Source organism: Oncorhynchus keta, chromosome 25, assembly GCF_023373465.1.
Source record: "Oncorhynchus keta strain PuntledgeMale-10-30-2019 chromosome 25, Oket_V2, whole genome shotgun sequence".
Taxonomy (NCBI): domain Eukaryota; kingdom Metazoa; phylum Chordata; class Actinopteri; order Salmoniformes; family Salmonidae; genus Oncorhynchus; species Oncorhynchus keta.
Window position 1 is genome coordinate 27,518,766 of NC_068445.1, and position 144,179 is coordinate 27,662,944.

Below are 144,179 nucleotides of genomic sequence, written 5' to 3' on the forward strand. Positions count from 1 at the left end.
TGTAGGGATACAGATGCAGGCCCGTCTTCCAGTAAAATACCATATTACCGTCGACTCATCTTATTACTGCACAGGTTCGTGTGCATGCAGGTAACCTACCCGTAGCACGGCCGCCCACTGCGGAACCTGATAGCAGGACCGAATATTTAATGAAATCGTGTCACCCAACATGAAACATTGTCAATGCTCATATATGTATGTCTATATTTATTGAAGGTACCACAAGCGCGGCGTAACTCAGACTTTATTCCAACTGCATGGGATGGTATAGCTAAAACCGTTTTAGAGTCGCTAAATTCTTATTTTCCTATCTCAGCTTCCAGCCAAAATGATCCACAGCCTGTTCCTCGTGAATTCCTCCGGGGACATTTTCCTGGAGAAACACTGGAAGAGCGTTGTGAGCCGCTCCGTGTGCGACTACTTCTTCGAGGCGCAAGAGCGCGCCAGTGAGCCGGAGAATGTGCCCCCCGTCATCCCGACCCCCCACCACTACCTCATCAGCGTCCTCAGGCACCGCATCTACTTTGTGGCGGTCATCCAGAGCGAGGTGCCGCCGCTCTTTGTCATCGAGTTCCTACACAGGGTAGTTGATACATTCCAGGTTTGTACTTGGTATACTAACTTTTCATCCTTTCACTTGTACTTGTTCAGGCTCTTCATCACCACCACCTAGGTCTACTTTGCAATGTAATCTGTCCAGCAGGCTAGAGTCTTAGAACTGGTCACTCTCTCTGAGTTACTGATTGTCTTATTGTTAAGTTACAAGTGTTTTTACTTTTTTAAAGGAAGTCGTAAGTCATTGATCAGAATATACTCATCCCTCCCTGTTATTAGGACTATTTTGGGGTGTGCACAGAGGCAGCGATCAAGGACAATGTGGTGGTAGTATATGAGCTGCTAGAAGAGATGCTGGACAATGGCTTCCCCCTGGCCACAGAGTCCAACATCCTCAAAGAGCTCATCAAGCCACCCACCATCCTGCGCACAGTGGTTAACACCATCACAGGTGGCTGAAGATTACCATGTCTGCCTCTACACAGTCACTATGTCACCACTTTTTCCTGACCATAACAACCTCAACCTCATAGTATTATACCACATAACCTGACCATGAAAAACCTCAACCTCATAGTATTATACCACATAACCTGACCATGAAAAACCTCAACCTCATAGTATTATACCACATAACCTGACCATGAAAAACCTCAACCTCATAGTATTATACCACATAACCTGACCATAACAACCTCAACCTCATAGTATTATACCACATAACCTGACCATGAAAAACCTCAACCTCATAGTATTATACCACATAACCTGACCATGAAAAACCTCAACCTCATAGTATTATACCACATAACCTGACCATGAAAAACCTCAACCTCATAGTATTATACCACATAACCTGACCATGAAAAACCTCAACCTCATAGTATTATACCACATAACCTGACCATGAAAAACCTCAACCTCATAGTATTATACCACATAACCTGACCATAACAACCTCAACCTCATAGTATTATACCACATAACCTGACCATGAAAAACCTCAACCTCATAGTATTATACCACATAACCTGACCATGAAAAACCTCAACCTCATAGTATTATACCACATAACCTGACCATGAAAAACCTCAACCTCATAGTATTATACCACATAACCTGACCATGAAAAACCTCAACCTCATAGTATTATACCACATAACCTGACCATGAAAAACCTCAACCTCATAGTATTATACCACATAACCTGACCATGAAAAACCTCAACCTCATAGTATTATACCACATAACCTGACCATGAAAAACCTCAACCTCATAGTATTATACCACATAACCTGACCATGAAAAACCTCAACCTCATAGTATTATACCACATAACCTGACCATGAAAAACCTCAACCTCATAGTATTATACCACATAACCTGACCATGAAAAACCTCAACCTCATAGTATTATACCACATAACCTGACCATGAAAAACCTCAACCTCATAGTATTATACCACATAACCTGACCATGAAAAACAGGCCCTTAGTCATGACATGTGTTCATCATTATTTACATTATTTCTTAATTATTTACATATTATTGGCAGCATTGGAAATAATACTGTATGTTTTTAAACTTTCCATTTAGACCCATGTCACTGTACACAACTATCTGAATGTGTACATCATGTTTGTGTCATTTGACTGTTCTGTTGTCTGTAGGCAGCACCAATGTAGGGGAGCAGCTCCCTACTGGACAGTTGTCTGTAGTGCCATGGCGACGCACTGGAGTCAAGTATACCAACAACGAGGCCTATTTTGATGTAGTGGAGGAGGTTGATGCCATCATTGATAAATCAGGTATAGTTGGCCCACTGCCCCATCATACTGTCAGCTAAACCTGACCTGACCCATTAAAAACAACAGAAACACAGATCTTGACATTCTGATTGACTCTTTCTCCATCTCTCTCACACACTGTTAGGCTCCACTATCACAGCAGAGATCCAGGGGGTGATTGATGCCTGTGTGAAACTAACAGGCATGCCTGACCTCACTCTCTCGTTCATGGTGGGTCCTCTCTCTCTCTAGCCCAGGGGTAGGCAATAATATTGGCTCGAGGGCCACATTAGGGTTTCAAAATTCAGCGGATGGCTGCACAGATTTTTTCCCCCCAAACCTGTTTGTTTTGTCAAAAGCAATTTAAGGTCAAGAAAAAGGGCAGTTATTTGAAAATATATGTCCATTATAATTTCTACATACTTTCTATCTCCTTTTAGATGTTCAAGAGTAGCCTGGCGTGTTTGTTTTTTAACCCATTGAATGGTCTTGCGGGCCAGATCCGTAGTTTGCCCACTCGTGCTCTAGCCAGTAGTTTATATCCACTCTTGTCCTTAGCAAATAACCTTTCCCTCTCTTACTCTCCTTATGAAATAATTCATGTTTGTAATGTTTTTGACCTGTGTTGTGTAACTGTAGACTTCCTGTCTGTTTCCCCCCCAACCACCTCTCCTTATCTCTATCTTGATATACCTGTCTGATCCTGTTTCAGAACCCTCGTCTGCTAGATGATGTGAGCTTCCACCCGTGTGTGAGGTTCAAGCGCTGGGAAGCTGAGAGGATCCTCTCCTTTATCCCCCCAGACGGAAACTTCCGGCTGCTCTCCTATCACGTCAGCTGCCAGAAGTCAGTACTGCGCTCTTTTTTTACCTCTGCAAAGCCAGACTAAACATCATGTTATGTGCTCAAGGCATAACTCTCACACACACACACACACACACACACACACACACACACACACACACACACACACACACACACACACACACACACACACACACACCGTATCTGAATGTTTGCTTTTTCTTTTCATTGTCTTAATTCAGTCTCCACCCATTAAGGTCAACAAGGTATTTCAAAATTGACATTGTAGTTGGGGCTCAAACTAAAACTTGAGTTGTTGTAAAATGTTAGCTAGATGACGTCCTGTGTTTGGTTTAACGTTACATGAATTATTAAATGGATGTTTTTGGCAAAGCATTAGATATAAGTACAATAGTATAGTGTTGCGGACATCTATTGGTATAGATTGGATCATTATTCACTTGTGGTTTGGCTTGGGAAAACCCAGAAACAATATTTTACAGCAATGCCAGTATGGTAATGCTCTTAATGTTTACATTATATATCCACATTTTTTGTTTGAAGTTTCATGTTTAAAAGTTGTAACAACAATGTAACAAACTGCCATCTGTGCAGAAAATAATTTGCTTGTTCTTTCAGCATTATTCACTTACTTGCACACTTTGTGTTCAGTGTGCTTTGTGCTGTTTCTGTCTCTGTGCCTGTCCTAACTGTGTTATTCTGACACTCTGTGTCTGCCCCTCAGTCTGGTGGCCATCCCAGTGTACGTCAAGCACAACATCACGTTTAGGGAGGGTAGTTCTCAGGGCCGCTTTGAGCTGACCCTGGGCCCCAAGCAGACCATGGGGAAGGGGTTAGAGGCTGTTCTAATCAGCAGCCAGCTACCCAGAGGAGTCCTCAACACCAACCTCAACCCCTCCCAGGGGACATACAACTTCGACCCTGTCACTAAGGTAAGGTGGTGGGAAAAGGAGTGTGTGTGAGAGAAAGGGAGTGACAGTCTGTGTGTGTATGCAGACATGGATTTACCTGACAGGTTTAGTGTCTGCTGTAAACATACAAAAGGGTATACAGTGCATTCGGAAAGTATTTATGACCCCTTGATTTTTCCCCCCCCCCACGTTTTGTTACGTTACAGCCTTATTCTGAAATGGATTAACTAAAAATTGTCATCAATCTACACACAATACCCCATAACGACAAGCGAAAATGGGTTTTTCTAAATTTTTGCAAATATATACAAACAGAAATACCTTATTTACATAAGTATTCAGACCCTTTGCTATGAGACTCGAAATTGAGCTTAGGTGCATCCTGTTTCCATTAATCATCCTTGAGATGTTTCTAAATCTTGGAGTCAACCTGTGGTAAATTCAATTGATTGGATATGATTTGGAAAGGCACACACCTGTCTATATAAGGTCCCACAGTTGACAGTGCATGTCAGAGCAAAAACCAAGGAAGGTGACCAAGATCCTGATGGTCACTCTGACAGAGCTCCAGAGTTCCTCTGTGGAGATGGTTGTCCTTCTGGAAGGTTCTCCCATCTCTGCAGCACTCCACCAATCAAATCAAATTTGATTTGTCACATACACATGGTTAGCAAATGTTAATGCGAGTGTAGCGAAATGCTTGTGCTTCTAGTTCCGACAATGCAGTGATAACCAACGAGTAACCTAACAATTCCACAACTACTACCTTATACACACAGGTGTAAAGGGATAAAGAATATGTACATAAAGATATATGAATGAGTGATGGTACAGAACGGCATAGGCAAGATGCAGTAGCTGGTATAAATTACAGTATATACATATACATATGAGATGAGTCATGTAGGGTATGTAAACATTAAGTGGCATTGTTTAAAGTGGCGAGTGATACATTTTTTTTACATCAATTCCCATTATTAAAGTGGCTGGAGTTGAGTCAATATGTTGGCAGCAGCCACTCAATGTTAGTGGTGGCTGTTTTAACAGTCTGATGGCCTTGAGACTGTTAAACAGGCCTTTATGGTAGATAGGCCAGACAGGCGTCACTCCTCAGTAAAAGGCACATGACAGCCTGCTTGGAGTTTGCCAAAAGGCACCTAAATGACTCACAGACCATGAGAAACAAGATTCTCTGTTCTGATGAAACCAAGATTTAACTCCTTGGCCTGAATGCCAAGTGTCATGTTTGGAGGAAACCTGGCACCATCCCTATGGTGAAGCATGGTGGTGGCAGCATCATGCTGTGTGGATGTTTTTCGGCTGCAGGGACTGGGAGATTAGTCAAGATTGAGAGAAAGATAAACAGAGCAAAGCACAGAGAGATCCTTGATGAAAACCTGTTCCAGAGCACACAGGACCTCAGACTCGCACAGGCCCTCAGACTCGGGTGAAGGTTCACTTTCCAACAGGACAATGACCCAAAGCACAAAGCCAAGACAACGCCAGGAGTGGCTTCGGGACAAGTCTCTGAATGTCCTTGAGTGGCCCAGCCAGAGCCCGGACGTGAACCTGATCAACACAGACCTGAAAGTAGCTGTGCAGCGACGTTCCCCATCCAACCTGACAGGGTTTGAGAGGATCTGCAGAGAAGAATGGGATAAACTCCCCTCTGAATACGTATGTAAATGTGATATTTTTAATGAATTAGCAAACATTTCTAAACCTGTTTATGCCTTGTCATTATGGAGTATTGTGTATAAATGATGAGGGATATTTCTTTTTTGAATAAGGCTATAACGTAACAAAATGTGAAAACAGTCAAGGGGCCTGAATACTTTCCGAATGACTGTATAATCTTACATTTGGTTAATTCCTCCTCGCACCCACCTGTTTGCGTTCAAAACAATACCCTTCTCCCTGTGTGGGAATAACAGTGGAAGGTTGCTGTGTTGTCCCTTTGCAGCTCTTGTCATGGGACGTGGGTAAAATCAACCCTCAGAAGCTGCCTAGTCTAAAGGGCTCTATGAGCCTGCAGGCAGGGGCCTCCAAGCCAGACGAGAACCCCACCATCAACATCCAGTTCAAGATCCAACAGTCGGCCCTTTCAGGTTAAACGCACCTTATCAGAATTGGTTATTACACTCTAGAGTAGCAGTTGCTCCTTAGCCGCTGAACTAGTATTAGTTAACTTTACCCATATTCTTAACCGTAATAATTTTGTGATGAAAGAAATATCTAACCCTAGATAATATATTAATATTGTATCTACTAACTCCATATTAGTCAGCCACATGACATCCACACAGTTTATTCACAGTAACACCTTCTACCACTAGATGGAGACAAGATACTCTATTTGTATTTGCTCTATCGGATACCCACAGAGGTTTGCATCTGTTTCCAAAAGGGATGTGTGCTACTTCTCTTGCAATGGCCAAATCAATGATTTATATGACTTTCTGCAGAATACATATTAAATAGACATGTGACACCTTCTCTCCTTTTAATTGACTTGTTCTTCTCCAGGACTGAAGGTGAATCGGTTGGATATGTACGGGGAGAAATACAAACCATTCAAAGGCATCAAGTACATGACCAAGGCCGGCAAATTCCAGGTGCGGACATAGAGGCTCGGCTCTCCGCTCTCTGGCCTCTGCACCAATACTACTACTGTAAAAGAGAGAGGGAGGTTTCCGATGGTGGGGAATAAATAAAGAAAATATAGGGAAGGGAGTGGCTATGGTACATTCCCTGTGTAAATGCATTTCAGGATTTATCCACACAAACTGTGGGCTCTGCTATCTAACTGAACTAGCTACCACAGAATGTGTGACACGACACACAAAAGCATATTTAATGGAGTTGTTTGCACAGTCAAATAGGTGGCGATAAGAGACTATCCATCTTAATGTGTCTACAGCATTTTTAGTAAGCTAAAGCCTGGAATTGGTCTCTCTGTTGTGTCATTTCTGGTTCCTTTTTCCAATCTCTTTGCTACCCTTTGCGTTCCTTTTGTGAGTGAGAATAGCAGGCAAAATGGTTTTGTGTGCTTCTGCTACTACTTTTCTTCTCATGCTCCCATCCATTCCTTATAACCAACGGCCCAGAGTTTGGATCAATTCGAGTCAACACAGCCACACTGTCATAATTATTTATTGAGTTTATTAAAAAATTTGAACCTTTATTTAACTTGGCAAGTCAGTTAAGAACAAATTCTTATTTACAATGACGGCCTACCAAAAGACAAAAGGCCTCCTGCGGGGACAGGGGCCTGGGATTAAAAAAATAAATACAATATAAATATAGGACAAAACACACATCACTACAAGAGGGACTCAACACTACATAAAAAGAGACCTAAAACAACAACATAACAACAAACCATGACAGCAACACAACAATGGTAGCAGTACAAACGTTGGGCAAAGTCAACAGCACAAAGGTCAAGAAGGAAGAGACAATACATCATGCAAAGCAGCCACAACTGTCAGTAAGAGTGTCCATGATTGAGTCTTTGAATGAAGAGATTGAGATAAACTGTCCAGTTTGAGTGTTGCAGCTTGTTCCAGTCGCTAGCTGCAGCGAAGTGAAAAGAGGAGCGACCCAGGAAAGTGTGTGCTTTGGGGACCTTTAACAGAATGTGACTGGCAGAATGGGTGTTGTATGTGGAGGATGAGGGCTGCAGTAGACATCTGAGATAGGGGGGAGAGATGCCTAAGCGAGTTATATAAATAAGCATCAACCAGTGGGTCTTGCGACGGGTATACAGAGATTACCAGTTTACTGAAGAGTATAGAGTGCAGTGATGTGTCCTATAAGGAGCATTGGTGGCAAATCTGATGGCCGAATGGTAAAGAACATCTAGCCGCTTGAGAGCACCCTCGCCTGCTGATCTATAAATAATGTTTCCGTAATCTAGCATGGGTAGGATGGTCATCTGAATCAGGGTTAGTTTGGCAGCTGGAGTGAAAGAGGAGCGATTACGATAGAGGAAACCAAGTCTAGATTTAACTTGAGCCTGCAGCTTTGATATGTGCTGAGTTAAGCACTGCACTGTCGAGCCATACTCCCAAGTACTTGTATGAGGTGACTACCTCAAGCTCTAAACCCTCAGGTAGTAATAACACCTTTGGGAAGATGGGCATTCGTCTTACCAAACCACATGACCTTTGTTTTGGAGGTGTTCAGAACAAGGTTAAGGGTAGCGAAAGCTTGTTGGACACTAAGAAAGCTTTGAGGTTGCAGTGACACATCCATAATCTGCGCGGAAACCAGATTGCATACCAGAGAGAATACTATAGACATCAAGAAAGCCAGTCAGTTGATTATTGACAAGTTTTATTCCGACACTTGATAAACAGGGCAACATAGAAATGATGCCTAAGCTCGGCCCATTTCTACAATTAATCTTCTTAAAATCTGATTTTACCCTAACCTTAAAGTAAGAGCAAATATATATATATGTTTCCATTAATTTTGACTTTGAGGCTGTAGAATCTGACTTTGTGGTTGTGTTATCTAGTGGGATCCCAGAGTTTCTTCTGGCCAGGACTGGATAAGTTCCTGGCTCTACCTGTATTACATGTCATTCTAAATTCTGTTTTCCCTTGCTACTTTCTCCCTTTACTTATTCCAATGCTCCCTGTTTTCTGAACTTCTCTCTTCGGTCCTCCAAACCAAATGCACTTCTGTGTCTCTCTGTTATCAACTCTGGAGTCACACGCTGGAGTTTGAGAATGCAACATGAAATTCCTCCGCCTGACTCATTCACTACCATGCCTATTGTTCTGTCAACAGTTAATACTGTAGGCATAACCATGTCATTCTCAAATCCAATCTAGTGGTTTGTAGGATGAGGTTGACACACACAGTATGTTACTGTTTTTCGCTCTTTTTCTATATCATGTAAGGCGTCAGGTCGAGCACCTTGCTGTGGCCTACCTGATGTTTTATCCACCTTAATCCATCCTGATGGCCTTTTAAAAAGTATTATTTATTCAACAGTAATATAATCCTGATACGAGCACCAAATCGCATGCTGAATAACCCAGCTCATATCATGCAGCTCAAATGTATCTTTATTACTCTATAGTGAATTCTACAGAGGTTTGAGCATCATGAAGACAGACCAATAACATGAAACATGCTGCCCCCCTATGATGTTATTGAAGCTGTTACTCACAGTGGCCTGCCTGGCTTTCCTCTGTGTAGGTATGTTTTCTATAAGTTCTCCATACTGCAGTTTGATGACACGGTTGGTTGGGTTTCCCTATCAAGAATGTTCAAGGTTCGGGTTTACAGCTTTTGTTTTGTTTGTGTGTTTGTCAAATGAATTCAAATGTAGTTTTACAATGCTATGACATTAAAGAATTAAGAAGTGATATGACATACGTTGAATTATCCAGTCCATTGTGTTCCCCTCTGATAGATACCAGGACATCACAAATCAATGTAGTGGTTGTACCAACTAAAATAACCCAATTTGTCTACATGTTTGTAACAACAAACACATTTCTGTCTAAAAATCATTGAGTATTATAAGAGCCCATTTATGATGATGTATGTGAGGTTTGATTAAAGGTTCATGCCATCCTTTTTAGTTTCACTTAATTTTAATACAATGATCTTGAAATAAAGTATCATCAAAAATGGGAAACGAATGTTTTTGGGTCTGTTTCTTTTCTACCCCATGTCATAGGCTCAGGGGTAAAGTAACGTGGTATGGCCAGGTACTGCATCCAGGTTAAATAAATAGTGGGGGTATGCCGTACCGGTAAAACGCGAGCCTATCACGATTAATACAACATGCCCAAACAAATGTAGGCTTATTTAACATAGCAGCATGACAAATTAGTGAATTGACTGGAAGTCGAGTGGTATACGCTCCAAATTGCGTTGTGGTTTTATAGCACTTACATTTTGTCAAGGCAGGGAGGAGTGGCTGACACGGAGGTGCTCGTGAACAACAGTGGATGCATCAATTCAGGCTACAAGTGTAGACCTAATGACAATCTCAGAATTTCATTACACTACACGTAGGTGTTTTGGAACTGATGTCTCTTTCCATTCATCGAATTGTGGGTGAACAGTGCACTGTTGGGGTCTGAATGCGTTGTGAGTGAACGAATGCGCGCAGGTAGCCTACAGGGGCGACTCTGCTTGTTTGACAATCAGGTGAAAACATCACCTGTGTTTATTGCACATTAAAAGCAATAGGCAGCGTGTCTATAAGGCTTTCCCTAAAGTCAATTGCCAAAATGATATAGCCTAATTAGCTTAGTCCTGTCTATATAGAAATATATATAAATCATTCGAAATAGGCTACTACCCCATACAGCATGATTTGGCCTCAAAGGATAATTTAAAAAAATCTGTGGATTGTTTTATATTGGATAGCCTACAGTCGGAAGGGCCCGCAATTTAGACAACGCGTGCTGCAATTACCAAATAGATTATTGTTAAATTGCGACTGTCGGTGAAAAGCAGAGACCCAGCCAGGCATATCACAATATTTAAAAATACAATCGCGGAAAAACTGTTTTGAAAGCAAATAAAGAGATGACAATGAAAACACTCCAATCTGTCTTTGAGTTATCAAAATTCTTAATTTCATTGAGCGAACAGTAGCATATTGGCACCAGCTGAGACATCCGCCATATCCGGGTGAGTGCATATTGACCCTCTTTATAATTGGGCCAGTGCCACTTTTGTTTGTTTTTGGACAATAATTTCCCCCTCCAGGTTAAATGGTTGTCATATTGTATTTGTGTCTCCCCTTTTTGTAAGCCGATTAGATGGATCACACATCTTTTTTATTGCTATGTTTGTCAGTGTCAGTGTAACAGTACTCTTCTGGCGTTGTGTACATCAGTCATCGACACGGAACTCCAATATGTAGCACCAATCATGTAGCTTTATTCTGATAAGAACGACACAAAATTGCACGTCATGCAATGCCCGTCTCACCATCCAACTCTGCACTCACGCACGCTGGTTTGGTGTTTGTTCACTGGGACGATTCTAACTGGAACATCCCCCCTCGTAAGCAAGCTACGCAAACCAGCCAATAAGATGCCATGTTGAGTAGGTGAAGGCAAGACAAACTCAAACCAAAAACCCATTGGCTTAACAATAAAGTGGCAAGGGGAATCACCAATATAACCCTGTTACACTCCCCCCTACTGAATTCCACTTGCCAAGAAAAATAACAAAATACAAAACGGCACTGTGCAAACATACCAGATACAGAGACACTCAACATATGTACAGAATAATCCAGAGAAAAAAAAATGTACTACCTAATAGAGAAAACTAAAAGGTAACGCTGTGTATATCAAGGATGCAGACCGTGCTTTAAATCAGTCACTAAATATTCCAGTCATTAGACTATTCTCCTTGAGAATTAGAGTGAAAAGCGGTTGATCAAACCCCTTAGCCCTCATAGGTAAACATGCCCTGTCACATGTTAAGTACACTCGGTGACTTTAAAACATCCAAGTAATAAAATAAACCACCATAAGAGACTTTATCATATGTCACATTACCATCCTGCAACCTCTAATTATGGTCACAATGATGTAAAAGCAACACAAATAAAAGATGTCAATACCATTGACCCTCTATTCACATATTTTACCTTCAAGAGCTAACTTTCTGCTGATTCATAATCTCAATCAGTCTTGACACTGGTTTAAATAGCCTTCCTGCCCTTGACCTAATATGACCCCGACTACCTTCAACTGCATAAGGGGTAACAGTGTTGTGCACTGTTGCAATAGTGTGTCCGTCAACACAGTCAGTACGTAACTGATCAGGTAAGGAATGGTCCGCGTTTGGTAGGTCAGTACGGATATCGTAAGCAGACTGGTCAATTAGCTCACTCACTACACTGTTACAGTCTTGGTCAGATTCTTGAAGACTCTCTGATCGAGGCAGACCTTCCAGCTGCAGTATATCATCCACGGAAACCAAAGGTGGAATATCCTGAGCATCCAAGGATCGCACATCACCCTCCAGGCTTGTGTCACCTGTTCCTTCAGAAGACAACTCTGACACCCACACTCTGGTTCTGTACTCAGCACCATCATCCACTGCAGTGTCCATGGCAGCTGAGACCACTAGGCTGTCATTCATGTCCTCAGACTCTGTTAATCCAGACATGTCTGTTCCCTCCTCAACAGCAGCATGGGGAAGAGGAAGAAAGTTGACTGGCATTATCAGGTTGCGATGTACCGTCTTCTCCCGTCCAGTGGAGCTGTTCTGAATCTTAAAAGTGTGACTGTCAGCATTCAATCCAGTGACAAGGTAGACAGTATCCTCCCAACGGTCAGCGAGCTTCCGCTTTCCCCGCTCCCCCTTGTTAGCCAGCAATACTCGATCCCCAATCTCCACTGGTGCTCCTCTGACTCTTCTGTCATAAAGGTCAGCATGCCTCTTCAACTGCTTCGCTGCAGATGCCTGTGCTGCATTCATGGCTTCTTTCAGATCTCTCCTCAAAGACTGAACAAACTGGTCATAGTCGACAACTTCTGGGTTCTCTATGACCGAGCCAACAGGCAGTCTTGGCGTCCTCCCAAACATTAGCAGGAAAGGGGCGAAGCCTGTGGTCTCGTGGATTGTACAATTGTATGCAAACGTAAGGGACTTCAGCGCCTGAGGCCATCTGTGCTTTGCTCTCGTTGGCAGGGCCCGGATCATGTTTCCCAAAGTCCTATTCATCCTTTCGCAGGACCCGTTCCCCATCGGATGGTACGGAGTGGTGTGAAACTTCTGAACGCCTGCAACACTCAACAGTTCGGCTATTAAAGCACTCTCAAAGTTGGCTCCCTGGTCTGAGTGTATACGGCGAGGCATCCCGTAGACACAGAAATAGTTGTTCCACAACTGATGAGCTACTGACTTAGCAGACTGGTTCGGACACAAGAAGGCATGAGCTAATTTGGTAAAGTGGTCAGTAACAACGAGCACATCCAAGGATTTGTTTGAAGAATCTTCTGCAGACCAGAAGTCTATGCACACTAGTTCAAGAGGCTCAGTTGTTATTATGCTCTCAAGAGGAGCTCTTGCTTCCGGATCAGGAGTCTTGCTCACCACGCATCTCCTGCAGCACTTCACATAGGCTTTTACCTCCCTCTCCAGGCCATGCCAGAAGAACCTCTGTCTTGTCAGGTAGACTGTTCTCTGTTGGCCCTGGTGGCCAGCTTCATCATGGACACCCTTCAACACCATTGCTTTCATGGAGGCTGGAACCACATACAGATACATTTTCCTCTTTGTAACCACATTCTTCGAAACACGATACAGTACACCCATCTTCATGGTCAACTTGTCCCAACTTCTGAGAAGACCCAAAACCTCAACACTCTCATGGGCACGCTCTCTCCGGGATGGTCTTCTCCCCCTCTCAACAAAGAAGATGACTTTGCTGATCACATTGTCATCACGCTGCTTACTCATCAGTAGGTCGTGTGGCAGAACATCGACATCGGTCTGCTCTGATGGCATAACAGCCTGTGGGAGCTGTGGCAACAGCAGTGCATGTGAGCCCACTTCACCCACCCAGCACCTATGTGAATGAAGAACAGCTGCAACTTCATGTCTTGATAAAGCACCAGATGGGGGGTCAACAGTAGCCTGACAGCTAATGACCACTTCGTTGGAGTCGGAGGCTTTGTCAAAGGGGTGGCTGGACCAGCAAAACACATCTTGCACTCTGTCTGTGCGCACAGCGTCGGCTTCAGCTAGTAAGGTCTCGTACGGGACCCTTGTCAGGCGATGGAGTGCACTGGGTCGTACGAAGGGCTCTCTGCTCAAAGCATCTGCAACCACATTCATTTTTCCAGGGATGTATTTAATGTCAAACTCGTACGGTGCCAGCTTGGCGACCCATCTCTGTTCACAAGCATCAAGCTTTGCTTTGGTCAGAATATATGTCAAGGGATTATTATCCGTCCATACCGTGAACTTCTGTCCCCGTAGCCAGTGGTGGAACTTGTCACAGATAGCCCATTTCATGGCAAAGAACTCGAGCCTGTGTGCAGGATACCTTGACTGTGCATAACTGAGGGACTTGCTCGCAAAGGCTATAGGTCTCGCTGTAGCTCCCGGTTCCTGCACCTGAGATAGCACAGCACCTAAGCCATTGCTGGATGCATCCACTGAGAGTAGAAAGGGTTTTTCGAAGTTGGGGTGGGCCAACAAAACCTGGTCCAGCAAGGCTTGCTTTAGCTGGAATAAGGCCTGTCTGCATTCTGTTGTCCAGTCGGCAGCCGTCAACTTCCTGACAGGTGAGCTTCGCTTCTTTTTCCAGTGTGGAGCCTTGTGTCCAGTAGTCAATCCAAAGAGATGCTTTGCAATGGTCGCGCAACCTTCAATGAATTGTTGATAATACACCACCATCCCAAGGAATGACCTCAATTTCTTCTGAGATGGAATGGCAGTGCCATCTTTCATCAGATCAGCTTCTGTTACTCCTGTAATGTCCCTCACCTTCTCAGGGTCTGTAGCTACACCATCCACACTAATGATATGCCCCAGAAACTTCACAGACCTCTGCAGAAAGTTACACTTTTTTGGCGCCAACTTCAGGTTGTGAGCCTTGAGACGCTCAAAAACCATTTCCAGGCGCTGTATAGCCAGATCTTCAGTGGGCGCAAAGACCAAGACATCGTCAAGGTAACACAGCAGGGTAAGAAAGTTCTGATCCCCAAAGATGTTTAGCATCATCCTCATAAAGGTTGCCGGACTATTACATAACCCCTGTGGCATTCGATTGTATTCGTACAATCCAAATGGGGACGTAAAAGCTGTGAATCTCCGGTCATCCTCATGCACTTCCACATTATAGTAGCCAGAGGTAAGGTCCATTGTCGAGAAAAAGGCATTTCCACCTAACGCAGCCAGCGCGTCAGCCTGGTGAGGGAGTGGGTGGGCGTCTTTGATGGTGCGAGCATTGAGCAAACGAAAATCAGTACAGAGTCTCAGGTCTCCAGACTTCTTCCATAAAAGGACAAGGGGAGAGGCGAACTCACTACTAGACTTCCTTATGATATCACGTTCTTCCATCTCATTCAATGCTTGTTTGAGCTTCTCATAATTATTTGGTGAAAGGCGTCGGTAGGGCATCCGAAAGGGTTTCTCATCACTCAGTTGAATGCGGTGAAGACATCCGGAAGCTTTTCCACAATCCAACTTGTGCCTGGAAAAAATAGACTGGTACTCAGCTATGAGCTGGATGAGTTTTTCTTACCAGCAGGAGACGCTTGACAGGAGGAGACATCAATATCAGTCAAACCTAAGTCACGTAAGACCTCAGGATCACTTGAACTGTCAGGTCCGTCAGTGTCGTGAAGTTGGCTGGAACCGTCAGTCAGTGTCAAGTCATCTTGGCAGTCAGTGAGTATATCAGCCGTTCTCTGCACTTGCTGCTGTAAGGCTGCTGATGAACCATCATTCACACCCGAACAGTCAAAGTCCTCTAGAGCCATGCAAGGAAAGACATCGGCTAGAGTGGCGTTTCGTCTCAATGTCACTGTCTTCTGAGAAGGGTTTATCACTCTAACAGGGAGCCACCCATCCCCCCGCAATAGAGCTACTGTCCTCCCTACTAGTATTGACCTTGGTGTTGACCTTGAACTGCTGGGCTCAATGACAACAGCACTGCCAGCTGATAGATTCTGAGTGTTTCGTAGTCTGCCCCAGACTAAGTGCTCCTGCATAGGCTCTAGAGTCACAGCCCCTTTTAGTCTCACAGTTCCAACTTTGTCAGGTACTTCACTGTCTCTCCATCTCTCCACATTAGCCATCATCTCGATTAGCTTGCTCTCCTCACCCCCGTCACACACAGGAGTGTAAACCCTCTTCCAGAGACCTCCATCCGTCTTCAGGTGGTGAATCAAGTGCTTTAGGAGATTGCTGCCCAAGATGAGGTCATCACTCTGGCCTTCAACCACCAGTGTAGGCACAGCAACTCTACATCCGTACACCTCCATCTCCAGCTCACATACTCCCAAAGGCCTCGTCTTCAACCCACCACAACCAACCAAGACTACCTCTGTAGGACTCAATGATGGACTTTTCAACACTCCTGCATGCAACAGTTCAGGTAAGACCCTAGAGCTCAAAGTGCAAGCCATGGACCCACTGTCAAGCATAGCTCTCACTTCCACTTCTCCTCCTATTAACACATTGGCATAGAATAAATCATCATACGGGGAAAGTCTCTGTGTGTTCTGCATTATGATACTCTTCTCAGTCTCCATTTCGTCACAAACACTTTTATATACAGACTCCAAATCAACAGCTCTCACTGATGGGGACTCTACAAAAGGCCCAACACTCTCCCCTTCTACATGCAGGCCTACTAGTTTTCCGGAAGCTGAGCAGTGATTACTGTAGGGACTCCACTAGCTGTGCTCAGAGCTGCGGCCTTGGGGCACTGAGAGCGTGCGTGGCCAGCTACATGACAAAGAAAGCAGAGGTGATTGGTCCTGCAGTGAAAGTAAGTATCATGTCCAGCATCCCCACACACGTTACATGGCCCATTAGACTTCACTTTGCTTCTATTCCCTTTTTGGAACTTATGGTCAGACTGTTGTGGCCTCTGCTCCAGCACACGCTCCAGCATGGCAAGGATACGTTCCATGGGCTCAGCTGAGCCTTGAATAGTCTGGGCTGGGTAAGGCAACGTATTGGGTACTTCCATGTGGGACCTCACAGCAGGCATGGTGATCGGCATGACAGCACCAACTTCCTGCTTCATTGTTGCGATGGCTGGGGTCACCTTAGATAAGTGAGAGTACCTCCGCTCCCTCCTGTATTCATCCAGCCTCTCATGAACGTCTGCAGCGGTCCATTGCTGTAATGGCTTGCACTTAAAGATAAGGGACAGTTCAGCGTTAGGGCAATGTCTGATGAACATGACTGTGAGCTCACGAGATGGGTCTTCAACACTTTTTTTTTTTTGTCTCTTTAGACAATCTTCTGCAACCTTCATAGCCCTGTTCAGTCTGAGCCAATATTCAAATGGTTGTTCATCAGTCAGAGGTAATGTGGCATAAAAGTCAGCAAGGGGCATGCTTGAAAAAACAGTGTCACTAAAATGTTGTTTCAGTATGTCAAAGATGGGACTCGGGCCTTTAGATAAATCAATGGAGGGATTGCTGCGTATGCCAACTTTAACAACATCGCGGGCCCTTCCCATAAGCCTGCCCATAACCTCAACTGCTTGGTCCATCACAGACACGCCCCTCTTACGCATGTAAACCATTACCATATCCTCCCACTCATGCACTGTGCACTTTTCAGAGCCATCCCCCCAAAAATACAGCGGTTCCCTGATATCAGACTTCAATACCAGGTTCAGGCCTGACACATCCATACCCCTCGAGCTGCATACACTCCCCATAACATTGTCCCCAACATGTCCAACAATTGCCTTTGACTCCAAACAGGAGGCAATGTTCTCCCCAATGGAATGACCAATCTGCTTTACTATGTCTGCTATGAAATCCATGGAGACCTCCCCACTCCCTGTATTTGGCAAAACTCTTTCATACACATCCTTGGGCGTGTCCATGGATAAACTATCATCAAAACCCTCCAGTTTGGGCATAGGTGTAGAAGTAACCGGAATTTTGGCTGAACCCCTACCCACAGATGGTGACAGATTAAATGACAGGAAACCCCTACCTCTCCCAACACCTTCCATTTTAACAATGGGAAATCAACACCCTAATGAAAATGTAAACAGCAAAACATATATATATATATATATATATATATATATATCACCTAAATCTCACCTATATCTAGTACACTGGTAAAACTCACCCTACTTATATCAGATATACATCAGAATTGCAAATAAACAAGTAACACAAAAGTTATCCTTTGTCTGTGAAGAGCCTCAGCCAGAGAAATCATCAATTGCAATAATAAAACGTTCTAGTGGCGCCATCTTGTGGCAAAATGCGACATCGCCAAACTGCACCAGCAACGTCTTATCTGATTCTTCAACAGCAACCACGGCGAAGTTCTGGGATGGAAATCCAGCGAAGGATGATCCGATCCAGAAGAACGGTCATGGCACCACTGTAACAGTACTCTTCTGGCGTTGTGTACATCAGTCATCGACACGGAACTCCAATATGTAGCACCAATCATGTAGCTTTATTCTGATAAGAACGACACAAAATTGCACGTCATGCAATGCCCGTCTCACCATCCAACTCTGCACTCACGCACGCTGGTTTGGTGCTTGTTCACTGGGAAGATTCTAACTGGAACATCCCCCCTCGTAAGCAAGCTACGCAAACCAGCCAATAAGATGCCATGTTGAGTAGGTGAAGGCAAGACATACTCAAACCAAAAACCCATTGGCTTAACAATAAAGTGGCAAGGGGAATCACCAATATAACCCTGTTACATCAGCAGAGTAGGCTAGCCTGTCATTTTTGTAGTTTAAAAAAAATGCGTGCGCACACTTGGGTGTCCTATACCAGTAAGAAATAAATTAAATCGACTTTAATCCTGCATAGGCTTTAATGAACATTGCTCTCAAATTCTTCTGTCTTAACATTAAGACATGGCTAACGCCAATTACTAATACTAGGCGTTCTATGGATAATGCCATCATGGCATTATAACATTTTCATAAAATTGATCAGGAGGACATAGCTCATCTGATATGTGATAACTTAGCTTCTGAAAACTAATGCCATAATTTATAACTGATGCCATTGCATGTTTGAATTCAATTGAAGGTTTGTGTAAAACGCAAAAAAATGTGTCCTGTTTGAGATGAGAATGACGTTGTCCCAGGGGGCGAAGAGTTAACTCTGTTGTTCCACTGCATTTATCGAATTCCATTCCGTAATTTGCTGATCACTTTAACATCAACACAACGTTTTCTTCTCTTCCACCTCCTCTTCGTCTTTTAACTCTAACCAGACCTCAGACTTTCGACGACTCATACGCGAATAAGTGTTTAAATAAATGTAAGACAATCGCGATTTTTTTTCTTCATCTGCTCACTTATTGGGTTATTGTTTGTTTCTATTCTGGGAGTTGAGTTGCTGTTTAAGTTACTTTAATTTTTAATAACTTTTCACATTATTATAATTAATATAATTCACCTGCAATATTAGTATGTCGACTTTGAAGAGGGAGTTTTTTGCTGTTTTTTTCCCCTCACTTAAAAAAAAACGTTGTCTTAGGTGAAAAGTCGAACCATTTAAAGAACCACCCTCAAACGTGGTATGTATCCTATTAACTACATTTCTCTATTTACTTTACTTTCTACGACCATCGGCCTCTCTAACAGCCTAAGAGCTTGTTGTCAAAAGAAATCTAAACGTGTAGGCTATTTGCCCAGTGAAAGTAAGTAGTTTCTCACCAGTAAAGCAATTAGTCAAATACACATTGGGGCCACTGATAAACTCCATTATTAGTTGTGACTTCAAACATGCCCTAACAGATTTATAACGTGTTCGATCTGACAGATAATAGGGTTTATGTAAATGTGATGATCCCATCTAATTGTCTATTGTTGTATCTGATGTTTTTCTCACTTTTATCCTTTAATCAGTGTTCTTGTCCATTTTGCTTCCTGGGGTGATGTTTTGAAAGTCTAGGGGGGGCTTCCTTATTTAATGTTTTCAGCCTCCACCCCTTTTACCTGACACTTCTGTAAACTATATAAAAATGGTTTTATACTTAAGTAATAACCGGACTGTAACAGTCTTGTGCAGCGGTGGCTTTGCGGCCAGTTAAAAGACCGGTTATAAATTGCTGAATAAAGCCACGTGCTTATTTGGGAAGGGTGGCGGAGCGTGTTACTTTTTGGAAACATTCGGTTGCATCTGACTGATTCTGCCCAAGACTACGAAGAAAGTAAGTAGCAAAAATAACGAAATTAAAAACAATGTTTGGGATGATTGACAATATTGCAATAGTAAAAGTAAGAAATTAAATGTTTGGTTCTCCAGGGCGATTTGCACACAACTGATGCTTTTTTTGGCTTCGTAAAACGTAAAAGTATTTTCATTCGAATTTCAGACACGTTGACAGTTTTCAGTATATTAATGAGCCTAATACTAACTAAGCTATATCAATCGTTCGAGCTCATTCAATTAGAAAGTCTCATTATACATATTTCGGTGTGTCTTTTTATATGCACAGCAGCATGCTACCGCAGTGATTCAACATGAGCGTAATGTTACTGCCACGGAGAAACAAGTTACCTACAGCGGGTTTATCGACACAGTTAAAACAACATTGCAGTTTATTGACGGCTGACTTGAGTCTGACTGCGAAACAAAGAGCACCGTCGCGGGTTCAACGAGACCCCCTTTCTCATTCATAGAGAGAGGACAAACAAAGCCTCCTCATGGGAGGACTAGCCATTATAGAACTCAGCATATTCCCATGTCGACCCATGAGCATGACATCTTTCTGGCATCCCCAGCCATTTCATATTACAGGTCTAGACTACTAATAACTGTCATTAGGTGAGATTCACGTCTTTCCCAGTAAAGCAGTTATTGATTAAGGTTTGTTGGGGGAAATGACAGGTGAGTTTGTTTTGTTATTATGGCGTGTCATATTTTCCCAAAGTTTATAGGCCTAAATGGAACAGCAGCGGGAAGTAGGTGTGCTGCAGCACCCGCTGGTAAATTGAAATAATTTTGGCAAAATTAGGCTATACATTTTTCCCCCGCCAAAAATGATATTACTCCTGTCTGAACAGACATAAATACAATCATTCAAAATACTACACCAGAGAGCATAATTTAGCTGCAGAAGATCAATAGCTATAAAAAAAAATTGCAGAGCTGTGGATAAAGTTATCACAAGCAGTTCTTGGGAAGACCACAATTTGGGCAGCATGCATGCCAAATACCTTTTCCACATTTAGTTTTGTTACAGCCTTACAGCCTTATTCTAAAATGGATCAAATAATTCCCCCCCTCATAAATCTGCACAAAATACCCCATAATGACAAAGGGAAAACAGGTTTAGACATTCTTGAAAATGTATTAAAAAAACAAACAAAACAGAAATACCTTATTTACATAGGTATTCTGACACTGCTATGAGACTCGAAATTGAGCTCCACCACGTTTGAGGTAAGACGCTGATGCAGACAACGTCGAAGTAACAACAGTTTATTATTCCAACAGGGGCAGGCAAAAGACGGGTCAAGGGCAGGCAGGGGTCAGTAATCCAGGTAGGTGGGGCAAAGACACAGGACGGCAGGCAGGGTCTGGGTAGGCAGGGGTCAGTAATCCAGGTAGGTGGGGCAAAGACACAGGACGGCAGGCAGGGTAAGTGTAGGCAGGGGTCAGTAATCCAGGTAGGTGGGGCAAAGACACAGGACGGCAGGCAGGCTCAGGGTAGGCAGGGGTCAGTAATCCAGGTAGGTGGGGCAAAGACACAGGACGGCAGGCAGGGTCTGGGTAGGTAGGGGTCAGTAATCCAGGTAGGTGTGGCAAAGACACAGGACGGCAGGCAGGGTCTGGGTAGGCAGGGGTCAGTAATCCAGGTAGATGGGGCAAAGACACAGGACGGCAGGCAGGGTCTGGTTAGGCAGAGGTCAGTAATCAAGATAGGTGGGGCAAAGGTAGGCAGGGTCAGGGCAGGTAGAACATGTCAATACGGGGAAAACTAGAAAACAGGAACAATCGAGAGACCGGAACAGAGGCGAAAAGGCTGGTAGGCTTGACGAAACAAAACAAACTGGTAACAGACAAATAGATAACCCAGGTATATATACACAGGATTAGGGGGAAGATGGGTGACACCTATAGGGGGGTGGAGACAATCACAAAGACGGGTGAAACAAATCAGGGTGTGACAAGCTCATGTGCATCCCGTTTCTATTGATCATCATTGAGATGTTTCTACAACTTGATTGGAGTGCAACTGTGGTAAATTCAATTGATTTGACATGATTTGGAAAGGCACACACCTGTCTATATAAGTTCCCACAGTTAACAATGCATGTCAGAGCAAAAACCAAGCCATGAGGTCGAATGAATTGTCCGTAGAGCTCCGAGACAGGATTGTGTGAGGCATAGAGCTAGGGAAGGGTACCACATTTTTTTTGAAGCATTGAGGTCACCAAGAACATTCATCATTCCTGAAATAAGTTTGGAACCACCAAGCTGGCCACTCGGCCAAACTGAGCAATCAGGGGAGAAGGGCCTTGGTCAGGGAGGTGACCAAGAACCAGATGGTCACTCTGATAGAGCTCCAGAGTTCCTCTGTGGAGATAAGAGAACATTCCAGAAGGGCAGCGATTACTGCAGCACTCCACCAACCAGGCCTTTATGGTAGATAGGCCAGAGGGAAGCCACTCTTCAGTAAAAGGCACATGACAGCCCTTTTGGAGCTTGCCAAAAGACACCCAAATAACTCTCACACCATGAGAAACAAGATTCTCTGGTCTGATGAAACTAAGATTGAACTCTTTGGCTTGAATGCCAAGTGTCACCTTTGGAGGAAACCTGGCACCATCCCTATGGTGAAGCATGGTGGTGGCAGCATCATGCTGTGGGGATGTTTTTCAGCAGCAGGGACTGGGAGACTAGTCAGGATCAATGGAAAGATGAACAGAGCGAAGTACAGAGAGATCCTTGATGAAAACCTGCTCAGGACCTCAGACTGGGGCAAAAGTTCACTTTCCAACAGGACAATGACCCTAAGCACACAGCAAAGACAATGCAGGCGTGGCTTTGAAACAAGTCTCTGAATGTCCTTGAGTGGCCCACCCAGAACACTATCTAACATCTCTGGAGAGACCTGAAAAAAGCTGTGCAGTGATGCTCCCCATCCAACCTGACAGAGCTTGAGAAGAATGGGGAAAAACTCCCCAAATACAGGTGTGCCAAGCTTGTAGTGTCATACCCAAGAAGACGCCAGGCTGTAATCGCTGCCAAAGGTGCTTCAACAAAGTACAGATGACCACAGGGGTGCGTGCTTAGTCCCCTCCTGTACTCCACTCCCGTTCACCCACGGCTGCCTGGTCGCACACGACTCCAACACGATCATTAAGTTTGCAGACTACATGACTGTGTAAGGCCTGATCACTGATGACGATGAGACCGCCTATAAGGAGGAGGTCCCCATTCGGAGCTGTAGTGGAGCATGTGGAGAGCTTCAAGTTCCATGGTGTCCACACCACTAAGGATCTATCATGGTCCACACACCAACACAGTCGTGAATAGGGAACCACGTCTCTTCCCCCACAGGACGTTCAAATGGTTTGGCATGAGCACTCAGATCCTCAGAAAATTATACAGCTGCACCATTTGAGAGCATCATGAATGGCTGTATCGCCGCTTGGTATAGCAACTGCTTGGCATCCAACAACAAGGTACTATAGAGGGTACTGCGTACGGTCCAGTACTTCACTGGGGCCGAGCACCCTGCCATCCAGGACCTCTATACCAGGCAGTGTCAGAGGAAGACCCTAGACCCTAGACTCCAGCCACCCAAGTCACAGACTGTTCTCTCTGCTACCACACAGGAAGTGGTAGCGATGAACCAAGTCTGGATCCAACAGGACCCTGAACAGCTTCTATCCCCCAAGCCATAAGACCACTAAATATACTGTTGAAGTCGGAAGTTTACATACACTTAGGTTGGAGTCATTAAAACTAGTTTTTCAACCACGCCAAAACTACAGTTTGTTAACAAGAAATTTGTGGAAAGTCGGTTAGTTAACCAAATAGCTACCCGGATTATCTGCATGGACCCTTTTTGCATTAACTTATTTTGGGAGTCATCACATAAACTGCTGCTATTGTTTATTATCTATGACTTTATTCCTAGTTATATTTACATATATACCTCAATTACCTCGTACCACTGCCCATCAACTTAGTACTGGTACCCCGAGTATATAGCCAAGTTAGCGTTACTCATTGTGTATTTATTATTAGTTTTATTATTACGTGTTTTACTTTGAGAAACAGACACCTCACAAGTCCTCAACTGGCAGCTTCATTAAATAGTACCCGCAAAACGCCAGGCTCAACATCAACAGTGAAGAAGCGACTCCGGTATGCTGGCCTGTTGTACAAGATCTTCAGTTTCTTGGCAATTTCTCACATGGAATAGCCATAATTTTTCAGAGCAAGAATAGACTGATGTGTTTCAGAAGAAAGTTCTTTGTTTCTGGCCAGTTTGACCCTGTAATCGAACTCACAAATACTGATGCTCCAGATACTCAACTCGTCTAAAGAAGGCCAGTTTTATTGCTTCTTTAATCAGGACAACAGTTTTCAGCTGTGCTAACATAATTGCAAAAATTGCAAAAGGGGTTTTCTAATGATCAATTAGCCTTTTAAAATGATAAACTTGGATTAGCTAACACAACATGCCATTGGAACACAGGAGGTTGCTGATAATGAGCCTCTGTACGCCTGGGTAGATATTCCATAAATCAGCTGTTTCCAGCTACAATGGTCATTTACCACATTAGCAATGTCGACGCTGTATTTCTCATCAAGTTGATGTTAATTTAATGTACATTTTATTTTGCTTTTCTTTCAAAAACAAGGACATTTCTAAGTTACCCCAAACTTTTGAACGGTCGTGTAGTTCAGCGGTATAATAGGCTAATAGCTACACCACACCGAACCATCACAAAAGTTTCTAAATTGTGTTATAATATAATATCAAAACTAAAACAAGCCGTTGTTTATAGGGAAACTACAAGCAGGATATTATATCACTGCAAACACAACATTACAGTTGGAACTTTATTTTGCAAAGAAAATGGCTCATCAGAATTAAACAAAACACTTGTGAACTGGTTTAAACCTTCACAAAAGTTAGAATACAGCAATTACCTAGAAAAGCTAGTGCCTACCGTACCCAACAAATGACAGGGATAGGCTAATAAAAGGCCTATCTTAAACTAAATATGTATCTCCCAATTGAAAAGACATATCGAACTCAATTTAGCCAATGAAAATGCCTCAACAGAATGAAAACTAAACATGTTTTGCATATTTAATGAACTGGTTTAGATTAATTAATAGGCCTACAATAATAACAATGATATACAATAATAAGGATTATGATTATAATAATGATGATAAATACGAGAAGAAAAAAGCGTTTTTTAAATAGCATCTTACCTGATTAGTGAGTTGCACAGTAGCATGCATTTGGCCATTTGTATGATATAAACAAATATTCTGTAGAAATGCATTTAAAAAAGTTAAATGTTTTTTCCAGACCATGCAACAACAAACAATCCATTGTATGGAAATCTCCAAAATGATTCTGCTCAACTGTATGCCATCAGCAAATGCGATTATAGATGAATTATTTTTTTCCTCTTCCCCCCCAGCACCCCCGACTCAAAACATCTTCCCACAGCTATGAACAGACACATTTAAATTGTTCATTGTAAGTAGGCCTAACTGTTATTTTCCATCTTTCTTTCCCAAGCTGTCTATTCCCACTTTCAGAAAGCACCCAGGTAGGCTACTGCTGGACAGGTGAGACCAGACCATGGCTCCTCTGACACCTCCTCCCCTGTTGTGGTTATGGCTGACCCCTGTCCATCCCGCTGGGTAGCTGGGAAAGATGCTCTATCATTAATGACCTATCTCATCCAGCAGCCCAACCAGGAGACTGACAGGACAGGATGGACTAACATACTCTTTAGCCCTTCTCAGCTCTTACAACAACTACCTCCCCAACTCCAGACCATTACACTACACTACTCTGTTACTGTGCTGTTCTGTTTGTATTCCTCACATTGCCACCAGGACAGTGCAGCTAGGCTTTAGGCTGGACTGTCTGTCAGCATGCACAGGGCCAAGGGAGGGCCTGGCCCCCCACGCTTCCAGGACATCTATGAATTCTCCCTGGATGGTGACGAGACCACAACCCAGATCTTTCTGCAAAGCCCGGGGAAAGCCATGGAGGGCCCGGGAATGCCCCTGTCCCCTCACTACAAGTACATCCAGACTGAGCACCAGCAGGGGGGTCTCTTCTCCCTCGGGCCCCCTACCCATGGAGAGGCCCTCGCGGCCCCCCAGGGAAAGAAGAGGAGGCGGTGCGGCGTGTGTGGCCCCTGTATGCAGAAGGAGAACTGTGGCACCTGCAGCAACTGTATGAACCGTAAAATTGGGAAGCAGATCTGTAAGCTGCGTAAATGTGACCAGCTGAAGATGAAGGGACAGAAGGACTGGGAGGTGAGTGGAAATGACTGACCAGACTTATAACTAACACACATTTTCATGATATATTCCCAGTGGCTATTTCTCCTAGGTCAGTGTGAGACTGTTTGGAGCTGGTTGAGGGAAATTGAAGTTGTAAATCTTTACTAGAAAATGTCTCTACTATATAGGGCCCTAAAATGTAAATGTCATGATCCATATCAATTTAACAGTTTAAACATTTAAGGGTTTTATAGGTTGAGTTTTGTATACAGATAATGGCCATATGTGGACGTACCACAGCAGAGGAGGATGGTATTTGTGTTCCATAACTGATTAATCACATTCATTTAAAACGGCTAACTTTACTTTTTGAGTTTGTCAAAGACAGATTTTCAAGTGCATGTAGCTGGCTGTCTTAGGTTTTCATCAGACCACCTAAGTCATAACAAACTGATGTTAAAGTCCCTGTCTGGATCCACCCTGGACATTATTTAGTTGTCAGCTCTGGACAGGCATCACCCAAAGGCCCGGCTATGGGAATACCCCACCCAAATGACACACACCTCATCTTACCTATCCATAAACTCGCCTATGTTTTCCTAGGAACAGCTTACCATTGTTAGTCTCTACCAGTCTGTTTAGCTATTATTCCACTCCTTGCCACTCCTGTCATGCTAAACATCTTTGGCATATGACACAGAGTACAAGGAGTGGAATGTTAGCTCAACAGACTGGTACCCAGGCTATACCATTGTCATTGTTTAGTACAAAACAATGGGGGAGGTAGGACCCTTGTTGATATGCTCCAAATAGCATGTTTGAATGGACAACTTAGACAAAATTAAAGCTAAGTTGTTGAGTAACTAGTGGACCTGTCCTTGTCCCAGTCAGACGTTGTAAACCAGTCATAATTCCTCAGCAGATTTCCAGCCTGTTCGACCAGCGGGTTGTCATTAAAGGTCAGGGAAACAGATGAGATGTCCACTGAAGGGTATGTGTGCCTGTGGCAATGTGCGTGTGTAGATATAAACTAGATTTACATGTATTGCAGAAGATTTTGACTTCCAGAAAGCTTAATACATTACATTTTGGTTTGGCCAAGTACTGAGGTTTTGTGCCAATGTAAGCAACCACCCCAACGTTCTCCATTAGCTCTGTTTGTGGAATAATGAAGATGAGGGTTGTGTTTGGTTCCTCCTTCCATTCAACAAACGGCAGCAGTGTAGAATTCCTTCTAGCTCCCTCTGCGTTTTCTCCCCTGACTCCTGAAGCCCCGCACTGGCACTCGGGGTGGGGGTCAACCTTAGGGCCAGGGCCACTCCGAGTGAGGGTCGACCTTAGGGCCAGTGCCACTCAGAGTGAGGGTTGACCTTAGGGCCAGTGCCACTCAGAGTGAGGGTTGACCTTAGGGCCAGTGCCACTCAGAGTGAGGGTTGACCTTAGGGCCAGGGCCACTCAGAGTGAGGGTCGACCTTAGGGCCAGGGCCACTCAGAGTGAGGGTTGACCTTAGGGCCAGTGCCACTCAGAGTGAGGGTTGACCTTAGGGCCAGTGCCACTCAGAGTGAGGGTTGACCTTAGGGCCAGTGCCACTCAGAGTGAGGGTTGACCTTAGGGCCAGTGCCACTCAGAGTGAGGGTTGACCTTAGGGCCAGGGAGGGAGGAGGAGGGAGGCTGTGGGGGTTGACCTTAGGACCAGGGCCCCGGAGGGAAGAGGGGAGGGGTGAGTACACAGGATGGGGATGGGGCTAAGAGGCAGGAAGAATGTAAATAAATAGTCAGCAGCGAGGAGGAAGGGCTCAGGAAAAACTGAACTGGCTAGGCAAGGCCACAGGAAAGAGGCTGCTGCTCATCTACTCTTTCCTCCCTTCTTCCCTTTCTGTGTGGGTTTAAGAAAGGGGAGGGGGGGCTGTACACAGAGACATGGACAACATTTTGGACATGGTAGCCTATAGCCTTGGGGACAGAGGATAAGATCTGATCAGGGGGGAAGGGGTTCAGTCATTCACAGGAAATATTGGCTTACCTCCTGGACTGCCCTCCCCTGCACTGTCACTCTGTCCCCTTTGTTTTCACACGGTCACTTTCCCCGTCTGATTGGTTACCGAGACCTCAAATGTGGTCATATTTAAGATGAGGGTCATGGAGAGGAGTTGTAACTTGTAACCCAGACATTTCAGTAGTCCTGCTTTAGTGGGAATGACTTCAATTCATGGATTTATCCTAATTTATCATCCTACATTCACTTACAGCACTTGTCAAAGTCATTCCAGGGAGGGCCGAGTGTCTGCAGGTTTTTGCTCCACCCTTGTACTTCATTGATGAATTAAACGTCACAAATTGTTAAGGAACTCCCCTCACCTGGTTGTCTAGGTTTTAAATGAAAGGAAAAACCAAAAACCTGCAGACACATGGCCCTCCGTGGAATGAGTTTGACACCCCTGACTTATAGTAACTGTATATTCAGGGACCAACATTGTAGAAACACCCAGCTATATCTAACATATCTGTCTCAGAGAGGAATACAGAAGCAGCCCAGCTAGTGTTTATGGACTGGAAAGATGATCCTATGCCACAGATTTTCACTCAGTGCCATTGTTGTTAGAAGTAGAATGTTTATGGCCACCATAGATTAGACCAGTGACCTCGTAGGAGAACTCTACCTCTGTTTAACCTGGAGTAGGCCTAGCTAGGGTCTGATCCAGACTAGTGTCTGCCCTAAATAATTTTTATTAACCATTAATACTGATCTGTCTGTTTCTGTATCTGTCTTTTTAGCTGCATAGATCTAGTTATAAGTTAGACCAACAACTTAACAGTGTTGGAACATGTAACTGCCAAAATAAAGGAAACGCCAACATAAAGTGTCTCAATAGGGTGTTTGTCCACCACAAGCCACCAAAACAGCTTCAATGCATCTTGGCATAGATTCTACAAGTGTCTGAAACTCTATTGGATGAATGTGATACCATTATTCTACAATAAATGTTTTTGTTTTTTTTGGTGGTGGAAGACTCTGTCTCAGGCACCGCTCCAGAATCTCCCATAAGTGTTCAATTGGGTTGAGATCTGGAGACTGACACACACACACACACACACACACACACACACACACACACACACACACACACACACACACACACACACACACACTTTAAACCCCCTATGGTCCTTTGAGACTCCTTTTTCAAAGTCACTGACATCTCTTCTAGCCATGGTAGACTAAATTTTGGGCAATTGGGCATTTTTATACAAATTCAGGAGTATTTCCTTTATTTTGGTAGTTACCTGTATATTGATGGTGATTTTCTCATAGAAACAAACCATTGCACCCTGGTAACAGTGTGATTAGAGATATCAGAGTTATAGGTGATGTGTGACTAATAATGTCTATCTGAACCTGAAAATTCCCTCCCCCGTGTGTGTGCGGTGGGTGTTTGTATGGGCCATGCTATAACGCGGACTGTATTTACAGTGTAAGATTGTAATGGCCAGCCATGAGTAGGTTGGACAGAGAGAAGAGGCTGTAGCTGTGCTCTTTAGGTGAACTGTATTGAGCACAGAGGTTGAACAGCTCCCCCCCATCCCCCTCACCTCTGTCTTCTCTGAGTCCCCATCGCCTTGGCAACCACATCCCATCATCTCATTTGAGATCTGTGGTTGCCATGGAGCCATGAGGAAGCCTTGGCAGAGAGCTCTGTAAATATTGTACATATTTTTGTTAGTTAAGTGTTTTTTTTTGTTGCATTTAAAATAAAAATTGTGGGGGGTGAAAACCTGTTGAAGGTTGAGCTAAAATATCTAGTTGCAGGACTGACGATGGGATGTCTGTTTGCTTGGCTAGCTAGCTGACCAATCTAATTTGAATGATGCATCAACGCCTGATCAACACAGCAGTGGCTTTTTATTCCACCTGCCCCTGTTTCTGGAAGGATGTGGACTGTATGAGGGGATGACAGAGGCTCGCCTCGTAGGACACTTACTGATTACTGCCGAGGTGTGGTGGTCTCAGGCACTTATAGCTGCCAAAGCATCACAAGTGCGTGCTACACTTTCGGTAGTGGATGTTCCAGCCTTCCTACAGAGGAGAAGTACTAGCTGTGAACTTCAGAGACAGAGGTGTCTGATGAAAAGCTCCGGGCCTGCCTGTCTGATGTTTCTCCCTCCCTGGCTAGACCATCGTCGACACCTCCACTCACGCTACTCCTGTACTGAACTGCATCATGGTCTGGCTGTGGAAGACCTTCTCCCATAAACTACTAGCTCCCTGAATTATTTTAATATTTTTAAAGTGACTTTGAGATTCTGTATGAAAAGAGCAATATAAAATACATCTATTATTATTTATCTCCATCCATCATTGTACTCTCCAGATGAGAGCTGGCCACACATCATGGTGTTTACACCCTTATTGCCTTAGCCTCAGGAGACCAGGCATATAATTTGGAAGGATGTCCACGCAAGACTACTTCAGCCTATATACAGTTGAAGCCGGATGTTTACATACACCTTAGCCAAAAACATTTTAAACTCAGTTTTTCACAATTTCTGACATTTAATCCTCGTAAAAAAATATTCTATAGGATTCTATATGTTCTATAGGATTGAGGTCAGGGCTTTGTGATGGCAACTCCAATACCTTTGTTGTCCTTAAGCCATTTTGCCACAACTTTGGAAGTATGCTTGGGGTCATTGTCCATTAGGAAGACCCATTTGCGGCCAAGCTTTAACTTCCTGACCGATGTCTTGAGATGTTGCTTCAATATATTCACATCATTTTCCTCCCTCATGAAGCCATCTATTTTGAGAAGTGCACCAGTCCCTCCTGCAGCACAGCACCCCCAAAACATGATGCTGCCACCACCGTGCTTCACAGTTGGGATGGTGTTCTTTGGCTTGCAAGCCTCCCCCTTTTTCCTCCAAACATGACAATGGTCATTATGGCCAAACAGTTCTATTTTTGTTTTATCAGACCAGAGGACATTTCTCCAAAAAGTAAGATCTTTGTCTCCATTTGCAGTTACAAACCTTAGTCTGGCTTTTTTTATGGTGGTTTTGGAGCAGTGGCTTCTTCCTTGCTGAGCGGCCTTTCAGGTTATGTCGATATAGGACTCGTTTTACTGTGGATATAGATACTTTTGTAACTGTTTCCTCCAGAATCGTCACAAGTTAATTTGCTGTTGTTCTGGGATTGATTTGTACTTTGTACCAAAGTACGTTCATCTCCAGGAGACAGAACGCATCTCCTTCCTGAGCGGTATGACGGCTGCGTGGTCCCATGGTGTTTATGAGAGGACAGGCTGGATGGAGTCAGACCTAAATAGTGTTGTAATTACAGCCGGCCCACCACCCCACCCCACCCCCCACCCTCCTTTTGAATTGTAGATCTTTACAACTCATCATTAAAGTGGTTGCAATGAGTCTCCCTCCCCCTGATTCTGTTCCTCAGTCTAGAGGGGTGTGGGAGTGGAGGTGGGTTGTCACAGGAATACCTAGGATAGGGTAAGTAAGGGTAAGTAATCCTTCTCACCCCCCCCCCCTTCTCCCCCCCCAACAAGATTTAGATGCAAGTGGCTGTTCCACTGGTTGTCATAAGGTGTATGCACCAATTTGTAAGTCGCTCTGGATAAGAGCGTCTGCTAAATGACTTAAATGTAATGTAAATGTCTGGGTGAGTGAGGAGAGTCCTGGGGGGTTGGTAACCTGTTTACACCAGACTGAACACCACTCATTCTTGTTTAATTTGTTCAGTCTGGTATAAGCAGGGTTGATAGGGAGGATGGTGAGGCCTGTGTTACCAGGCACTGTCATTTGTGTGAGTGGGGGTGGGGGTGAGGGAGACTGACTGACAGGGTACGTGGGAATACGCTGAGATTTAGTTATGGGGGGGGCTTGTTTTTATATCAGGATTACAGTAATGTCATTGAGCAGATGGGATTTTACGTGTGTGTGTGTAAAGACATGGTGAGGGCCGTCTGGGGTTGCCGGGTATAGTGTGACCAGGTCAGTCAGTACTGAGTATGGAGATGGGTTGGAGATATACGGTACATTACGTGAGACTGAGTAGTCCACAAACTTCTGCGTTAGTCGCATGTCTAATAGACCTTATTACAGATATATTTTTAACACTCGATTAATGTAAGCACTGCAGAGCAAGAGCATGCTCTCCCGCGTGCCACAGACACACAAGAAAGGCATGGCACGCCGTCAGATGCATGATGATGTTGATCGGTCACCACCGATAACACAGCCACGCTGCGCATCTGCTCCCGCTGTCCCCCACACACACAGTCTGTCACCACCCATAACACAGCCACGCTGCGCATCTGCTCCCGCTGTCCCCCACACACACAGTCTGTCACCACCCATAACACAGCCACGCTGCGCATCTGCTCCCGCTGTCCCCCGAACACAGTCTGTCACCACCCATAACACAGCCACGCTGCGCATCTGCTCCCGCTGTCCCCCACACACAGTCTGTCACCACCCATAACACAGCCACGCTGCGCATCTGCTCCCGCTGTCCCCCACACACACAGTCTGTCACCACCCATAACACAGCCACGCTGCGCATCTGCTCCCGCTGTCCCCCGAACACAGTCTGTCACCACCCATAACACAGCCACGCTGCGCATCTGCTCCCGCTGTCCCCCACACACACAGTCTGTCACCACCCATAACACAGCCACGCTGCGCATCTGCTCCCGCTGTCCCCCACACACACAGTCTGTCACCACCCATAACACAGCCACACTGCGCATCTGCTCCCGCTGTCCCCCGAACACAGTCTGTCACCACCCATAACACAGCCACGCTGCGCATCTGCTCCCGCTGTCCCCCACACACAGTCTGTCACCACCCATAACACAGCCACGCTGCGCATCTGCTCCCGCTGTCCCCCACACACACAGTCTGTCACCACCCATAACACAGCCACGCTGCGCATCTGCTCCCGCTGTCCCCCACACACAGTCTGTCACCACCCATAACACAGCCACGCTGCGCATCTGCTCCCGCTGTCCCCCACACACAGTCTGTCACCACCCATAACACAGCCACGCTGCGCATCTGCTCCCGCTGTCCCCCACACACACACAGTCTGTCACCACCCATAACACAGCCACGCTGCGCATCTGCTCCCGCTGTCCCCCACACACAGTCTGTCACCACCCATAACACAGCCACGCTGCGCATCTGCTCCCGCTGTCCCCCGAACACAGTCTGTCACCACCCATAACACAGCCACGCTGAGCATCTGCTCCCGCTGTCCCCCACACAGTCTGTCACCACCCATAACACAGCCACGCTGCGCATCTGCTCCCGCTGTCCCCCACACACAGTCTGTCACCACCCATAACACAGCCACGCTGCGCATCTGCTCCCGCTGTCCCCCCACACACAGTCTGTCACCACCCATAACACAGCCACGCTGCGCATCTGCTCCCGCTGTCCCCCACACACAGTCTGTCACCACCCATAACACAGCCACGCTGCGCATCTGCTCCCGCTGTCCCCCACACACAGTCTGTCACCACCCATAACACAGCCACGCTGCGCATCTGCTCCCGCTGTCCCCCGAACACAGTCTGTCACCACCCATAACACAGCCACGCTGCGCATCTGCTCCCGCTGTCCCCCGAACACAGTCTGTCACCACCCATAACACAGCCACGCTGCGCATCTGCTCCCGCTGTCCCCCGAACACAGTCTGTCACCACCCATAACACAGCCACGCTGCGCATCTGCTCCCGCTGTCCCCCACACACACAGTCTGTCACCACCCATAACACAGCCACGCTGCGCATCTGCTCCCGCTGTCCCCCACACACAGTCTGTCACCACCCATAACACAGCCACGCTGCGCATCTGCTCCCGCTGTCCCCCACACACAGTCTGTCACCACCCATAACACAGCCACGCTGCGCATCTGCTCCCGCTGTCCCCCGAACACAGTCTGTCACCACCCATAACACAGCCACGCTGCGCATCTGCTCCCGCTGTCCCCCGAACACAGTCTGTCACCACCCATAACACAGCCACGCTGCGCATCTGCTCCCGCTGTCCCCCACACACAGTCTGTCACCACCCATAACACAGCCACGCTGCGCATCTGCTCCCGCTGTCCCCCACACACAGTCTGTCACCACCCATAACACAGCCACGCTGCGCATCTGTCCCGCTGTCCCCCACACACAGTCTGTCACCACCCATAACACAGCCACGCTGCGCATCTGCTCCCGCTGTCCCCCACACACACAGTCTGTCACCACCCATAACACAGCCACGCTGCGCATCTGCTCCCGCTGTCCCCCCCGAACACAGTCTGTCACCACCCATAACACAGCCACGCTGCGCATCTGCTCCCGCTGTCCCCCACACACACAGTCTGTCACCACCCATAACACAGCCACGCTGCGCATCTGCTCCCGCTGTCCCCCACACACAGTCTGTCACCACCCATAACACAGCCACGCTGCGCATCTGCTCCCGCTGTCCCCCACACACACAGTCTGTCACCACCCATAACACAGCCACGCTGCGCATCTGCTCCCGCTGTCCCCCACACACAGTCTGTCACCACCCATAACACAGCCACGCTGCGCATCTGCTCCCGCTGTCCCCCGAACACAGTCTGTCACCACCCATAACACAGCCACGCTGCGCATCTGCTCCCGCTGTCCCCCACACACAGTCTGTCACCACCCATAACACAGCCACGCTGCGCATCTGCTCCCGCTGTCCCCCACACACACAGTCTGTCACCACCCATAACACAGCCACGCTGCGCATCTGCTCCCGCTGTCCCCCACACACACAGTCTGTCACCACCCATAACACAGCCACGCTGCGCATCTGCTCCCGCTGTCCCCCACACACAGTCTGTCACCACCCATAACACAGCCACGCTGCGCATCTGCTCCCGCTGTCCCCCACACACACAGTCTGTCACCACCCATAACACAGCCACGCTGCGCATCTGCTCCCGCTGTCCCCCGAACACAGTCTGTCACCACCCATAACACAGCCACGCTGCGCATCTGCTCCCGCTGTCCCCCACACACACAGTCTGTCACCACCCATAACACAGCCACGCTGCGCATCTGCTCCCGCTGTCCCCCCACACACAGTCTGTCACCACCCATAACACAGCCACGCTGCGCATCTGCTCCCGCTGCCCCCCACACACACAGTCTGTCACCACCCATAACACAGCCACGCTGCGCAGTCTGTCACCAGTCTGTCACCACCCATAACACAGCCACGCTGCGCATCTGCTCCCGCTGTCCCCCACACACAGTCTGTCACCACCCATAACACAGCCACGCTGCGCATCTGCTCCCGCTGTCCCCCACACACAGTCTGTCACCACACATAACACAGCCACGCTGCGCATCTGCTCCCGCTGTCCCCCACACAGTCTGTCACCACCCATAACACAGCCACGCTGCGCATCTGCTCCCGCTGTCCCCCACACACACAGTCTGTCACCACCCATAACACAGCCACGCTGCGCATCTGCTCCCGCTGTCCCCCCGAAGACAGTCTGTCACCACCCATAACACAGCCACGCTGCGCATCTGCTCCCGCTGTCCCCCACACACAGTCTTTCACCACCCATAACACAGCCACGCTGCGCATCTGCTCCCGCTGTCCCCCACACACAGTCTGTCACCAGCCATAACACAGCCACGCTGTCACCACACAGTCTGTCATAACACAGCCACGCTGCGCATCTGCTCCCGCTGTCCCCCACACACAGTCTGTCACCACCCATAACACAGCCACGCTGTGCATCTGCTCCCGCTGTCCCCCACACACAGTCTGTCACCACCCATAACACAGCCACGCTGCGCATCTGCTCCCGCTGTCCCCCACACACACAGTCTGTCACCACCCATAACACAGCCACGCTGCGCATCTGCTCCCGCTGTCCCCCACACACAGTCTGTCACCACCCATAACACAGCCACGCTGCGCATCTGCTCCCGCTGTCCCCCACACACAGTCTGTCACCACCCATAACACAGCCACGCTGTGCATCTGCTCCCGCTGTCCCCCACACACACAGCCTGTCACATGGGGATGACGCTGGAGAAACGAAGCAGGTACGGGGAGTCAAACATTGAATAAGGAACGGACATGGAACCAGACGGGAACAGCGTCAGCACAAGGGTAACAAAGACAAAAACAATCAATACAGCAGTGGGGAACAGAGCAGGGGACTGACAAGTATAGGGGAGGAAATGATGAATGAGTCCAGGTGAGTCTAATATCGCTGATGTGTGTGACAAGGGTAGGCAGGTGTGCGTAATAGATGGCAGGAGTGCGTGATGCAGGGCAGCTTGGCGCTTGAGGGCGCCAGGGGGGGCGGGAGCAGACGTTACACACTCACTCACACTCACAGACTCTCTCTCACACACACACACTCTCACACACGCGTCAGCGGGCGTCTCCAGTGAGTGACGTCAGAGCAGGGGATTTCACACACCAGCCATATAAGAGGCTGTGGCTCAGAAAGACATTACAAACGCTGTGTTACTCACTGACTGCTTTACTACCACTCCAGTCCCGCTCTTTCTCTCTCTCTTTCTCTCTCTCTTTCTCTCTCATTCTCTCTGTCCGTCCTCAACATGAACTCGTTCACTCCGTTAGGGTAAAAGTCTATCTTTTTCTGTCATTTTTCTCTATGCCATTTTTCCCCCCCGTTTTCTACTCTCTCTTTCATCATTCTGTTTTGGTGATTTGTGCTTTTTCAACAAAGAATTGTCACTTGTAAAAAAAACAAAATGTTGCCACTATCCAGCAACACTATATCCAGGTAAGCCCATATACAGTATATCTATTGCCTGGCACTCTGATTGGGAAGTATAAGAAACTGGCAAAACCCTAGACACAACTCTGCTCATGCCAATAGTTCACTGGCATTCACAGATCCATTACTAGTGTCAGTAAAAACTAAACAGAGAGCATATGAACCTTTTACCTGGGTCTGAAACGGTACTAGCAGGACGTCTCTCTCTCCCTTTAAATTGACATAAGCAAAACACTTCCCCCCCAGACCTCCTAGATATGATCGGTGTATTAGTCTCGCAGGGTCAGGTTCCTAAAAGAGAAAAACTCCTCTGCAGAATGAAGGGGGAGCAGTTTTATTGTATAACCTTGGGGGTTATTTTGCCAGAATGATACAAAATAGGCAATGTGTTTTGTTTAATTTCATCTTTTGTCAATGACTAGTGTTTGCTACATTACACTGTCCATGTATGTGGATGTTGAGTCGGCATGTTTAAATGTCTGTGGTGCTGTGTACGTGTCTGTTCCCCGCTACACAGGGAGCGTGTGTGGGTGTGCATGCGCACTCTGCACTGTGCAGTCCAGTCCAGTTATTGCAGGCAGCCCTGACACAGATGGTCCTCAGTGATACCACATACCAGAGTCATTGTTTAGGAAAGCGGAGCTCCAGGAGATAATTGACAGCCATAGAGTGGTCCCATCCCCCAGTCCTCTCTCTCTCTCTCTCGCTCTAGCTCACTCTCCCTTCTCTCTCTCTCTCTCTCTCTTTCACCCTAGCAGCAGAGCTCAGGATTGCTGCTGATTGGTTGCATGACTCTCTTTGTGTGCTATGTGTAGCGTGACGTCTCGCCGTGTGTGTTTTCATGCGAGTGTATGGTTGAAGGGGTAGGGGGGAGTTTTCACAACACGAATGCAGTTAGCTTTACTCGCTGGAAAGACAGAGAGGGAGGAGGGGGGTTAAAAGATTAAAGAGGGAGTGGGAGGAGGTAGTGTGTAGTGCAGCAGTGAAAGCGATCAGAGGCTGGCTTAAAAAAAAAACTCTCCCGTGTGTGTGTGTGTGTGTGTGTGTGTGTGCGCGGTAGACCTATTGGTGTAGAGGAACAAGCGAGAGAGAGAGAGAGGGAGGGACAGAGAGAATGTGTGTTTGTACTTGGGCTGAAGTAAAACAGGATTTAAAACACAAGATGGCTTCCTGAATGGATTGGAGCAAAGACGAGAGATAGAGTGATAGTAGGGGTTAGACGAGAGGAAACTGGAGTCTTCTGATGGGGATACGGCCAGCCGACGGAGAGAGAGAGAAGCACACCAAGACAGATTGGCTCACTGGGTAAATATTAATTACCAGGCAGAATGCCGGCCCTGGAGGGGGGTATATTTGAGATAGAGTAGAGGGGGGCGGAGAGACCAGGAGGGTTAGCTGGAGACAAAACACTGCCGGCACTCTAAACAGCTAGATGGGGGTAGGGTTAGGGGGACAAATGTAAACTGCTGCTATTGTTTCATTACTTACATGATTACTATTGTTACTGTAAATGTAACAACCCCATTGCAGTGTCTGAACGTTGCTTTTATTCTCTTATTGACAGTAATCTATACATGAATATAAACTGTATATGAATTATGAAGATGTAATAATGCATGACCATTTACCTGAAATATTAAGTTGATATGAGGTCATGGTGATATTTAAAGGCAAATACAGTAGCTACAATCGTGAAAAGAGGCTATCCTCTTTCATGATGCATTACATAATTGTATCATTAAAACAGAATCCTTGCTCTCTCACTCTCTTGCTCATAGCAGTGGGGAAGCACCAGCTTGGCATTTGAAGACAAATGGAAGTGATATGTGTTAGGGTTGTTTTCTGTCAGGGGGGGAGAATATGAGAAGTGGATTATATAGGTAAAGATGAATGAATATAAATATTGTTTAGGCAGTCATGTGTGGAGTGACACCTCTTTAAAAAGGCTCATCGTATTATTCTATTGATTGTTGTTCCCCTCCCTCCCTCCTCTCTCTTCTACCTGTTTTGAATGGCTGGAAAGGTGGAACATTTTGAGGACAACAGTAAAGCCTGGTTTGTAAAGGCCAATCTGGGGACAGAGGTAAGAGAGACTCGACCTGGGGCAGATAGACAGAGCTGGTGGGTGTAATATCTGGTCTATTTCTTTGTTATTAGTGTGATTGGAGAGCCTCAGTCCTTGTGTCCCTGCTGGTCTCTCATCTGTCTGTGATGTCCCTTGTCTGTTGTGTTGTGTTGTTGGTTTAAAATAAAGAAGCGTGTGTGTGTGTGTGTGTGTGTGTGTGTGTGTGTGTGAAAGCACATGTTCATGTTTATGCATCATATTAGTGAGCTTCACACTTGCCCCTGATCTACAAACAGACATACTGTAAATAGACAGTCACTGTCGTGCCCATGGCATCTGTCTGTTGGCGCTCACGCCGGTGACCATGTTTATGTTCAGAGTTGTCTGAGCTCTGTGTCATAGAGGAGAGGTGTTTAAAGTCAGGTGTGTAAACCAACACATACTGTAGTGCAGTGTGTAGTTAGTTCTCTTCCCCCTCTAGCTCGCTGCATGGCTGCTAGTTCAGCGCTCAGGCTTTCTGGCGGCTGCGTCGTGAACTAGGTTGTTGTGATTAAGTGGCTGGCGGCAAGGCTGGGTCGGATTTTAAAGCGTCCCGGGCTGGGTGGCGATTGGCGTTAGAGTCAGGCATGTGCTGAGAAAGGCGGCCAGCGAGAGAAGGAGGAGGAGGAAAGGAGGAGGAACCGTACACTCAGGCTCAGGAGACAGAGGGCAGGCCCTCCTCTCAAGAGTTCTGAAGTCAGCTGAGCTAAAAGTTAGTGGGTCACACAGACACACATGCGCATGTATGTGTGTGTGTGGTAACCTGTAGCACGTGGCCTCTAAGAGCTGGCGGGCTGTTGTTCCCTGGTCTACCAAGTCGTGGCACGCTTGTGTGTTTATTTACGGAGTGAATCTGCTACGGTTTCAGACAGAAGATTCTGTCCGTGCTGTTGCTGAACTGTCTGTTTATAGCAGGAGACTGGCAAAGCTGATCAATGTCCAATATTCTGACACGGGTCTGTTTTTGGAGCATTCTGTCATTGTTAGACTGGTTGTCAATGTTGAGTTTTGACATGTGTACCTCTGTATACTCTGTATAGTCACTTTATTTTGGGCAGAATTGAGTTGTAGGCTTTTCTTGTTGAACTGACTGTTTTCACAGTTTGTTAGACATGTTCAGACAGTCAGATAAATGGTTGTCATGTTAGTTTTGACCTCAGTGAACTTCCGCAGGTTTGCTGATAGGCTACATTCTTATCAGCTAAGGCTCTTGGCCACCATCTGTTGTCATGATTAAAGAGAGAGTTCACCCAAATTACAAAATGAACAATTGGTTTCCTTACCCTGTAAGCAGTCTATGTACAAGGTATGACAGCAATCTATGCTTGGGTTTAGTTTATTTGTCTGTGTCTGGCAGTGTTTCCAAATGCTAACATTTTAGCATTTGTGACACAATTCCCATTCAAGTCATGGGGCCGTTATTAGCATTGTTCGCATGTTCAAATCATCTACACGTGACTTTGGTGAGCTTCGCAATCAATTTTTGGATGATTTGGACATGATGCGCGAAAAATGCTAATATCGGTCCCATGACTTGAATGGGTTTTTGCCACAAATGCTAAAACGTCATTCTGGAAAATAGTCAAGGCCGGCTCACCCCATCCATACAAACATCCCCCCCGTTGAAGAATCACTTCAGCATACTCTATAAAAATCTAGTTTTCACTCTTTAATTCTACATTGTATATACATACGATATACAAATAAATATACACATTCAATGTATACATTTTCAGTTCTAGAAGGGTTATACTGGGCTTTGTAGTAGGGTTCTAACACTTTGTAGTAGCTTTTCAGGAAATGCTAGAGCAATGTTAGTTACCACAGACTGCGCTGGTGTGATTTCTCTTCTCTTCAAATCAAGTGTTTCCTTTTCATTCATCAAATGTGCAGCTGCACCATGCGCAAATACACGTAGACTGTAAACCGGAAAGGTGGATGGAACAAAGACACTGAGTCATTGTGTTTCTGACTACAGATGGAAAGTACAGTGCTAGCAGGTTTGGTTTAACCAGGGTGTGTTCCAAATGGCACCCTATGGGCCATGGTCAAAAGTAGTGCACTATAAATGGAATATGGTGCCATGTTGCGGAATCCCCTCCCTTGATTTAGAAAGGGTTAGCCGTGACCTTGTTTCTGTGGCAACAGTGAGTGGCAGATGACATCATGGCATGACCTCCCTCTAGGATGGTCATGTGTTGAGATGGGTTGCGTGTGTGTGTGGGAGCGATGTGTATGTAGTATTTACAGGAAGTGTGTGGTGTTTCAGGATAGCTATTCCATTCAGCTTGTTGGCAATAGGCCATGGATTGAGAAGGTGGAGTTTTGAAAAGACTGCCCACATGTAGAGAACAAATGTCAGAGCTTTCAATGAAGAATCACAATGCACCTGTGTTCTGTAGAAAACAGCTCACAAGTTCTTAGGAACGTATCTGTAGAACACAAAGAACAATTATTCCTTTTGGTTGTATTTCCATTGTTTATGTCAGATATTCTTTAATTATCAATAAAACCTGTTTAATACCACTTGAAATCAAGTGTCTGTCACCCCATAATACTCCTCAACCAAGATGTGCATGAAACATATTGAGCCTCAGTGGGAACCTAAATGACATTTGGATTCATGTTCTGTATTCACCAACTCATTGTCCTCCCCTGATGCAGTCTACAGGGACCATTCAAATGTCAAGAAGGGGTTGAGTATCATCAGCATCCCTGTTGCATGTTTCTGCTCTAATGAACACTCTATAATGGACTCTCCTGCAAGTGGTGTCTCTTCCCCCTCATCGAACCCGTCTGTGGGGCTGACTGAGGACCCATGGCTTGGCCTAAGTGGTGTCTCTTCCCCCTCATCGAACCCGTCTGTGGGGCTGACTGAGGACCCATGGCTTGGCCTAAGTGGTGTCTCTTCCCCCTCATCGGACCCGTCTGTGGGGCTGACTGAGGACCCATGGCTTGGCCTAAGTGGTGTCTCTTCCCCCTCATCGGACCCGTCTGTGGGGCTGACTGAGGACCCATGGCTTGGCCTAAGTGGTGTCTCTTCCCCCTCATCGGACCTGTCTGTGAGGCTGACTGAGGACCCATGGCTTGGCCTAAGTGGTGTCTCTTCCCCCTCATCGGACCCGTCTGTGGGGCTGACTGAGGACCCATGGCTTGGCCTAAGTGGTGTCTCTTCCCCCTCATCGGACCCGTCTGTGGGGCTGACTGAGGACCCATGGCTTGGCCTAAGTGTCGTCTCTTCCCCCTCATCGATCCCGTCTGTGGGGCTGACTGAGGACCCATGGCTTGGCCTAAGTGGTGTCTCTTCCCCCTCATCGATCCCGTCTGTGGGGCTGACTGAGGACCCATGGCTTGGCCTAAGTGTCGTCTCTTCCCCCTCATCGATCCCGTCTGTGGGGCTGACTGAGGACCCATGGCTTGGCCTAAGTGGTGTCTCTTCCCCCTCATTGAACCCGTCTGTGGGGCTGACTGAGGACCCATGGCTTGGCCTAAGTTTACGGTGCCCTGTATATGGTGTAGCATGGTTGTAGTGTTGTGGCTCTCGCCCGTGCCGGCTGGCGTCTGGTTTCTCCTGGAGTACAGAATGGCTGAAGCAGTTAACGAAAAATGAATGGGGGAGGAGGAAGAGGCTGTAGTGGCATGTGTTTAACTCGCACCCCTCTGCTGGCTACTCTCCCTCTCAGACTGGGAACTGTTTGTGTACAGTACTGTCATGAATCCTGCCAAACCATGATTACACATGTCACAATTTAGAACGTATCCCTGTAGCTTTGTTTTGAGTTTTCATGATATTTGAGGCATGTCAGGTGTGTTGCTTGGGGTCGTGTCTGGTGTGTTGCTTGGAATCATGTCTGGTGTGTTGCTTGGGGACATGTCTGGTGTGTTGCTTGGAGTCATGTCTGGTGTGTTGCTTGGAGTCATGTCTGGTGTGTTGCTTGGAGTCATGTCTGGTGAGTTGCTTGGATTCATGTCTGGTGAGTTGCTTGGAGTCATGTCTGGTGTGTTGCTTGGTGACATGTCTGGTGTGTTGCTTGGTGTCATGTCTGGTGTGTTGCTTGGTGTCATGTCTGGTGTGTTGCTTGGTGACATGTCTGGTGTGTTGCTTGGAGTCATGTCTGGTGTGTTGCTTGGAGTCATGTCTGGTGTGTTGCTTGGTGACATGTCTGGTGTGTTGCTTGGTGTCATGTCTGGTGTGTTGCTTGGTGACATGTCTGGTGTGTTGCTTGGTGTCATGTCTGGTGTGTTGCTTGGTGTCATGTCTGGTGTGTTGCTTGGAGTCATGTCTGGTGTGTTGCTTGGTGTCATGTCTGGTGAGTTGCTTGGAGTCATGTCTGGTGTGTTGCTTGGTGACATGTCTGGTGTGTTGCTTGGTGTCATGTCTGGTGTGTTGCTTGGTGTCATGTCTGGTGTGTTGCTTGGTGACATGTCTGGTGTGTTGCTTGGTGACATGTCTGGTGTGTTGCTTGGAGTCATGTCTGGTGTGTTGCTTGGTGACATGTCTGGTGTGTTGCTTGGAGTCATGTCTGGTGTGTTGCTTGGAGTCATGTCTGGTGTGTTGCTTGGAGTCATGTCTGGTGTGTTGCTTGGAGTCATGTCTGGTGTGTTGCTTGGTGTCATGTCTGGTGTGTTGCTTGGAGTCATGTCTGGTGTGTTGCTTGGAGTCATGTCTGGTGTGTTGCTTGGAGTCATGTCTGGTGAGTTGCTTGGAGTCATGTCTGGTGAGTTGCTTGGAGTCATGTCTGGTGTGTTGCTTGGTGTCATGTCTGGTGAGTTGCTTGGTGTCATGTCTGGTGAGTTGCTTGGTGACATGTCTGGTGTGTTGCTTGGTGACATGTCTGGTGTGTTGCTTGGTGACATGTCTGGTGTGTTCCTTGGTGACATGTCTGGTGTGTTGCTTGGTGACATGTCTGGTCTGTTGCTTGGTGACATGTCTGGTGTGTTGCTGACATGTCTGTGACATGTCTGGTGTGTTGCTTGGTGTCATGTCTGGTGTGTTGCTTGGAGTCATGTCTGGTGTGTTGCTTGGTCATGTCTGGTGTGTTGCTTGGTGACATGTCTGGTGTGTTGCTTGGAGTCATGTCTGGTGTGTTGCTTGGAGTCATGTCTGGTGTGTTGCTTGGTGTCATGTCTGGTGTGTTGCTTGGAGTCATGTCTGGTGTGTTGCTTGGTGACATGTCTGGTGTGTTGCTTGGTGTCATGTCTGGTGTGTTGCTTGGTGTCATGTCTGGTGTGTTGCTTGGAGTCATGTCTGGTGTGTTGCTTGGAGTCATGTCTGGTGTGTTGCTTGGTGTCATGTCTGGTGAGTTGCTTGGAGTCATGTCTGGTGTGTTGCTTGGAGACATGTCTGGTGTGTTGCTTGGAGTCATGTCTGGTGTGTTGCTTGGGGTCATGTCTGGTGTGTTGCTTGGAGTCATGTCTGGTGTGTTGCTTGGAGTCATGTCTGGTGTGTTGCTTGGAGTCATGTCTGGTGAGTTGCTTGGAGTCATGTCTGGTGAGTTGCTTGGAGTCATGTCTGGTGAGTTGCTTGGAGTCATGTCTGGTGTGTTGCTTGGAGTCATGTCTGGTGAGTTGCTTGGTGACATGTCTGGTGTGTTGCTTGGTGACATGTCTGGTGTGTTGCTTGGAGTCATGTCTGGTGTGTTGCTTGGTGTCATGTCTGGTGAGTTGCTTGGTGTCATGTCTGGTGTGTTGCTTGGTGACATGTCTGGTGTGTTGCTTGGTGTCATGTCTGGTGTGTTGCTTGGTGTCATGTCTGGTGTGTTGCTTGGAGTCATGTCTGGTGTGTTGCTTGGTGTCATGTCTGGTGAGTTGCTTGGTGTCATGTCTGGTGTGTTGCTTGGAGACATGTCTGGTGTGTTGCTTGGAGTCATGTCTGGTGTGTTGCTTGGGGACATGTCTGGTGTGTTGCTTGGAGTCATGTCTGGTGTGTTGCTTGGAGTCATGTCTGGTGTGTTGCTTGGAGTCATGTCTGGTGAGTTGCTTGGAGTCATGTCTGGTGAGTTGCTTGGAGTCATGTCTGGTGAGTTGCTTGGAGTCATGTCTGGTGTGTTGCTTGGTGTCATGTCTGGTGAGTTGCTTGGTGACATGTCTGGTGTGTTGCTTGGTGACATGTCTGGTGTGTTGCTTGGTGACATGTCTGGTGTGTTGCTTGGTGACATGTCTGGTGTGTTGCTTGGAGTCATGTCTGGTGTGTTGCTTGGAGTCATGTCTGGTGTGTTGCTTGGTGACATGTCTGGTGTGTTGCTTGGTGACATGTCTGGTGTGTTGCTTGGTGACATGTCTGGTGTGTTGCTTGGTGACATGTCTGGTGTGTTGCTTGGTGTCATGTCTGGTGTGTTGCTTGGTGACATGTCTGGTGTGTTGCTTGGTGACATGTCTGGTGTGTTGCTTGGTGACATGTCTGGTGTGTTGCTTGGTGACATGTCTGGTGTGTTGCTTGGTGACATGTCTGGTGTGTTGCTTGGAGTCATGTCTGGTGTGTTGCTTGGAGTCATGTCTGGTGTGTTGCTTGGTGACATGTCTGGTGTGTTGCTTGGAGTCATGTCTGGTGTGTTGCTTGGGGACATGTCTGGTGTGTTGCTTGGAGTCATGTCTGGTGTGTTGCTTGGAGTCATGTCTGGTGTGTTGCTTGGAGTCATGTCTGGTGTGTTGCTTGGAGTCATGTCTGGTGAGTTGCTTGGAGTCATGTCTGGTGAGTTGCTTGGAGTCATGTCTGGTGTGTTGCTTGGAGTCATGTCTGGTGAGTTGCTTGGAGTCATGTCTGGTGTGTTGCTTGGTGACATGTCTGGTGTGTTGCTTGGTGACATGTCTGGTGTGTTGCTTGGTGACATGTCTGGTGTGTTGCTTGGTGACATGTCTGGTGTGTTGCTTGGTGACATGTCTGGTGTGTTGCTTGGTGACATGTCTGGTGTGTTGCTTGGTGACATGTCTGGTGTGTTGCTTGGTGACATGTCTGGTGTGTTGCTTGGAGTCATGTCTGGTGTGTTGCTTGGAGTCATGTCTGGTGTGTTGCTTGGAGTCATGTCTGGTGTGTTGCTTGGTGTCATGTCTGGTGTGTTGCTTGGTGTCATGTCTGGTGTGTTGCTTGGTGTCATGTCTGGTGTGTTGCTTGGTGTCATGTCTGGTGAGTTGCTTGGAGTCATGTCTGGTGTGTTGCTTGGTGACATGTCTGGTGTGTTGCTTGGTGTCATGTCTGGTGTGTTGCTTGGTGACATGTCTGGTGTGTTGCTTGGTGACATGTCTGGTGTGTTGCTTGGTGTCATGTCTGGTGTGTTGCTTGGTGTCATGTCTGGTGTGTTGCTTGGAGTCATGTCTGGTGTGTTGCTTGGTGACATGTCTGGTGTGTTGCTTGGTGTCATGTCTGGTGTGTTGCTTGGTGACATGTCTGGTGTGTTGCTTGGTGTCATGTCTGGTGTGTTGCTTGGTGTCATGTCTGGTGTGTTGCTTGGAGTCATGTCTGGTGTGTTGCTTGGAGTCATGTCTGGTGTGTTGCTTGGTGTCATGTCTGGTGTGTTGCTTGGTGTCATGTCTGGTGTGTTGCTTGGTGACATGTCTGGTGTGTTGCTTGGTGACATGTCTGGTGTGTTGCTTGGTGACATGTCTGGTGTGTTGCTTGGAGTCATGTCTGGTGTGTTGCTTGGTGACATGTCTGGTGTGTTGCTTGGTGACATGTCTGGTGTGTTGCTTGGTGACATGTCTGGTGTGTTGCTTGGTGTCATGTCTGGTGTGTTGCTTGGAGTCATGTCTGGTGTGTTGCTTGGAGTCATGTCTGGTGTGTTGCTTGGAGTCATGTCTGGTGTGTTGCTTGGAGTCATGTCTGGTGTGTTGCTTGGTGACATGTCTGGTGTGTTGCTTGGTGTCATGTCTGGTGTGTTGCTTGGTGACATGTCTGGTGTGTTGCTTGGAGTCATGTCTGGTGTGTTGCTTGGTGTCATGTCTGGTGAGTTGCTTGGAGTCATGTCTGGTGTGTTGCTTGGTGACATGTCTGGTGTGTTGCTTGGTGTCATGTCTGGTGTGTTGCTTGGAGTCATGTCTGGTGTGTTGCTTGGAGTCATGTCTGGTGTGTTGCTTGGTGTCATGTCTGGTGTGTTGCTTGGTGTCATGTCTGGTGTGTTGCTTGGAGACATGTCTGGTGTGTTGCTTGGAGTCATGTCTGGTGTGTTGCTTGGGGACATGTCTGGTGTGTTGCTTGGGGTCATGTCTGGTGTGTTGCTTGGAGTCATGTCTGGTGTGTTGCTTGGAGTCATGTCTGGTGAGTTGCTTGGAGTCATGTCTGGTGAGTTGCTTGGAGTCATGTCTGGTGAGTTGCTTGGAGTCATGTCTGGTGTGTTGCTTGGTGTCATGTCTGGTGAGTTGCTTGGTGACATGTCTGGTGTGTTGCTTGGTGACATGTCTGGTGTGTTGCTTGGTGACATGTCTGGTGTGTTGCTTGGTGACATGTCTGGTGTGTTGCTTGGAGTCATGTCTGGTGTGTTGCTTGGAGTCATGTCTGGTGTGTTGCTTGGTGACATGTCTGGTGAGTTGCTTGGAGTGACATGTCTGGTGAGTTGCTTGGAGTCATGTCTGGTGTGTTGCTTGGTGTCATGTCTGGTGTGTTGCTTGGAGTCATGTCTGGTGTGTTGCTTGGAGTCATGTCTGGTGTGTTGCTTGGAGTCATGTCTGGTGTGTTGCTTGGAGTCATGTCTGGTGTGTTGCTTGGAGTCATGTCTGGTGTGTTGCTTGGTGACATGTCTGGTGTGTTGCTTGGTGACATGTCTGGTGTGTTGCTTGGTGACATGTCTGGTGTGTTGCTTGGTGTCATGTCTGGTGTGTTGCTTGGTGTCATGTCTGGTGTGTTGCTTGGTGACATGTCTGGTGTGTTGCTTGGTGACATGTCTGGTGTGTTGCTTGGTGACATGTCTGGTGTGTTGCTTGGAGTCATGTCTGGTGTGTTGCTTGGTGACATGTCTGGTGTGTTGCTTGGTGACATGTCTGGTGTGTTGCTTGGTGACATGTCTGGTGTGTTGCTTGGTGACATGTCTGGTGTGTTGCTTGGTGACATGTCTGGTGTGTTGCTTGGTGACATGTCTGGTGTGTTGCTTGGAGTCATGTCTGGTGTGTTGCTTGGTGACATGTCTGGTGTGTTGCTTGGTGACATGTCTGGTGTGTTGCTTGGTGACATGTCTGGTGTGTTGCTTGGAGACATGTCTGGTGTGTTGCTTGGTGACATGTCTGGTGTGTTGCTTGGAGTCATGTCTGGTGTGTTGCTTGGTGTCATGTCTGGTGAGTTGCTTGGTGACATGTCTGGTGTGTTGCTTGGTGACATGTCTGGTGTGTTGCTTGGTGACATGTCTGGTGTGTTGCTTGGTGACATGTCTGGTGTGTTGCTTGGTGTCATGTCTGGTGTGTTGCTTGGTGACATGTCTGGTGTGTTGCTTGGTGTCATGTCTGGTGAGTTGCTTGGAGTCATGTCTGGTGTGTTGCTTGGAGACATGTCTGGTGTGTTGCTTGGTGACATGTCTGGTGTGTTGCTTGGGGACATGTCTGGTGTGTTGCTTGGTGACATGTCTGGTGTGTTGCTTGGTGTCATGTCTGGTGTGTTGCTTGGTGTCATGTCTGGTGAGTTGCTTGGAGTCATGTCTGGTGAGTTGCTTGGAGTCATGTCTGGTGAGTTGCTTGGAGTCATGTCTGGTGTGTTGCTTGGTGTCATGTCTGGTGAGTTGCTTGGTGACATGTCTGGTGTGTTGCTTGGTGACATGTCTGGTGTGTTGCTTGGTGACATGTCTGGTGTGTTGCTTGGTGACATGTCTGGTGTGTTGCTTGGAGTCATGTCTGGTGTGTTGCTTGGTGACATGTCTGGTGTGTTGCTTGGTGTGATGTCTGGAAACTATTTAAACACATGGATACAATCTGCTAGGCTACACGCTTGGTATATAGACGATACAATATGGCTTGAAAACTTTAGATATTTTACAACAGACGTCATGGTTATTGGATATGTATAGTATGTAGTGGTTGATGTAAAGCATGACAGAGCACAGGGATTGATGGTGTGTTCTCTGCAGTGCTACAGGCAAGGCGAGCGTTGGCCCTTTAAAACGGGCTATGCCTGACTTGAACATATGGGGAGCTAATCTTAGCCTGACTCCTGGGAGAGACAAGGCTGGCAAAATGCCACTGTGCAGGGGAAGGTTCTCTCTATTCTTTCACTTTAACTCCCTCTATATATTTATATTTATCTCATCTCTCTCTCTCTCTCTCCCACTCCTCTCTCGCTCTAGCTCACTCTCCCTTCTCTCTCTCTCTCTCTCTCTCTCTCTAGCTCTCTCCCACTCCTCTCTCGCTCTAGCTCACTCTCCCTTCTCTCTCTCTCTCTCTCTCTCTCTCTCTCTAGGTCTCTCCCACTCCTCTCTCGCTCTAGCTCACTCTCCCTTCTCTCTCTCTCTCTCTCTCTAGCTCACTCTCCCTTCTCTCTCTCTCTAGCTCTCTCCCACTCCTCTCTCGCTCTAGCTCACTCTCCCTTCTCTCTCTCTCTCTCTCTCTCCCACTCCTCTCTCGCTCTAGCTCACTCTCCCTTCTCTCTCTCTCGCTCCCTCCCACTCCTCTCTCGCTCTAGCTCACTCTCCCTTCTCTCTCTCTCTCTAGCTCTCTCCCACTCCTCTCTCGCTCTAGCTCACTCTCCCTTCTCTCTCTCTCTCTCTAGCTCACTCTCCCTTCTCTCTCTCTAGCTCTCTCCCACTCCTCACTCGCTCTAGCTCACTCTCGCTTCTCTCTCGCTCTAGCTCACTCTCCCTTCTCTCTCCCACTCCTCTCTCGCTCTAGCTCACTTTCCCTTCTCTCTCTCTCTCGCTCTAGCTCTCTCCCACTCCTCTCTCGCTCTAGCTCTCTCCCCTTCTCTCTCTCTCTAGCTCACTCTCCCTTCTCTCTCTCTCTAGCTCACTCTCCCTTCTCTCTCTCTCTAGCTCACTCTCCCTTCTCTCTCTCTCTAGCTCACTCTCCCTTCTCTCTCTCTCTAGCTCACTCTCCCTTCTCTCTCCCACTCCTCTCTTGCTCTAGCTCACTCTCCCTTCTCTCTCTCTCTAGCTCTCTCCCACTCCCACTCCTCTCTCGCTCTAGCTCACTCTCCCTTCTCTTTCTCTCTCTAGCTCTCTCCCACTCCCACTCCCACTCCTCTCTCGCTCTAGCTCACTCTCCCTTCTCTCTTTCTCTCTAGCTCTCTCCCACTCCTCTCTCGCTCTAGCTCACTCTCCCTTCTCTTTCTCTTGAGCTCACTCTCCCTTCTCTCTCTAGCTCTCTCCCACTCCTCTCTCGCTCTAGCTCACTCTCCCTTCTCTCTCTCTCTCTCTAGCTCACTCTCCCTTCTCTCTCTCTCTCTCTAGCTCTAGCTCTCTCCCACTCCTCTCTCGCTCTAGCTCACTCTCCCTTCTCTCTCTCTCTAGCTCACTCTCCCTTCTCTCTCTCTCTCTCCCTTCTCTCTCCCACTCCTCTCTCGCTCAGCTCTCCCTTCTCTCTCTCTCTAGCTCACTCTCCTTCTCTCTCTTCTCTCTCTCTCTAGCTCTCTCCCTCTCCCACTCTCTCTCCCTTCTCTCTCTCTCTTCTCTTGCTCTCTCCCACTCCTCTCTCTAGCTCTCCCTTCTGCTCTAGCTCACTCTCCCTTCTCTCTCTCTCTAGCTCTCTCCCCACTCCCTCTCCTCTCTCGCTCTAGCTCACTCTCCCTTCTCTTTCTCTCTCTAGCTCTCTCCCACTCCCACTCCCACTCCTCTCTCGCTCTAGCTCACTCTCCCTTCTCTCTTTCTCTCTAGCTCTCTCCCACTCCTCTCTCGCTCTAGCTCACTCTCCCTTCTCTCTCTCTTGAGCTCACTCTCCCTTCTCTCTCTAGCTCTCTCCCACTCCTCTCTCGCTCTAGCTCACTCTCCCTTCTCTCTCACTCTAGCTCACTCTCCCTTCTCTCTCTCTCTCTCTAGCTCACTCTCCCTTCTCTCTCTAGCTCACTCTCCCTTCTCTCTCTCTCTAGCTCACTCTCCCTTCTCTCTCTCTCTAGCTCACTCTCCCTTCTCTCTCTCTCTAGCTCACTCTCCCTTCTCTCTCTCTCTCTCGCTCACTCTCCCTTCTCTCTCTCTCTCTCGCTCACTCTCCCTTCTCTCTCTCTCTCTCTCTCTAGCTCACTCTCCCTTCTCTCTCTAGCTCACTCTCCCTTCTCTCTCTCTCTGGTTCTCTCACCCACCTCTCTCCCTCTAGCTCACTCTCCCTTCTCTCTCTCTCTCTCTAGCTCACTCTCCCTTCTCTCTTTAGCTCACTCTCCCTTCTCTCTCTCTCTGGTTCTCTCACCCACCTCTCTCCCTCTAGCTCACTCTCCCTTCTCTCTCTCTCGCTCTAGCTCACTCTCCCTTCTCTCTCTCTCTCTAGCTCACTCTCCCTTCTCTCTCTCTCTAGTTCTCTCACCCACCTCTCTCTCTCTGGTTCTCTCACCCACCTCTCTCTCTCTGGTTCTCTCACCCACCTCTCTCTCTCTAGTTCTCTCTCTCTCTCTCATTGGTGTTAGGTTGTTGCACCATAGTTGTATTATTTTCTAATATTTTCCTTCACTGTACTGCTGTAGCCTACTATTTGTTGTCTGTGTCTCTTTGATGCATGGGTCTTGGTCAGATTCCTACCCAAAGTAATCCAACTGAAAGAAGGTGCTATTGTGGGATTTAAACCGTATGACTTCATCTAACTACAGTGACATCATCTGCTATCCATTCCACTGTTTGTCAAATACAGTATTTGAACCATTTGTGAGGGTATTATTTCCTCCTCTTGTTCACTACGTTAAACCCTTTCTTCCCCTCATCTCTCTACCCTCTTCCCCTCTTCTCTCCACCCATTCCTTGCCTCATATTTCCCTCTATTTTCCATTCAGTCCCAAGTCTTTCCCACAAAGACCAGTCTTTTAAAAACACTATTCCTTCTTCATTTTTCTCCCCCTCTCTTGGTGCTGGAGTGTTTTTGGTGACTCCACCCTGGCCTCTCCCTCCCCTCTCCTTCCTCATGCCTCCTCTCCTCCTCTCTCCCTTTCTGAGCAGTGGTGGAGTGGGGCAGGCAGGCAGACCTCACACCCCCAGGTGGGCTGTGTGTGCGCGTGCTGACTTGCACATGCCTCGTGTCAGGGAGGGCTGAGTCAGGTGGATAACCTACACCGCCACCCTACGTCTCTCTGTTTCCCCCTCTCTGTGTCCCCCTCTCTATGTCCCTCTCTCTGTCCCTCTGTGTTTCTCTCTGCCCAATTCTGTTCCTGCCCAGAGCAGAGTAGGAGCCCACAGGTCAGGGACAACACAGAGTAGGAGCCCACAGGTCAGTGACAACACAGAGTAGGGGAAAAACAGAATTATGGATGAGGATGGATGAGGATAGATTCTCAGATATTTTTGTTATTCCTGTTTTCTATGCTACACTTCCAGTCCCACTCAGCATTCATCCTCCCCAATGCACCCACTGACCCTCTGTCATTGTGTATGTATGCGTGAGAGCACAATCCAATGTGTTACACAAGCCAGCCAGCCTGTACTCTGCAGTATTCACTCTTCTGTGTACAGATAGAGGAACAATCCTCTAAATGTTAATTTGCGTGTGTTCCCCTGTTTATGTGACCCTGAGTGTGGTTTGCCTGTGTATGTTTCTCTGTCTGTGTGCTTATGCATGTCTGTGTGTGTGTGTGTCACATGGAGCACGTGTGTCAGAACAGATGACCTTGATGGTATGAGGCTGGAGGGAAGGAGGCTGTGTAATGTGGGTCAGAACAGATGACCTTGATGGTATGAGGCTGGAGGGGAGGAGGCTGTGTAATGTGGGTCAGAACAGATGACCTTGATGGTATGAGGCTGGAGGGGAGGAGGCTGTGTAATGTGGGTCAGAACAGATGACCTTGATGGTATGAAGCTGGAGGGGAGGAGGCTGTGTAATGTGTGTCAGAACAGATGACCTTGATGGTATGAGGCTGGAGGGGAGGAGGCTGTGTAATGTGTGTCAGAACAGATGACCTTGATGGTATGAGGCTGGAGGGGAGGAGGCTGTTTAATGTGGGTCAGAACAGATTACCTTGATGGTATGAGGCTGGAGGGGAGGAGGCTGTGTAATGTGGGTCAGAACAGATGACCTTGATGGTATGAGGCTGGAGGGGAGGAGGCTGTGTAATGTGGGTCAGGGACTGACGGGAAGACATTAGAGTGGGGGTTGGACCCTGCTCTGTCAGGAACACAAAGCAATGATCTGATTTGGGTGTCTGGACTCTGTCATCTATTGATGACCTAGGCTGTGTTCCTCCATAAGAAGATATGCACTGTATACTGCATAGTCCTCTGCTGTTAGAGAAGATGGGACCTGAATGGAATACATGGTGGTTGTTCTGACACAAGCCTCCCTACACATGAGGGGAGAGAGAGGGTTGCATGTGGTTGCATCATCTGCTAGGACTACCTGATGTCTTACACCAGCCATCTTCTACACTGAGAGCTGGGCTCCTCTGTACCCTGTAGAAATAAAGCATATGCTCTGTTTGTTATGTTTTGTCATTTACATCATTGAGATTCACCCCACCTGTCTTGATCAGTGGAGGCTGGTGGGAGGAGCTGTAGGAGGATGGGCTCATTGTAATGGAACGGTGTCAAACACATCAAGCATATGGAAACCACGTTTGACTCCGTTCCGATTATTCCATTCCGGACAGTTCAATGAGCCCATCCTCCTACAGCTCCTCCCACCAGCCTCCACTGGTGTTGGTAAAGTAGGTACATACATGTGTTGGTGTGTGTGTGTGTTGTTTTCCTGTCAGTGTGGGTGAATGGTTGGATGAGAAGATGAGTCAGACTAGTAGTCATGGTAAAAATGTGAACACAGCTGCACTTCTCTATACTGTCAGCACTCCTACAAGGCCAATACTCTGCTTTGTGTGTGTGTGTGTGTGTGTGTGTGTGTGTGTATGTGGAAGAGTGAGAGACGGAGATGGAGGAGTTGAGATGTTCAATCACACCTCCTGATGATTGTCTAAGTTCATTTCATTTCTGAGATACCACGCACCTCATGTTCAAATAGAGTACTCCTACTGTACGTGTTGAATTGTCCGTCTGTTTCTGGAATCATCACATTCTCCTTCTTTAGGTGTCCCTCATCAAACAGCACCTGTGTTGTTATGATTCACTGCGTCAGTTTATCATTTGTTGCTATGGAACGACCCTGTATTGTTTTGAGAGCAGAGCACTCACTGTTCTATGAAGTCGTCTGTGCTAGTTGTGTGCTTTGTGGTTAGAGAGTAAACCAGGTTGTTATGTCTGTTAGTGCTTTAGGAGAACACAGAGGGCCTTCAGAAAGTGTTCATACCCCTTGACTTATTCCACATTATGTTGTGTTACAGCCTGAAATCAAGATGGATTATATTGATATTTTTTTCTCACTCATCCAATACTCTGCATGCCAGTCTATCTTGTTGAAGAGTTAAGGAAAGACTGACTGTGTCACTTCTTGTTTTGCTAAGAAACTACAAATTGTTTGCATAGTCAACTTACACACAGCACTGACACACACACTTACCCCACCAGACATGCCACCAGGGGTCTTTTCACAGTCCCCAGGTCCAGAACATATTCAAGGAAACGTACAGTATTATACAGAGCCATGAGTGCGTGGAACTCCCTTCCATCTTATATAGCGCAAGTGAACAGCAAACCTGGTTTAAAAAACATAAATACAAAAATATATCGGCACACCTCTCCCCCAAGTGACCTACTTGTTGTGTGTATGGACTGACATGTGACTTACTTGGTGTGTGTGTATGTACTGACATGTGACCTACTTGGTGTGTGTATGTACTGACATGTGACCTACTTGTTGTGTGTATGTCCTGACATGTGACCTACTTGGTGTGTGTGTGTATGTACTGACATGTGACCTACTTGGTGTGTGTGTATGTACTGACATGTGATCTACTTGGTGTGTGTATGTACTGACATGTGATCTACTTGGTGTGTGTATGTACTGACATGTGATCTACTTGGTGTGTGTATGTACTGACATGTGATCTACTTGGTGTGTGTATGTACTGACATGTGACCTACTTGGTGTGTGTGTATGTACTGACATGTGACCTACTTGGTGTGTGTATGTACTGACATGTGATCTACTTGGTGTGTGTATGTACTGACATGTGATCTACTTGGTGTGTGTATGTACTGACATGTGACCTACTTGGTGTGTGTATGTACTGACATGTGATCTATTGGTTGTGTGTATGTACTGACATGTGATCTACTTGGTGTGTGTATGTACTGACATGTGACCTACTTGGTGTGTATGTACTGACATGTGACCTACTTGGTGTGTGTATGTACTGACATGTGACCTACTTGGTGTGTGTATGTACTGACATGTTACCTACTTGGTGTGTGTGTGTGTGTGTATGTACTGACATGTGACCTACTGGTGTGTGTGTGTATGTACTGACATGTGACCTACTTGGTGTGTGTGTATGTACTGACATGTGACCTACTTGGTGTGTGTGTATGTACTGACATGTGACCTACTTGGTGTGTGTGTATGTACTGACATGGACCTACTTGGTGTGTGTGTATGTACTGACATGTGACCTACTTGGTGTGTGTGTATGTACTGACATGTGACCTACTTGGTGTGTGTGTATGTACTGACATGTGACTTACTTGGTGTGTGTGTATGTACTGACATGTGACCTACTTGGTGTGTGTGTATGTACTGACATGTGACCTACTTGGTGTGTGTGTGTGTGTGTATGTACTGACATGTGACCTACTTGGTGTGTGTGTATGTACTGACATGTGACTTACTTGGTGTGTGTGTATGTACTGACATGTGACCTACTTGGTGTGTGTGTATGTACTGACATGTGACTTACTTGGTGTGTGTGTATGTACTGACATGTGACTTACTTGGTGTGTGTGTATGTACTGACATGTGACCTACTTGGTGTGTGTGTATGTACTGACATGTGACCTACTTGGTGTGTGTGTATGTACTGACATGTGACCTACTTGGTGTGTGTGTGTATGTACTGACATGTGACCTACTTGGTGTGTGTGTGTATGTACTGACATGTGACCTACTTGGTGTGTGTGTGTATGTACTGACATGTGACCTACTTGGTGTGTGTGTGTATGTACTGACATGTATGTGTAACTGATAGATGCACGTACACCACATGTTTTTAAATTAATGTAAATTGTAAAGTATTTAGTATTTTTCTTTGTGTCAGACCCCAGTAAGACCATCTGTCACCATTGGCTTCGACTAATGGGGATCCGAATAAATCAAAAATCATCTACACACAATACCCCATGATATTTCAACTGTGTTATTTACATTTCACTTTGGAAAGAGTGGATGTTAGTTTGTCCCCATCCGACACATAAAGGGCTGGTTTACTGGACACCAGAAAGGGTACGAGGGTAAAATCACTGGGGAAGCTGGAGGGGAGGAGTGTGTTACTTTATGGGAAGCCTGGCTTCCCTTGGCATCCATGAACACGCACCACTGCTGAACACAGATTAAGCCTAGTCTTGGATTAGAAACAAACTCAATGGAAATTCTAATCTGTGTCCAGAAAACAGCCCTTTATGGGTCCACAATACAGTCCGGACACGGCCGTCAACTGAAGTGACTCTGACGTACTGAGGTGACTACAGGGCCAACAGGGCTCATCAGGGAGGTGGCAGTCTTGCCATAATAGATAAGTAGGTCTGTTGTCTGAGGTATGATTGCTGCTGGTCTGCTCTTCTCTGGCGGTCTATCACAAAACAGTAGCACTAACCTAAAACTACCTCAGGGTTACCATAACAAACATTGATTATGTTTGCTTACTTTTTTGGGAAAGAAATTAATTTTAAAAACTGTATAGTTCTGAGAGGAGAATTGGAGTGTAGACTGCTATTAGTAGATGCATCTGTTGTATATAGTGGCCAACTGGTTGCTTAAAAGCATCACGATTATTTAACCGAACTCCAACTGTCTATATGAAATAGCGAGAACAGCTTTTTAGAAATAGGTTTGGCTAATCAAACTCATATTGTGAATTCATATTCATGTTGTATTCAAGTGTCAAATAATGTAGCATTTCTGGTTCTAAAAACTGGCGAGTGGTACGCGGTGATACAGTTTGCTTATTTTGTTGTTTTACATGCTCATCTGCTCACAACAAGAGAGTGTGTGTTATTCTAGAGAATGGAGAGGGTTAAGTTCGCTCTAAGCGCAAGAAATGCTGTGTCACTGTACTGGGGGAGAGAGCAAGCATAGTCAGGAGGATGGATGAATGAGTGTGTGTGTGTGTGATGGGGGAAGGGGGGTCTACACACTGTCATATGACACATCCGCCCAGCCTGTGCGAGCGGGTGGGCAGGGTGGGAGCGAGGTTGTGAGATTCTGATGATGTAACAGCTATGTCATAACTACATGCTTTCACTAGCTCTCACACCCACCTGCCCTCTCTCTCTCTCTCTCTCTCTCTCTCTCTCTCTCTCATTGGTGTTTCCTGGGCATGTGACATAACAAACTTCCCTTTACTAGGCACCGGCCTGGGTTGTGCCGTGTTTGTCTTTGGGTTGTGAGTGTGTGCCAGACAGCGCTGGTGGAAAAACAGGGCCAGAGAGTAAAAGCCTCATAGGGTTGGAGAGACACTGACTGCGATGAACCTGGAGCGAAGGAAAGCAAAGGAAGGGACGGAAACCGAACTGGTGAGAGAGAAAGCGGGAGCAAAAAAAAGAGAGCGTGAAAGAGAGAGATCGAGGGAGAGGTTACTCAAGTTAATCCAGCAAGTGCGCAGCGCTCACATGCTCAGTGAGGGATAATAAGAGAACGATACTGCGCAGGAGCCGACAAGGATCTCATCTGCATGGAGGAGAGAAGAGACGTCGGCCATGTTTTTTCCCCCTCTTCTGCCATAAATCCGATTCCAAACTTTTAGCAGTGCTGCTGAAGGAGAGAGTGAGAACAGAGAGAAGAGAAGGTGCAGAGAAGGGCGGTCAGAGGGGTAGCATGAACAAGTGGAGCGAGCCAGCGACGATGGTGCTAAAGCTGAGCAATGGTGAGGGGATAACGTTGGAAAAACATTGGAGGGACCGAGTGAGACTGAAAGACCAACCCGGCCGACTGGAAGGAGAGGCATAGCAGCCACGCCATGGAGAAGGAGAGACGCCAGAATCGTTTCTGTCCTCTTAGGCTTTGTCGCAAATGATGTTGCTGTTTGTCGACATCTCTAGAACCACCATGTCACTGTGGACATTCGCTGTCAAGCGACAAGCCGCTCGATCTCTGTTCCCGCTTCCTTCTCGTATCCATGGTCTCCTCTCTTGCTAGAGCCGAAGTCACGTGAATAAGACAACTTACTAGGTTGTTGTGTGAGTGTTGCATTTCTGTAGCTTAACATCTCTCCTTACTCTCCCCTCTATGTTCCTCTCCTCTCTACTGTCTCTCTAGCTTCCTTTATCCCTGTGGTTAGTATCTTGCCAAACGGTCGTCGACCGCTGCTTGTACTGTTCCCCAGCCTCTAGTCCTCTAGTCTTTATCCCTCTCTCTCAATCACATTCAATCCTCCATTCTCTTCGTCTTTCACGTGTATGAATCAGGAAATGAAAGGAATTAGAAACGATTGAGTGTAAAACGTATTGGCACCTTTTTTAAAGTCATCTCAAGCCATCGCTATCCTCTGGTATTTAGGAGACTCGCTGTGCACTGTCTCGCCTTCACAAGTCCTAGACTGCTCCTCTTCCCCTGGTATTACCTCGCAATGAGCGACACATCAGCCGGAGGTGAAGGTAACAGACCTGTAGAGAAATAAATAGTTAGGTAAAAGGCAGAGAAACAAACAGAGAGATGGTCATCGGCTTTGTGGCGGCCAATGGACTATGACAGAAACAGACGTATAGATGGAAGTACAGCTTGTCTCGCAGGAGAAAGACTAGTCTGAATTGATCAGATTCAAACCACCTACAGAGATTCTAGTTGTTTTTCTTTCATTTTTTCAATTTTCCTGTTAATGTTCAGAGAGGGCTGCTGAGATTGGCGTTTGCCTGTGTCTAGCGTCTTCCATCACCTCCGTGCTCAAAAACCGCTCCGCTCTCAGATATCCAAATTATTAGACGTTACTGGATGGACTAAAACATATAACATCATGTTTTATGAAACACACTATTATGTATTCAAAGTGTTAGTTTTCAATAAGGGAAGGTGTGAGAGAGAGAGAGAGAGAGAGAGAGAGAGAGAGCCTTGCCTGGTAACAGCTCTGCTGCAATGTGCTGCTGTTTCTAGGGCTGCCACTATCCTCCACCACCCAGCTCTCTCTCTCTCTCTCTCTCTCTCTCTCTCTCTCTCTCTCTCTCTCTCTGCTAGCTGCACACTCCTCCATTCCCTCTTACGTGCCCACTGTGCCTCAGAAAATGGCCTCTCACTCTGCACACACAGAAGAGAGAGGGGGAGGAGAGGGAGAAAGAGACTGACTGAGAGAGAGGTAGAGGAGCAGAGGGAGAGAGAGAGGGGAAGGTGGGGGCTGCAAGGAGATCCAGACTGTGAGCGTAAGAGAAAGAAAAAGGAAGGAAGGAGCAGAGAGGGATAATGGGAGAGGAAAAGGCAGACAACCGAAAGCGACGGCCGTAAGAAGAGACAGAGAGCGAGCGTGTTGGTAGGTTGGGGGAGGTGTGTGTGCGTGCGTGTCAGCTCTTATGAATGTGTGCCGCACTGACTATAAAAAAAAGCCTCCGCCAGATTGCTAGTGGCTCCTAGCACCACTATTCTATGCTCCTCTTTACCTCTTCTCCCCTCTGTGTTTCTCCACTACGACTGTCAGGACGTCTAGACCCATGTAAGTACTGGAGCTGTCTGGGGCTCTTTGCTGTTTTTTTTCTCATGGTTCTTCTTTCACGTTTTTTCTGTGAGAGACAAGGCAGGAAAGGCAGTGGAGGGGTTGGGGGTGGGATAAGGAAGGGAGGGAGGGAAGGAGTGGGGTGGAGTGAGAGAGGGGTAGGAGAATGAGGGAGGGAGTGGGGTTTGGGTTGAGGGTGGGAGAAGGAGGAAGGGAAGGAGTGGGGTGGAGTGAGAGAGTGGGGTAGGAGAATGAGGGAGTGGGGTTTGGGTTGGGGGTGGGAGAAGGAGGGAGGGAGTGGGGGTGGGAGAATGAGGGAGGGAGTGGGGTTGGGGGTGGGAGAATGAGGGAGGGAGGGAGTGGGGTTGGGAGAAAGAGGGAGGGAGTGGGGTTTGGGTTGGGGGTGGAAGAAGGAGGGAGGAAGTGGGGTTGGGGTGGGAGAATGAGGGAGTGGGGTTAGGAGAAAGAGGGAGGGAGTGGGGGTGGGAGAAGGAGGGAGGGAGTGGGGTTGGGGTGGGAGAAGGAGGGAGGGAGTGGGGTTGGGGGTGGGAGAAGGAGGGAGGGAGTGGGGTTGGGGGGGATGGGAGGGGTGGGAGGGAGGGAGGGAGTGGGGTTTGGGGAGGGATAAGGAGAGGGAGTGGGGTGGGGTGGGAGAAGGAGGGAGGGAGTGGGGTTTGGGGTGGGATAAGGAGAAGGAGGGAGTGGGGTGGGGGTGGGAGAAGGAGGGAGGGAGTGGGGTTTGGGTTGGGGATGGGAGAAGGAGGGAGGGAGTGGGGTGGGAGGGGGTGGGAGGGAGTGGAGTTTGGGTTGGGGATGGGAGAAGGAGGGAGGGAGTGAGTAGAGTTTGGGTTGGGGATGGGAGAAGGAGGGAGGGAGTGGGGTGGGATAAGGAGGGAGGGAGTGGGGTGGGGATGGGAGAAGGAGGGAGGGAGTGGGGTTTGGGTTGGGGATGGGAGAAGGAGGGAGGGAGTGGGGTTTGGGTTGGGGATGGGAGAAGGAGGGAGGGAGTGGGGTTGGGGATGGGAGAAGGAGGGAGGGAGTGGGGTTGGGGATGGGAGAAGGAGGGAGGGAGTGGGGTTGGGGATGGGAGAAGGAGGGAGTGGGGTTGGGGATGGGAGAAGGAGGGAGTGGGGTTGGGAGAAGGAGAAGGAGGGAGGGAGTGTGTCTAAATGTGGCTTTATGTTCAGCTGTCTACTCCCAGGCTTTATGTTCAGCTGTCTACTCCCAGGCTTTATGTTCAGCTGTCTACTCCCAGGCTTTATGTTCAGCTGTCTACTCCCAGGCTTTATGTTCAGCTGTCTACTCCCAGGCTTTATGTTCAGCTGTCTACTCCCAGGCTTTATGTTCAGCTGTCTACTCCCAGGCTTTATGTTCAGCTGTCTACTCCCAGGATTTATGTTCAGCTGTCTACTCCCAGGCTTTATGTTCAGCTGTCTACTCCCAGGCTTTATGTTCAGCTGTCTACTCCCAGGCTTTATGTTCAGCTGTCTACTCCCAGGCTTTATGTTCAGCTGTCTACTCCCAGGATTTATGTTCAGCTGTCTACTCCCAGGATTTATGTTCAGCTGTCTACTCCCAGGATTTATGTTCAGCTGTCTACTCCCAGGATTTATGTTCAGCTGTCTACTCCCAGGCTTTATGTTCAGCTGTCTACTCCCAGGCTTTATGTTCAGCTGTCTACTCCCAGGCTTTATGTTCAGCTGTCTACTCCCAGGCTTTATGTTCAGCTTTCTACTCCCAGGCTTTATGTTCAGCTGTCTACTCCCAGGCTTTATGTTCAGCTGTCTACTCCCAGGCTTTATGTTCAGCTTTCTACTCCCAGGCTTTATGTTCAGCTGTCTACTCCCAGGCTTTATGTTCAGCTTTCTACTCCCAGGCTTTATGCCCACCTCCTCCCCTCCCTCCCTCATTTTTTGCTTTGTGCTGTCAACCTTGAGGGCATCTGTTTTGGTCTGATGGAGGTGGGGACGGACGTGTAGTGGTACAGTTGCATGTTGTTTGAAGGGACTAGTCTCAGTGACTATGGTGTCTAACAGGTTAGGCAGTCTCTTCTAGTTTGGCGTGTTGATGTTTTGGAATGGAAGCGCCGTGTGTGTGTGTGACTGAGTGTCCTGTCAGGAGAGAGTAGGGTGTGTCTGTGTGTGTGACTGAGTGTCCTGGCAGGAGCGAGTAGGGTGTGTGTGTGTGACTGAGTGACCTAGCAGGAGAGAGTAGGGTGTGTGTGAGTGTCCTGTCAGGAGAGAGTTGTGTGTGTGTGTGTGTGTGTGTGTGTGTGTGTGACTGAATGTCCTAGCAGGAGAGAGTAGGGTGTGTGTGACTGAGTCTCCTGGCAGGAGAGAGTAGGGTGTGACTGAGTGTCCTGACAGGAGAGAGTAGGCTCTGGCACGCTGTAAATAGTTTTTCGAGCACATGGTCTGCACTGTCAGAAGCACCGTGGTAGGTAGCTGCAGGTGTGAGCGTGCCACAGTGTGTATAGTGCAGTGTGTAGTACGGCGTGTATGAAGAGAGGGAAGGTATTCGTGACAGTCTCATTTGGCTAAATATACACTATATATACTAAAATATGTGGACACCACTTAAAATTTGTGGATTCGCCTATTTCAACCACACCCGTTGTTGCCTGGTGTATAAAATACGCAGCCTCCATAGACGAACATTGGCAGTATAAGGGCCTTACTGAAGAGCTCAGTGACTTTCAACATGGCACTGTCATAGGCTGCCACCTTTCCAAGAAGTCATTTCGTCAAATTTCTGCCCTGTTAGAGCTGCCCTGTTAGAGCTGCCCAGGTCAATTGTAAGTGCTATTATTGTGAGGTGGAAACGTCTAGGAGCAACAACGGCTCAACCGCGAAGTGATAGGCTACACAAGCTCACAGAGCGGGAACGCCAAGTGCTGCAGCACGTAGTGTGTAAAGAATTCTGTCCTCGGTTGCAATACTGACTACCAACACTCACTGGAAGCAATGTCAGCACAATAACTGTTCGCCAGAAGCTTCATGAAATGGGTTTCCATGGCCGAGCAGCCGCGCCAAGCCTAAGATCACCATGTGCAATGCCAAGTGTCAGCTGGAGTGGTGTAAAGCTCGCCACCATTGGAGCAGTGGAAACACATTTTCTGAAGTGATGAATCATGCTTCAGCATATGGCAGTTCGACAGACGAATCTGAGTTTGGCGGATGCCAGGAGAACGCTACATGCCTGAATGCATAGTGTCAACTGTAAAGTTTGGTGGAGGAGTAATGGTCTGGGGCTGTTTTTCATGGTTCGGGATAGGCCCCTTAGTTCCAGTGAAGGGAAATCTTAACGCTACAGCATTCTAGACGATTCGGTGCTTCCAATTTTGTGGCAACAGTTTGGGGAAGGCCCTTTCCTGTTTCAGCATGACAACGCCCCAGTGCACAAAGCGAGGTCCATACAGAAATTATTTGTCAAGATTGGTGTGGAAAAACTTGACTGGCCTGCACAGAGCCCTGACCTCAACCCCAGAGCCAGGCCTAATCGCCCAACATCAATGCCCGACCTCACTAATGCTCTTGTGGCTGAATGGAAGCAAGTCCCTGCAGCAATGTTCCAAAGCCTTGCCAGAAGAGTGGATGCTGTTGTGGCAGCAAAGGGGGGAACAACTCCATATTAATGATTTTAGAATGAGATGTTCGATGAGCAGGTGTCCACATACTTTTGGTCATGTAATGTATCTCGAAAGTCCCAGTTAACCGGTTATGAGAACTGTCATTATGGTCGTGTTATTGTTTGCACAGTAGATCCCTGTAAGTTTCAGTTTGAGACGTACAAAGCAACGATACAATTGTTATTGTATGTGTTTAAGAGTGAAAAAGAGTATCAGTGTATCAACTGTATGAAAAGAGGAAAAGAGAGCAGCAATGTGACTGGCTGTGGGTTGTTGGGTTGTGCATTTTAGTGACCACTGATTCAACAGACAAGTTATCCAAACTCTTGTTACTCACAACCCCGTCTCAGTTCAGTCTGCGGTAGGGCAACTTGGGGCCTCTCACTTATCGTCGGCCGGCTGTCCTCCCCCCACCCCTCCAGGGACCCCCACCAGACACCCGGAACAAAAGGTGAATTATAAGGGCCTGAGCAAGCGGCCCATCCAATAAGACACTTCAAAAGGCTATTTAAATATATTCAAACCACGGGAAAAGCAGGATGTCTTTCTACTTCAGCTGTTAACCAACTATATGAACTACAAACGAGAGCTGTGTTCTCACTGTGAACATACTGTAGATATGATCAAGTCTGCATTGTAAACCGACTAGCATTGTACACAGACCTGTTGGGTCATAACTCAAACAACAAACCAGTCTAGTTCCTCTCTTCTAGACATGTTTAATGGTGTAGCCTACCTTTATGTCTACCTGTATACGTGTGTACAGTAAACTGTGTGTGTGTGTGTGTGTGTGTGTGTGTGTGTGTGTGTGTGTGTGTGTGTGTGTGTGTGTGTGTGTGTGTGTGTGTGTGTGTGTACAGCATACTGTATGTGTGTGAGGTGGACATTATTATGACTGTGTGTAATCCTTATAGAGCTCTGTCTGTCTGAGCTCACAATGCTTCAGGCTTTATTAATATCTGTCTGTCTGAACAATAGGGCAGGACTTACCTGCTGTAGCCTCACTGCCCTCCCTGCTCTGGCAGGTCCGTTAGATAGTGCCATGTTGAATACTTCCTTATTTAGTTTAGGCTTTTGTAGATGTAAAACTTCTAGAATAAGACTTGAAGATGTTCACAGGCAATAAAACATGTTAAATGTATTATTTGGTTATTGTGATATTTAGTGTGACATAGATCTCTGTGTAGTTGTTGAACATACAGTACCAGTCAAAAGTTTGGACACACCTACTCATTCCAGGGTTTTTCTTTATTTTTACTATTTTCTACATTGTAGAATAATAGTGAAGACATCAAAACTATTAAATAACACATATGGAATCATGTAGTAACCATACAATTGTTAAACAAATTATATATTTGAGGTTCTACAAAGTAGCCACCCTTTGCGTTGATGACAGCTTTGCACACTTGGCATTCTCTCATTGCCAAAATCCCAAAGTATCCCTTTAACTGAGCTTGAAACAGTGCAGATACACGATTCAAGCAGAGATCTGTTGCATTTTTTAAAGTCAGTGTTATGTTGAGATTGCTGCACTGAGTATACCAAACATTAGGAACACTTTCCTAATATTGAGTTTCACCCCCCCTTGCCCTCAGAACAATCTTTATATGTCGGGGCATGGACTCTACTAGGCGTTGAAAGCGTTCCACAAAGATGCTGGCCCATGTTGACTCCAATGTTTTCCACGATTGTGTCGAGTTGACTGGATGTCCTTTGGGTGGTGGAACATTCTTGATACACACGGGAAACTGTTGAGCATGAAAAACCCAGCAGTGTTGCAGTTCTTTACACAAACCAGTGCACCTGGCTCCTACTACCATACCCTGTTCAAAGGCACTTATATTATTTGACTTGCCCATTCACCCTATGAATGGCACACCTACACAATCCATGTCTCAATTGTCTGAAGACTTAAAAATCCTTCTTTCACCTGTCTCCTCCCCTTCATCTATACTGATTTGAAGTGATATCAATAAGGGATCATAGTTTTCACCTGGATTCCCCTAGTCTGTCTGTCACAGAAAGAGCAGGTGTCCTTAATGTTTTATACACTCAGTGTAGAGAGTTTTGACAACAGCACTGCTTTGGTTGCACTGTCAAAATGTCACTTTTAGTTTTTCCCTCAAATCATCAGCCAGGCCAGATCCTCTCCATAGTGTTTCAGCCTCCCTTCTGCAGGTCTAGTAAACAGTGATGTCATCACAGCTAATCTATTGGATGAGCGGCTACAACCCCCAGATGAGATCATCAGCACTATGCTCTATCTCTAATGGACGCTAATCGAAGGCTGTAGCTACTATCATCTTATTAAGCACACTTGTGAAAGGGCATCAATAACGTAACCATATACTAACAATAGCTACTCTTTGCTACATCTTTGCTCTCTCGATCCTTCACACATTTGTATTGCATTTGTTGAGGCATCATGCATTGCTTGTGTTTAGTCTTACATCATGGTGATATGACATACAGGTGTTGAATGCTGCAGTCTTGTAGAGATACAATAGATAGACCCTTGTCATAAAGTCCTGAGGTGGGAGAAGTTCAGGACCAAAGGATCAGAAACCAGGAATCCTGCTTGGCTAACCTGATTCAGATAACACTGTTCATTTGGCCAATATAGTAGACAGTCGTTGACAACACAGAGCTAATTGACATTTATAGACTGGTAATATACAGTATGTTGACATTCAAACGGGGAAGTTGAGTTGCAAGTTTATTATCAGTAATTATAGAAGTGAATGGTAGATATGCACTATACAATGGATGCTGTAGTTCACCTCATTCTCCTTCGCCTTTCACTTGTTCTTCCTCATATAGAATAGATGTTGAGATAATGGCCCTGAATTGTGTGTGTTTGAGTACTTTTTCAATGATCCTTTGTGTCTTTGGGAGGGAGGGGGGGGTGGTAACCCTTTACATGGTCTGACTACTGTAGTAGTGTGCATATTACTGTGATGTGACTTTAACACTCAGAGAGAGAGATTTTTAGCCAGTGCCCTATCATAATCATTATTATTTGTCTGTTCTCTGAATGTTTTGTTTGAGTATAATGTTATATTAAGATGATCAACTGAAGAAACTAGTTGTAAACATGTTTAAACTATATTATTTTGTATATTGATTGCTATTGTTTATTCCATGTTGATGCATAGTTCCTATTTAGTTTTTCTGGTTCCTTGTCCCTAACCTGTGTCCTCTCACTCTCTCACTCAGACTGTTTCGGACGCTCGTTCAGTGGATGGCCCCAGAAGAGGAGGCCAGATGGAAACTGGGTCACATGACCGCCTCGAGGAAGGCGGTTTGCTGAGCCTGGAACCGACCAATGGGGTGAGCCGGCATCCCAGGGACACCCATGAGGAGGGTGGAGCTGGCCTGGAGCCCCAGAGGGAGCCCCAGCAGTCAAGGAGTGTTTCCCCAGGACAGGGCAGTGTACCTGGGCACAGCAAAGCCACCCAACCCCATCAGCAGCAGCACTGCAATGGCTGGAGCAGTAGTGGTAGGACTCCTGGGAAGCCTGTCCATGAGGCAGACATGGAGGTTGCACGCAACCTGGTAGCCTTCTCAGCCAGCGTGAGTGTTGGCTCCCTGCCCCCCTCAGGTCACCTTGAGCCCCAGTCCCACGCCATCCAGCTGTATGAGAAGTTCAACCAGGAGATGGGAACTGGCGAGGGGGCCGCGGCTCAAGACAGACTCCAAGCCCCAGAAGGGGAAAACCAGGCTAGCCCCCCAGAGGACCTGAACACCCTGCAGAATGCCCTGAGCCAGGCGCGCCACGGCCACAAGCCCCCCAACTGTGACTGTGATGGGCCAGACTGCCCGGACTACCTGGAGTGGCTGGAGAAGAGGATAAAACAGACACGGGCAGGGGAGGAGCGGGACAACAACACGCCCTGCTCCAAGATCACCACTGACACACCGCCTCATCAACAGCCCCCCCACCCCCAACCCCATGTCAATGGAGGTAACCCTCCCTCCGGGCCACCACTACACCCACATCGACAAGTCCAACACCCAGCCCCTATCCCCTGCTCCCCTCAGGTCCTCTTCATCGCCAAGGAGAAGAACGTCAGTCTGCAGACGGCTATTGCCATCGAGGCCCTGACCCAGCTGTCTGCCACTGTCCCCCAGACCGTGGTCCCTCCTACCCAGGCCTCCTCCACCAGTCAACCTCAACACCCCCCTCTCCACCTCCAGCACGGCACCCGCCTGAACCCCTCCTCCTCCAACCCCATCTCCTCTTTGTCCTCCTCGCGTTCACAATCCGTCCCTCCTGGACTATACCCCCAGCCCCAACAGAGCCCTGTGTCGCGGGAGCAGCAGCACAGACCCCAGTCCCATGGTCATCCGGCCCACGCCTCCAATCTCCCGTCCTCCACTTCACCCTTCCCCCGGCAGCCCGAGGCAGGCAGCCTCCTGCCTCACCACCAGCAGTGGCAGCAGCAGCAGGGCACTGGGGGATCCCAAGAGCAGAGGAACCAGTGGATGAACTCAGATTCCCAGCAGCCTCGCTTCGCCCCTCCGTCCGGTGGCCACAGCACTGGCGACCCCATGTCCGAGCTCAAACAGCTACTGGGGGACTCCAGCGGAAAGTACATAAGTGGCCCCTTCAAGTTGCCCGTCCCACACCACCACATCAAGCAGGAACCAGGGATGCCTCGGGTCAAGCAGGAGGTAGACTCCGGGGAGTACCAGAGCTCTGCCTGCGCCTCCATGGGGGGCTGCTACAGCTTGATGAATGGCCAGCAGCAGCCTAGGTACCCTGGTCCTCCTCTCTCCCTGGGCAGCGCAGCCATCCACCACTCCACCCAGACAGCTCTGCAGCAGCACCTTCACCACAAGAGGAACCTCTTCTCAAACTCTCCCGGCCTCCCAGGCCTCTGCCCTCTGCGTCCCGCCAAGGCCTGCCAGAACCTCCGCAAGTGGTGGCCCCAACAGATGGGCCCCGAGGGCCACCCCGTCCCCGTGGCCATCAAGCAGGAGACCAAGAGGAGGAAGAGCACAGCGGGGACATCTCCGCTCCTCAAGCAGCACGCAGGGGGTGGGATGCTGCTCCAGCCAGGTCCCAAACCCAAGACGATAGTCATCAAGAAAACCAAGCAGAAGGTCTCCCTGCCAACCTTCCTGCCTCACAGACAGATCTCCATACAGAAACCGTCTCCCCTCACCATTACCGGAGCCCTGCCTCTGGCCAGTGCCCACCCAGGTTCTCTCCCTACCTTCCCCCTCCTCAGTAACCCCACTCAGGCTGCCACAGGCCTCCCTGCCCCAGCCCAATCTCAGGTATCCATTTTAAACTCTTCTATTGCACCCTCTGTCGCTGCTTCTGCCTTGTCTGTAAACACTCCAGACGTCTCAACCCCTCAGCCTCTCCCTGTAGCCCTGGACATCCCAGCAAGCTCAGCGGAGGCCAGCGCCACACAGACCTCCACCATCTCTCAGTCCATACCAGGCCTCAGTTCCCTGGACCCCAAGTTCGAGGAGCTGATCTGCCAGTTTGAGGCAGAGTTCGGGGACAGTTCATCCTCTGCCCCAGAGCCCTGCCCTTCACAGATCCAGAGCCAGCCCCAGGACCAAGCCCCCTCAGCCTCAGCCCAGCCCGTGGTGACAGAGTCTCAGCCCAAAGTTAACTCAGGACAAGCCAGGCCCCCATCACCATCCAGCGCTACCATCACTCAGTCCTCCAGCGCTGCGCCATTAGCTCCTACCACAGCCCCACCTGCAGACAAGGAGGAGTCTGGGAGTATGAGTAAAGTAACCTCCACCACACAGCCCTCCACTGAGAGCCCCATGGAGAAGCAGCGGGAGGCAACCAAGCTGCCTCTCTCCCCATCCCAGCTGCCCAAACGCATGAAGATTGAGACCAATGGGAACGTAGCTGTCCTCTCCACCACTGGATTATTCTCTGATGGGGGCGAGGACGACACCCCCACTAAAGACGGATTCCCCCTTAACCCCTCCCTAAAAGGCTTCCTTGAGTCTCCACTACGCTACCTGGACACGCCCACTAAGAGCCTGCTAGACATGCCCGTCAAGGACCTCCAGGCTGAGTTCCCCACCTGCAACTGTGTCGGTGAGTGGTGTGTGTCTGTGTTTGTATTGAACCGTTTTAATGTAGCTACATTTAGACCACTGTTGGCCCCGCAGAGGTAAACATGGCTGTACACTCCCAGTGAGTGGGCATGGGCTGCACACAAATGTTGTTGGTATATTTGGCATATAATTAAAGTATATAGTATAGAAACACACAAACTAATTTAAAAGACTAAATCAATAACTAGGCTCCAGATTTTTCTGCACTTATGTCTAGATGTCTTAGGCCTAGATACATGGTCTTCATGTGTGTATTAATGTGAGAAATCAGCATTTTACGACGGTGTTAGATGCCCAGGGAGAGAGCAACCTTATCTTGGTCCAGGTCCTGTTTTCTATCTTGACCTCTTGGTCTGTCAGTCCATGTGGATTATGGTTGGTTCAGATGGTGACAAAAATGAACATACAAAATGGAAAACTACAAACAGGCATGCCCAAACTAAAGATTCAAAACAAACGAAAGGCCTCGTGGCAACCAAAACCAGCAGCCTCACGGCTCTCCAAGCTGGCACTCTGACTGAGGACCTTAACCCTTAGCCTACCGCCGCGTCCCCCGTTGAAATCAAATTAACATAACAAAAACATCCCCATCAAAATCTGTCTGTTTAAGATAGAGATATCTGGTATATTGTTTTGCATGGGTCACGTCTGAAACCGCGATCTGCGGTGAAAGGTGAAGTCGTCTATAGCGTCCGAACGGTTTGGCCTACACTAATATGACCCCTCTGGAAAGTTGCGACTCTCATGAACATGATGGAGTTCTCTGTTTTGCTCTAAGATGCCCACAAGATTCTACCTAAGGTCCCCGGTACCAGTTTTAAATAATTTATTGAAGTATCCTACATGACTGCTTGTCGAACATCTCATTCCAAAATCATGGGCATTAATATGGAGTTGGTCCCCCTTTGCTGCTATAATTTCCTCCACTCTTCTGGGAAGGCTTTGCACTAGATGTTGGAACATTGCTGCGGGGACTTGCTTCCATTCAGCCACGAGCATTAGTGAGGTTGGGCACTGATGTTGAGCGATTAGGCCTGGCTCGCAGTCGGCATTCCAATTCATCCCAAAGATGTTCGATGGGGTTGAGGTCAGGGCCCTGTACAAGGCAGTCAATTTCTTCCACACCGATCTCAAAAAAACATTTCTGTATGGATCTCGCTTTGTGTAAAGGGGTTTTGTCATGCTGAAACAGGGAAGGGCATTCCCCAAACTGTTGCCACAAAGTTGGAAGCACAGAATGGTCTAGAATGTCATTGTATGCTGTAGCGTTAAGATTTCTCTTCACTGGAACTAAGGGAAAACAGCCGCAGACCATTATTCCTCCTTCACCAAACTTTACAGTTGGCACAATGCATTGGGGCAGGTAGTGTTCTCCTGGCATCCATCAAACCCAAATTTGTCCGTCAAGACTGCCAGATGGTGAAGTGTGATTCATCACTCGAGAACGCATTTCCACTGCTCCAGAGTCCAATGGCGGTGAGCTTTACACCACATCAGCTGACGCTTGGTTTGCGCATGGTAATCTTAGCCTTGTGTACGGCTGCTCTGCCATGGAAACCCATTTCATGAAGCATCCGACAAACAGTTATTGTGCTGACGTTGCTTCCAGAGGCAGTTTGGAACTTAGTAGTAAGTGTTGTAACCGATGACAGATGCTACATGTTTCAGCACTCGGCCATCCCGTTGTGTGAGCTTGTGTGGCCTACCAATTTGCCTTTGTTGTTCCTAGATGTTTCCACGTTACAATAACAGCACTTAAAGTTTACCAGGGCAGCTCTAGCAGGGCAGAAATTTGTCAAATTTCTTGTTGCAAAGGTGGCAGCCTATGATGGTACCACGTTGAAAGTCACTGAGCTAAGGCCATTCTACTGCCAATGTTTGTCTATGGAAATTGCATGGCTTTGTGCTCAATTTTATACACCTGTCAGCAACGGGTGTGGCTGAAATAGCCAAATCATCTCATTTGAAGGGGTGTCCACATAATTTTGTATATACAGTACTAGTCAAAAGTTTAGACACACCACCTACTCATTCAAGGGTTCTTCTTTATTTTTAATATGTTCTACATTGTATAGTAATAGTGAAGACATCAAAACTATGAACTAACACATGGTATGATGTAGTAACCAAAAATATATTTTAGATTCTTCAAAGTAGCCACGCTTTGCCTTGATGACAGCTTTGCACACACTTGGCATTCTCTCAACCAGCTTCACCTGGAATGCTTTTCCAACCATCTGGAAGGATTTCCTACATATGCTGAGCACTTCAATCTGCGGTCCAACTCATCCTAAACCATCTCAATTGGGTTGAGGTTAAATCACTCTCCTTCTTGGTCAAATAGCCCGTACACAGCCTGGAGGTGTGTTGGGTCATTGTCCTGTTGAAAAACTAATTATTGTCCCTCTAAGCGCAAACCAAATGGGATGGCGTATCGCTGCAGAATGCTGTGGTAGCCATGTTGGTTGTGTGCTTTGAATTCTAAATAAATCAGTGTCAACAGCAATGCACCCACACGCCATCACACCTCCTCCATGTTTCACGGAGGGAACCACACATACGGAGATCATCCGTTCACCTACTCTGCATCTCACGAAGACACGGCGGTTGGAACTAGAAATCTCAAATTTGGACTCATCCGACCAAAGGACTGATTCCACATGTCTAATGTCCATTACTCGTGTTTCTTGGCCCAAGCAAGTCTCTTCTTATTATTGATGTCCTTTAGTAGTGGTTTATTTGCAGCAATTCGACCATGAAGGCCTGATTCACTCAGTCTCCTCTGAACAGTTCATGTTGAGATGTGTCTGTTACTTGAACTCTGTGAACCATTTATTTGTGCTGCAATTTCTGAGGCTGGTAACTCTGATGAAGAAACTTTCTCTTTGCTTATTTGAGCTGTTCATAATATGAACTTGGTCTTTTACCAAATATGTATATCTTCTGTATACCACCCCTAGCTCTTCACAACACAAGTGATTGGCTCAAACGCATTAAGAAGGAAAGAAATTCCACAAACTAACTCTTAACGAGGCACACCTGTTAATTGAAATGCATTCCAGGTGACTACCACATGAAGCTGGTTGAGAGAATACCAAGAGTGTGCAAAGCTGTCATCAAGGCAAAGGATGGCTACTTTGAAGAATCTGAAATCTGAAATATATCATGATTTGTTTAACACTTTTGTGGTTACTACATGATTCCATATATTATTTCATAGTTTTGATGTCTTCACTATTATTCTACAATGTAGAAAATAGCAAAAACAAAGAAAAACCCTGGAATGAGTAGGTGTCCAAACTTCTGACTGGTACTGTATGTTCAACAACTACATCTATGTATACAGTACCAGTGCCTAAAATAAAGGGATAATTACATTCAGAATAAACTTCCTTTAGATTTTTTGGAGACTATATGTTGTAGTGAATCTGTTATTCAATGTGTTTCTATTGGCTAATAGCAGTAATGCCAATGTGATCCTTGGTGTCTTAATGTTTAATCAAATAGCTAAATGATCCTTTGTATGACCATCTTAAAACATTTCCATATGTTAGCTTAGACCCTCCCTCAGCTTAGACCGGGCTTAGACTCTGGAGGGTTCATTGGCAGAACCTGATGTGCTTATCAAACCTTGGCTCAGCACCTAGACCCGATTGCTGCCACCTACGGGATGAAGTGTGGAAGTGTATCCTATGATCGCATACATTTAGTGTTAATTGAAGACATTTCACATACTGTACAGCAGAGGCTGAGGCTATACAGCAGCCGATGTACACTCTTAGAAAATGTACTCTCTATAACCGAAAAGGGTTATTCAGCTGTCCCCATAGGAGAACCCTTTTTGGTTCCAGGTAGAACCCGATTCGGTTCCATGTAGAATCATTTGAACAGAGGGTTCTACATGGAACTCAAAAGGGTTGTAGCTGGGAACCATTTTTTCTTGGTGTATAAAGGCTGTTACTAATGTTCATCAGGTGGTCCAATCACTTCTTCTCCAGCTCTTCTTGCTGGACATCTAATGAGTGTGTCTGAGAATGTGTGTTGCTAGCCAGCCAGGGTGGGTGTGTGTATGTTGCTGGGATGTGCGTCCCGAGCCACTACTCTCCAGTAAGCTACAGTGCAATGTGCATAGAGAGACAGCGGTAACAATAGGGCAGCCATTGTGTCCATTGTGTGGGGTGGCTGTGTGGATCTGGCTGGCAGACAGCACAGAGCAGACACTCTGTCTAGGCTACATGTCTGACAAAGTGGGACACAGTCTCTTTGGCTTCGTCCCAAATGGCACCCTATTTCCTATTTAGTGCACTGATCAAAATTAGGCCACTGCTCGGATTCTGACATACAGAGACTAGCTTGACATATACAGTAAGTACTGTGGTAGATATACTGTAGACCTGGATAGTAGTTTATGTAGTCTACAGCAGTGTATGTTTATATATTGTAGTCCTGTAAGTCACTACTGTCAAAGTTTTCTAGTGTTTTTTAAAAAATAATTTAATTTTACCTTTATTTAACCAGGCAAGTCAGTTAAGAACATATTCTTATTTTCAATGACGGCCTGGGAACAGTGGGTTAACTGCCTGTTCAGGGGCAGAACGACAGATTGCTCGGGGGTTTGAACTCGCAACCTTCCGGTTACTAGTCCAACGCTCTAACCACTAGGCTACGCTGCCGTGTTCCGTGTCAGTTGTCTAAATTGTCTGATGGTGTGTTAATTTAACATTTAACATTTAACAACACACTTAAAAAATTTAACATTTTTAAGTGTTCAGCAGTGGTAAGCAGAGCCAGTGTTTCTCTAAACAGTTTAGTGTGCTCGGCGCAGTGAGGAAGAGAGAGGGGAAGAGGGAGACAGAATTAATCAAAGCGAGAGCATGGCATGAGAAGTTCTCTTGGTGACGACTCCCCCACCCCGAGCGAGTTTGATCACACCTCTTCAAACTGTCCTGCAGACGAGGATAGTCACCCCCCCCTCCCAGTGCTGAACACACCCAGGTCCACAACCATACTGCTCCTCCATCATTGAGAGGGATACATTCACTGAGCTGGAGAGAGACATGGTGGAGCTCAGAGAGCTGGAGAGAGACATGGTGGAGCTCAGAGAGTTAGTCCACACAGTCTAGGCAGCACAGACACACACGCCAGACGAGCATCCCCCCGGAACACACAGCCCAGCTAGCAGCATTGCAGGAGGAGGTGAGAAAGCTGAGGTGCGACAAATAACCACTCGTTAGAGAGCTAGCCACCCCCCCTAGAGAAGCCAACAGAACAGCCCACTTCAGACCTCAACCACAGCCTTAACACAACAGCAGGACAGACAAGGAAGGATCCACCAACTCAGCAGCCTCCCCCCACTGGCATCCCTCTGTCAGCCCACTGGATAGCTCTCCTGACAACACCCCCACACCCACTGAGGACACACAAAAGACAGAGATTGTGCTCCTAATTGACTCAAATGGGAAATATGTTGATGAGAGGAAACTTTTTACAAAACACCACAAGTGGCTAAACTCTGGTGTCCGAACACCCGGTGCCCCCAGCCACATTATAATACACACAGGCACAAATGACCTGAGAGCCCAGCAGGAAAGTGTGGCCACAGCACTCAAGGGAGTGATTGAAAAAGCCTCTTCCACTTTCCCCCAATGCACAAGTGGTTATCTCCACCCTGCTACCACAAAAATACTTTCACTCTGCCGCTAAGCAGCGGGTGAATGCAAGCATTTCCTGGGACTGTGCCTCAAAACCAAATGTTTACCTGACCAACCACTCCTCCAGCCTTTGTAGAGGTGGACCTGGTCATAAGGCAGCAGTCCCCACCTTTGCCAGGACGCTGAAGGATGTCACCCTCAACCGCAGCCCCAGCACCTCATATAGGAGCAACGGACACCCCACCAGACCAGCCAGACACTCTCCCAGAACTGCGTGATGGAGGATCTGCACCATCAGGATCCACACCAGGAGGACCTACAGCTAGACCACAGCTAGACCACAGCACCACCAGCTACATCCCCACCCCAACCAGTTGACCCCTCCCCAAACAAACCCTAGCAACACCTTTATATAGGCCCTCCAGATCAGTCTTATGGGGCATCTGCCCCTGCAGCAAGGACCTCAATATAAAAGTTGCACATATGCCCAGGCTGTGAGCAGAGCATCAGGCCCAACCCCACTAGTACACCCGCCCAAACACCATCCCGTGACCTAAGAGGTATGTAGCAGATGCTCAACATGCTCGGCTCACACTTACTGTAATGGTCCCAGCCTAAACCACACGAAAACAACACTAGACACTATGAAACACAAAACCTTCTCCATCTCATCCTGGAGTAAATAATGTCTGAGGTCATCTGCCTTTGGTCTAAAGAGCAGGAACCCAGACTTCACCAAAGAAATTGGAAATACAGACATTGTCATCCTACAAGAAACATAGTATAGAGGAGACGGACCTACTGGTTGCCCTCTAGGTTACAGAGAGCTGGTAGTCCCATCCACCAAACTACCAGGTGTGAAACAGGGAATAGACTCAGGGGGTATGCTAATTTGGTATAGAGCAGACCTAACCCACACTATTAAATTAGTCACAACAGGAACATTTCACATCTGTCTGGAAATGAATAAGGAAATGATGTAAACTGTCCTTGTGTGCTACCTATATTTGCCAACCCAGATGTCTTCGCCATGTCTGAATCCTGGCTTAGAAAAAACGCCAAAAACCCTGAAATCTCCATTGCTAACTATAACGTTTTCCGCCAAGATAGAACTGCCAAAGGGGCGGTGTTGCAATCTACTGCAAAGATAGCCTGCAGAGTTCTGTATTACTTTCTAAGTCTGTACCCAAACAATTTGAGCTTCTACTTCTAAGTAGAGTCTCTCACTGTTGCCGCTTGACTTCCCTCTGCCCCCAGCTGTGCCCTCAAACTGATATGTGAACTGATTGCCCCCCATCTATCTTATGAGCTCGTGCTACTAGGTGACCTAAACTGGGACATGCTTAACACCCCGGCCATCCTACAAACTAAGCTTGATGCCCTCAATCTCACACAAATTATCAATGAACCTACCAAGTACAACCCCAAATCAGTAAACACGGGCACCCTCATAGATGTCATCCGAACTAATTCGCCCTCCAAATACACCTCTGCTGTTTTCAATCAAGATCTCTGCAATCACGGCCTCATTACCTGCATCCCTAATGGGTCTGCGACCAAACGACCATCCCTCATCACTGTCAAACGCTCCCTGATACACTTCTGCGAGCAGGCCTTTCTAATCGACCTGGCAGGGGTATCCTGGAATGACATTGACCTCATCCCGTCAGTAGATGATGCCTGGCTATTCTTTGAAAGTGCCTTCCTCACCATCTTAAATAAGCATGCCCCTCTCAAAAAATGTAGAACTAGGAATAGATATAGTCCTTGGTTCACACCAGACCTGTCTGCCGTGGACCAGCACAAAGACATCCTGTGGCATTCTGCATTAGCATCAAATAGCCCCCGTGATATGCAACTTTTCAGGGAAGTTAGGAACAAATATACACAGGCAGTTAGCTTTTCTAAGGCAAGCTTTTTCAAACAGAAATTTGCATCCTGTAGTACTAACTCAAAGTTCTGGGACAATGTAAAGTCCATGGAGAATAAGAGCACCTCCTCTAGGCTAGGAAACATTGTCACCACCGATAAATCTGCTATAATTGAGAATTTCAATAAGCATTTCTCTACGGCTGGTCATGCTTTCCACATTGAAACCCCTACCCCAGTCAACTGCCTGGCACCCTCCACAGCAACCCGCCAAAGCCCCCACCATGTCTCCTTTATCCAAATCCAGATAGCCGATGTTCTGAAAGAGCTGCAAAATCTGGACCCCTACAAATCAGCCGGGCTAGACAATATGGACCCTCTCTTTCTAAAATTATCTGCAGAAATTGTTGCAACCCCTATTACTAGCCTGTTCAACCTCTCTTTCGTATCGTCTGAGATTCCCAAAGATTGGAAAGCTGCCGCAGTCATCCCCTTCATCAAAGGGGGTGACACTCTAGACCCAAACTGCTACAGACCTATATCTATCCTACCCTGTCTTTCTAAGGTCTTCGAAAGCCAAGTTAACAAACAGATTACTGACCATTTCGAATCCCACCATATCTTCTATGCAATCTGGTTTCAGAGCTGGTCATGGGTCCTCACTAGCTTTAAGCACCCACTGCCAGAGCAGCTCACAGATCACTGCACCTGTACTTAGCCTATCTGTAAACAGCCCATCTATCTACCTACCTCATCCCCATACTGGTATTTATTTATTTATTTTGCTCCTTTGCACCCCAGTATCTCTACCTGCACATTCATCTTCTGCCGGTCTCCCATTCCAGTGTTTAATTGCTATATTGTAATTACATCGCCATCATGGCCTATTTATTTCCATAACTTACCTCATTTGCACTCACTGTATATAGACTTTTTGCTTTCTTTTGTTCTACTGTATTATTGACTGTATGTTTTGTTTATTCCATGTGTAACTCTGTGTTGTTGTATGTGTCGAATTGCTACGCTTTATCTTGGCCAGGTTGTAGTTGCAAATGAGAACTTGTTCTCAACTAGCCTACCTGGTTAAATAAAGGTGAAATAAAAATAAAAAAATATCCCCCACTAGAATCCCCATACTTTAATGAAGACATTTTCTCCATCCTGGAGGGGGAAATCAATCATTTCCAGGCCCAGGGACATGTACTAGTATGTGGCGACCTAAATGTCAGAAATGGACAAGAAACTGACACTCATGAGAGTACACGGTATGCCATCAGAGCAGCAAGAAAAGGGCAACCAGTGAAGAACAAACACCATTGTAAATACAACCCATATTTACGTTTATTTATTTTCCCTTTTGTACTTTAACTATTAGCACATCATTACAACACTGTACATACCTATAATATGGCATTTGAAATGTCTCTATTCCTTTGGAACTTCTGTGAATGTAGTAATGTTTTCTCTACATTTGTATTTCATTTGCTTCGGCAATGTAAACATATATGTTTCCCATGCCAATAAAGCCCTTTAGGGAGACGGAGAGATGCAGGGAACACTTGCTGTGCTGTAAGGCTGTTGGCTGTTACCAAAAGCCAAGGGCACCAGACAACGGGCCTCCATAGTGAAGCCTACACACTCCCCTGACAACACCACACTGAAACACCCCATGTGTAACCTGACTGGGGCTGTTGCTGTGACCGTATTACCACCACACCGGAAATCATGAGTCATGAACGCAGTAAAGTTTTGCGTGACCGTTGAGTTACAGTAATCTCCTCTTATGCACTCTGGACATTCTTTGGTAGTACCCAACTTGCTAATGACCATCAGGTCCTAATTGCCTGGTACTCAGGGCTCTATTGTCCATCTAACCACTGACATCAGTGCAAATGCTATTGAAAATCACATCAAACACTTATCATCAAAACAGTAGGCCTATCTTACTTTTAAAACTCACCTCACTGTGATGATCAATTTAAAGAAACAAGTTCAACAGCCGTTTGAAGCGGTGTAAAACATGATTGTTGTGGATGTTGTTTCAAAGCCTAACAACGAAATTGACAGCGTTTTCTGATGTGATGATTCATTCAAAACATCCATATGCATATTAGATCTTAGGCATATCATGTTTATTAGCCAAAGCCCCCCCCACAAAAAAAAATATCTGAATTAAAATGATGATTGTGCCGAAATGCAATCCACAGCCTATCACATATTACGCATGGCAGAAAAACATCAAACTTAACGGATTTAACATGTCTGTGGTACATATTTGGTCTAGCCTATACAGTGAATTTGTATTCGATTTTGAATAGCCTAGTAATAGGGAATTGTTTATTTTCATAATGGAATGGGTGACACATTACCTTTAGCTGTATAGAATATCTCACCATCATGAGTTTCCATCTCCTTCTCTCTCCTTTATTCCTTTCTCGAGCACGCTGACGGGCTGTCAACAGTCTGGTGAAATACACTAAACTACACTAAATACACTAAACTGTTGTAAATATACTATACAAAGGTTTGTGGATACCCCTTCAAATTAGTGGATTCTGCTTTTTCAGGCACACCCGTTGCTGATAGGTGTATAAAATTGAGCACACAGCTTGCAATCTCCATAGACAAACATTGGCAGTAGAATGGCCTTACTGAAGAGGTCAGTGACTTGCATCCCAACATGTCAGTTTGCCAAATTTCTGCCTGGCTAGAGCTCCCCCGGTCAACTGTAATTGCTGTCATTGTGAAGTGGAAATGTCTGGGAGCAACAAGGGCTCAGCCGCGAAGTGGTAGGCCAGTTGCAACACTCACTACCAAGTTCCAAACTGCCTCTTGAAGCAATATCAGCACAAGAACTGACAGTTGGGAGCATAATGAAATGGGTTTCCATGGCCGAGCAGCCGTACACAAGCCTAAGATCACCATGTGCAATGCCAAGCGTCGTCTGGAGTGGTGTAAAGCTCACTGCCATTGGACTCTGGAGCAGTGGAAACGTGTTCTCTGGAGTGATGAATCACTCTTCTCCATCGGGCAGTCCAACGGACAAATCTTGGTTTGGCGAATTCCAGGAGAACGTTACCTGCTCCAATGCATAGTGCCAACTGTAAAGGAATAATGGTCTGGGGCTGTTTTTCATGGTTTGGGCTAGGCCCTTTAGTTCCAGTGAAGGGAAATCTAAACGCTACAGCATACATTGACATTATAGACAACTTTGTGCTTCTTACTTTGTGGCAACAGTTTGGGAAAGACCCTTTCCGGTTTCAGCATGACAATGCCCCTGTGCACAAAGCGAGGTCCATACAGAAATGGTTTGTCGAGATCGGTATGGAGGAACTTGACTGGCCTGCACAGAGCCATGACCTCCTCAACCCCATCGACCACCTTTGGGATGAATTGGAACGCCGACTGCAAGCCAGGCCTAATCGCCCAACATCAGTGCCCGACCTCACTAATGCTCTTGTGGCTGAATGGAAGCAAGTCCCTGCAGCAATGTTCCAACATCTAGTGGAAAGCCTTCCCAGAAGAGTGGAGGCTGTTATAGCAGCAATGTTCCAACATCTAGTGGAAAGCCTTCCCAGAAGAGTGGAGGCTGTTATAGCAGCAAAGAGGGGAACAACTCCAAAGGAATGCAAATGATTTTGGAATGAGATGTTTGATGAGCTGATGTCCACAAACCTTTGGTCATGTCGTATATGTTTAGTTTCTAAAATGAAGCATGGGTAAGGGGTTGGAGAGCCCAAGGCATACGGAGTTTGACTGGAATATCCCCTGTCAGGCAGCGAGAGCATGCTCCTCAAATAGAGGTTGATGTATGGAGTGAAATACATCTTCTTATATTTAATGCTTTACTACTCATATTAAGCACATGCTCCGCTATAAAACCAAAGTAGCCTACGAAACGGATTGTCGGAAAAGCTTGCGGCCTCCATGCACTGGAATAGCGAATACAGATGATACAGTGCATTCGAACCCCTTGACGTTTTCCACATTTTATTACGTTACAGCCTTCTTCTAAAATGGATTAAAATAGTTTTACTTCCTCACCAATCTACACACAATACCCCATAATGACAAAGTAAAAACAGGTTGTTCAATTTTTTTTTTTGTGCAGATTTATCCACAAAACCCGCCCGGAAATATCACAGTTACATAAGTATTCAGACCCTTTACTCAGTACTTTGTGGAAGTATTATTGGCAGCGATTACAGCCTTGCATCTTCTTGGATATGATGCTACAAGCTTGGCACACCTGTATTTGGGGAGTTTCTCCCATTTCTTCTCTGCAGATCCGCTCAAGCTCTGTCAGGTTGGATGGGGAGCGTCGCTGTACAGCTATTTTCAGGTCTCTCCAGATATGTTTGATCGCGTTCAAGTCCGGGCTCTGGCTGGGTCAATCAAGGACATTTAGAAACTTGTCCTGAAACTTGTCCTGGCTGTGTGCTTAGGGTTGTTGCCCCAGTCTGAGGTCCTGAGTGCTCTGGAGCAGGATCTCTCTGTACTTTGCTCCGTTCATCTTTCCCTCAATCCTGACTAGTCTCCCAGTCACTACCTGCTGAAAAACCTCCCCTCAGCATGATGCTGCCACCACCATGCCTCACCGTAGGGATGGTGCCAGGTTTCCTCCAGACGTGACGCTTGGCATTCAGGCCAAGGGGTTCAATCTTGGTTTCATCAGACCAGAGAATCTTGTTTCTTATGTTCTGAGAGTCCTTTAGGTGCCTTTTGGCAAACTCCAAGTGGGCTGTCATGTGCCTTTTTACTGAGGAGTGGCTTCCGTCTGGCCTATCTACCATAAAGTCCTGATTAGTGGAGTGCTCCAGAGATGGTTGTCCTTCTGGAAGGTTCTCCCATCACCACAGAGGAACTCTGGAGCTCTGTCTGAGTGACCATTGGGTTCTTGGTCACCTCCCTGAAAAAAGTCCCTTCTCCTCCGATTGCTCAGTTTGGCTGGACGGCCAGCTCTAGGAAGAGTTTTGGTGGTTCAAAACTTTTTCCATTTAAGAATGATGGAAACCACTGTGTTCTTGGGGTTCTTCAACGATGCAGACATTTTTTGGTACCTTTCCCCAGATCCGTGCCTCGTCACAATCCTCTCTTGGAGCTTTACGGACAATTCCTTCGACCTCATTGCTTGGTTTTTGTTCTGACATGCACTGTCAACTGTGGGACCTTATATAGACAGGTGTGTGCCTTTCCAAATCATGACCAATCAATTGAATTTACCACAGGTGGACTCCAATCAAGTTGTAGAAACATCTCAATGATGATCAATGGAAACAGGATGCACCTGAGCTCAATTTTGAGTCTCATAGCAAAGTGTCTGAATACTTATTTTTAATACATTTGCAAACATTTCTCAACCTATTTTAGCTTTGTCATTATGGGGTATTATGTGTAAATTGAGACTTTTTTTTTATTAATACATTGTAGAATAAGGCTGTAATGTAACAAAATGTGGAAAAGGTCAAGGGGTCTGAATACTTTCAGAATATGCTTGGTCTTTTTTCCCCTGCCCCTGTTTCTGCCCATTTTGATAATGGCCAATTATAAATCACAACTCGTTTGACATATTAGTAAAGACCAGATTAAATTGAGAACAGTCTCATGGTTGAAAATATGAATACTTGAGAGAACAGTTGTGCAGCCTGAGACAAGGAACAGAGATCAACCTTTTTTTTGCTACTTTATCAAACCATCAATAGCCACATCATGTAGCCCATATACTGTATGTTCTGATTTCTAAGACATTCGAAGGTTTGTATCATTAACAACTAAAGTTGCCAAATAACTCTAAATCTAACGTACCCTATAGGACCTGTTTCAAATTATCACTTTTACGCTCAACATAGCCACTTCATATGTGCACTCGCTCCATAATGGGAAAAATATCCTTTCTATTTTATTCAGCGAAGTTCAATTATATTCTTCTTACTATAAAATCATATAAAATAAAAAATGGAGGGGATTTATAAGCATATCTTGTCAGCTGAATGAAAAAGCCTTCAGCCTATGGCATGGAGCCGAGCCAGATAACATACAGTAGGCCAACTCATATTCTGTTCTCCTGAAATACATTTTCTTCATATCATGTTTCTTTAGACCTGACTAAAATAAATATTGGATTTGTTGTGATGGTTGTTATTAAATTGATTCATTAGACTTTTTTAAACGTAGATGTCCCGAAGGCATGCATCACTGGCTTGTATGTGTGGAGGCCTGGAGATGCTAAACATGTTTATGTTAATTAACTGTCACTTACCGTGAGAAGTAATTAACTGTCAAACCCTGTAGAAGTAACATTTGACCTTGCAGGGACTACCAAAATGTCCCCAGTTGGTCAAATGTTTGTTTGTTTACTACTACTTCTGGTCCCCACAAGAAGAGTTAAACACACACACACCACACACACTGATTCATTCACTCCCTCAAACAGCTTTGGTTCTAATGTAGTGCCCCCACCCCGACTATACCCCAGTCATAACATAGTCAGTTTCAGGTTAGAGGAAGTGTGTGTGGCTTTACATCTATCTTCAGTCACACCTATCTATGATCCCTCTTGGTTTCCATGGCCTGTTAGATATGAATAAGCAATCACTACTACTTCTGATACATTAAATGTCACAGAACAGCCCTGCACTAATCCAAATAATACAGATATTATTGTGACGAAGTAAAAAAGTATGTGGTTGAATTAGAGGTGTACTATATTGCATTGTTAACTCTTTGTAATTCCATCTCTCTCTCTCTCCTCTTCCCAGAGCAAGTCCTGGAGAAGGATGAGGGTCCGTACTACAATCACCTGGGCTCCGGGCCCACTGTGGCCTCCATACGAGAGCTGATGGAGACCAGGTGAGACTTCTGGAGCAGACTTGCTGTAGCGAAGATTTCCCTTCACTGGAACTAAGGGGCCTAGCCCGAACCATGAAAAACAGCCCCAGACCATTATTCCTCCTCCGCCAAACTTTACAGTTGGCACTGTGCATTGGGGCAGGTAGCTTTCTCCTGGCATCCGTCAAACCCAGATTCGTCCATCGGACTGCCAGATGGTGAAGCGTAATTCATCACTCCAGAGAACGCGTTTCCACTGCTCCAGAGACCGTTGGCGGCAAGCTTTACACCACTCCAGACGACGCTTGGCATTGCGCATGGTGACCTTAGGCATGTATGCGGCTGCTCAGCCATAGAAACCAACCAATCATCCCAACAAACAGTTATTGTGCTGACGTTGCTTCCAGAGGCCGTTTGGAACTCGGTAGTGAGTGTTGCAACCTAGGACAGACAATTTTTACACGCTTCTGCACTCAGCGGTCCCGTTCTGTGAGCTTGTGCGGCCTACCACTTTGCGGCTGAGCCTTTGTTGCTCCAAGACGTGTCCACTTCAAAATGACAGCACTTACAGTTGACCGAGGTGGTGCCACGTTGAAAGTCACTGAGCTCTTCAGTAAGGCCATTCTTTTGACAATGTTTTATTGCATAGCTGTGTGCTGTGTCCACATACTTTTGTGTATATGTAGTGTATTTCTCTTATAGATAAGACATAGTGCAAAGGAGCAAGGACTGAAATAGCCTTAACCTGAAGGGAAATATCAGGGAATAGATGGGTGGAGGAAACACTACAGAATACTGTTGTAGTGTGCTTGTTCAGGGATTTTAGCCCCCTAGATTATAGCCACAAAACTATTGATGGCAGCCTCCTGATTTTCCTGGAACAGAGTTAGCTGTTCTCTCCCTTTTCCCCTCCATCTCTCCTTTTCTGTCCTTCTCTTCCTCTCCCTCCCTTTCTCCCTCTCTCTCCTCTCCCTCTCTCGTCACCTCTGCCTGTGAACAGGAGGTTATCCAGAGCTGCTGGCTATGGCCTGCTGTCTTGGCATCCAACCCTCCCACAGCTTTGAGCTAGCATCACTCTCTCTCCCTCCCTCCCTCCCTCTCTCCTTGCCTCCCTTTCTCTCTCTTTATATCTCTCCCTCTCCCCCAGCGCTGCGGTCTATCCCCCTCTCCCTTTTCTCCATCCCCTTCTCCCCTCCCCACTCCTCTGATCCTGTCCCCAGGGAATCCCTGACCCAGAATCCAATAGGAGGAACAGGAACTATCAGCATCAGCTGATTAGACAGAACAGAGGGATAGGCACAGTGAGAGGAAAGGAGATGAGGAGAGAGGCAGCAGGTAGCCTAGCGGTTTAAAGCATTGGGCCAGTAACCAAAACGTCACTCGTTCGATTCCCAGAGCCAACTAGGTGAAAAATATGTCTATGTGCCCTTGAGCAAGGCACATAACCCTAATTGCTCCTTAAATCACTCTGGGTAAGAGTGTCTGCTAAATGACTGAAATGCGAAATCAGAGGAGAGACAGAGATGAGATGAAGAGACAGAGGAGAGGAACAGAGAGCGGTAGAGAGCAATGAGACAAAGAAGGGGGGAGAAATTGAGAGCGAGTCAAACAGGGATACATTTGCATTAGGAAATAGATAGACTCGGTTTGAGGCTTTCTCTTGGGAGTATTGTAACGTGAAACTAGTGAATGGAAACATTACATACAGTAGCTACTTAATCACATTGACCAATTCAGTACCCTAAAAGTCAGATGGAAAGCACCGCCAGCATTCAAAAAAACAGGAATAGTTCATTGGCAGCTGGAATGTCTTGGGATCAGTGTTTTTGTTGACTAAACATGGGGGGGGGCTGCTTAGTGCATGTTCCATACATTGTTGTATAGGGGACCGGCGTCAAGAGTGACTGGCAATTATATTAACAGAGGATCATTTCCATTGACCAGTGACTCATCACTCTCCTGAGAGAGGGCGGGGTAGCAGATGAGGGGGATGGCTGAGGAGAAGAGGGGAAGATCCCTCTTTGTTTGTATTTGAGAGGTGACTTAAGAACTAAAGCCCTCTATAGTCTTCTCCCCACCCCTGAACCCACCTCTGACCCCATTGGCCCACCCCTATGGAGGCCAAGCCCACTCCTTCCGACTGGCTGGTGATTGGTGAATGAGTTCCCATTCAGGACAGAGCCACATGTGTCCCACCATAGTAGACCCGCTCAGGGGTGACGTTATCAACATGACATGTATGATACACAGGGAGGAAAGGGTGAGCTGTGGGCGAAGATCTGAGTAATGCTGGTAGTTAATCCAACCCCCTGCACATTGTGCAGAGAGAGAGAGACACACGCCACAACGTAACCAGGCACATACACACACCGAGCAAACACACATTCGTGTGGTTGCACTTTATTTGGATAGTCCCCTATAAATGATCTACAGATGCTCACACTCTTAGGTTCTAGATAGCAGATAGTATATCAATAAACTCTGTTGAAATGCAACCGCTTGCTAGGGTTACTGAGGGTTAGGAGTAGCCCTTTTCTGAAGTCAAATGACCAAATCACCCTCTAGTGGCCTCATGGGTGGAATGTTATTAATATTTTTCATAATTTCAAAATTACTAAACAATATTTAAACAAAATGTCAAACGATTTTGTTATATTTCAGTCTTCTGTGATATACACTGCTCAAAGAAATAAAGGGAACACTAAAATAACACATCCTAGATCTGAATGAATGAAATATTCTTATTTTTCTTTACATTGCTGAATGTGCTGACAACAAAATCACACACAAATTATTCAATGGAATTAAAATGTTTCAACCCATGGAGGTCTGGTTTTGAAGTAACACTCACAATTAAAGTGGAAAACCACACGACAGGCTGATCCAATTATGATGTAATGTCCTTAAAACAAGTCAAAATGAGCCTCAGTAGTGTGTGTGGCCTCCACGTGCCTGTATGACCTCCCTACAACCCCTGGGCATGCTCCTGATGAGGTGGCGGATGGTCTCCTGAGGGATCTCCTCCCAGACCTGGACTAAAGCATCCGCCAACTCCTGGACAGTCTGTGGTGCAACATGGCGTTGGTGGATGGAGCGAGACATGATGTCCCAGTTGGATTCAGGTCTGGGGAACGGGTTGGCCAGTCCATAGCATCAATGCCTTCCTCTTGCAGGAACTGCTGACACACTCCAGCCATATGAGGCCTAGCATTGTCTTGCATTAGGAGGAACCCAGGGCCAACCGCACCAGCATATGGTCTCACAAGGGGTCTGAGGATCTCATCTCGGTACCTAATGGCAGTCAGGCTACCTCTGGTGAGCACATGGAGGGCTGTGCGGCCCCCCAACGAAATGCCACCCCACACCATGACTGACCCACCGCCAAACCGGTCATGCTGGAGGATGTTGCAGGCAGCAGAACGTTCTCCACGGCGTCTCCAGACTCTGTCACGTCTGTCACATGTGCTCAGTGTGAACCTGCTTTCATCTGTGAAGAGCACAGGGCGCCAGTGGCGGATTTTGCCAATCTTGGTGTTCTCTGGCAAATGCCAAACGTCCTGCACGGTGTTGGGCTGTAAGCACAACCCCCACCTGTGGACGTCGGGCCCTCATACCACCCTCATGGAGTCTGTTTCCGACCGTTTTAGCAGACACATGCACATTTGTTGCCTGCTGGAGGTCATTTTGCATGGCTCTGGCAGTGCTCTACCTGCTCCTCCTTGCACAAAGGTGGAGGTAGCGGTCCTGCTGCTGGGTTTTTGCCCTCCTACAGCCTCCTCCACGTCTCCTGATGTACTGGCCTGTCTCCTGGTAGCCCCTCCATGCTCTGGACGCTACGCTGACAGACACAGCAAACCTTCTTGCCACATCTCGCATTGATGTGCCATCCTGGATGAGCTGCACTACCTGAGCCACTTGTGTGGGTTGTAGACTCCGTCTCATGCTACCACTAGAGTGAAAGCACCGCCAGCATCAGCCAGGAAGCATAGGAACCGAGAAGTGGTCTGTGGTCACCACCTGCAGAACCACTCCTTTATTGGGGGTGTCTTGCTAATTGCCTATAATTTCCACCTGTTGTCTATTCCATTTGCACAACAGCATGTGAAATGTATTGTCAATCAGTGTTGCTTCCTAAGTGGACAGTTTGATTTCACAGAAGTGTGATTGACTTGGAGTTACATTGTGTTGTTTAAGTGTTCCCTTTATTTTTTTGAGCAGTGTATATAAGGTGTAATATTGGGATGCAAACTCAAAATGTAATATATTATATCTGACATGGTAAATGTGTCTTCTTTTTTAAGCCCATAACAATGTGTGTGAGGTGTATACATTTGTTTCTAAGTAGATTTGTTTAAGACTACAAAAAAACACTCTATGTGACCCTAAAAGGTTTTAAGGGAAGGGGAAATGGGGATACCTAATCAGATACCTAATCAGTTGTACAACTGAAATTCAAATGAAATGTGTCTTCCACCCAACCCCTCTGGTTCAGAGGTGCGGGGGGCCTCAATAATCAACATTCACGCTTTGGCGCCCAGGGAACAGTGGGTTAACTGCCTTGCTCAGGAACAGAGCGACAGATTTTTACCTTGTCAGCTCGGGTTGGAGTAAGGATTACGGTTAGGGTCAGATTTAGGTCTGATTATGTTGGTCTTTGGCTGCTACTGTAAGCCTCTGTGAACACTCCTCTTGGCCAGCCAGGGTCAGCCAGCTTGTGGTATCTTTGTTTGACAAGACACGTCCAACTCTCATGGAGACCAAAGGCTTACATTATGGTCTTGCAGAAGGACATAGGCTACTTGCTTATTAAGAAATAAGGCCAGAGGGTGTGTGATATATTGTGAATATACCACAGCTAAAGGGTGTTTTTCGGCACAGTGTGAAAGTTTTATAATTAAGCAAAAAGGCACCAGGGGTGTGTTATATGGCCAATATACCATGGCTAAGGGCTGTTCTGAACAATTAATAAAATCGCCACCGATTTACATTGACCCCCCTTGTACACTGCTGCCACTTGCTGTTTATTATCTATGCATAGTCACTTCACCCCCACCTACATTTACAAATAACCTCAACTAACCTGTACCCCCCGCACACTAACTTGTTACCAGTGCCCTCTGTATATAGCTTCGTTATTCTTATTGTGTCACTTTTTTTATTATTACTTCTTATTTTAGTCTCCTTGGTAAATTGGTAAATATTTTCTTAACTCTTCTTGAACTGCACTGTTGGTTAAGGGCTTGTAAGTAAACATTTCACAGTAAAGACTACACTTGTATTCGGTGCATGTGACAAATATAAACTTTGATTTTGATTTGATTTAGCTGTGGTATATTGGCCATATACCACAAACCCTCGAGGTGCCTTTATGCTATTATGAACTGGTTACCAATGTAATTAGAGCAGTAAAAATAAATGGTTTGTCATACCCGTGGTATACGGTCTGATATACCACGGCTGTCAGCCAATCGGCATTCAGGGCTCAAACGACCCAGTTTATAATGAACACTATACAATACAGTTAAACTGTTGTGTTCAGTAAGACACTCAGACTCACACTGTGCTGTCTGTCTCTCTGTGTAGGTATGGAGAGAAGGGAGATGCTATCCGTATTGAGAAGGTGGTCTATACCGGCCGGGAAGGCAAGAGCTCTCAGGGATGTCCCATTGCCAAGTGGGTGAGTACAAGTAGCCATACATTACAAACTGAACCTATACCTTTCACAGAACAAATCAAGCCTAACCACCCTAAACAATACTAGCCTGGTCTCAGATCTGTCTGGGCTCTTACCAACTCCACTGTTGTCATTGTCAAGCCAAACATGAAAATGAGTGTAAATGGTTGGCATGGTAGCACAAACAGACTGGCCCTCATTGGGCTAACGAGTGTAGGCAACCAAAAACTTTCATGTCATCACACAATGTTTCATTAGACTTGTTGCATCTTTATTGTCTGTGCATTTTAATACCAACAGACACCAGACAATAATATATATTTCTCTTCTATATACTAAGAGCCATGAGGTAAAAAAAACATGCACAAATGAATAAGAGTAGTGTAGATGGCACCACAGCCTCACCCCCACAGGCACCACAGCCTCACCCCCACAGGCACCACAGCCTCACCCCCACAGGCACCACAGCCTCACCCCCTCAGACACCACAATATCACCCCCTCAGACACCACAGCCTCAACCCCTCAGACACCACAGCATCACCCCCTCAGACACCACAGACTAAACCTCTCAGACACCACAACCTCAACCCCAGACAGTAAAGCAGTAGGGGGTCCAGCAGGGGGTCTCCCTGGTCCCTATCCCTCCCAGTTGGGTTTATCCACCTCTGTCACTCCCTCTGACACCCTGCTAATGGCTTTATGGATTCAAAACAGACACTATAGAGAGAGTAGAGGAGAAGACAGCTTGTTAGTGACAATATAGATACAAGACGGGAGGGAGCTGGGGGAAGACAAGACAGATGTTGATCTTACCCTTTCTCTCTCTCTCTTTCTTTTTCTCTCTTTCTCACCCTTTCTCTCTTTCACCCTCTCCTCATCTCAGGTGATTCGTCGGGGCAGTGAGACAGAGAAGTTGCTGTGTCTGGTGCGTCCCCGGCCAGGTCACCACTGTCCCAACGCTGTCATCATCATCCTCATCATGGCGTGGGAGGGCGTGCCACGGGCGCTAGGCGACAAGCTCTACCGAGAGCTCTCCGCCACCATCACCAAGTTCGGCAACCCCACCAGCCGCCGGTGTGGACTCAACGACGAGTAAGTAACAGCACAGACCCATGGCTCATCTGAATAAGTAACAGCACAGACCCATGGCTCATCTGAATAAGTAACAGCACAGACCCATGGCTCATCTGAATAAGTAACAGCACAGACCCATGGCTCATCTGAATAAGTAACAGCACAGACCCATGGCTCATCTGAATAAGTAACAGCACAGACCCATGGCTCATCTGAATAAGTGACAGCACAGAACCATGGCTCATCTGAATAAGTGACAGCACAGACCCATGGCTCATCTGAATAAGTAGCAGCACAGAACCATGGCTCATCTGAATAAGTAACAGCACAGACCCATGGCTCATCTGAATAAGTAACAGCACAGACCCATGGCTCATCTGAATAAGTAACAGCACAGACCCATGGCTCATCTGAATAAGTAACAGCACAGACCCATGGCTCATCTGAATAAGTAACAGCACAGACCCATGGCTCATCTGAATAAGTAACAGCACAGACCCATGGCTCATCTGAATAAGTAACAGCACAGACCCATGGCTCATCTGAATAAGTAACAGCACAGACCCATGGCTCATCTGAATAAGTAACAGCACAGACCCATGGCTCATCTGAATAAGTAACAGCACAGACCCATGGCTCATCTGAATAAGTGACAGCACAGACCCATGGCTCATCTGAATAAGTAACAGCACAGACCATGGCTCATCTGAATAAGTAACAGCACAGACCATGGCTCATCTGAATAAGTAACAGCACAGACCCATGGCTCATCTGAATAAGTGACAGCACAGGCCCATGGATCATCTGAATAAGTTACAGCACAGACCCATGGCTCATCTGAATAAGTGACAGCACTTATCTGAATATGCTCATGTTCTTCTGTTAAATTAGCATTAAACTTGAGGAGGCTATACAGTGCAGTGCGTTGCCATTTAGATGGCACACTGAGGGAGGCTTTCAGCCGAAACATCTGTGCATGATAATCGCTGTTGTAGATTGAAATAATATAATAAGTTGCTATGTTATTCTAGTTCTACTTCTGGACTGCAGATCACCTCATTATCCTTTTTTTTAAAACTGATATTCAATGAACTGAGGCATCTGTTCCAGAACGATGAAGATGACTGTGTCAGTGTCTGACTGTGTTCGTTGAGTGGTGCTGACTGTGTTCGTGCTCTATGTCACCCCTGGCCTGCCTGCCTGCAGTCGTACGTGTGCGTGCCAAGGCAAGGACCCTGACAGTTGTGGAGCTTCCTTCTCCTTCGGCTGCTCCTGGAGCATGTACTTTAACGGCTGCAAGTACGCCCGCAGCAAAACACCCCGCAAGTTCAGACTGGCAGGAGACCACCCCCAAGAGGTAAGGGACCACGAGATCTATGTTCTATCTCGCAGGAGGTTGGTGGCACCTTAATTGTGGAGAACGGGCTTGTGGAACACACAACTCTGATACCACCTTCACAGCACTGCTATATTATTGACAGCACCACACCAAGATAAAACTGTTACTGATGTGGTTATGCTGACCTGTTGTGTGTGTGTGTGTGTGTGTGTCAGGAGGATCAACTCAGGGATAACTTCCAGGATCTGGCCACTGAGTTGGCTCCCCTGTACAAGCAGCTGGCCCCACAGGCATACAATAACCAGGTAACACCTGCCTTCACACCCACCTTCACCAAGCTGCAGCTGTTAAGTTATAGCGCCAGAACCCTCTAAATAGTAGACTATCCCTCCAATAGTAAACGACACAAGCTGCAGGATGCTATGAGTTTTTGATATGTTGTGTGTAGTAACAGGTTGGTCTTGGATATGGCATCCTCCTCCCCCTGTGTCCCTCAGTGTCAGAATGTATAGTCTGTGTAACATGGTGTCCTTTGACATGCTGACCATCCTCTTCCCCGTGTCCCTCAGTGTCAGAATGTAAAGACTGTGTAACATGGTGTCCTTTGACATGCTGACCATCCTCTTCCCCGTGTCCCTCAGTGTCAGAATGTAAAGACTGTGTAACATGGTGTCCTTTGACATGCTGACCATCCTCTTCCCCGTGTCCCTCAGTGTCAGAATGTAAAGACTGTGTAACATGGTGTCCTTTGACATGCTGACCATCCTCTTCCCTGTGTCACTCAGTGTCAGAATGTATAGTCTGTGTAACATGGTGTCCTTTGACATGCTGACCATCCTCTTCCCAGTGTCCCTCAGTGTCAGAATGTAAAGACTGTGTAACATGGTGTCCTTTGACATGCTGACCATCCTCTTCCCTGTGTCCCTCAGTGTCAGAATGTATAGTCTGTGTAACATGGTGTCCTTTGACATGCTGACCATCCTCTTCCCCGTGTCCCTCAGTGTCAGAATGTATAGTCTGTGTAACATGGTGTCCTTTGACATGCTGACCATCCTCTTCCCTGTTTCACTCAGTGTCAGAATGTATAGTCTGTGTAACATGGTGTCCTTTGACATGCTGACCATCCTCTTCCCCGTGTCCCTCAGTGTCAGAATGTATAGTCTGTGTAACATGGTGTCCTTTGACATGCTGACCATCCTCTTCCCCGTGTCCCTCAGTGTCAGAATGCATAGTCTGTGTAACATGGTGTCCTTTGACATGCTGACCATCCTCTTCCCCGTGTCCCTCAGTGTCAGAATGTATAGTCTGTGTAACATGGTGTCCTTTGACATGCTGACCATCCTCTTCCCTGTGTCACTCAGTGTCAGAATGTATAGTCTGTGTAACATGGTGTCCTTTGACATGCTGACCATCCTCTTCCCAGTGTCCCTCAGTGTCAGAATGTAAAGACTGTGTAACATGGTGTCCTTTGACATGCTGACCATCCTCTTCCCTGTGTCCCTCAGTGTCAGAATGTATAGTCTGTGTAACATGGTGTCCTTTGACATGCTGACCATCCTCTTCCCCGTGTCCCTCAGTGTCAGAATGTATAGTCTGTGTAACATGGTGTCCTTTGACATGCTGACCATCCTCTTCCCCGTGTCCCTCAGTGTCAGAATGTATAGTCTGTGTAACATGGTGTCCTTTGACATGCTGACCATCCTCTTCCCCGTGTCCCTCAGTAGTTTTACACTCTACTGGAGAATTACTTGGTATACTTCCCCCCAAAAGTACACACTAGAAACTCAAGGATGATGTGAGTGTTAGACATAGTCTGTAGAGTATTCCCATGCTTACCTTGCTGTGTACCCTCTCCTGTCCCTCAGTGTCAGAATGAGGTGACGGCTCCAGACTGCAGGTTGGGTCTGAAGGAGGGCCGGCCCTTCTCTGGTGTCACCGCCTGCATGGATTTCTGTGCCCACGCTCACAAGGACCAGCACAACCTCTACAATGGCTGCACTGTGGTACGACACACAGCCCTACCTCTCTCTCTTTCTGTCACTCTCTGTCACTGTCTTAATAGCTTCCAGTCTGTCTTCTTTCTCACTCTTTCCCTCTCTTTGTGTGGACATCGAATGGATGCTCTGCTGTGTGTGTTTGAATGTGTGGCAGGGGCGTATGGTGGTATAGAGACTGTTTGGATTGGTACAGACAGTGAGTGTCCCACACTAACCTCCCCCCTCCCCAAGGTGTGCACTCTGACTAAAGAGGACAACCGTACAGTGGGGGAGATCCCAGAGGACGAGCAGCTCCATGTACTTCCCCTCTACAAGGCCGCCCTCACAGACGAGTTTGGCAGTGAGGAGGGTCAGCGGCAAAAGATGCGCACAGGCGCCATTCAGGGGCTTAGCAACTTCCGCCGTGAGGTCCGCAAGCTGCCTGAGCCCGCCAAGTCCTGCCGCCAGCGCCGCCTGGACGCTAAGAACCGCGCCTCGGAGAAGAAGAAGGCCAAGCAGCAGCTGCCAACGCCCACGGAAACGCCGGATAAGACTGTGATCAAGACGGAGGTCCGGCACGCTGGCTCCCCTGTCAGACAGCATGGCAATAAAGGCGAGATAACCCCTGAACTCTACTAGAAACATGGGAGAGTGGCTTCATGAGTGTTGTGAGCTTTATGCTAATAATAAACCCAGAACTCGGGTGTTTTAAACAAAACTACAGCCAACTTTACAATATTACGATAATAATATGGTCATAGGAGGAGAGGATATTTAATCCAAACTGACCTCGGGGTTAAGACTTATAGCTAGTCAGCATATAGTATGCAGCCCATTCAGGAATCAAACCCACTACTGGTGTTCTAAGTAAAACTCCAACCAAGTGAACCATAAAAACCACAGATTTGTGCAGAGGCAAGTGATTATCTCATGTCTTATCACCCCTCTCTCCTCTGCCTACTCTCCCCCACAGTGATCCCTAAGCAGGAGGTGAAGCCCACCATGAAGAAGGAGGCAGTGGACCAGTGCCAATACCCCTACCACGTCTACCCCTCCCACCCTGGCTACTACACACGGGGAGGCCCCCCTTCCAATGGCCAGCCCCCTGCACTTCCACTTCCACCAGGTCCTGTCAATGGCTACCACCCCAATATACCCTCAGCACTGCCTTACGGCTATTACAACTATCCCCCCAACCCTAACACACTTTTCCCCCGTGAGCTCACTTACGAGGGCCGTAACAGCTCCTGGCATCACGCAGGGCACAATGCTTCCCCCGGCCCTGTGGACAAGAAGCCAGACTTTCAGAGCCTCCAGGCCAAGCTGGCACACTCCTACTCAGGCCCAGGCCTCCCTGAGCAGCAGCATGGAGACCCAGCCAACCAACACCAATGCAACGCTTACCCACACCCCCACCAGCCTGACTACAACCAATCACGTCCCTCCTCAGTCTCCTCAGAGCCCTCCCACAGAGGGACCCCTGTCATCAAGCAGGAGCCCATGGATGTGCCAGTGTGTGAGGGGGGCAATACCCAGAGTTGTCCCGACACTCCCATCCCCACCCCACAGCCTGGAGGACCCTGGTCCGGGCACAAGCCCAACGGGAGTATGGTATCAGGCAGCTGGGAAGGCAACCCCCAACCACCATGCACCCCGGAGGCTCCCTTCACTTCAGACAAGCAGCAGGTCCACCAGCAGGGACCTCACCAGACTTCCCAATCTCCATACTCCCAACAGCAGCATCAGTATCCCCCACAACAGCCCTCCCCATACCCCCAGCAATGGAACTCTTACCCTGGCCCCAACACCCCCAAGGCCTCCCCTGTTCCCTCCCCGTCACCCTCTCCTTCCCCACACCACGGCACCCCCCGCCACTGGGACAGCCCTGCTCCCAGCCCTCAGCCTAAGGCTTGGCCCATGGACATGGTTCCTGCTGGGTACTGCCCTAGCCCTGCCAGAGGCTTCCCCGACAAGATATGCTCCAAAGCGGGCGAGAGTCGGGGCTCGACCCCTCTAGGTCTCCAGGAGAAGGCCTGGAAGTCTTTTGGAGGATCCATGGCAGGTACACAGTCTCCAACCCCAGAGGCCTGCTGGGACCCTAACCGGGCTGAGACCCCGAGCGACGTCGAGAGCCAGAGAGGTCGCGACCTGGACGAGGAAGAGCAGTGGTCAGACAGCGAGCATAACTTCCTGGACCCCAGCATTGGAGGGGTGGCGGTGGCACCCGCCCACGGTTCCATCCTGATCGAGTGTGCCCGGCGTGAGCTGCACGCCACCACGCCACTCAAGAGGCCCGACCGCTCTCACCCCACCCGCATCTCCCTGGTGTTCTACCAGCACAAGAACATGAACCAGCCCTGCCATGGCCAGTGGCTCTGGGAGGCCAAGATGAAGATGCTGGCGGAGCGGGCTAGAGAGAGGCAGCAGGAGGCAGCACTACTGGGGCTGCCCTACGAGGACATCAAACCTGGGAAGAAACGCAAGTTGGGGGCCACGGCAGGAGGGGCCAGCCCAGGTCCTGGCCAGACCACGGAGGGGCCAGTGATGGGGATGGCGACGCGGTTGGCCTCCACCCACCACACCACCTCCACGGTCACTGTGTCCCCCTATGCCTTTACCACCCTCACTGGGCCCTACAGCCACTTTGTGTGATGATGAACAGACAGGCTGGTGGAGGGAGAGCGGGCTGAGCAGACAACCCCTCCTTTAGTCCTGTGTATCTCCATCCTCCTCCTGCTCTGTTTTCTCACTCTGGTGCTCTGGGCTGGAAGGAGGGGGACTACTGGTTTGAATCCTCGTTTTGTTTGTTTTTTACCTCATGTCAGGCAGCAGTATGGGCCCGACCCTGGACCAGACAGACACACTGCCTGTGGTGCTCTTTCTCTCTCCTCTGCGGGAGGGACTCCATTGCTTCTCCTTCTTCATAGAATTTTAATGATCCTCCTAATTATTACTATTATTATCAATATTATTACAATTGTTATTGTTACTGTCAATGTTGTTATTACAGGTATTATTATTATGATGAAGATTCTGATTTGATTTGTTTGTTTATTGATGTGGTTGTTTTTTCATGTTGTTATTAATTATTATTTAGTTTATGTTGTGTTTTTTTTACAGAGGGGTCTGTCTTGCTTTTTTCCCATATTTCTGTCAATCTGCCCTTTTCTTTTTTTTCCCCTTTGGCTTTTGAAATGTTTAACTGTACTTGGAGAAAGGCCGTTCTCAGCACTGCAAGGCTCTTCAAGGCGGTCTTTCCAACAAGCACGACATACACATTTTACATTTGAATCATTAGTCTTGACCAAAAGAGGGAAGAGAAACCCACAGAAACTTCTCTGAACCATCCCACATAGCCTTTTTTAAACCAACTCCTGTCCTGTCTGCCTTGCTGTGAAGAGAAGGGTTCTTCTCTCCATTTTTACTCTCACCCCACCGATCCGCCTCACTCTACTGCTGTGGTGCTTCATTGATCTGTATCCCTTTTACAGAGATCATATCAGTCTCTCCATTCATCTCTTCTTCATGGCACTAGATGCTGAATATAAGGCTGCTCTTATAGCATAGATGTAGAGTGAGAACAACAGGCACTAGATGCTGAATATAAGGCTGCTCTTATAGCATAGATGTAGAATGAGAACAACAGGCACTAGATGCTGAATATAAGGGTGCTCTTATAGCATAGATGTAGAGTGAGAACAACAGGCACTAGATGCTGAATATAAGGCTGCTCTTATAGCATAGATGTAGAATGAGAACAACAGGCACAAGATGCTGAATATAAGGGTGCTCTTATAGCATAGATGTAGAGTGAGAACAACAGGCACAAGATGCTGAATATAAGGCTGCTCTTATAGCATAGATGTAGAGTGAGAACAACAGGCACTAGATGCTGAATATAAGGCTGCTCTTATAGCATAGATGTAGAGTGAGAACAACAGGCACTAGATGCTGAATATGGCTGCTCTTATAGCATAGATGTAGAGTGAGAACAACAGGCACAAGATGCTGAATATAAGGGTGCTCTTATAGCATAGATGTAGAGTGAGAACAACAGGCACTAGATGCTGAATATAAGGCTGCTCTTATAGCATAGATGTAGAGTGAGAACAACAGGCACTAGATGCTGAATATAAGGCTGCTCTTATAGCATAGATGTAGAGTGAGAACAACAGGCACTAGATGCTGAATATAAGGGTGCTCTTGTAGCATAGATGTAGAGTGAGAACAACAGGCACTAGATGCTGAATATAAGGCTGCTCTTATAGCATAGATGTAGAGTGAGAACAACAGGCACTAGATGCTGAATATAAGGCTGCTCTTATAGCATAGATGTAGAGTGAGAACAACAGGCACTAGATGCTGAATATAAGGGTGCTCTTGTAGCATAGATGTAGAGTGAGAACAACAGGCACTAGATGCTGAATATAAGGCTGCTCTTATAGCATAGATGTAGAGTGAGAACAACCGGCAGTAGAAGTCCTCATCTTCCTTCAGGTGTTGGTTGAGAGATCTATCCCTCCAGTTCTATGGCTCCTGTGGGGATTAGTGAGCGCTTTCTATTTGAAGCACAAGAGGGCAGCACTGACCCATGTAAAATGGTGCACTGATACACACAGACACCAACTCTCACTTACACACAGACACCAACTCTCACTTACACACACACACACAAAGCTCCTATCATCCAGCCAGCACAGCTCCTGTCATACAGCCTTACTGCTTTAAACGACGGAAGCATGGCCGCCAAAGTCTGGTCCTTCCAATGACCACAGGCAGCACGGGCCACGCAAGCCCTTTATCCTGAAACCGGAGACATTGATGGGAATAGTGTGTGGACAGAAATGCACTCCTAAACACACTGGTGCTTTCCCTACACATGTTGACACACAAAGGGCTCAGTCAGTGAGTCCTGCTTTTGCCTGGTGCTGTTATTCGTTTTGAAGCAGAGCAAGGTTTGTCTCTATGCACACACTGTCACGACAGAGCCAGTAAATCCTTATTCACCAATCATGGCTGCCTCTGCATTGCTTGCGTGTCAGAGCCAGAGCCTGCTTGGGGCTCACTTTTGAGATGAGAAATCTTGGTGCTTATGAAGTGGTCGAGATAGAGCTCTCTATACCTCAACGTTGCCGAGACACTGGTCATGGTTGCAAAACGCTACAAACACAGACACAGGCACCAGGTCAGAGGAACATGATGAATATTAGTCCAGATTCCCCATGTGCTCTACAAACTCATTTTAATCCACTTTTTTATTATTTATTACATGATAATGATGATGATGATTGTTGTTATTGTTTTTTTTTCTTTGTTTTGTTATAGCTAATAGAAATTGTACATACAGAAGAAAATATTTTATAAAAGCACTTTTAATCTTGATTTCATTGAGAGAAAAAGAGAACAGATTATTGACAACTTGAAGCTTACTTTTTTAAACTTTTTTTCTTTCTTTTTTTTCTCTCCCAAGAGAGATTTAAAAAATGTACATATTTAAAATATTTAGGTAAGATTATTTAACTGTTGAGGGATAATGACTAAATCATAAATGATTCCAGGCTTTTTAGTCCAGTCAGTTTGCCAGACAGCCTTTAGTAACAGAAAACAACTCAGTGATTTCCAATGTGTTATGTCTGCATATGTATACTCAATACTGCTGTCCTGATTTCATAAGTACTGTACTACACGATACCTCTGACAGCAACCAACCAGCCACCCTTCCTTCATGAGAAAAGATTGACGTAATCAGTAATCAGGCCATTTATAAGCCAGAGTATGATATCTAGCCATTCCACACTGAGAACCAATGAGAAACAAAGTATTTCTTGTTTTTTAACACAAGAATCAAACAGTTGCCGAATCAAAGTTGTCAGAAGTGCTTGTATGAGAGAACTCTAGTGACAGAGGTGAGGTGTAGCCCCAGCAATCTGTCTTGTCCATTGTGTTAGACTGAGGTGAGAGGTTGTCACCACCGTAACTTGTTTTTAATGTGGTATTATCAATGATAGTGATTTTAACAGTAGTAAAAGATGTAACAGTAATGGAGAACCATGACAACTTCACACTTGTAGTACCAGACTGAAGGTACAGTGTATTCATGGAAGACACCAGATAATAACTGGTAGTTTAGTTTGTAATATCTTTTGTTGGTTGTTGTAGATTGTCACAGACATGACCAACAGGACTTTGACTAATTTAGGGACCTGGGGAATATGGCTATTCTATTCCCACCGTAAGAACAAACTCCCCCTTTAATAACGTCAATGCATGATCGACACACAGTTCTAATGATTCAGTCATATTTATGATCTATGTAATAATGGGTGCTGATCATATATACTGCATATTAATATTTTATTTGTACAACATTTTTGGGGAGGCTAATGCTATGGCGCTACTCCCTAACTTCACTGTGGAATAAAATGGGGGGGGGGAGACGTGATTTATATCACTGATATTTGTCTGAGCTCTTAGAATGATAAGATAAACTATTTCTTTGAATATTGCAGTTTCAATGATGTAACTACTCCGGTGCTGATTTAATGGGAATTTCCCATTCATGTTCAAGGTAATCAAATAAAAAAATAAAACTGTTGAATTGAACTACTCACACAGTTCATACACAACTTTTGTTAATCCATTGTCCACATAAGCTACTTGAAAAGGGACTCTATTCTCGCTTTAACTGATATGGGGATTGAAGAATCATATTATATTGAAGTGAACAAACAGACTGTTATCTTAATTAAAAACGTGGTGCAGTGTATGTGCTGGAAGCTATTATACATGACTCTTTTGGGTATGTTGTACATTTTTATGGTGATGGGAGAATGTTAAGATATTGGGACAACGAGCATACTCCCTCCCTATGTTTCTCACAGGTTGGCATTTATTGAGTTGACTCATGTACTGGAGGCAGCTCTGCAGGGTGTTCATTAGCTTGCACAGCCACAAAGTCTTAAAATCTGATTTGAAACCTGACCTTATCCCTAACCTTAACCACACTGCTAACCCTAATGCATAAATAACCCTTACCTAAATTGAAGACCAAAAAGCAAATGTTTGTTTTCAAACATTACTACGATATAGCAAATTTTGACTTTGCAGCTGGCCCATCTAGCGGAAACAGCTCAATTCTGCATCCAGGGCAAGACTTATGACAATAAACCCCAACCTGCATGTTTCTCCCTCATAGACGTATTTACTTACATACTTATACACTCGCTAACTCCCTACATATACACACTTCACATATTTTCCAATTTTATCCCATACTTTGTCTTTCTCCTCTCTCTCTCTCTCTCTCTCTCTCTCTCTCTCTCTCTCTCACACACTCACAAATATTATCAGGATGTATACTCTGCTCTCAGTACTGATCTTCATTGATCACCCCATCTGCCCACTCTTCCAAGCTGGGTTTAGGGTGGACTCAATCTGGGCTCAGGCTTATATCCTGTCCCAAATAAACAAAACATCACATCTGGCAGCTACATTCCTTTTTGAGTTTAAAGATTGTTCATGGTTCTATTTTTTCATGTCAAGTATGCAGTATGTTAAAAAAAAAAAAAAAAAGTTTTTTGTTTTTGTTCAGTCTCTCTTTGTAGCTGTATGGTGTACTATGTGAATACATAATGTATGTGGTACAACCCACAATATTGTTTTATGTTGCGAGATAATAAAAAAAAAACTAAAAATAATTAGTGTTATGATCAACATTTTTGCTATATACAGGGCATTCAGAAAGTATTCAGAACTGTTGACTTTTTCCACATTTTGTTACGTTACAGCCTTATTCTAAAAACAATTTAAAAAAAAATTCCCCTCATAAATCTACACACAATACCCCACAATGACAAGCAAAAACCGTTTAAGAAATACAGAAATGTAATATCACATTTACATAAGTATTTAGACCCTTCACTATGTACTTTGTTGAAGCACCTTTGGCAGTGATTACAGCCTCCAGTCTTCTTGGGTTACAAGCTTGCCACACCTGTATTTGGGGAGTTTCTCCCATTCTTCTCGCCAGACCCTCTCAAGTTCTGTCAGGTTGGATGCGGAGCGTCGCTGGACAGCTATTTTCAAGTCTCTCCAGAGATGTTAGATCGGGCTCAAATCCGGGCTCTGGCTGGGCCACTCAAGGACATTCAGAGACTCCCGAAGCCACTCCTGCGTTGTCTTGCTGTGTGCTTATGGTCGTTGTCCTGTTGGAAGGTGAACCTTCCAGTCTGAGGTCCTGAGCGCTCTGGAGCAGGTTTTCTTCAAGGATCTCTCTGTACCTTGCTCCGTTCATCTTTCCCTTGATTCTGACTAGTCTCCCAGTCCCTGCCGCTGAAAAATATCCCCACAGCATGATGCTGCCACCACCATGTTTTACCGTGGGGATGGTGCCAGGTTAACTCCAGACGTGACGCTTGGCATTCAGGCCAAGGAGTTAAATATTGGTTTCATCAGACCAGAGAATCTTGTTTCTCATGGTCTGAGAGTCCTTTAGGTGTCTTTTAGCAAACTCCAAGCGGGCTGTCATGTGCCTTTTATTGAGGAGTGGCATCATCCTGGCCATAAAGGCCTGATTGGTGGAGTGCTGCAGAGATGGTTGTCCTTCTGGAAGATTCTTCCATCTCCACAGAGGAACTTCAGAGCACTGCCAGAGTGACCCTCGGGTTCTTGGTCACCTCCCAATCAAGGATGATCAATGGAAACGGGATGCACCTGAGCTCGATGGGGCGGCAGGGTAGCCTAGTGGTTAGAGCGTTGGACTAGTAACCGAAAGGTAGCAAGTTCAATCCCAGAGCTGACAAGGTACAAATCTGTTGTTCTGCCCCTGAACAGGCAGTTAAGTTAACCCACTGTTCCTAGGCCGTCATTGAAAATAAGAATTTGTTCTTAACTGACTTGCCTAGTAAAATAAAGGTAAAAATATATTTTAAAAATCGAGTCTCATCGCAAAGGATCTGAATACTTATGTGAACAAGGTATTTCTGTTTATTTTTACTTGATAAAATTTCTATAACCTGTTTTCACATTGTCATTATTGGGTATTGTGTATAGATTGATGAGGAAATACATATTTAATACATTTTAGAATAAGGCTGTAACGTAACAACATGTGGAAAAAGTCTGAATACTTTCTGACTTGTATGACAGTAAATAGTATATTAGTTTTGAACTAGTATAACAACCACACAAACCATGGTTCAGTTAACTCTTCACGTCCACATGAGGGCAGCACAGCAATATGATGTTCAATGAGTGTCTGTCTGTCTGCACATATACTTCTGCAATAAGGGGCCAATTCCAAATGGAATGTTATTCCCTTTTCTTATGCACCTTCCTCTCCGTGTGTTCTGACATTGAAATTAAGCATGAGAATAGCATGCTATTCAAACGCTATTCATTTTGGGAGATCAAAGAAATGAAGGTGTTGCGGTGTGTCTACAGATACACAATATTTTGAACTTGACTTAATTCCCTCATAATTGCATCACCTTTACGCGCGATGAAACGATGAATAAGGTCGCACAACCTGTCGGTTCCAAGTGAAACAACATCTACTTTCTTTTTCTCTGATAGAAATAACACCATTCTTCATGCACTGCAATTTTACAAATTGATACGAGCTAGATAAATGAGTATTCCGTTTGGATAAGTGGATCGTAAATATAAATTACAATTTTTTTTATATACACACCACATGACCAAAATGATGTGGACACCTGCTCGTCGAACATCTCATTCCAAAATCATGGGCATTAATATGGAGTTGGTCCCCCCTTTTGCTGCTATAACAGCCTCCACTAGATGTTGGAACATTGCTGCAGGGACTTGCTTCCATTCAGTCACAAGAGCATTAGTGAGGTCGGGCACTGATGTTGGGTGATTAGGCCTGGCTCGCAGTCGGCGTTCCAATACAGCTGCAAGATGTTATAGGGGGTTGAGGAGATCAGGGCTCTGTGCAGGCCAGTCTAGTGCACGGGGACATTGTCATGCTGAAACAGGAAAGGGCCTTCCTCAAACAGTTGTCTAAAAGTTGGAAGCACTGAATTGTCTAGGATGTCATTGTATGCTGCAGCGTTAAGTTTGCCCTTCACTGGAACTAAAGGGCCTAGCCCGAACCTTGAAAAACAGCACCAGACCATTATTCCACCTCCATCAAACTTTACAGTTGGCACTATGCATTTGGGCAGGTAGCGTTCTCCTGTTATCCGCCAAACATAGATTTGTCCGTCGGACTGCCAGATGGGGAAGCATGATCCATCACTCCAGAGAACGCGATTCCAGAGTCCAATGGCGGCAAGCTTTACACCACTTCAGCCGACACTTGACATTGCGCATAGTGATCTTAGGCTTGTGTGCGGCTGCTCGACCATGGAAACCCATTTCAGGAAGCTCCCTATGAACACTTCTTGTGCTGACTTTGATTCCAGAGGCAGTTTGGAACTCAGTGGTGAATGTTGTAAATGAGGACTATGTGCTTCAGCACTTGGAGGTCCCGTTCTGTGAGCTTGTGTGGCCTACCACTTTGCGGCTGAGCCGTTGTTGCTCTTTCAGACATTTCCACTTCACAATAACAGCACTTACAGTTGACCAGGGAAGCTCAGCAGGGCAGAAATGTGACAAATTTACTTGTTGGAAAGGTGCCATCCTTTGACGGTGCCACGTTGAAAGTCACTGAGCTCTTCAGGAAGGCCATTCTACTGCCAATGTTTGTCTATGGAGACTGCATGGCGGTGTGCTCGATTTTATACACCTGTCGGCAACAGGTGTGGCTGAAATAGCTGAATCCACTAATTTGAAGAGGTGTCCACATACTTTTTGTGTATATATAGTGCATTTTACCTTATAATCGCTGAAGACACATGTGAAACCAGTAACATGGCAGCAAACTGAAGCATATCAACATATCACCTTTTCCACAGTAAATGAAACGCTGGCCTTATAACTTGCAAATATGAAATATGGAGACCCAAGCTATAGGCTTCTGTAAATTACGTTATAGCCCCAAACCTACCGAGCTGATTTATGATTTCTAGAATGTTTTAATTGTATGCCTAGACTTTTCACTGCAATTTGTATCATGTTAAATATTAGCCACTATCGGTAGCCACCATCAGTTATACCCACATACACTACCGTTCAAAAGTTTGGGGACACTTAGAAATGGCCTTGTTTTTAAAAGAAAAGCACTTTTTTTGTCCATTAAAATAACATCAAATTGATCAGAAATAAAGTGTAGACATTGTTAATGTTGTATTGTAGATGGAAACGGCTGATTTGTAATGGAATATCTACATAGGCTTTCAGTGGCCCATTATCAGCAGTCATCACTCCTGTGTTCCAATGGCACGTTGGGTTAGCCAATCCAAGTTTATAATTTTAAAAGGCTAATTGGTCATTAGAAAACCCTTTTGCAATTATGTTGCGTATCTGGAGCATCAGCATTTGTGGGTTCGAATACAGGCTCAAAATGGCCAGAAACAAAGAACTTTCTTCTGAAACTTGTCAGTCTATTCTTGCTCTGAGAAATTAAGGATATTCCATGTGAGAAATTGCAAAGAAACTGAAGATCTTGTACAACGCTGTGTACTACTCCCTTCACAGAACAGAGCAAATTGTCTCTAACCAGAATAGAAAGAGGAGTGGAAGGCCCCGGTGCACAACTGAGCAAGAGGACAAGTACATTAGAGTGTATCGTTTGAGAAACAGATGCCTCACAAGTCCTCAACTAGAAGCTTCATTAAATAGTACCCGCAAAACACCTGACTAGTCTCCAAGTCCCTCCCACTGAAAGACGTCCCCACAGCATGATGCTGCCACCACCATGCTTCACCATAGGGATGGTGCCAGGTTTCCTCCGGACGTGACGCTTGGAATTCAGGCCAAGGAGTTAAATCTTGGTTTCATCAGACCAGGGAATCTTGTATCTCATGGGTTGAGAGTCCTTTAGGTGCCTTTTGGCAAACTCCAAGTGGGCTGTCATTTGCCTTTTACTGCGGAATGGCTTCCGTCTGGCCACTCTACCATAAAGGCCTGATTGATGGAGTGTTTCAGAGATGGTTGTCCTTCTGGAAGATTCTCCCATCCCCAAAGATGAACTCTGGAGCTCTATCAGAGTGACCATCAGGTCGGTTAGTTTGGCCAGGTGGCCAGCTATAGGGAAAGTCTTGGTGGTTCCAAACTTCTTCCATTTAAGAATGATGGAGGCCACTGTGTTCTTAGGGACCTACAATGCTGCAGATATGCTCTGCTACCCTTCCTTAGATCTGTGCCTCGACACAATCCTGTCTGGGAGCTCTATGGACAATATATTTGACCTCATGGCTTGGTTTTGCTCTGACTTCCACTGTCAACTGATAGACAAGCTTGTGCCTTTTCAAATCATGTCCAATCAATTTAATTTACCACAGGTGGACTCCAATCAAGTTGTAGTAACATCTCAAGGATGATCAATGGAAACAGGATGCACCTGAGTTAAATTTTGATTCTCATAGCAAAGGGTCTGAATACTTATGTAAAATTTCTTAAAACCTCTTTTTGATTTGTCATTATGGGGTATTGTGTGTAGATTGATGAGGGGGAAAAACTATTTAATACATTTTAGAATAAAACTGTAAAGTAACAATGTGGAAAAAGTGGAGGGGCCTGAATACTTTCCGAATGCACTGTGTGATTATGATAGCCATAATGGTTCTTGACAGTGTCATAAAGTGTATTTTATTAGTCCAAGTAAATTGACACAGAAGGGTCATAATGCTTCATGACAGTGTCATAAAGTGTATTTTATTAGTCCAAGTAAATTGACACAGAAGGGTCATAATGCTTCATGACAGTGTCATAAAGTACATTTCCTGCAAGTTGTTTAAAATAAGATGAAGAAAAAAACATGACTGTAAAACATTTATTATAACACAACAAAGGGCAAAATAAATCAACTTTCAAATGAAATGAAACTTCTTGGCAGGGAAAAAACACATTTCAATTCATGTGGGTTTTGACACCCTTGTGTGGTGTCATAAACAACCATAAAATAACATGATATATGTTACAGCAGATGTAAATATATGGGTCATGACAGTGATATGACCATATTATGACAGGTTAAGACAAGTTATGTCAGCTGTTATGACATATTATGACATGGTTATGACGCTGAGTGTGTTACCGGAAATCCTAATTAAAGGTACTTAAAGGGATGGCTTTAGATAAATGTACAGAAAACACTATTGAATAAAAACTCCATGAGAACATTTGTTGGCCAGCAAGGGAGAGGGCTTCAGTGGCTGAATTCAATTTATTCAGCATGTGCAACGGAACAACATCTGCAAAGCCCGTTACCCACCTGAAAATATGTTGAGTCTGAATACCAACTACTGAGAAGTGCTTAAAGCAAAATGTGTAAAAAATAAATAGATTTCCGACAGTAATTCTGAATCGGGTCCTAAGAGCCCAGGAGCAGGGGGCAAGGCATGATGATATGCAAAATATGATGATTTTATTCCCTGGGCTGAACTGCCATTCAAATGTGAAGATGAGAAAAGCATAGAATACATTCAAATAAATAGACACTTTCACATCTGGAGGGAACTCAGGGCAGATCAACACGTATGCCTGCCAGAGTGTAGAGCAAATGACGCAGTGCTTTTTTGGGCTTCTCCAGAAATCAATTTCATAAAAGCAAGGCAAAGGCACCATATAAATAGAATGACCCTATCTGAAGAGACAAGGTCCAGTTGTTTTAAAAATAATAATAATCATTGGGGGGGTGGAACAGCCTTAATATTGCAAATAGATTGTGGATTCTATCAATGTAATTGTCTGCATAATTTCCAATCCCCCATATATTTTTTTGCATATATCCAGTACCAATCAAAAGTTTGGACACACCTACTCATTCAAAGGTTTTTCTTTATTTTTACTCTTTTCTACATTGTAGAATAATAGTGAAGACATCAAAACTATGGAGTAATACATATGGAGTGATGTAGAAACATCTAAATATATTTTAGATTCTTTAAAGTAGATAAAAAACCATGAGCTGGCGCACACCTAGAATAATAGCTTGTGTGGAGGTGCTGACTAACGGCGAATAAACTATAAACTATCAAAATAGAGAAAGTCACACACTCCATGTATAAACTACCAGCAATTTAATGGGTATTTACCAACGTTTCTGCATCACTGTGCCTTCCTCTGGGTAATGTCATGAATACTTGAACCAGGTTATGTAGACACACAGTGCAATTAGTGTAACCAATGACAGGGGTGAGGGGTGTGTCATAATGGCTAAGTTAATTCAAATGAATTAGTGAAAGGGTTAAAAAATAGTATATGGCATATTAAATATATTATGCTATTGTTATCATATAGAAACATAATGGAATATAAGAACATAATGGAATATAGAAACATCATGGAATATAGAAACATCATGGAATATAGAAACATCATGGAATGTTGTACATCCTATTAGCGCCAACATACATTATTGTTTCATTCAATTTCACATCATTTCATATTTCATTTTTGTTACATGTAATATTGGTTCAACCTTAATATATAATGAACATCATCAACATATTAGATGTACGCTAATATAAAGCTGTAAAAAGAAGAAAAACTCATTTGCTCAATTTATAAGCCTTGTTCATAAAGGAAAATGTGTTCATAAGAAAGACCTGAGATCAAAGTCAATATTCAGACCACTAGGGGTCAATGTTTTTAGAGAGGATATCCAGTAGGCCTCCCTCTGTAGTAGTAGGATCTCAATGTTATCTCCTCTCCTTGGTAGAGCAACATGCTCAATGCCTGTGTATTTGAGGGAAGAGATGGGATGGTTGGATTCAACAAAGTGAGCTGCTACTGAATAGTCAATGTTCTTACACCTGATTGAGCTGTGGTGTTCAGCTATGTGTTGTTTTTATTGTCTTTTTGTTTGTCCTACATAGGCTTTTCCACATGAACAGGTGATGAGGTAGATTACTCCCTTGGTCTTGCATGAGATTATACTCCTAACAGAGATCTTTGGACCTGCATGTGGGTGTCTGAAGAAAGATGTTTTTATGGTGCTATTGCACTGTGTGCATGAGCCACATTTGTAGTTCCCATTTGGGATAGTTGTTAAGAGTGTTTGAGTGGGCTCAAAGGACATGTCAAATCTCTTAACACCTATCCCAAATGGGAACTACAAATGTGGCTCATGCGCACAGTGTCATAGCACCATAAAAACTATCTGGTTTGCGCTTAGTGGGACTATCATTTGTTTTTCAACAGGACAATGACCCAAAAACACACCTCCAGGCTGTGTAAGGGCTATTTGACCAAGAAGGAGAGTGATGGAGTGCATGGTTTTGGATGAGTTGGACCTGCAGAGTGAAGGAATAGCAGCCAACAAGTGCATATGTGGGAACTCCTTCAAGACTGTTGGAAAAGCCTTCCAGGTGAAGCAGGTTGATAGAATGCCAAGTGTGCAAAGCTGTCATCAAGGCAAATGGTGGGAACTTTGAAGAGTAGCCACCCTTTTTTGGTTACTACATGATTCCAAATGTGTTATTTCATAGTTTTGATGTCCACTATTATTCTACAATGTAGAAAATAGTAAAAATTAAGAAAAAACCCTTGAATGAGTAGGTGTGTCCAAACCTTTGACTGGTGCTGTATTTTTGTATAATTTTCCCCTAACACTACCACTCCTCCCCTAATTGGAGTAAAATAATAGACAACAACACTTAGGCTTCTACTTCTAGTTTATACATACTATATACTGTACATGTTACAGACACAGTATATTTGACGTTTGTTATCGTTTGTTTGTTTTTAGTCCCATCCTTCAGCTACCCTCAACCCCTCCCATCTACTGTATCTCTGACGAACATACAGTTTTGATTTCTATTTTACACGGTCCAGTTGTTTACCCTACAAAAAGGTTTATATTGAGGAAATGGACACTCAAAAGAGTATCTATGTATCTAAAGCGACACTTAAGCTGGTTCCAAGTTGTTATTATTGCTATGTACAGGATAAGGATACACATGCTATGCACAGGAGGCCTGGTACCTTAAAACCTTCTAATGGATGCCCACTTTTCCTAGTAAGTCAGTTGATGCATACAGGTTAAGGATCTTAATTTGATCACTCTTCTTTTGTTGCTTAGAATTTTCCTGTGCCATAGGATATGCGTATGAGCTTCATGATTTACATAAATTCACTGAAAACCTGCACTGAAACATGGTTATATTAACAGTATTCCGCTTTTCATTTTGATCAGCAAATTTGATCCACCAATCAAGCAACATCATGGATTAAAAGTTCAAATCCTGCTTCTGTGACATTATCGGTTAAATTAAGATCCTACATCTGTATGTTACATCCCACACATCCCATATTTTATTCTATTTAAGTGCTATTAATTCAAAATTGTGTTTACATGTGCCTTGGGCAAAAATAGTTACAGTTTTGAATGTTTTTTAATGTTTTACGGTACGAAAAACACACGTTCTCTGTCTCTGTTTCAAGAGCCAGGATGGATGGATACCTTTTTTTTTTGTCCAGCTCCTTTTCATTGTTCAGTCCAGGGAGGTCAAAAAACTATTTTTCTTCAATCATGTCTTCAATGGGAAATAATTGTCCAAAAAGCATATGTTGCCAAGAAGCACTTTGTGGCAAAAATCAATAGGAACTGAAGACTTGCCCTTTGTTCAATGTCATTGACTGAGTATCTCGCCATTTTTTGTACAGTTAGCAAGTCAAAGCCCTGCAGGATGTAATGACAGTGACCGGGATCAGTCATTTTTAAGCGGACAATCGAGGAAAATCTATTTAAAGTTCAAAAGCAAGAGCACGATAACACGAGGCATTTTCCACTGGGCACAGACTTCAATACAATGTCTATTCCACGTTGATTCAACATAATTTCATTGAAATGACATGGAAATAACCTTGATTCAACCAGTGTGTGCCCAGTGGGTTGACTCTGCTGCCAAAGACTGGCCATGCTGTTCAAATTCCATAAACCGTCACAAAAACATAAACAATTGCTTACATAGGTGCCAAATCTACAGTAGGTTCCCATCTGTTATTTTATATATTAGAAGCATTTCCCAACCAGCCAACACAGAGAATATCCTTAATTCAGCAATTCTTGAAAACCCTGAAAATGTCAGTACCAGGCCATTTCCCTTGGAAAACCTTTCATATATTTCTCATCAATTTACCATTAATTTGGTCCCAAAATATCATTGTTTTTTTCTCGCACATGAGCCTCATAGCTATCCAAATGTCAGGCCTGCATGTAAGGTTAGACTACAGCACTAAAATATAAATGAAATACAGATAATGCAGTCTAATGGATAACATATTGGATGGAAGGTCAAACGCCCCTTCGATGGAGCATTGTTTAATGGAGCGTTAAACTCTTGGAATGTGATGCACATTCTGGAATGCAAGGCAAAGCACTGAGATGGTTGCACAGCATATTGATGCATTGAATATGCATTGAAATCATTGAAGCACATCTATACAGATAGTCTGTTTGCTATGGCTACCACTCTTAGAAGAAAAGGTTCCAAAAGGGTTATTCAGCTGTCCCCACAGGATAACCCCTTTTGGTTCCAGGGAGAACCCCTTCTGGTTCCAGGTACAACTCGTTTTGGGTCCCATCAACCCTCTGTGGAAAGTTTTTTTTACATGGAACCCAAAATGGTTATTCTACCTGGAACCTAAATGGTTCTTCAAAAGGTTATCCCATGGGGACAGCCAAATAACAATTTTAGGTTCTAGATTGCACATTTTATTTCTAAGAGTGTACTGATAAAAGGAGCATAGCCAATGGATTTCTAAGCCATGATGGTCGGTTGATTGTAGGCTAATATTGTCAAACACACTCACTGCTCTCAAGTGGAACAGATGTATCCTATAGAAGTCAAATGTATTTGTCATATGCACAGGATACACATGGTACACAGTACAATGAAATGCTTACTTGCACACGTGTGTGTCTGTGTGTACATACAGTGGGGTCTGAAATGATTGACACCCTTGTTAAAGATATGCAAAAATGACTATCAAATGTAGCTGTATTGTATACTCTAAACAACTGGGAAGTTATACTATTTTATACTAATACAATTGCTGAGAGAAAGAGATTTTGTTTAAAAAATTGTAACAACTCCGTAGGTGGAAGAGTGTGTCACGTGCGGTAGTGCAAAACCAAGAGTCAGGCAAGGCAATTCAGTTCTCAAATGGGGATTTATTAACTCAAAAGGCTTAACAGGTAGCTTGGAAACTCTTCATGTCCCAAAATAAAGTTCACTGAAACACTCCCAAATGAAACACTGTCCCTTTAAGGCAATAACTAAAGTACACTTAAGTACTGGGAAATATATTATTTTACCCCAGGTCAGAGAGAGTTTCAAATCTTAATCCTATTGGGGTTCTGTTCTGGCTGGTCCAACGATTGCGACAGAGCTTCAAAGAGCTCTATTTTCATGTCATCCAACACATGCCTGGAGTTTGCTAAACTGCATTGACACTTGGATTGGAACTGGTGCTTTGGTCAGATGGGCACGCACACCAGTGGTGGGTTTGGCTTCGAAATGAGAATGCATGTGCAGAAAATAACCCCATATCTACTGTAAAATATGGTGGTGGATCTTTGATTTTATGAGGCTATTTTGCATCCATTGGCCCGGGGGCCCTTGTTAAGGTTAATGTCATCATGAACTTTACCTAGTCGCAGGACATTTTAGCAAAAAAACTTCTTTGCCTCTGCCAGGAGGTTGAAACGTGGCCGCAAGTGGATAACCCCAAGCACACATCAAAATCCACAAAGGTATGGTTAATTGGCCCCAAAATAAACATTTTGCAATGGCTATTTCAGTCTTCGAACTTGAAACCCATTGAAAACCTGTGGTTTGAATTGAAGAGGACAGGCCATAAATAAGTGCATGTGAAGGATATCAAGGATCTGAAAGGATTCTATATGGAGGAATGGTCTAAGATCCTTCCCAATGTTTTCTCTAACTTATAAAACATTTTAGAAAAGGGCTCAGTGCCATTATCCTTGCAAGGTGAGGTATCAGTATTAAATAATATAACTTCCCCATTTTTTGAAGCTGTATTTGAATAATTTATTTTATACAGTAATTTTTTATAATCTTTATCAAGGGTTTCAATCATTTCGGGCCTCACTGTATGTGTACATGTGTGAGCTAAGATGTAGTATTACTAGTTGTTTGCCCAAGCACCAGAGTGAGCATTGCGCAGTGTCTTCACCCTGCCTGAGACTTTCCTTTGCTCAACCAGTCCAAGACCATGGTTTTGGTAGAGCGATTGGTTGGAAGTTGCTTTGTGAGTGTGAGGTGATGTTATGTAGATGTCACGTCTTCATGCCCAGATCGGTGACCTCATTAGTTACACAAGGCAGATGTCTAGCTATGGTAGACACACCTTCACACCAGACACCACACAGTGTTAGTGTGATTCATTCAGAAAAAGGTTGGAAAGGTTTCATAACTGTCCTGAGAGCTCACCTGATTATGCTCTCTGGAAAGTTGCACAGTGTCCTGTTGAGTCTGAGACCATTTTAAGGGCCCTAGCTTGACTCAGGCTTTCTATCCATAAGACAGAGGTGACACAATGCCAGATCAATCAAATAGTCTGTGAGAACCCTGGGCTGTCCGAGCAGCCTATAGCAATATAGCATCAATACATCTCCCATATTGACAGCATCGTCTGTCTCACACCAGAACCCTGCTACAGACTACTAAACAGATGGTGTCTTCGGGTGGAGAAGTCCAGATGCATAAAACATCTTAAGTGAAACCCTAATCTCGGTGCCCAGAACCAAATCGTCAGATGTTTTATACAACGGGCTACTACTCCACATGAATCCACTGTTGTGGTTGTGTGCCGTTCTTCCTTCTCTATGCAGTTGGTCACTCTTCCATTAAAATACTCATTAACATCAATATGTTGTGTGAGAGTGTTACAGAACTGGAAGAGAGCGTAGACTTTTGCGTCAGAAATGTTCCCGGGATTTAAAATACAGTACTACATTATGCCGTATCTGTAGTACCTCAATCAATATTAGAAACGTGGGTCACTTATAATAGTATATGTTACTTAGCAGATACAGTACCTTCAGAAAGTATCCACATTTTATTGTGTTACAATGTGGGACTAAAAAAATATTGAATTGTCATTTTTTTGTCAATGATCTACACAAATTAATATGTAATGTCAAAGTGGAAGAACAATTCTAACATTTGTAAAAAAAAATAATAATAATAAAGATACACTAATATATTATGATTAGATAAGTATACACACCCCTGAATCAATACACAATACCACAATACACAATCACCTTTGGCAGTGATTACAGCTGTGAGTCTTTCTGGGTGAGTCTCTAAGAGCTTTCCACACCTGGATTGTGCAACATTTGTCCATTATTCTTTTCAAAAGTCTTCAAGTTCTGTCAAATTGGTTGTTGATCATTGCTAGACAACCATTTTCAGGTCTTGTCATAGACTTTGTAGCAGATTTAAGTGAAAACAGTAACACGGCCACTCAGGAACATTCACTGTCTTCTTGTTATTCAACTCTCGTGTGTTATTGTCCTGCTGAAAGGTGAATTCATCTCCCAGTGTCTGGTGGAAAGCAGACTGAACCTGGGTTTTTTTCTTGGAATTTGTCTGTGTTTAACTCCATTCTGTTTTTTTTATTCTGAAAAAGTCCCCAATCCTTTACAACCTTTCCAATCATACCCATAATATTATGCAGGCACCACTATGCTTGAAAATATGAAGAGTGGTAATCAGCAATGTGTTATATTTGCCCCAAACATAAAACTTCCATTCCAAAAAATGAATTGCTTTGCCACATTTTGGCAGTGTCACTTTAGCACTTTAGTGACTTGTTGCAAATAGGATGCATGTTTTGCAATGTTTTTTATTTAGCTTCCTTCTTTTCGTTAGGTATGTAGAGTACCTACAATGTTGTTGATCCAGCCTCAGTTTTTTCCTATCACAGCCGTTAAACTCTGTAACTGGCTGTAACACGGTTCATGCTCTACAACATCCGCAGAGTACGACCCTGCCTCACACAGGAAGCGGCGCAGGTCCTAATCCAGGCACTTGTCATCTCCCGTCTTGATTACTGCAACTCGCTGTTGGCTGGGCTCCCTGCCTGTGCCATTAAACCCCTACAACTCATCCAGAACGCCGCAGCCCGTCTGGTGTTCAACCTTCCCAAGTTCTCTCACGTCACCCCGCTCCTCCGCTCTCTCCACTGGCTTCCAGTTGAAGCTCGCATCCGCTACAAGACCATGGTGCTTGCCTACGGAGCTGTGAGGGGAACGGCACCTCAGTACCTCCAGGCTCTGATCAGGCCCTACACCCAAACAAGGGCACTGCGTTCATCCACCTCTGGCCTGCTCGCCTCCCTACCACTGAGGAAGTACAGTTCCCGCTCAGCCCAGTCAAAACTGTTCGCTGCTCTGGCTCCCCAATGGTGGAACACACTCCCTCACGACGCCAGGACAGCGGAGTCAATCACCACCTTCCGGAGACACCTGAAACCCCACCTCTTCAAGGAATACCTAGGATAGGGTAAGTAAGGGTAAGTAATCCTTCTCCCCCCTTCTCCCCCCCCAAAAAAAAGATCTAGATGCAAGTGGCTGTTCCACTGGATGTCATAAGGTGTATGCACCAATTTGTAAGTCGCTCTGGATAAGAGCGTCTGCTAAATGACTTAAATGTAAATGTAAATGTAACTGTTTTAAAGTCACATTTGGCCTCATGGTGAAATCCCTGAGTGGTTTACTTCTTTGTAGTGACAGGGTGTATAGATACACCATCCAAAGTGTAATTCATAAGGGACATTCAATTCTTTCCCCATCTACCAATTGGTGCACTTCTTTGCAAGCATTGGAAAACCTCCCTGGTGTTTGTGGTTGAATCTGTGTTTGAAATTATTTGCTCGACTGAGCAACAAAACGACAAAAGAAAATTGCCTTTTAAAAGTCAAGTGCAGCTTGCTTGTCGACAATGTGCCTTTGTCAGTTTATTAATGGATTTGATCAAACAGAAAAGCCAGATTAATAGCTGTTCAATAACAATGTTAAAATCAGACAAAATATGTGCTGAGTGCAGAGATGATGTAGTCATTCATTTTTTATGTGGTACTTTTTACCCCTTTTTCATGATATCCAATTGGTAGTTACAGTCTTGTCCTGTCGCTGCAACTCCTGTACGGATTCGGGAGAGGTGAATGTCGAGAGCCATGCGTCCCCTAAAACACGACCCTTCCAAGCCACACTGCTTCTTGACACACTGCTTGCTTACCCCAGAAGCCAGCCCCACCAATGTGCTGGAGGAAACATCGTACAACTGGTGCCCGAAATCAGCGTGCATGGGCCCGGCTCGCCACAAAGAGTCACTAGAGCACGATGGGACAAGGACATCCCGGCTGGTCAAACCCTCCCCTATCCCGGACGACACTGAGACAATTCTGCGCCACCTCATGGGTCTCCCAGTCACGGCCGTCTGCGACACAGCGGGGTCGAACCCAGGTCTGTAGTGACGCCTCTAGCACTGCAATGCTATTTCATGCAACAAATTATGTGACCTGTTCAACACATTTTTACTCCTGAACTTATTTAGGCTTTCCGTAACAAAGAGGTCAAATACTTATTGACTCAAGATATTTCAGCTTTTCATTTTGTATTAACTTGTAAAAAAATTCTAAAAACATCATTCCACTTTGACCATTATGGGGTATTGTGTGTAAACCAGTGACCCCATAATAATCATAATTTAATACATTTTTTAATTCAGGCTGTAAAACAAAAACATGTGGAAAAAGTCAAGAGCTGTGAATACTTTCTGAAGGCACTTTATACTGTCTATAAAGGGACTTTCAGGACACAGAGTGCATCCATTTTTAGTAGATCTATGCGAACGTGATCCCCCTGGGAATGGACACGGGAAAGACATTTTGCATTAACATTTTGGTAATTTAGCAGACACTCTTACCAAGAGCGACTTACAGTCAGTGCATTCAACTTTAATAAGGTAGCTAGGTAAGAAACCACATAACTCACAATCCTTCTAAGTAAATCAGCTATCAGCAAAATCATTACAGTCTTTTCTTGCCAGCAATGGCTGCCAAAGGTGCTTCGACCAAGTATTAACTCTGTGGTGTGAAGAGAAAATGTTTCTGTAATTTCTCCTTCACTTAAATGTGGAGTAGGTTGTGTAGATCGACAAGAAAACAAAGGTGAACCATTTTGGCATTAATTCACCATTTCAAGTACGCGTAATTAGGCCGTAATCCATAGTTTGGCCTGTGTAAAGAGCTCTAATGAAAGTGCTGTAAGTTATACTAACTCTAGTACTTATTCATTAGAAAGAAAGCTTTTAATCCTTTTTTAATGGAATGGAAATGTGTCTTTATGCTCTCTACCTAACCATCTGAACTCAACCACATTGCATAAATTGAATAGCCAAGTCAACAACTGCATCCCAATTATACAAACATCCAAAATATCTGATAATTAATACATCAAGCAGAAAACATCCATTCATGACAACGTGATCATCTGTCTCCTGCGTCACTTATAACAGTGTCTTGTCCACCTGCTCTACATGACACAGTTCAATTAATAAAAACATTCCTCAATTTAATTGGCAGCCTGTTGTCTGTGGGGGGATGTTTCCTCTCCATCTGCACCATGGTCTCTTAGATTGACAGAGCAACAAGCATTCAGTAAGTAAGCCTTGTCTAAGCTAGACAGCCCATAGGCTGTTTTTAGCGTTACATAGCTTGATTTACAAGTACACCCCCTGGACAAGAAGCTAGTCTGATGCAGGGTTTTACACACAATCCATCTCCTTAAAGGCCCCGGGCAGTGAAAATGAAGTTTTTCTTGTGTTTTGTATCATATTGTACAACAGTTGATGAAACTAACACTGTAAAAGTGTGAAAACATTTGATCAGTGTTATCCCCTAGAGTCAATGTCCGCACCCCCTCGGAAATCGAATTAGCATACTTTAAAAATCCCCATCAAAAAAAATATGTTTAAGATAGAGATAAACACTGCTTACGAGTGTTTTAACGATGCTTGTTTCTTACAACACGAAGATGTAACATGCCGCGCAGAGAAAATGGTCGCTAAGTGCCTGGTTGGAGCATGTGACCATACTGATATGATCAAAAGAAAGAGAGCACTGCTCTTGGATCAGTTTTCTCCATTCAAATCTTTCCTTAATAAAGAGGCAATCTGCAATTGCTACATCCATTTTTGGACTTAAATAAATGATATGTATGCATTGATTCTTAAAGAATATAACTTCTACACTGGGTATACAAAACATGCTCTTTCCATAGCACACAGTAGTTTGACCTGGTGAATCCAGGTGGTCTTTTATTGATGTGACCTGTTAAATCCACTTCAATCAGTGTAGATGAAGGGGAGGAGACAGGGTTAAAGAACTATTTGTACGCCTTGAGACAATTGAGACATGGATTGTGTATGCACAATTCAGAGGGTGAATGAGCAAGAGAAAAATGCCTTTGAACTGGGTATGGAAGTGGGTGCCAGGTGCACCAATTTGTGTGTGTCAAGAACTGCAATACTGCTAGGTTTTCCACGCTCAACTGTTTTTCGTGTGCATCAAAAATGGCCCACCACCCAAAAGACATCCAGCCAACTAGACACAACTGTGAGAAGCATTGGAGTCAACATGGGTCAGTGTCCCTGTGGAATGCTTTTGACAGACAACTTGTAGAGTCCATGCCCTCAAGCATCGAGGCTGTCCTGAGGGCAAAAAGGGTGCAACTCAATATTATGAAGATGTTCCTAATGTTTTGTTCACTCAATGTAAATGCCTCATGAGCTTATTTAAACTGTCGTACCCCATCAGAACCCAAAATATAAGCTTGTTTTACGTTTGTAAAGAAAGTAAATGTAAAAAAACACTATATAGCCTCATAACATGATTAAACTATACTTTTTATATCATGGATGGTCAGTCCTTGAATCTATAGTTCTCTCTATTAATTTAAGAGTGGTAAAATTTCTCCAGCACCATCCCTCCGCTTTTTACTCAGCCATTTACTGTAAAAGGGGTGAGGATGTGAGTTGTTATTGTTTCAACTGCTGATTGAAGCTATAACTTTAGAATGATTTCACAATACTGATGACGGATCAGATATTACCTCCTAACCCTATTGGAATATTAGTGCTCACCTGTTAGGCTACACATCATGAAATATATTGAGACAAATTACAGGCAGTAGCCCACATGTAGCAAAATAGAACTCAATTCATTGAACATGAAATGTATTTCAATATGATTGAAATAGGCCTATAGCCTACTGTTATGCAGTCATCTCGGTTTTCATTTGAAGTATTTTTTTATAGCCTACATCGCTTGTTTGTATACATTTCAAAGGCAGTGCAACAATTTCTAGATTTTACTGAGTTACAGGAAATCATATAAGGAAATCAGTCAACTGATATTTATTAATTAGTCATTAATCTATGGATTTCACATGACTTAAAAAAGAGATACCTTAAAAAAGAGGTAGGGGCGTGGATCAGAAAACCAGTCAGTATCTGGTGTGACCACCATTTGACTCATGCAGTGCAACACATCTCCTTCGCATATAGTTGATCAGGCTGTTGATTGTGGCCTGTGGGACACAACTGGTGTCCTTTGACAGCTCTTTGGTCTTGGCCATAGTGGAGTTTGGAGTGTGACTGTTTGAGGTTGTGGACAGGTGTCTTTTATACTGATAACAAGTTCAAACAGGTGCCATTAATACAGGTAATGAGTGGAGGACAGAGGAGCCTCTTAAAGAAGAAGTTACAGGTCCCAGTTAGGGGGAGTGATGAGCTCTACAGCAGAGTCTCACAACTCAATCGCTGGTTGAAAACTGTTTTCTGCCCCTCCCAAAAGATAGAATTTGTAGATAATTGGCCCTCTTTCTGGGACTCACCCACAAACAGGAGTGACGGACTCCATCCTAGCTGGAGGGGTGCTCTCATCTTATCTACCAACATAGACAGGGCTCTAACTCCTCTAGCTCCACAATGAAATAGGGTGCAGGCCAGGCAGCAGGCTGTTAGCCAGCCTGCCAGCATAGTGGAGTCTGTCACTAGCACAGTCAGTGTCGTCAGCTCAGCTATCACTATTGAGACCGTGTCTGTGCCTCGACCTAGGTTGGGCAAAACTAAACATGGCGGTGTTTGCCTTAGCAATCTCACTAGGATAAAGACCTCCTCCATTCCTGTCATTATTGAAAGAGATCATGATACCTCACATCTCAAAATAGGGCTACTTAATGTTAGATCCCTTACTTCAAAGGCAATTATAGTCAATGAACTAATCACTGATCATAATCTTGATGTGATTGGCCTGACTGAAACATGGCTTAAGCCTGATGAATTTACTGTGTTAAATGAGGCCTCACCTCCTGGCTACACTAGTGACCATATCACCCGTGCATCCCGCAAAGGCGGAGGTGTTGCTAACATTTACGATAGCAAATTTCAATTTACAAAAAGAAAATTACGTTTTCGTCTTTTGAGCTTCTAGTCATGAAATCTATGCAGCCTACTCAATCACTTTTTATAGCTACTGTTTACAGGCCTCCTGGGCCATATACAGCGTTCCTCATTGAGTTCCCTGAATTCCTATCGGACCTTGTAGTCATAGCAGATAATATTCTAATCTTTGGTGACTTTAATATTCACATGGAAAAGTCCACAGACCCACTCCAAAAGGCTTTCGGAGCCATCATCGACTCAGTGGGTTTTGTCCAACATGTCTCTAGACCCACTCACTATCACAGTCATACTCTGGACCTAGTTTTGTCCCATGGAATAAATGTTGTGGATCTTAATGTTTTTCCTCATAATCCTGGGCTATCGGACCACCATTTTATTTTACGTTTGCAATTGCAACAAATAAACTGCTCAGACCCCAACCACCAACCAAGGAACATCAAAAGTCGTGCTATAAATTCACAGACAACACAAAGATTCCTTGATGTCCTTCCAGATTCCCTCTGACTACCCAAGGACGCCAGAGGACAAAAATCAGTTAACCACCTAACTGAGGAACTCAATTTAACCTTGCGCAATACCCTAGATGCAATTGCACCCCTAAAAACTAAAAACATTTCTCATAAGAAACTAGCTCCCTGGTACACAGAAAATACCCGAGCTCTGAAGCAAGCTTCCAGAAAATTGGAACGGAAATGGCGCCACACCAAACTGGAAGTCTTCAGACTAGCTTGGAAAGACAGTACAGTGCAGTACCGAAGAGCCCTTACTGATCATCCTATTTTTCTAACTTAATTGAGGAAAATAAGAACAATCCGAAATTCCTTTTTGATACTGTCGCAAAGCTAACTCAAAAGCAGCATTCCCCAAGAGAGGATGGCTTTCACTTTAGCAGTGATAAATTCATGAACTTCTTTGAGGAACAGATCATGATTATTAGAAAGAAAATTACGGACTCCTCTTTAAACCTGCGTATTCCTTCAAAGCTCAGTTGTCCTGAATCTGCACAACTCTGCCAGGACCTAGGATCAAGAGAGACGCTCAAGTGTTTTAGTACTATATCTCTTGACACAATGATGAAAATAATCATGGCCTCTAAACCTTCAAGCTGCATACTGGACCCTATTCCAACTAAACTACTGAAAGAGCTGCTTCCTGTGCTTGGCCCTCCTATGTTGAACATAATAAACGGATCTCTATCCACTGGATGTGTACCAAACTCACTAAAAGTGGCAGTAATAAAGCCTCTCTTGAAAAAGCCAAACCTTGACCCAGAAAATATAAAAAACTATCAGCCTATATCGAATCTTCCATTCCTCTCAAAATTTTTAGAAAAGACTGTTGCGCAGCAACTCACTGCCTTCCTGAAGACAAACAATGTATACGAAATGCTTCAGTCTGGTTTTAGACCCCATCATAGCATTGAGACTGCACTTGTGAAGGTGGTAAATTACCTTTTAATGGCATCAGACCGAGGCTCTGCATCTGTCCTCGTGCTCCTAGACCTTAGTGCTGGTTTTGATACCATCGATCACCACATTCTTTTGGAGAGATTGGAAACCCAAATTGGTCAACATGGGCAAGTTCTGGCCTGGTTTAGATCTTATCTATCGGAAAGATATCAGTTTGTCTCTGTGAATGGTTTGTCCTCTGACAAATCAACTGTACATTTCGGTGTTCCTCAAGGTTCCGATATAGGACCACTATTGTTTTCACTATATATTTTACCTCTTGGGGATGTTATTCAAAAACATAATGTTAACTTTCACTGCTATGCGGATGACACACAGCTGGACATTTCAATGAAACATGGTGAAGCCCCAAAATTGCCCTCGCTAGAAGCCTGTGTTTCAGACATAAGGAAGTGGATGGCTGCAAACGTTCTACTTTTAAACTCGGACAAAACAGAGATGCTTGTTCTAGGTCCCAAGAAACAAAGAGATCTTCTGTTGAATCTGATAATTAATCTTAATGGTTGTACAGTCGTCTCAAATAAAACTGTGAAGGACCTCGGCGTTACTCTGGACCCTGATCTCTCTTTTGAAGAACATATCAAGACCATTTCAAGGACCGCTTTTTTCCATCTATGTAACATTGCAAAAATCAGAAACTTTCTGTCCAAAAATGATGCAGAAAAATTCATCCATGCTTTTGTCACTTCTAGGTTAGACTACTGCAATGCTCTACTTTCCGGCTACCCGGATAAAGCATTACATAAACTTCAGTTAGTGCTAAATACGGCTGCTAGAATCCTGACTAGAACCAAAAAATTAGATCATATTACTCCAGTGCTAGCCTCCCTACACTGGCTTCCTGTCAAAGCAAGGGCTGATTTCAAGGTTTTACTGCTAACCTACAAAGCATTACATGGGCTTGCTCCTACCTATCTCTCTGATTTGGTCCTGCCGTACATACCTACACATACGCTACGGTCACAAGACGCAGGCCTCCTAATTGTCCCTAGAATTTCTAAGCAAACAGCTGGAGGCAGGGCTTTCTCCTATAGAGCTCCATTTTTATGGAACGGTCTGCCTACCCATGTCAGAGACGCAAACTCGGTCTCAACCTTTAAGTCCTTACTGAGACTCATCTCTTCAGTGGGTCATATGATTGAGTGTAGTCTGGCCCAGGAGTGGGAAGGTGAACAGAAAGGCTCTGGAGCAACGAACCGCCCTTGCTGTCTCTGCCTGGCCGGTTCCCCTCTTTCCACTGGGATTCTCTGCCTCTAACCCTATTACAGAGGCTGAGTCACTGGCTTACTGGGGCTCTCTCATACCGTCCCCGGAGGAGGTGCGTCACCTGAATGGGTTGATTCACTGATGTGGTCATCCTGTCTGGGTTGGCGCCCCCCCCCTTGGGTTGTGCCGTGGCGGAGATCTTTGTGGGCTATACTCAGCCTGGTTCCTCTCTAGGTTTCTTCCTAGGTTTTGGCCTTTCTAGGGAGTTTTTCCTAGCTACCGTGCTTCTACACCTGCATTGCTTGCTGTTTGGGGTTTTAGGCTGGGTTTCTGTACAGCACTTTGAGATATCAGCAGATGTACGAAGGGCTATATAAATAAATTTGATTTGATTTGATTTGGTCTGTGAGAGCCAGAAATCTTGCTTGTTTCTAGGTGACCAAATACTTATTTTCCACCATCATTTGCAAATAAATTCATTAAAAATCCTACAATTTGATTTTCTGGATTTTTTTTCTCATTTTGTCTGTCATAGTTGAAGTGTACCTATGATGAAAATTACAGACCTCTCTCATCTTTTTAAGTAGGAGAACTTACACAATTGGTGGCTGACTAAATACTTTTTGCCCCACTGTACCTCCACTACACTACTTTGATATGCATTGTGAGGTTTAAGAAGTGAGTTTCCGCAATGTCAATTGAAAAATAAGTGGGTATACTGTCTATTCCTGCGTATAGCCTCCACTACAACACTGTACACAGGACCTGATAATCAGCAGGTTCGCATGGTGTCACATTCTGACCTTTATTTCCTTTGTTTTGTCGTTATTTAGTATGGTCAGGGCGTGAGTTGGGGTGTTCAGCCTAGTATGGTTCTCAATCAGAGGCAGGTGTCGTTAGTTGTCTCTGATTGAGAATCATACTTAGGTAGCCTGGGTTTCACTGTTGGTTTGTGGGTGTTTGTCGCCACACGGTACTGGTTCGGTTTTCATAATAATAATATATGCCATTTAGCAGATGCTTTTATCCAAAGCGACTTACAGTCAGTCATGTGTGCATACATTCTACGTATGGGTGGTCCCGGGAATCGAACCCACTACCCTGGCGTTACAAGCGCCATGCTCTACCAACTGAGCTACAGAAGGACCACACATCACATCATTTATTGTTTTGTATTTCAGTGTTCAGTTCGTTTTTAATAAATCGTCATGAACACTTACCACGCTGCATCTTGGTCCGATCCTTACTCCTCTTCGGACGAAGAGGAAATTTGCCGTTACACATGGGCCGGAGTTTCGGCTTGCCTGGTGACATCAGGAGGTAAATTGGTTAATTGACCAATAACAAAGACTTCCAAACGTCTCTGCCAATAACATCTAGTTTGAATTTTTCCCTTCCCTACTCAGATCACGCCCAGACAGTCCCAGCAAAAAGGTTTTCTGCTAAAAAGCTATTTTTTGTCAATTTGAATGGAAAACTATTACAGTAAGGTAGTTAATTTTTACCCAGAAATTATTTGATATTGATATAAAAAGGGTTGCATTGGGCCTTCAATGCTAAGTGCCAACAAGAGAGGCATCTGGTTCCATATTTAGAGTCTTTGGTATGACTGGTGATCAAACCCCCAACCTTCGGATATCAGGGCAGACGTTCTAACCACAAGGCCAATGAGGGCATGTCTACACTTGACACTTACATGTGACTTCTGCTATTAGAATAAGATGAAAAGTCTAGATGCACAAAAGTTCCATTGAGGTCTGATTGTGTTCAGGCCAGAGAAGCATTGTGTGTGGATTTACCCTCGTGCTGGACACAGTCAGTCTACCAAAAATGCATACAGTGGGAGATTTCATCAGCATTTTGCTCACAAGTCTCCAGAAAACTTAAACATTTTTGTTATAACGTTGGAGGGAATATGTTCCTAATGTGCGAGGAACATGTTTGCTGGCTTCATAAATGTGAGCTAGCTAATATTTAGAAAAACTATTTTGGGGGTTTGGCTGGAGTTAAATACGATTTTTATGTTAACCCGTTTGCAATCCCGTCAGCTTTGCTAGCTAGCTTGCAGGCTAACTACAGAGGTTAGCAGTTAGCTGAATGGCTAGTTAGAGTAACTTAGAGGGAGAGACCACCTATAAAGCATATTCACACCTAATCGTATAGACACTGACTCCACAGTATTACAGATTCCTGGAATCTTGCCTGGAAGTGGCAAGTGTTGTGTATTGGAGTTGTGCTGCAGAGCATCATGAGTGTTGAATGCGTTGAGATGAGCACTTTCTAGTTAAATGGTTGAACTGATTCCCGTCTCATCATTATTGAATAGAATTTTTTTGTGTGGTTAGGAAACCCATGAAACATAACCAAAGTGGTGAAGAGTATGTGTGAACCTACAGTGACTATTCTGTCCGGAAAAAGTTGTTTTTAAAACTGTAATCTTCCATGGTACAGTCTAAGCTAATGTTAGCACAGTGTATTGCTATCAGAAGCAAGTGCATAGTCGAGCTAGCTAAGAGACAGAGTTAGCATCGTCACTACAAAAAAGGATTTGAGACGAACTTCGGAGAAGGACGACAAGGTGATTTAAAAGGGAGGAATATAGAGTAAGTAAAGGAAAGGACATTTACTCAACTGTGAAGACGAACTTTGAAATTAAAAACTGCTAAATGAGCGAACTTGAGGATGCAACGTTAGTAAGTGAAGTGAATGAAGATCACATGATCACAAAATATTGCCATGATTGAGGACAATATTGAAGTGAGTGACAATGAAAAATGTCTGGAATTGTTGGAAACATTGGACAGTTTGATGAATGTATTGAGCAGTGGAGCTCATATACAGAATGGTTTGACTATTTTGTTCTTGCAAATGACATAGATGAGGACAAAATTGTGCCTACATATTTTTGTGTTATGGGGCCAAAGACATTTAATTTACTATGCAGAAGGCTACAGCCAGACAGGCCAGGTAATAAGACGTACAATATGGAGATATTGTGGATATTTTGACCAAAACCACTAGTTATTATGCTGAAAGGTTCCACAGAAGAAATCGGGAAGAGGGAGAATCCGTGATAATGTTTGCTGCTGCATTAAAGAAACTATCCGAGCACTGAGTTTAATAATGATGTTCTAAATGACACCATTAGAGACAGACTACAATGTGGGCTACAGAGTGAAGCTACACAAAAGCGACTATTGACAAAGTAATCTGAGCTTGGCAAAGGCTGTTGAAGTCAGTGTATCCTTGGAACTAGCTGCTCAAGAGGCTGGGGAGTTGAGTTCTTCAGGAAAAGTGCACCGAGTTGCAACTGAAAATCAGAGACAGGGAAATCAAGGCACATGCTTCCACTGTGGCAAAGTAGGACATCAGCCGTCTGATGCTGGTGTAAGGTGTTGGATTGCCGAGTCTGTGGTATAAGGGACACATCGAACAAGCTTGTATAAACAACAAGAGCTCAGAGAAAACATCAAAGACTGAAGAAAAAAAGACATTCCAACAAAAGAAAAATAGACATGTTCACACTGTTGAGAGAGGTGAGTAACTCCTCAGATGAGAAAGTCTTGTTAAAACTGTGAAGGACCTCGGCGTTACTCTGGACCCCGATCTCTCTTTTGATGAACATTTCAAGACTGTTTCAAGGACAGCTTTTTTCCATCTACTTAACATTCCAAAAATCAGAAACTTTCTGTCCAAAAATGACACTCTGGAGCAACGAACCGCCTTTGCTATCTCTGCCTGGCCGGTTCCCCTCATTCCACTGGGATTCTCTGCCTCTAACCCTATTACAGGGTCTGAGTCACTGGCTTACTGGTGTTCTTTCATGCCGTCCCTAGGAGGGGTGCATCGCTTGAGTGGGTTGAGTCACTGATGTGATCTTCCTGTCTGGGTTGGCGTCTCCCCTTGGGTTGTGCCATGGCGGAGACCTTTGTGGGCTATACTCGGCCTTGTCTCAGGATGCTAATTTGGTGGTTGAAGATATCCCTCTAGTGGTGTGGGGGCTGTGCTTTGGCAAAGTTGGTGGGGTTATATCCTTCCTGTTTGGCCCTGTCTGGGGGTATCATCGGATGGGGCAACAGTGTCTCCTGACCCCTCCTGTCTCAGCCTCCAGTATTTATGCTGCAGTAGTTTATGTGTCGGGGGGCTAGAGTCAGTTTGTTATATCTGGAGTACTTCTCCTGTCTTATCTGGAGTCCTGTGTGAATGTAAGTTTTCTCTCTCTAATTATCTCTTTCTCTCTTTCTTTCTTGCTCTCTCTCGGAGGACCTGAGCCGTAGGACCATGCCTCAGGACTACCTGGCATGATGACTCCTTGCTGTCCCCAGTCCACCTGGCCGTGCTGCTGCTCCAGTTTCAACTGTTCTGCCTGTGATTATTAGTATTTGACCATGCTGTTTGTTAAAAGAACATTTGAACATCTTGGCCATGTTCTGTTATAATCTCCACCCGGCACAGCCAGAAGAGGACTGGCCACCCCTCATAGCCTGGTTCCTCTCTAGATTTCTTCCTAGGTTTTGGCCTTTCTAGGGAATTTTTCCTAGCTACCGTGCTTCTACACCTGCATTGCTTGCTATTTGGATTTTAGGCTGGGTTTCTGTACAACACTTTGAGATATCAGCTGATGTACAAAGGGCTATATAAATCAATTTGATTTGATTTATTTCAGACACAGTCCACAAAAAGACATTGAAACACCTTCCACTTCAACCAGCACACATCGTGTTAAAGACTTACACAGGTGAATCTGTTGCTGTGAGAGGTATAACTGAGGTCACAGTTCAGTTAAACGGACAAACTGAAAAGCTGCCACTACATCGTGAAATGGAACTTTCCATCAATACTGGGATATTTGTGGTTGGAGAAAATCACACTGGACTGGCCATCAGTGCATGCAATGACACTTGAAGACATAACCATACCCTCCATCTTAAAGAAACATGGATAATTATTTAATGGAGAGCTGGGAAGCATGAAAGACTACAGTGAAGTTTTGCAATAAGCCAGACACCAAACCAAAGTTTCTGAAAGCACAACGCGTACCTTATGCTATCAGACCAAAAGTCGATGTCACGCCCTGACCTTAGTTATCTTTGTTTTCTTTATTATTTTGGTTAGGTCAGGGTGTGACGAGGGTGTTATGTGGGTTATTGTCTATGTGTGGTTGCATGTCAGCACTCGTGTTTATAGCTTCACGTTATTTTTGTTAGTTTGTTTAGTGTTCTTCATTTAAATAAAGAAAAATGTATTCATCTCACGCTGCGCCTTGGTCTCCTCGTTATGACGAATGTGGCAGAATAACCCACCAAACCAGGACCAAGCAGCATGAAAAGGAGGATCAGCGCTTAATGGGGAAATGGACCTGGGAGGAGATATTAGATGGAGCAGGACCCTGGACACAGCTGGGGGAGTATCACAGTCCTAAGGAGGAGTTAGAGGCAGCGAAAGCTGAACGGCGATACTACGAGGAGAAATACAGGAGAAAAGAGGAACAGCGAAGATATGAAGGGACACGGCTAGCACGGAAGCCCGAGAGGCAGCCCCAAGATTTTTTTTGGGAGGGGGCACATGAGGAGATTGGCTGAGTTAGGTAGGAGACCTGAGCCAACTCCTTGTGCTTACCGTGGGGAGCGTGTAACTGGTCAGGCACCTTGTTATGCAGAGTTGCGCATGGTGTCTCCAGTCTTGCCCAGTGTGCTCTATTCCAGCTCCTCGCATTTGCCGGGCTAGAATGTCTATGTTCTGGATCTCCAATGCGTCTCCACGGTCCAGTGTATCCTGTGCCTCATTCCCGCACTCGCCCTGAGGTGCGTGTCACCAGCCCAGTATCACCAGTGCCAACACCACGCACCAGGTTTCCTGTGCACCTCCAGAGCCCTGTACGCCCTGTTCCTCCTCCCCGCTCTCGCCCTGAGGTGCGTGTCACCAACCCGGTACCACCAGTTCCAGCACCACGCACCAGGCCTCCAGTGCGCCTCCAGGGTCCAGTACGCCCTGTTCCTGCCACAGTTGGTTTCCTGGGAAACTTGTTGGGAATTACACACATTAGAGGACATTGTGTGCACTATGACTTCATGCAGCTGGTGTTTAAAGCAATGCACACACAGCACTTTCCGATTCAGCTTGTCATGCACTACCTTTTGCAAGCCCCCATGTTTACCAGACATCACACTGGCTCACTCATAACATTGAACAAGAATCTTCTCGGTGCTAAGGCCAACATTTGTTAGCTCGGATAGGACCAAGTTAGTTAGCGATTATGCAATGTAGCCGCTCACCAACAAGATTGTTTTTGTCCACGTAACGGAGTACAATTGAAATGTTCTCGCACCCAGTTGGGTCTTTAGTCCCATCCACTTTAAGTGTGTACCCAGAATCGCCCACCTCCTTCACAATTTCCTCTTTGACTAACTCACTCATGAGCCCCATTATTTTGTTCTGGATGTCATGAGGTGCATGTGGCATTGCGGGGAATTGTCCTTAAGGCACTAGCAAGTTCTTTGTATTTACTAAGTGTATAATCTAACATCGCCATCCATCGCATCCAAAATTCCCCTGAGAGGAAGCTCATTGACAGCAAGAAATTACACAATGACAAATACATACGATTTCGTGCAAGCTGTTCAGAATTCACAAGTGTTGAAATCTTCGCTCCCTGTGCATTCCTTGCTTGTCTTTCTGTCCATAGTACCATGTATTTGAAATGTTCTTTGCTTGATGCGTGCCTCCACAGTGCCTTGTTGCTATCAATGACATGTTGGCAGTTGATATATCCTTATCGGTGTTAGCATTGGCGCAGATGTAAAATTTTCAACAAGGACTGCAGAAAGCTGCATCTGCCTTGCAGGAATATTCCAGCCACTCTCTGCCTTTGAATCACACGCTACAAAATGCCTGTTTTCTCCCACAGTACAGGCTGTTGGTTATTTTCACAGGCAAACTTGCGCTGGCTCCTCGCCGAAGTCGTCAGTGCTTGTAATATCTTGGCGGTGCTGTTGCTAGGTTCGGTCTTGGCGGCTGCAGGCCTGTCCTCGGGTTGGTTACCTCCTATGTCACCAAGCTGCAAGACGGTCATGCAGGTAGCTTTGCTGCTGTGCTTGACGGTCTTGGCCTCAGTGATTAGCGTCGGCTCAGCGGCCTTGGCCTCTATGGCAGACTTCTCCCCCTACCCGCCTCTTTGATCCGATGCTGCCGTTGTTCCCGGGCAAAGACACTTTTTAATATCCATCATGCTATCAGCTACCTACCTAACTGTTAACATGAGATAAATTCCATCCAGCTGTGAAGTGAAACTTTTTTTCCCTAAAGTATGTAACTTTGAAAGAAATCCTAAACTGTCAAATTGACCCTGCCCTTCTATTGTGAAGGCCAATCAAAATGTGTTTTTTTTCAACTGGTAAAATGTGTATGATGTACAGTTGAAGTCGTAAGTTTACATACACTTAGGTTGGAGTCATTAAACCTAGTTTTTCAACCACTCCACACGTTTTATTAACAAACTATAGTTTTGGCAAGTGGGTTAGGACATCTACTTTGTGCATGACACCTAATTAATCCAACAATTGTTTACAGTGTCACGACTTCCGCCGAAGTCGGCTCCTTGTCGGGTGGCATTCGGCGATCGACGTCACCGGCTTTCTAGCCATCGCTGCTCCATTTTTCATGTTTCCATTTGTCTTGTCTTGTTTTCATACACACCTGGTTTTCATTTCCCCAATCAATCTACTTGTATTTAACCCTCTGCTTCCCATCATGTTTTGTGTGTAATTGTTTTCATGTCAAGTGATGTTCGTTAAGCGCTTTACATTATTGTTCCGTTTTTTGAGCGCATTTGTTTTGTTGTGCTCCCGGTTTGGAACTATAATAAAGTGCGCTTTATTTAATCATACTCTACTGCACCTGACTTTGCCTTCATACACACCCTGACAGAATTACATACCAATTGAATGGAGTCAGCAGGACCAGGTACCGCGGTTAGAGTCGAGGAGCGTGTCCAAGAACATTCGGCCATGCTACATCATTTTGGTGCCATGATGGATTGCGTTGTCCAGACCATGGACCGCTGTGAGAGACAGGAGGTCTCGACCGGCACAACTGGGGTTGTCTCCACCCGTTCCATCCGGAGGGGATTCCAGGGGGATGCGTCTCTCCCTTCCCAGGGAGTATGATGGAACGGCAGCACAGTGCCAGGGATTCTTGCTACAACTGGACCTCTACCTGGCCACTGTGCACCCAGCTCCCTCGGGAGGGGAGAGAGTGGCCGCTCTCATCTCCTGTCTCACAGGAAGAGTGCTGGAGTGGGCTAACGCCATTTGGAGAGAAGGAGACATGGCTCCAGACCACTTCGAGGATTTCACCTGTCGCTTCAAAAACTGAGTTTTATTGGTTAAGGAGTATTTGGCTAAGGTGTATGTCAACTTCCGACTTCAACTGCATGAATGAAGCATACACAACAAATTGGTTGGGCATGACCGCCGGGGCAGATTGTGGGACAGAATAGAGATACAAAACTGAGGGGGCACAAAATTCCTACTAAGGGGGCATTGCCCCCTTTTACCCCTTCGTGGCACCGGTCCTGTGGAGCAGTTGCGACCCATATCATGCATTCCGGTGCAAAGAAGCCGATCACTTTCGGATAACGCAAATCAGAGCTACACTGCAACGCAGATGGACTTTCCAGGTTACCACTATCTTTACAGGTTACCACCACTATCTATCTTCTACTTCAGGAAAGTGGAAAAGGCATCAGTCATTTCAACAGAAGTGCGGAGAAGCACTAGAAACAACCTGGTGTTATCTGAAGTGATGGACATCATCATGAAAGGTAAAGCCGCAGGAGATGCTCTGGAACTGAAGCTGTCAGTACATTCTTGTTGTCTGCTGTGGGGAAGGAAAATAATCACGCAACCTTTGCTGAGGAAACCAGTGTTGCAACAGCTACACTCAGATTATTGTGGAATGCTTTGCATAAAGGAAATCGCACAAAGCTATTTTTGGTGGCCTGGATTGGATGGAAGCATTGAAGAGAAAACGAAAACCTGTTCCTCATGTCAGAAGGATTGCAACATACCTCAACTTGCACCTCTTCATCAGTGGGATTGGCCGGATAATGTAAAGAAACGCATACATGTTGACTTTGCAGGTCCATTTGAAGAGGAATGTTTCTTGTGGTCGTGGATGCTCATAGCAAGAGGCCAAGTGTTGCCATCATAAGGCCTACTGCACAGAAGACCATAGATAAGCTTGGGGAAGTGTTTAGTCAGGCCGGATCGCCCCTCCAACTCGTTAGTGAAAACAGACCGCAGCTAGTGTCCCAAGAAATGGCCACATTCCTAAAGGTGAATTGCGTTCAGCATATCAGGTCTGCCTCATATCCTCCATCTACCAACAGGCTGGCGCAGAGTTTCATACAGACCATGAAACATGCCTTGAAAGCATCTTTGGGACACTGGACCAACGCTTGAACAGCTTCCTGCTCTCCTACTGGAACACGCCTCATGCAACCACCAAGGCTTTGCTACTCATGAAGAGAGAGCTACATACAAGTTTTGACTCCAAACGCAAAGGAGACAGTGTTACGTCAAGAGGCGAGTCAAGTCAAACATTGTGAACTGAGAGCAAAGGACAGCACAGCTTTCAATCCTAGAGAAACTCTCTTAGCTAGGAAATACTTCAATGGACCAAAGTGGGTTGCTGCTACTTTACCTCAGGCGAACAATACCTTGAGACTTATTTAATATTAGACAGCATGCACCAGCTGTTATTAACAAATAGACACACACCCCCAACCCTCGTCTTACCAGACGTAGCTTCTCTGTTCTGCCGATGTGTGGAAAATCCCGCCAGCTCTATGTTATGTGTCGTCGTTCAGCCACAATTCTGTGAAACAGAAGATATTACAGTTTTTAATGTCCCGTTGGTAGGATAGTCTTGATCGTATATCAATTTTGTTTTCCAATGATTGCATGTTGGCCAATAGAAAGATTGGAAAGCTGCTGCGGTCATCCCCCTCTTCAAAGGGGGAGACACCCTAGACCCAAACTGTTACAGACCTATCCTACCTTCTAAAGTCTTTGAAAGCCAAGTTAACAAACAGATCACTGACCATTTCGAATCCCACCATACCTTCTCCGCTATGCAATCTGGTTTTCCTAGCTGGTCATGAGTGCACCTCAGCCACGCTCAAGGTCCTAAATGACATCATAACCGCCATCGATAAAAGACAATACTATGCAGCTGTATTCATCGACCTGGCCAAGGCTTTCAACTCTGTCAATCACCACATTCTTATCGGCAGACTCAACATCCTTGGTTTCTCAAATGACTGCCTCACCTGGTTCACCAACTACTTCTCTGACAGAGTTCAGTGTGTCACATCAGAGGGCCTGTTGTCTGGAACTCTGGCAGTCTCTATGGGGGTGCCACAGGGTTCAATTCTCGGGCCGAGTCTTTTCTCTGTATACATCAATGATGTCACTCTTGCTGCTGGTGATTCTCTGATCCACCTCTACGTAGACAACACCATTCTGTATACTTCTGGCTCTTCTTTGGATACTGTGTTAACAAACCTCCAGATGAGCTTCAATGCCATACAACTCTCCTTCTGTGACCTCCAACTGCTCTTAAATGCAAGTAAAACTAAATGCATGCTCTTCAACCGATCGCTGCCCACACCTGCCCGCCCGTCTAGCATCACATGGTTCTGACTTAGAATATGTGGACAACTACAAATACCTAGGTGTCTGGTTCGACTGGAAACTCTTCACTGGCTCCAGGTCAAAAATCCCTGAAGCTGGAGTCTCATATCTCCCTCACTAAATTTAAGCATCAGCTGTCAGAGCAGCTTACAGATCATTGCACCTGTACATAGCCCATCCAACTACCTCATCCCCATATTGTTATTTTTTTGTGCTCCTTTGCACCCCAGTATCTCTACTTGCACATTAATCTTCTGCTCATCTATCACTCCAGTGTTTAATTGCTAAATTGTAATTATTTTGCCACTGCGGCCTATTTATTGCCTTCCTAATCTTGCTTCATTTGCACACACTGTATATAGACTTTTCTATTGTGTTATTGACTGTATGTTTGTTTATTCCATGTGTAACTCTGTGTTTGTGTCGCACTGCTTTGCTTTATCTTGGCAAGGTCGCAGTTGTAAATGAGAACTTGTTCTCAACTGGCCTACCTGGTGAAAGGTGAAATATTTAAATATTTAAAAAAATAAAAGATGGCAGTGGAGGTTTACTTATTTGCCTACGAATTCTCAGAAGGCAGCCCGACCTCCATCCTCTTTTTCTACATCTTTTCTTCACACAAATGACAGGGATTTGGGCCCATTCCCGAGAAAGCATTATATCCTTCGTGTCGGTCTCATTAAAGAAAAACACTTTGTCCCGTTCGAGGTGAGTAATTGCTGTTCTGATGTCCAGAAGTTTTTTTTCGGTCATAAGAGACAGTAGCAGCAACAACATTATGTACAAAATAAGTTGCGAACAAAATGGCACAGTGGGTTAGGAGCCTGTAAAATTGCAGCCATCCCCGCCGGAGCTATTCTTAACACTGTTAGGGAAGGTTGGTCAAACTCTCTTCATCCCAAGGGCCATATCCTGTCTTCACACTAATGTCCAGAAGGACACACTGCAAATTGGGTTGCCTACCTTGGCTTGTTATGTATCCATAGACTGGTATTTTACCTGCCTGTTTAGAATAGATTTTGTTTGGGTGACTACTTGTGGTCTGGAAATAGTAATTATGGCCACCCGTGGTTACTTTGTTGAATCTCTTTACACTGAACTCGTCTGCGGACGAAATGAGTCTGTGCAGAGCAATACCCAACGGGCACACATGTCAATTCAATAATGGGAATTGATGGGAAATTATGTAAAATATATCACTAGCCACTTTAAACAATGCTACCTAATATAATGTTTACAGTGCCGTGCGAAATTATTCGGCCTCCTTGAACTTTGCGAACTTTTGCCACATTTCAGGCTTCAAACATAAAGATATAAAACTGTATTTTTCTGTGAAGAATCAACAACAAGTGGGACACAATCATGAAGTGGAACGACATTTATTGGATATTTCAAACTTTTTTAACAATTCAAAAACGGAAAAATTGGGCGTGCAAAATTATTCAGCCCCCTTAAGTTAATACTTTGTAGCGCCACCTTTTGCTGCGATTACAGCTGTAAGTCGCTTGGGGTATGTCTCTATCAGTTTTGCACATCGAGAGACTGAATTTTTTCCCCCATTCCTCCTTGCAAAACAGCTCGAGCTCAGTGAGGTTGGATGGAGAGCATTTGTGAACAGCAGTTTTCAGTTCTTTCCACAGATTCTCGATTGGATTCAGGTCTGGACTTTGACTTGGCCATTCTAACACCTGGATATGTTTATTTTTGAACCATTCCATTGTAGATTTTGCTTTATGTTTTGGATCATTGTCTTGTTGGAAGACAAATCTCCTTCCCAGTCTCAGGTCTTTTGCAGACTCAGGTTTTCTTCCAGAATGGTCCTGTATTTGGCTCCATCCATCTTTCCATCAATTTTAACCATCTTCCCTGTCCCTGCTGAAGAAAAGCAGGCCCAAACCATGATGCTGCCACCACCATGTTTGACAGTGGGGATGGTGTGTTCAGGGTGATGAGCTGTGTTGCTTTTACGCCAAACATAACATGTTGCATTGTTGCCAAAAAGTTCAATTTTGGTTTCATCTGACCAGAGCACCTTCTTCCACATGTTTGGTGTGTCTCCCAGGTGGCTTGTGGCAAACTTTAAACAACACTTTTTATGGATATCTTTAAGAAATGGCTTTCTTCTTGCCACTCTTCCATAAAGGCCAGATTTGTGCAATATACAACTGATTGTTGTCCTATGGACAGAGTCATCCAGAGTGATCATGGGCTTCTTGGCTGCATCTCTGATCAGTCTTCTCCTTGTATGAGCTGAAAGTTTAGAGGGACGGCCAGGTCTTAGTAGATTTGCAGTGGTCTGATACTCCTTCCATTTCAATATTATCGCTTGCACAGTGCTCCTTGGGATGTTTAAAGCTTGGGAAATCTTTTTGTATCCAAATCCGGCTTTAAACTTCTTCACAACAGTATCTCGGACCTGCCTGGTTTGTTCCTTGTTCTTCATGATGCTCTCTGCGCTTTTAACGGACCTCTGAGACTATCACAGTGCAGGTGCATTTATACGGAGACTTGATTACACACAGGTGGATTGTATTTATCATCATTAGTCATTTAGGTCAACATTGGATCATTCAGAGATCGTCACTGAACTTCTGGAGAGAGTTTGCTGCACTGAAAGTAAAGGGACTGAATAATTTTGCACGCCCAAATTTTCAGTTTTTGATTTGTTAAAAAGGTTTGAAATATCCAATAAATGTCGTTCCACTTCATGATTGTGTCCCACTTGTTGTTGATTCTTCACAAAAAAATAGAGTTTTATATCTTTATGTTTGAAGCCTGAAATGTGGCAAAAGGTCGCAAAGTTCAAGGGGGCCGAATACTTTCGCAAGGCACTGTACATACCCTACATTATTCATCTCATATGTATACGTATATACTGTACTCTATATCATCTACTGCATCTTTATGTAATGCATGTATCACTAGCCACTTTAACTATGCCACTTTGTTTACATACTCATCTCATATGTATATACTGTACTCGATACCATCTATTGCATCTTGCCTATGCCGCTCTGTACCATCAGTCATTCATATATCTTTATGTACATATTCTTTGTCCCCTTACACTTGTGTGTATAAGACAGTAGTTTTGGAATTGTTAGTTAGATTACTTGTTGGTTATTACTGCATTGTCGGAATTGGAAGCACAAGCATTTCGCTACACTCGCATTAACATCTGCTGACCATGTGTATGTGACAAATAAAATTTGATTTGATTTTGAATGTCTATTCCATGTCGGTTCAATGTAATTTCTTTGAAATAACGTTGAAACAACGTTGATTTAACTAGTGTGCACCTAGTGGGTACATCGATAGAATACTATTTTGGTGTGGGCTGTCCATCTACTTTACTATGGACTTTATTAATGAAGATTCAGCAGCACAATCAATATCAATTTCATAATGATAATTGCATCTAGCAACAATCAGCCTCCATTTGGTCTTCTTGCTGCTCTAAGAGGGGGCAAGAACATGGACATACTGTATCTGTTTTGTATTTGTTTACATCCAGGGATTGAAATTAAGCCAGCCTGCTAGCCCTTCAGACCGGGCTAGTAGAACATGTGCCCAATGAGCCCACCAGCCAGTGAAATGTTGTATTTTAAGATATCGCATGGCACAGATTTTGGAACCGGGAGAGTCACAATTGGAGTCTACTAGCCCGGCTGGCCAGTGCCTAAAATCCTTAGGTTCCATCCCTGTTTTACATCCCATTTCGAACTGAGATTGCTGGCTAAATACATTTTTCAATTCAGTGTGCTTGTGCGCTCATGAGATTTATTCAGATCCTGTGCATTTCAGGAAAATACTGTAAGATTGATCATAGTATTCATGGTATAGATAGATAGGAAACACAATTCAATGGGTGAAATCTATTTTAGTGTAATTAACATGTTGCATGGGTTCTTGCCCATCTGCCTTCCCCACCCCCCAAGCGCCCCCCTCTAACCCATCCTGTAATCAACGGTAATATGATGAATTAATCAAACAACGTTTGCTGGGTGAAAATAAAGGGTGTATTTCAGTGGTGAAGCTCTGAGTTTTGGACAATACTGATTTGCTTGAATCTGGCTCTCATAGTGTCCTTGAATTAGCAATTAATGAATCAGCCTTGTTCACCATTCCAGCTGAGAATTGAATTCACCACATGGTGTGGGCTTATGTGCCTTCAGCCCCTTGTGGGAATGAGTTTAATTGGCAAGTTAGAACTTGAACAATTTGACACAGTATTGAAAAAATAGCTATTGTAGGGCTTACTGAATTCAGAGTGTCAGAAAACCACCTCAGTTCTCAAGGGGAGAGGTTTAGTGCGTGCGTGTGCACGTGCGTGCCGGGTGGAGGGAGTGTGTATGGGGAAGGGACGTGCACAGTAGGCTATGCTAGGCATGTATGCTTGTTAGGTGGATACTTGCTCCCATGGACTTTGAGTGATTGACACAGCTCCCTGAACTCAGTAGCTCAGTTGGACTTGAGAGGCGAGGCGTTAAGATAAGAAATATGGAATTACCTCGCCAAGCCGCATGTCTCGTTGAGTTTGCGAAATTTGATCAGCAATGAATAATCAATTCCTGCAACTTGATTTGGATTAATTGGGAAAACGTCTAGGCTATTCTGCGACAACCACTCGTGGCGTGTTTATTCATCAACATTTGCATAGCTTATAACTATTTTCAACTTCTGTCAAAGTAATTGGAGTGAAGCGCTCGCTCAAGAAGGTAGGCTTTTTCTCAAATATTTGGGCGTTATTGTTGCATGGGTCAACAACTGTCAATGAATCGCATGTATGTTCTCAGAAGTAGCCTAATATTGCATTACCTTTGTAAAGTATATATTTTTATCCGCAAGATTCTAGACGCATGCTTGCAGCTGTGCTACGTGGGTTTTTAGAACCAAACGAGTATATTTTGTTTAACCTGTAAATTAAAGTAGCATTGCTCTCAATCAGAAAAAAAGGTTGACCTGAAGCAATACATTTTCATATAAATATATTTTTGGGACGAAACGATCAATAAACATAAGTTCACAGATATTGAATTACTTTTACTTGCATACAACGAGGCATTTGCACAAACGTTGGTTTATTAGGTTGGTGTGCTATGCCAGCCAGAATAAATATTTACTATCCAATATTTTCCATCTCTATGACCGTAGAAAATATTCATTTTTTAGGGTATTAAAGATTATGCTATTTGCCTTCCCTTCATTTGAAATTCTCATATTTTTTAAATCAGTTACACTTTGGAGAGTTTTTTAAGATAGTATTTTTTAAACCAGTAACTGGGTTTCCATTCAAATGGAGACAGATTTTCATATGAATACTCTAGAATCCGCATGAAGAAAATTTGCGCATTCTCCAACCCGGTGTTATGTTTCCACCAAATCGACCTGTTGCGGATAAAAATCAGGTAATGAGGTAGTGCACACAGACGACTTTTTCGCTTAGATTTTTATTCAGTACATTAAAATGTAAAGTTCAATGTGTTTTCATCGCATTTTCAACTCTGGATAGTTTTGTCACGAAAACTGTTGCGTTAAAAATAGCAAATGTGCCTACTCTGGTCTTGGTACCTGCGCTCTAGCCAACCGTTCACAGACACTGTGTGGCTTGTCAAGGATTTGATTATTATGGATAAGCGCGAGAATATTTGTTTTCGTCAAATGGCATTCAAGCACCGATCATCATGTCACCAGAATTAAAACCCTCGATATTTTTTGGAAAGCGCCATCGAACTCATTACCGTGCACTTTCACCAGCCTGTGAATTTCATCATCATTTATTTAAACTGTAGCCTAATAAACTGCATGGTTTCCCAAAATCGTTGTGGGATGACCACACACGTTCTATAATCTCGTGACTCCGAATGTACTTCTACATTATATTTATTATATCACTATTTCCGCACAATGGAGTTTCCACCGATGTATTTTTCCCCCGCATAATTCCTTTTACCGACACAAAAAGATCCCACCATGTGAAGAACAAATGATCAGTTGACATTTATACTTTCTGTTTCCATCACAGCTGTCATTAATTTTTGTATATATGAGATGACTTAACTCGCATAAAAACTGCATGGAAACGTGCTTAGTGATCTTAAAAAACTAGTTACAATATCGTTGAATGTGTGATACTTTGTAACAAATACAGTATAGGCCATAAAGATATGTCATTGCTTCAGTGTGTGCTAGAAATGAGAGTATGTGTAACAATACACTGGCTGACAGTTAGCCAAGAGTGGTGTGAACTGGCCAAGGATGCATGGTTTCAGTCTCAAGTAGCCTTACTGTGTAGTGCTGCTGTTGAGTGGAAATTCCGTCTTCTATCTTGTATTTGAGGTGAAGATGGACTGAAATGAGAGACACAGCTTTAACTCCTTTAGTGAGGTGATGAGTACAGAGGTGATGTGTCAGAGAGAATTGTCTACCTCAACTGTGCCGCTACAAATGAGCCTTTATCCCCATAGTCAGAAATAACAAAGCACATTTCTTAAAAGTTCAGTACATGGGTAGGTATCTGCAAAAATGTACACTTGACAACTACATGATTTTTTAAAATTTTTATAACTCTGCTAGTCCAGTGAGGACTGAGGAGTCAAACTTAAAATACTCTTCACTGTCCTTGATAGAAGATGATATTGGCATAAGTGTGTGTTGCTCCAGGCATCATGGGTGATTCTTCATGAAACTAGAACCAAAAATACCATGATTTTAGAGATTTTCACAAAACGGAATCCATAGAAGGGTCCTTTGGAGGAAGGTGAACCCTTGCAACGAAGAACCGTTATGTGCATTTTGAAAAGTTCTGATATTGACAAATCCACACATTTTGACACTACTTCAAATGAGTGGATTTGGCGATTTCAACCATACCCGTTGCTGACGGGTGTACAAAATCGAGCATACAGCCATGCAATCACAATAGACAAACATTGGTACAGTAGTAGAATGGCCTTACTGAAGAGCTCTGTGACTTTCAACGTGGCACAGTCATAGGATGCCACCTTTCCAACAAGTCAGTTTGTCAAATTTCTGCCCTACTAGAGCTGCCCATGTCAACTGTAAGTGCTGTTATTGTGAAGTGGAAATGTCTAGGAGCAACAACGGCTCAGTTGCGAAGTGGTAGGCCACACAAGCTCACAGAACGGGACCAACAGGTGCGTAAAATTGGTCTGTCCTCAGTTGCTACACTCACTACCGAGTTCCAAACTGCCTCTGGAAGCAACGTCAGCAATATAACTGTTTGTCGGGAGCTTCGTGAAATGGGTTTCTATGGCCGAGCAGCCGCACCCAAGCCTAAAATCACCATGTGCAATGGCAAGCGTCTGCTGGAGTGGTTTAATGCTTGCCGCCATTGGACTCTGGAGCAGTAGAAACGTGTTCTCTGGAGTGATGAATCATGCTTGACCAGTCCAACGGACAAATCTGGGTTTTGTGGATGTTAGGAGAACGCTACCTGCCCCAAAGCAGTGCCAAGTGTAAAGTTTGCCGAAGAAGGAATAATGGTCTAGGGCTGTTTTTGGTTTGGATTAGGCCCCTTAGTTCCAGGGAAGGGAAATCTTAATGCTACAGCATACAATGACATTAGACGACTTTGTGCCTACGACTTTGTGGCAACAGTTTGGGGGAGGTCCTCTTCTGTTTCAGCATGGTAATGCCCCCGTGCACAAAGCGAGGTCCATACAGAAATGGTTTGTTGAGATTGGTGTGGAAGAAATTGACTGGCCTCCACAAAGCCCTGACCTCAACCCCATCGAACATGTTTGGGATCATTTGGAACCCCGACTGCGAACCAGGTTTAATCGCCCAACATCAGTGCCCGACCTCACTAATGATTTTATGGCTGAATGGAAGCAAGTCCCTGCAGCAATGTTCCAACATCTAGTGGAAAGCCTTCCCTGAAGAGTGGAGGCAGTTATAGCAGCAAAGGGGGACCAACTCCATAGTAATGCCCATGATATTGGAATGAGATGTTTGACAAGCAGGTGTCCACATACTTTTGGTCATGTAGTGAGTGTATTTATCTTTTTGGTGGGAATGTGTATATCGCATTCCAAAATTATACTATACGCAATTACATTTACATTTAAGTCATTTAGCAGACGCTCTTATCCAGAGCGACTTACAAATTGGTGCATTCACCTTATGACATCCAGTGGAACAGTCACTTTACAATAGTGCATCTAAATCTTTTAAGGGGGGGGGGGTGAGAGGGATTACTTTATCCTATCCTAGGTATTCCTTAAAGAGGTGGGGTTTCAGGTGTCTCCGGAAGGTGGTGATTGACTCCGCTGTCCTGGCGTCGTGGGGGAATTTGTTCCACCATTGGGGGGCCAGAGCAGCGAACAGTTTTGACTGGGCTGAGCGGGAACTGTACTCCCTCAGTGGTAGGGAGGCGAGCAGGCCAGAGGTGGATGAACGCAGTGCCCTTGTTTGGGTGATCAGAGCCTGGAGGTACTGAGGTGCCGTTCCCCTCACAGCTCCGTAGGCAAGCACCATGGTCTTGTAGCGGATGCGAGCTTCAACTGGAAGCCAGTGGAGAGAGCGGAGGAGCGGGGTGACGTGAGAGAACTATTATAACAATTATACTTGCTTGTTTTTGATTTTATATTTTGGTTGACTTTTGGATGACGTAAAGAGCATTGTGTTGAACACTGTGTGATGTTTAAAAGTGAGAATCGCAGAATGGTGAATTTACAAAATGACTAGAGTTGACTGTGTGATTATTAGGTTGCTTCTTGTGTAAATATTTTCCTTCTCGATTTGAATGATTTCAAAGTTTAGGGCGGTGATTTCAAAGTTGACCTATTTTGGCATTGCACATGGTGATTTTAGCCTTGGGTGCGACTCCTCGGCCATTGAAACCCATTTCATGAAGCTCCCGACAAACAGTTCTTGTTATAGACCCCCCTCAGCCCCCAGCTCTTTTCTGGACACCATATGTGAATTAATTGCCCCCCATTTATCTTCAGAGTTTGTACTGTTAGGTGACCTAAACTGGGATATGCTTAACACCCCGGCCATCCTACAATCTAAGATCGATGCCCTCAAATTCACACAAATTATCAAATTATCCTCCCCTACGCGTCCTGGGATAATCCACTTTCTCCGCCGACCATGGCCTAATAGTCCTCACCCAGATCTACACATAACTGAGGAGCAGCTCGTGACAGAGGGGCAGCTCGGGACAGAGGGGCAGCTCGGGACAGAGGGGCAGCTCGGGACAGAGGGGCAGCTCGGGACAGATGGGCAGCTCGGGACAGATGGGCAGCTCGGGACAGAGGGGCAGCTCGGGACAGATGGGCAGCTCGGGACAGAGGGGCAGCTCGGGACAGAGGGGCAGCTCGGGACAGAGGGGCAGCTCGGGACAGAGGGGCAGCTCGGGACAGAGGGGCAGCTCGGGACAGAGGGGAAGCCCGGTACTGAGGGGAAGCCCGGTACTGAGGGGAAGCCCGGTACTGAGGGGAAGCCCGGTACTGAGGGGAAGCCCGGTACTGAGAGGAAGCCCGGTACTGAGAGGAAGCCCGGTACTGAGAGGAAGCCCGGTACTGAGAGGAAGCCCGGTACTGAGAGGAAGCTCGGTACTGAAAGGAAGCTCAGTACTGAGAGGAAGCTCCTCTCAGTACTGAGAGGAAGCTCCTCTCAGTACTGAGAGGAAGCTCAGTACTGAGAGGAAGCTCAGTACTGAGAGGAAGCTCAGTACTGAGAGGAAGCTCAGGCAGGTAGTAGGCTCCGGTAAATCCTGGCTGGCTGGTGGAACTGGATGATTCAGGTTGTCTGGCCGATTTAGAAGATCTTGGCAGACTGGCACTTCTGGCGGATCCTGGCAGACTGGCGACGCTGGGCAGACTGGCGACGCTGGGCAGACTGGCGACGCTGGGCAGACTGGCGGCGCTGGGCAGACTGGCGCCGCTGGGCAGACTGGGAGCACTGGTGGCGCTGGGCAGACTGGGAGCACTGGTGGCGCTGGGCAGACTGGGAGCACTGGGCAGACTGGGAGCACTGGCGGCGCTGGGCAGACTGGGAGCACTGGCGGAGCTGGGCAGACTGGGAGCACTGGCGGAGCTGGGAGCACTGGTGGCGCTGGGCAGACTG

At 45.5% G+C, this 144,179-nt stretch overlaps 2 protein-coding genes and 1 long non-coding RNA gene across 12 annotated transcripts in view; 2 read left to right on the forward strand and 1 right to left on the reverse strand.

Moving 5' to 3' along the window:
* Nucleotides 1-9,465, forward strand: part of LOC118358470 (AP-3 complex subunit mu-2) — a 9,731-nt gene extending 266 nt beyond the window's left edge. The window contains exons 1-9 of one of the 3 annotated variants that reach the window (XM_035736344.2): nucleotides 1-90; nucleotides 317-601; nucleotides 835-1,006; nucleotides 2,227-2,364; nucleotides 2,489-2,574; nucleotides 3,056-3,189; nucleotides 3,893-4,100; nucleotides 6,043-6,187; nucleotides 6,606-9,465. The exon at nucleotides 1-90 is cut by the window's left edge and continues 262 nt beyond it. In XM_035736344.2, the coding sequence (XP_035592237.1) occupies nucleotides 85-90; nucleotides 317-601; nucleotides 835-1,006; nucleotides 2,227-2,364; nucleotides 2,489-2,574; nucleotides 3,056-3,189; nucleotides 3,893-4,100; nucleotides 6,043-6,187; nucleotides 6,606-6,706 (1,275 nt within the window). In that variant the 5' untranslated portion in view covers nucleotides 1-84 and the 3' untranslated portion in view covers nucleotides 6,707-9,465. The remainder of the gene's footprint in view (nucleotides 91-316; nucleotides 602-834; nucleotides 1,007-2,226; nucleotides 2,365-2,488; nucleotides 2,575-3,055; nucleotides 3,190-3,892; nucleotides 4,101-6,042; nucleotides 6,188-6,605) is intronic. The other 2 variants (XM_035736345.2, XM_035736346.2) reach the window with 2 other exon arrangements.
* Nucleotides 1,016-2,218, reverse strand: LOC127911717 (uncharacterized). Its single transcript, XR_008079069.1, has 3 exons — nucleotides 1,514-2,218; nucleotides 1,251-1,470; nucleotides 1,016-1,207 (listed from the first exon to the last, which is right to left on the reverse strand). It is a non-coding gene; the product is annotated as an uncharacterized LOC127911717 (long non-coding RNA).
* Nucleotides 9,466-19,016: 9,551 nt separating the features above from the next.
* On the forward strand, nucleotides 19,017-100,752 carry LOC118357874 (methylcytosine dioxygenase tet3-like). Of its 8 annotated transcripts, none has more exons than XM_052479045.1 (12): nucleotides 19,017-19,334; nucleotides 25,542-26,293; nucleotides 39,095-39,154; nucleotides 66,856-69,712; nucleotides 84,011-84,101; nucleotides 89,664-89,757; nucleotides 90,640-90,848; nucleotides 92,037-92,187; nucleotides 92,385-92,474; nucleotides 94,035-94,172; nucleotides 94,398-94,758; nucleotides 95,119-100,752. In XM_052479045.1, the coding sequence occupies exons 2-12, from the start codon at nucleotides 25,904-25,906 to the stop codon at nucleotides 96,795-96,797; spliced, it is 6,120 nt and encodes a 2,039-aa protein (XP_052335005.1). In that variant the 5' UTR covers nucleotides 19,017-19,334; nucleotides 25,542-25,903; the 3' UTR covers nucleotides 96,798-100,752. The 8 variants fall into 8 exon arrangements, with proteins under 8 accessions (XP_052335005.1, XP_052335004.1, XP_052335006.1 ...); XM_052479044.1 differs by lacking the exon at nucleotides 19,017-19,334 and adding an exon at nucleotides 19,798-19,970; XM_052479046.1 differs by lacking the exons at nucleotides 19,017-19,334; nucleotides 39,095-39,154 and adding an exon at nucleotides 19,799-19,970.
* The last annotated feature ends 43,427 nt before the right edge of the window (nucleotides 100,753-144,179 follow it).

What these genes read in the sequence shown, in the direction of transcription:
- LOC118357874 (XM_052479045.1), top strand. Translation starts at nt 25,904, where the DNA reads ATGCACAGGGCCAAGGGAGGGCCTGGCCCCCCACGCTTCCAGGACATC. An exon ending in CGGTGTGGACTCAACGACGA is followed by an intron (nt 90,849 to 92,036) that starts GTAAGTAACAGC and finishes GCCTGCCTGCAG; the next exon opens with TCGTACGTGTGCGTGCCAAG. An exon ending in CACAGGCATACAATAACCAG is followed by an intron (nt 92,475 to 94,034) that starts GTAACACCTGCC and finishes CCTGTCCCTCAG; the next exon opens with TGTCAGAATGAGGTGACGGC.